We start from the raw sequence: 119,069 nt of genomic DNA, 5'->3' as shown, positions 1-119,069 counted from the left end.
AAGAAGCCCAGTTCATGTATCCGACGTAAAATATCCCTGGGCGCGATTTTTTTTTTTATCATCAACTAATATAATAAGTACGAAGAAAAATTAAACAAGAGAAATCTGAAATATACTCTTAAAAATGATAAAAACGCCGCCGCCTGCGCCCCTCACCATTATTACAAGGCTCGGACCGCGCTCGCAACAGAGCTGTGTTTCTAAAACACTACGAATTGCATCATAATATTGAATAAAAATTGCATTTTAAAGTTATTCAAATATCATGAACATCTATTTTTTTATCATGAACGTGTTCTAGTCATTGGATACATGAACTGGACTGCTTTTGTAAGACGACTAAAAAATCACGGTGTATACTATAGGATATTGGTGTTTATCATGAATAATTTTCATTCTTGAAAGATATTTTTTTTGTTCCGACTCACAATCAACTTTAGTATATTTTTGTTCTAATTTTATATCTTACTTTTTATTACTCTGGCTAGCTTGTTTAAATTAGCTGAGCAATTATATTATGGTTGTGGAAGTATGACAGCGCAATACACGGCGTAAAGCGTCATCTGCTGAGCCCTAGATGTCAAACAAGATTTTAGAACTGAAAAGGTTTTTTCATTTCCCTATTAAAATGAAGGATAAGTATTCACCCCGCGATGTCAACTATCTATCCGTGAAAGTAAAATTAAAGTCAGTTCAGCATTTGCAGAGATTAGCCGGTTTAAACAGACAAAAAACTTCATTCACGTTATTGTTTAAGAATATTTAGGTGGACCATATTTTAAATGTACCATCTTTAACAATGTTTTACCAAGACTAGGAAGGGATTAAGTTGGTGCCAATACATACTTAAAAAGTAAAATAGTTCAATACATTTATGACCTTCTTGTTTAGACAAACAATAGGATTATGAAGTACCTAATCTCAGAATTTTCTTTTTAAGTTTTGAAAATGTAGGGATTATGGTAACCTTAAGTGATTCCAGGTAGAAAACTAGGTAGTGTTTATTGTTTTAGCGAATGCCGCTAACATAAAAGAGATGCGACAATAGCTTTGAAAACACCACGTTTTTACCCAACGGATAAACGGAAAACTTAAATTGTGCTGTCCGTCTGGTACCAGGCTATGTCTCATGAACAATAGCAAGGCCGTTGAAAATTAAAAAGCGAGACAACAATACAAATAGTATTAAATAGGTTCAGAATCAAATAACGACAATTCGTCAGTCTTATTAGCACTTGACCGGATTTTACCCAGTTATTGCTGTTTGTGTATTGATGTTATCCTAAGATCAGATTATAGAATCTAACTAAGTCTCATTTATCATAGCATCTTAAATTACAAGTAAGTCGAAAGACATATACATATGAATGTATTAGTACTCCACGAAAAACTCGATGGAAGTCAAATTCAATGGTATCGTAAATTTAATTTACCTAATCTAATCCATTACCTATTATCACAATATCATTTTTTTTTTGGAGAGGATTTAGGAGTAATAGGGCTCTACTATTTTTTATAAACATTTCAACGCAACAGAAGACTAAATAGTGCCAATCGAAATCGACAAAAGAAAACAATAGACGAACTCTATAATCGATACGGGATGGCGTTACTGTTGCCGAAAATCTCTAGTTACTATTGCTGTTCTTGTCACTCCTAAGTAATTAAATAGCAGAAGTTAGCAGAGTCCTGCATCACACATTAAAGTTTTCTCAGTGCGTTGATTTAGAACACAGTGACGTGGTCCTGAGAATGGGGAGTCCGTTTCTACACAGTAGAGTACATCAGGGCGGGTGTACACTGACACCGCCCACCTCGAGATGCACAATACGCTTTAGGGGGGGGCTATTGTGTACAATCTTACCTGATCTTCACATACCAGTAGGTATCTTTCACCTGTATGTGACTCAATCATGACTACTCGTGCAACGCTCACGGGGCCGACTCGCCCGCGTTGCATGTTCTCCACGCATCGCGTATGCTGTCAAACACGATTCTCTGAATCAATGAGGGGTCTGCCTCTCAACACCACTGATGTAGAACATTTGACTCCCTTTTTGCATTCTGTACATGAATATTTTATAACATACATAAGTATAATAAAATTAATTATAATATTTTTTTAAGGACTCCGTTCTTAAATTTTCTCTTGAATGTTTTTTTATTTAAATAGGGACCTACTGAAATACTACACAATTATAAAAGTTTATTTTTGGCAAATTATATAGATATATAATTAATAGATAGTATAGATATATGATCTTTAATTTAGATAGATCCAACCTACTAGATACTAATACTGCAAAAAAGTCAATACAGTTCTCCTGTAAAATTATCAATGATCTAAATGTGCATTACGCGCCTCTCTTCTCATCAGTAACGTAGCGCCTGTCAGAAATATAATAGCAATCATTTGTACGAACGTCACTGTTTGTTTATGTTCCTCAGGCGAAGAAAATATTCATTTCAGAAGACCAAATGACCTTAAAGTTTTTACAAGAATATTCGCTTTTTAATATTTTGCTTTTGCATGCTGCTTATTGTACCTATGGACCACTGAATAAAAAGTATTTAGAGTAGAGTACAATAAAATGAAGATTAAAAAAAATGACTACCGCAATAAGAAATTGAATTCTTGTGTCGCGGGGGTTTTACAAACATTCAAATCACATGCACAAAGACACCCAGTCGCAAGACAAGCATTCGTGGATCACACAAACGCTTCTCCTACGCGGTGATTGAAGCGCAAAATGTGGTACGTTGCGCTCAGTGGGTCTGGATTGCCGACAACGACCACTCTTATGAGTTTTCGGCCATTCTATACTTTACAATAAATACCCCGACAAAAATGCTGTGCGGGCTCTACCTTTGTTGGACCTTACAGTAAGAATGTTTAAAAAACTATTAGCCTATTAAAACCGCTGTGACTATCATATTTCAGCATAACTTTCATGATTTCTTAAGCATACCTTTAGTTTTCGGTATGTAAAATCCATGTAAAAAAAAAAAAATAAGTGACGAAACCGAAAGGCATCTAAATGTAGTCGGTAGGTATATATGTTTGAACTGCCTTCTGATTGTTAATTGATCTTTTATAATTGATTAAGTGTAAATACAATACAAAGGGAAACTTATTTTTTCACCCTGTAGTCCCTTATGTAGTCACACAGACTAGACCGTTGTTGTAGTACTTTCAGGACTCAATTTTCGTCAAAAATAGCACTATAAAAAAATACAAGGCGCAAAAAGGGAGTCAAGTGTTCTACATCAGTTTGGTTAAGAGGCGAACCCCTTGAAAATAATCTTGATTGTGATAGACAGCATACGCGATGCGTAGTCAACATACAACGCGGGCGAGTTGGCCCCGTGAGCGTTGCACGAGCAGTCATGCTTGAGTCACATACAGGTGAAGGATAGCCCTGGTATGTGAGGATCAGGTTACATTGTACACAATAGCCTCCCCCAAAGCGTATTGTGCTTGTCAAGTAGGCGGTATCAGTGTACACCCGCCTTGGAGTACTCTACTGTGTAGAAACGGACTCCCTATTTACATGGCCAAGTCATTAACTTTTGGACCAACGCACTGTGAAAACTTTTAAGTCGCGATTCAGGACTCTTCCAAGGTAAATGAGTTAATTACTCAAGAGTGACAAGGACAACAATAGTTATTCGAGTGTTTAGCTATAGTAACGCCATCCTTTATCGAGTGAGGAAATTCTCTTTTGTTTTCTTCGATCTGCTATAACAATGAGGGATGCAAATGTTATTGTTGATAGTTTTTTTTTTTCTGAAGAGGCTATTACGTTTATCTATTAGGCAGTACAAGACGATGGTGATTGTTCGTAGAACTGTTTTCTTTTAGTACAAGGCTCAAAATGTTTGCGTTCATATCGTTTGCTTTGGTTAGGTGCACAAAATATGGTGTGGTTTAACGCCCAAGAATGATAATTTGCGTTCGTAAATACATTTTGCAAAAGTTGAGAAATAATAATAGGTAATTTTAGCCTTATTGATAATTAAATCATAAAAGCGTATTTTATTGGCTGGGTTCGGAGTTGAAGACCCCATTGCTGGGCAAAGGCACATCATCACATAAAATTGCGACTACACTTGCTGCTGGTTGGCGATCTTGTAATTCGGTATTTACAATCTAGGGAACCAAACGGTAACGGAATAATATTAGGTACTTAAGCACACTGTCACTGTTACACTTTCTATGCATGACAAGGCTGGATCTATAAAAAGCTTATTTGTGGAATTTTCACAGATGATTAATACCTGGTGACGATATAACGTTGCTGCAACGATTTTGACTAGTGACCAATCTTTGTTTCAATTTTCAATTTTTGTGTGGCAATTTCTTTTCTTGGATCATTGCTACCTTAAATATATTCTTAATATTTCTATATATCTTCGAAAACTAAAACAAAATAACAACAAGTAAATAATAAGGGGTAAAAACATTCCGAAATGCTCATCTAGAAACTACACAATGCAAAAGGAGAGTCAAATCTTCTACGTCAGTGGTGTCAAGATTGGCAGCGTACGATAACGTAATAAACATGCAACTCGGGCATTAACGGCCACGATTATTGCATGGGCCGTCACATCATAGTCCACATACAGGCAACTCGAAGTCCCCATATGCGAAGAATCTTACGAGTAGGATCACAATATATTGCGGTCGCCTCTTTTGCGCCTCATTGGCGACCAGTGCCTAATAACGATACAAGGTCGACCTCCACCGAAGTGGAATGTGTTCCATGTAAGAACCCACGGTACTTTAACCTGATAATACTTCACTGCGTAGAAACGGACTCTCCATCTTCTGGGCTAACAAACGTGATCTAAATCAATGCATCTCGATAACTTTGATTACGAGATGCAGGAAAGGGCAGGTAGAAAAAAAAATTTGTTGAGATTGTTTATTTGAATAACGTTTGAGATTTTGTAATTTGAAACTACAGTTTGAAGACAATTCTTTGGAAAAAAGTCTGTAAAAGTCAGTCTCTAAAATAAAGCTGAAGTTACTGAACTTACAGGGAATCTAGAAACTCAATATTTGTTTGAGCCTTTTGGCAACAGTGTCGCCATCCCGTATCCATTTTGTACAAAGTCAATTTTTTTATTGATTTCGGTACCGTAAAGGATACAATGTTATTGTTGCTTAAGTTAAGGGTAGTGAAGCAAGTGTTGGGGTTAGGGTGTCAGGTAATTTTACTTACAATTGAAATGTTTGGATAGTGACTAACAAGTTATAATTGATGAGCTTTTAAAGTGATCCTCCGAATATCGGCATTGTTTACATAACAGCAACAAACCTTTACGACTCATAGAGCAGTACTATTCAATAATATAATATTTATTTAATTAAAATTAACAGATCTCTTTCTATACGTAGGATTATTGATCCTGGTGGAGGGTGATTCGTAGAGATCGTTCAGGCGCGGCTTGGAGGAGTCTAATGCGTGCTGTTGTTGGAAGCGCAGGAACTCGCGGCGGTCGCGAGCGTCCACCAGCAGCTTCCAGGCTGTCAGGGTGCCGGCACCTACTAGCAGAAGTGTCAGCAGGAATATGCCGCCGAACACTGGAAAATAAAGTATTCAGATTACTTAATAGTACCTAGTAAATTGATATGGCAATGCTGCCAACGTTCTCAGTATAATCTCAGCCGGCAATGAAGCGGATGATTTTTTCGATGCCTTATTTTTATTATTGTTTTTATGTAATTATTTAGTTAATAATGACAACTGTTTGTTGTAGTTTTGTATAAATGTTACTACTTAATTTTATTACAATTATATTGTTATAAGTCTAATGTAAATGAACATCTTTCTTCTAATATATAAAATTCCCGTGTCACGATGTTAGTTACCGTACTCCTCCGAAACGGCTTAACCGATTTTTACCAAATTTTTTATGCGTATTCAGTAGGTCTGAGAATCAACCAACATCTATTTTTCATAACCCTAAGTGCTAAGGGTTGCTCACACTAAAAAAATATATTTTAGTTTTTGGACGAAATTTTTTGTTTTTATTTTTTATAATGTGGCATTAAAAAATACATACAACTAGAAAGAATTCATTAGGCAAAACAACGTTTGCTGGGTCAGCTAGTTAAATAATAAATTTCAAAAGTTTCTGAAACTTCCGTTGTGTAAATCGGATTTGGAAGCCTGATAACAACAAAGCTTTCTAGAGTGCAGTTTTGAAAACATAAAAACTTTACTGCCATTTCAACATGTAACGTAATCTCTAATTAATTGGTTTCACTCTAGATCGGTGCCTAGACAAGTTGCCACAAAGGCCAAGTGTCCGAAAAATCTAAATAACGTAAAAAACTAAGTAGGGTGACGTTATAATGACAATACTTACTAAAATACGTTTTACCGCAGTCCTTTTCGTGCGTAACAACCAACTCCACAGTGTAATCGTCGTCATTGTAACGGTATACGAATTTCGTGTAACAACCGACCTCAGTCTGCACGTTGTCACACTGATTCCACGTCTCGTTGCTATTCAAGTACTCTTCGGGCATGATCTCCAAGACCTCTGCTTTGATTCGATCACTGCACATGAAGCAGTCTCCGTTGTTACGCTGACATTTTGCGCATTTCTCCAGCTTCCTACATTGTAGTTTGTGGCAATCGTCACATGGCAACACTTTGCAGGTTTTGTCTTGATGAGTGCGAGCGTCCCATTGCGCGGGCGGGTCGCATTTGCACACACCGCATACGCAATGGCCAAGATTGTTGCAAGTCTGTAAGACAAAACATGAAAATGCAGCTTTTTAATCTTATAATTTGTGCGATCTACCTTTTAATAGTGTATTAAAAAAGTGCAATTAGTCTATGTTATCGCTTAAACACTTTGTGCTTAGTCTATTCACACATTAGTTCATTATTCAAGACTCTAGAAAATAGTAAAAAGCAGTAACTAAGACATAATTTGACGTGACGTAGATTGGGAAAAGTTAAAGATGCAAAAAGGGAGTCAAGTGTTCTACATCAGTGGTGTTGAGAGGCAGACCCCTCATTGATTCAGAGAATCGTGTTTGACAGCATACGCGATGCGTGGATAACATGCAACGCGGGCGTGTCGGCCCTTTGAGCGTTGCACGAGTCATGTTTGAGTCACATACAGGTAAAAGATACCTACTGGTATGTGAAGATCAGGTAAGATTGCACACAATAGCCCCCCCCTAAAGCGTATTGTGCATCTCGAGGTGGGCGGTGTCTGTGTACACCCGCCCTGATGTACTCTACTGTGTAGAAACGGACTCCCCATTCTCAGGACCAAGTCACTGTGTTCTAAATCAACGCACTGTGAAAACTTTGATGTCGTGATGCAGGCATCTTTCAGGTAATTTATCGAAATTTCGATATTAGGCATTTATTTCTCATATTTAATTTAATCATTTTTAGTGTAGAACATATACCATTATGCATCAAAGAATAAAATTGAATTCAATTAACCGCGTTCAAATAACTACGTAAATTACTAGGAGTAACAGGCAAAGCAATGATGATTTAAAACTTTTTGCAACAGTAACGCCATCCCGTGTCAATATTGGAAACTGTTTTTTTTCTTCATATCCTATTTATAATGAGGAAGGTAAATGCTATTGTCTGATGTTTTTGTTTAAACAGTTGAGAAGCTTTGATATTTTAGAAAACAATACGACAATCATTATTTTTTTATGTTTGTTTAATATTGTGAATGGCCACTATGGCCGGTGAAATAAATACACCTTTCGCAATTCGTTATTATATTATTATACAGTTCCTATAGAATCTTTGTTATCATAATAACTTTCTTGAGACAGATTCATGATTATTTATTTAATACTAGCTATAGGTTTAGATAGATAGATAGAATACTCTTTATTGTACACCATAAGGAAAAACAATTACCTAAACATAAACAACTAACACCGTTTGGCTCCGAAGGTTCCGAAGTTCACTATTTAAATAGGCAATGTGATATCATGTGAAATGAATAGTAGTGACTTAAATTATCCTTAACTGAGTCATTTGTTGGGTAAAGTTAAAAAAAATAAAAGCTGTAAGCACTTAAAATACTACGTTTAAGCACTTGTAGGAACAACTGTCGTCGCATTCGGGAAAAAAACTCCAAAACGTTTTTGAACCCCCGCTATATAAAGTATGGGTATGTGAGTATGTGAGCCTGTCTTTAGCACCGTAGCTAGTAATAAAACCGATTTGCGAACAGTTTATTTTTATTTTTCCTTGTTATTCAATTCAATTTATTTTATTTTCAGGCTACATGGCCCATACACATATATATGTTCGTTAGCATCATCGGCACGGAAATAAGAACGAGATCGGAGGTGTTAAACTGTATGTTCTCACCATCATGCTCCTCACAAACCTCATGTGTTGATTTGAACGTCATCATCATCATCAGCCTATAGTCGTATAGTCGTCTGCTACTGAACATCGCACGCCCTATTGCACGCCATCGAGATCTATCTTCAACTTGAACGTGCGCGAACAATATAGCATCCACAGACCACATGCATTTGGTCGAATAAAAATATAAGAACCTCTGATCTAGAGGAGAGAAGGAAAGTTATTTGATCTAAAGCGGCTACTAACTTTTCCATCGTCTCCCTTGCAGTCGGTGTCCAAATTGTAACAATCGCAGGCGTCACCAGACCATTCGTCGTTACAGTTGCATTTTCCAAATTTGCATGTACCATGACCGCTACAAAGCATCTGGTTTGAACCTCTTGGGCAGCTGTCCATGTTCCATTCGCAAAATTGACCTTCGTACCTGGAAATAAAGCATATATTTCATATTCATTTACTGATTGTTACAAGTGTAAAGATCTTATATGATCGAGGTAGTTTTTTAAGTCGTTATTTGTCTAAGCACTTTATTATGTCATTTAGTTTTGACCTTCAAAAATGCTTCAGAATTTTCATACTATCTACTATTCATTGACTGGTTTGTTGGTCTAGTGGTTAGTGACTGTGACTGCTAAACCGGAGGTCGTGGGTTCCCACCCAGGACAAATGTTGGTGTGTTGAGCTTTTTCAAGTCTGGATCAAATTTATGTATATTACGTACATTAGAGTTGTAAAAGTATGTTTATCAGTTGTCTAGTATTCATATATTTTTTTTTATCAATTTTATTCTAAATTTTAAAAGGCTAATTTTGATATTGTTTAAAACTTACCTTTCTGCACAAGAGCAAGTACCACAGGTACATGATCCACGTCCGCTACAGATATTTTTATCACCCTTAGCAGTGCAAGTTGAAGTGTCATTAAAGCTGTTTGCTTCGCTTTTCACGCAAATGCAATTCTTACCGTACCTATAACCAATAATCGAGGTTTACCATAAGGGTTAAGCAGACGCACAATGGGCCGAATTGGAGCCTACGTGTGGAAAGGGGAGCCCAACAGTAACCGGTAAGGGTTAAGCAAATAAATGTTGGCTTTCGAATCTGTCTTTATGGCCAAGTTACTTTTCTATACCACTAGATTAATTTATTAAATTTTGTTTTGTTTAGCCACTTATACTTGTATTGTCATTTATTATTCCTGTCATTGTCATAAATTGGTGCTCCTTTCAAGGCTAACGAAATAAACAGGTAAAGGGACAATTGTTGAAATACCACTCAGTCAAAGGCGTTGGTTTCTTTAGAAGAGGCGCTTTGAAGATTGGAACACACACAGTACCTTCTGCTGCTGCAGCTACACTCCCCACAGAACCGTCTCTCTCCGTGACAGAAATCAGACTTTTCCTCAACATGAGCTTCACATCCACAGCTGTTAATAACGTCAATATCCAGCGTTAATTTCTCGCTAATACCTTCGACAGCAACATCTATAAGAACATTGTTGTTTATGTATTCTGTGACCTTCACAGTTCCATTTATCTGCAGCTCTTTCCCCATTTCCACGTCACATTCGGCTCCTGCTGTATCTTGGGTGCAGTCTGGATTAAACAATATTTCAATATTTTTCTTCTGCCCAGACCTAACGTTAACCTTCAGTTTGATTTTCGTTGAAACTTTCTGTAACGAACAAAAGTGAAAATTAAGATAGTACAATACTTTTACCAAACGACTGGAACCTTTTTAAATTATAGCCACTTAAGAACTTACCTCATAAATATTTTTTAATTTTTCTACAATCGGAGAATTCTCCATCGAATCCACCTTGTTTTTGTTGTAGATAGAAAGTTTTGATCCACTTATTACTTTGCTTAATTCGGAATAGAGGAGCTCAAATTCCTTTTCAATAAAGAACATTACGATAATATCACGTTCTCTTACGAGTTGGTCTATGATGCCTACTGAAGGGTAGTCCATGACTTGTTCCTTTGTGTAAGAATTGTTTTCGGTATAGCATCGACCGTCGTATGGTTGAAAGAGTCCGGCAGATTTGCCATCTCCAGCGGCATGGTATGGTCCGTCAGTTAGGAATAATATTATTTTTCTGGACTCGTTTCTCCATCCGATAATGTCCTTGCAGGCCATCACCTGTGCCAGAGCATCGAACCCACCTTCCTGAATATCTCTGTTCTGCCCGAGGGGCAAGTGGGATACCAATTCTCGAAATGACTTGAAGTCATCGCTTAGTTTTAGGTGATGTCGAAATGAGTACGATGTATTGAATGATCTGTATCTATAATAACGGAAAGCTTTTGTTATGACTTTAACAAAATTTATAATTAGAATAGGTATGTTATTTCAATAAAAAAAGCGAGCTCAAAAGTGGATTTACACGTAATAAAGTATTAATATTATTTATACTTCCACGGGACAACTTTAAAGGAAAGCAATTAAAATAACAAAGTGGCTGGTAGTGTTTCGCCACTTCCTAGATGGACCCTATGATTATTATTTTATCCAACTAATAGCCTGCAATCTCCCGCTGGGCAAAGGCATCCCAACTTCTTGTCTCTTTCATGAGCCGCCAGTGACCAGTTCGGTAAGAACGAATCCACGTTATAAATATACGTATTTAATATTTCCAACAGGCTAAATAAGAAATGAAGCTCTACTTACTGCACCATCGGTAGAACTCTCTTATCAATAAACGTCCCCAATCCCAAATGCACATTACTAGTCATATTTTTCATTGCGAAATATATTTTTTCACTCTGTGTTGCAATTGCAGTTTGTACCGAAGACATGGTTTTTGATGCATCGAACAGAAAATATAGATCGACCGGATAATCTTGGGCAGGTTGGAAAGAAAAAGTGATATTTTGGATTTTTCCCGCCCGAACTTTTAACTTGTATTTTTGAGGTTTGATTTGAATTACGTGATCTGAACTGGAGTTAAATTCTTGATTTTCTGGTGCCTCAACAACATGTCCTGGGTCTTCCAAACCTGTTGGACACCAATTTTTGCTGACATTATTCCGTGATATGCATCGAGTCCCATTATACTCATTCTAAAATTAAAAAAAATATTATTATTATTCGTTAGGATAAGATATTTTTCAGTTAAGCAACATTTTCACATACGTTTTGGGCTGCAACCCTTTTGTGCAAGTTATGTTTGAGTTGCTATACAAAACCACGAATATTTTTAAAATTAGATCATCTTCAGGAAATAATAACAGCAATTTCAATTTTTTACTTCTTTATAACGTTGCATTCTAATATAATAAAACCTTACTCTTACTAATTGTTTGCAAACGTAACAAAAAAAAAAACAACTTCACAATTATGATATCTCTTAGGATAGAATACAAAATTTTGTTATTAATTGTGTTGATTGATCTAACCACTTCATATTTTATGTTATTAAGTACTTTCCTTAACAATTTTTATAACAAAATTTTAATTACCGCTGCGCACCAAACGCACACACTAGGATCCTGGATGCATCCTTGACACGTTTTCGATTGACAAGAATTAAAGCTTAATATGAAACAGGTCTGCAAACTTATAACAACACATAACAATATCGATCTGGCAAACATGATTTCACAACTGAGTGACGAGACTAAAAATAAATCCTGGACTAAAAATGAGTTACGATGATGTCAAAGTTGTAAGGCTAAATACACAAGAGTGATAATGTTATACATAATTTAATTTGTTAAAATGACTGTTCGAGCAAAGTAGAGTGGTTGTCCCTTGTCCGTGTTATCAACAAATGCTTGTCTTGAGTCTGAATGTCTTTGTGCATGTGAATATTTGCGAAACCCCTGCGATACAGGTATAATTCTTTAGTGCGGAAGTCGTTTAAAAAAACAATTTATTTCAAAACTGTTCTATCGCTTGTGGCTGTGTGAATCTGCGACACAAAGTTTTTCTTCTGTAATGTGTACTAGTGTTTTCCTATGGTATGAAATAGACAGTCGTTAATAATGGACAGTGTAATATTGGAATTGTAGCTAAAGGAAAGACTGAGAAAACAGGTAGGGAATCAGTTGGGCAGGAGCCACAACATTATTCATCTAACGATTGCCTTTCATACAACTGAAGCCAACAATGGGCATAGTCATCACGTCAATGGCAAAGTGGCAACATGGTTTTAAGAAAAAACATGGAAAAGCGAAACATAAGATCAATGTTCACGTCATCAAAACTAAATCATTTTAAATACGTCGATATTGTCCCTTTAAACGTTCGATTCGGGGATAGAGTAAGTCAGCGGAAATTTCTTTTGATGTTCTTGTACACATTCAAGTATTATGGTCTGTGTATTGCCTGTTTCTGTACGTGCATCTATTTACATAAGAACAGTAAAGTATCACCAGTGTTGTATACACAGCTTTAGATGTACGAGTTTCCTCGTCTGTGGTTTGTAGAAATAATTAAATATGTATTTCCCTGTTTAATAACTGTAGCAGATACAGCCCATGTTGACGGATTATTGTTTAAAAGTTCTACCAAGCAACTGTAGGTCTCGGTGCCAATGTCAAACGTTCTTTCAAAATGAAAATATTCGTTTTATTGCTTTTATTTTATCTTAATTATGTTAACAGTGAAGTCGATAATTGTAATTTTGGTACTTGTGGAGAGTGTATCAGCTATCCTTACGATACTTGCGTGTGGTGTAGTGAGGTAAAGTATACCATAAAATTCTTGATATTATTTGCTTTCAAGTAGTTACTGTTTGTATTAATATTTGCCATCTCATATTTTGTTTCAGGATAAAATCATAGATCGTAGATGTCGCTCTTTGAAATCATTAAACGGTTCACAAACATGGTGCAAGGAAAATTCCATGTATAACCCAGAGCATTTCATAAATGTAACTCAAGACTATGGCTTCGAGAAAAAGATTAATGGGATGAACGTTCAGTTCAGACCTCAATATATAAAAATGAAGGCGAGGCCTGGAGTCCCTCTACCCTTCAACATGTCATATTTACCAGCTGTAGACTTTCCTTTAGATGTTTACTATCTGATGGATATTTCTTTCACGATGAAAAGCAAAGTGAAAGATTTAAAAGACCAAGCGAAAAAGTTACATCGATACTTATCAAATTATACAAACAATGTCAGGATTGGTGTTGGAAGCTTCATAGAAAAAGCTGCTTTCCCATTTTATGATCATAATCGTAATCGGTAAGCATTCTTGATACTTTTTTTTAAGTGACAATCTTAAACTATTAACTACACGAAGGTTTTTTATTTAATATAAAAAAGAACAACTCCCGCATTAATTCTTGTGTCACGGAGTTTTCACGAACATTGAAAGACAACCTAGAAAGACACCCAGATTCAGGACAAGCGTTCGTAAACCACATAAACGCTTTTTCTAAGCCGAGTACAAGCCGATTTGGCGTAATGACCTCAACCACTCGGTTAACCTTTACTTAGTAATTTCGTCCAAATGTTTTGATTTGCTTCCTGTTTCAGAAACGAAAGCAGTCATGCTTTTCAAAATCTCGTTTCGCTTACGAATAATACACAATTATTTGAAAAAGTTGTCGCTGATGTTACATTTGGATCAAACTACGACGATCCAGAAGCTGGATTAGACGCTCTTATGCAAGCAATGACATGTAATGAGGAAATCGGATGGAGATCAGACGCCAGAAAGATAATAGTGTTATGTACTGATTCAACATACCACAGTGCTGGTGACGGCAAAATGGTTGGCGCCCTCAAACCAAATGATATGAAATGCCACCTCGACAACAACAAGTATACCATGGAGTTACAGCTGGACTACCCGTCTGTTAGCCAAATTAATAAAGTAGCAAAAGAGAGGAACTTTAGAATCATATTTGCAGCCACAAATAATGTGTTAAAGGAATATACGGCGTTGTCATCACAGATATTGGGATCACGTTTTGCACTGCTGAAAGAAAAATTTCACGTTATAAGTATAATAAAACAAGCTTACGATGTAAGAGAATTCATAAACTTATGTAGCATAGAAATATATTTAGAAGTTGCTGTAATAGACATAACTAATTTAATGTTTTAGGAAGCAACAACAACTGTTCAAATAGATTATAAAGTACCGCCATTTATTCAAATAGATGTGGACCAAGATTGCATATCGAGACCAACCCGAAACTGCGGGAGTAGTAAAACTGAGCCGCAAGTGACGATACCAGCTACTCTAACTGTCAAATCATGCCCACCAAACAAAGTATATAAACATACTGTTTATGTAGCAACTGTTGGCCTTGGCGAGAGAGTAACCATTGAATTGGACATAGATTGTGAATGTCCATGTGAGAAGGTTAATTCGGGCCTAAGTCCTAAGTGCCATAACAGCGGTGAATATCAATGTGGAATTTGTAAATGTCGACCGGGAAGGTAATAACGATGATAATGATAACTATTTAACAGTAAGAGTTTGTGATAAATTCTGAGTTTTTTACAGGAGCTTTTTTTTTCAAGAAGACAAAAACATTAATCATTTGAATAAAACAACAATCAGCAAAGATTTTAATGACAATTCTATACGTGAAAATATATTATTAAGTTAAACTTTTGTTTTAGCTACGGTGACGACTGCCAATGTACTGGCTCATCAACGGATCAAAAAGATTTAGATAAATGTAAGTTAGACAAGAACGACGTGAAACTGTGCAGTGGAAGAGGAGCATGCAGGTGAGTCTCTTGTAAATGGTAAAAAAAAACTAGTCACTTTAAATGGGGCCACCCTGTTACTCAAGCCGACAATGATAACTAATGAAAACCACCCAGGAATTAAAAGCTCGGTGTATTCCAGGGAAGCAATTGAACGTCTTAAAACCCATATAAATAGAAAAAAAAATAAAGCTTGTTCTTGTAAGGAATGAACAGGTTAGATGATGGAGTGGGAAGGGGTGCAAAACACGTCTACGCTCTGCTCAGTTTTCTTTAAAATTGTCTCTAAGCTATTATCTTAATCGTCGTCGACGGATTTGTAAAACTTTCGCATTGTATTTGAACAGACTTCTAAAAAAGGAGGTTGCTGAATTCGACCGCATAATTAATATTTATTTCAGGTGTGGCAAATGTGGAAATTGTACAAGTGGGTTTTCCGGTGACTTCTGTGAATTTGATGATAACTCGTGCCCCAAACCAAATCAGCTCCTTTGTTTCAATAAGGGCAAGTGCTACCGCGGTCAGTGCAATTGCATCAGTCAGTGGACTGGCAGCGACTGCAGCTGTCCACTAGAAAAAAAACACTGCATGGCTCCTTATTCTAAAGAGGTATTTGATTTGATTTAAGGATATACAATCCGTTACATTTTTTTATTAGTGAAGTCCCAACTGAGATAAAACTGACAAAAATAATTGTCTTGCCACACAAACATGTTTTTTCCGTATGTATGTAAATACATGCTGATGTAAATTCGATGTTACATTTACCTGTCATTTGTTATTTGTATTCAGTATAATATTTAATTTTAGAAGAGGAAATTACACAAAAAACAATTGAACAGAGGTATTGATTCATTTCAAATAAAACTGAGTTTGAACTTTGAATATTGATAAATGTTGAACAATAATTTTCTAAGATTTCTCTCTCCTTCTTTTAGATTTGTTCCGGGAATGGAGCATGTCACTGTGGAAAATGCATTTGTAATCAAATAAGTGGCAAAAATGAAACATACTCCGGTGTGTTCTGCGACTTCTGCGAGGACTGTGCTGAAAAACGCTGCAAACAGTTAGAAGAACACGCTTACTGTTATCACGAGCACATGGATAACAAAACGCTTTGTGTTCATGAAAATGATGGAAACATCAATGTGTTCTTGGTCAATAAAACTGAAATTAATTATGCTAAATGGTACATGGCCAAGTGGTGCAAAAAGGAAATTTCAAATGGAACCTACTTGGTGTTTAAGTACCATTATGAGGATCATCAATTGAATCTTGTGATCCAGAAGGAACTTCAGACGCCCCCTGAGGCTAATTTATGGAGTAAGTACTTTTTGTTAAGTAATTTATTTAGAACTTTAAGCAACCGTTTGAGTTTGTCTGAAAATTTCAACTTTCCAATAAGATGTTATGAGCCAATATTTATAACGAGAAAAACACCAAAGCACAAAAAAAAAATACCGACTATACTCAAAGCCTATTTCCCTATCAAAATATTTCTCATCAAACGAAACTAAGAAGTCTCTTGATTACAACATCAACATTATATTTCACTGCGCTCGCTCTGCGCTTTCTTAATCTTTGCAGACATTCGTTTTTTCTTCCCTAGGTTCAACATCCATAACTTTGGTTAATAAAATTAATTCTGGCGAAACCTGGTGCCTTGCCTCCGGTTTACTTCAGTATAAAAATAAAACCTTTTACTATACATTTTAAACAACAACAAAGTAGTTCCAAAATAATAACGTCTAACTGCGAACTTACTTTAAGATTTTCGTCGTATGTTACAGTTGCTGCGGGATCAGCAATAGGCGTAGTGTTGCTAATCGGAATATTAACCGTCATCATCTGGAAGATCCTAGCCGACCTACACGATAAGAGAGAATACGAGAAGTTTCGAGCTGCCGCCGAAGCCGACGGATTCGATGTATCGCCGAACATCCTTTACGAACCACCAACAGCCAACTTCAATAATCCAACATTTGATCCAACTTACCGTTGATACAAGGAAAAACCTATTTTATTTACAGTTCAACAAAATAATGTTTAAGGAAAACTGCTTTAAGTGTAACCTAGTTGAATTCTATTTATTATATAAAATTAATGATGCCTTTTGATTTAAGCATTGACCTGAGATTACACTAGTTTTATGATAGATCATCTTGGAAGATCCTAATTGGCATTTTCAGTGTCTCCACAAGTGTTACGTACGTTTGTCGTACTTTAAGAAGAAATAAAATACTTATATCATTTTATATTTTATTACTAAAAATTTGTACCGTATCCCCCGCGTAAGTTGAATAAATATGTAATAAATTATATAAATAAAAAACATATAAAAATAAATAACCCTTCACAAATTTTGTTACAAAACATTCACAGCAGCACACCGACGCCGTGTATGTAAATACAAATGTTTTCTAGTTCAAAAGAACATTCGAGATGAGGATTTATCATCATGTCGTTTCGATAGCATTTTAGTTTTTCCAGTGCAGTGTCCTTACAAAATGTGACGGATCCTTCCGAAGGATAAAGCTATTCCGGTCTTTCGTCAAGTCCTTGTGTTTGTTGAGAATTCGGCATTCTGTACTGTCACAGGTTGTGTGCAGAATGTCGAATTCTATTTTTATGTGTTTCACTTTTTATTGGCGCGAGGCAGTTGTCGGTCTCCCGACCTGCGTAACCTGGTTGGGGGCTCATCGTTGTAGGATTTCCTTTCCCGCCGTTCTTCGACGTCCAGCCTTGCCAGGTCCGCCTGGAATTTAATACAATACATTTTTTTCCTTGCTTTGTTGAAGCACACTGACAACTATAAATAGTTATGTGGGGAAAATAGATACGACATTTTAGGGAGAAAAAGACAATAGTATAAGAACCAGGTGGTGCCATGTTTAAATATTAGGAACAATTTTTTTATCCACTTAGGGCTAAACAAACAAATAAACTCTAAAAATAAACACATTAGTTTTCCCAAAGAAGGTACTATATTTTTTCTAGATACGTATTACTTTAAAATAGTGGACACTAATTATGTAATTACGCAAAGAAAGAAGAACGGGGTATTCAAGGGAAGCCCGAATCACCCGCAAGTAAGTTTAGCGACTTTTTCTAGTATATTTAGGAAATATATTGAGCAGTGTCCAAACCCGGATGTTTTCTTTGCGCAGGCGCGGGGTGCGCGGCTCGAGGTTGTTCTGCTTTGGGGCTAGGTCCCCAGCAGACTGTCGGCTGCTCGCTTCCATATTGAAGCCCTGGATGGTGCAGCCACACCTGGTTTACAAAGAAAATAATGCAATCATTGGGTACACAATCTAAAGTACCCCAAATATCTTAAGAATTCAAAACAGAGTCACTTGTATATAAAACAGCTAGCATTTTCAGACATTTGTTCGTCTTTTGAGATTCAAACGAACCAATCAAATGCTTTCTTCATTTGGGAGTAAATTTTGAGAAAATTCTCTATCAGCATGCAATAATTCCTTTCTTCTATCAACCTGTTGAAACTTACAACCAAGCTTACATTTTGTATAAGAAATTTGTCAATAGGGACGCTAACATACGCAAGGTCTTTCTCAGCGGCAGTGTTGGTCGGGCCTGGCGGGTGGGAGTATTGCCCGGCGACAGGACTGCAGCCTCTGGACCCGGGTGAACTACTCCTGCATACCGCTTCCCGCACCTCTTGTAACCGACGCCTTTCTTCTGCTACCTTGCGGTCTAGTTCCGCTACTATTGTTTTAAGCATTAAACAAATAATAAATATAGGTATTGAAAACGTGGTGATGCACATTAGCGTTAATCGAGTACATTTTTAACTAGAGACCATCATTGAACTCATTTCGTAACAGCACCTATTTTGTAGTATAAAAAAAATATTACGTTTAAATTTTGTCAGTAATTTTTAATTGTAATGACGTTTTTCGGATTAAGTGATTTTATGAAAAAAATAATGAACATGTGACAGAATAAACTCACTGTGTTGTTGAGCATTTCTTTGTTTAGTCATCAGCTCGCTTTCAAAAGAATCTATTCTCTTCTGAAACGCCTCCTCTTTCGACAGTTTCGTTTTCCAAGTGCGACAGACTTTTAGGTGAAGGAAAGACAACTCTTGTGCGTCCAATGCCTGAAGACCATCAACCTTTATAGGTCCCTGAATGTAGTGGTACACAAATTCTAAAGATTGCCGCGAAAACAATAAAAAAAAAAATTCGATTTCATTTCATCCAAAAGAAGAAAGGTTGTTTGGATGTAGTGTTATGATCTCTATGTGGGTAAATTTTTTAAAAAACTTATGTAGCATATGCAATTTCATGACAATATTGATTACATTATATTTGATAACTTGGCGAAAGCCAAAAAAACGCAATAAAAATGGTCGAAGAAGTCACTATGGATATTAAGTAGAGCCTACAAAGTAGTTTGCATAGGTAACCGCGCCAAACCTACTGTGAGCGACATGTCGTGGGTTGGATCCCGACGTAGGATGAGCATGAGTGGCTCACGAACTCTAGTTTCGAGGCTGGGTGTCATATGCATGTGATTATTTCAGTTACATCAGTTCATGAAACCCCGCAACTCAAGGATTAAATTCCTTAGTGCATGTCAACTGTGTGAATGACAACTACAACTTAAGTTAATCTTACTTCAACGTTTCCGTTTACGATCTTGTTGGCTATGTACTTCATGTAGGTGTGTTCGGCCATCTTTCGCTGCTCTACGTCAACTTGTTCGAATATGTTGCGGATAGTGTCCGATACGTTTACGTCTAGGGAGCAAGTACAAGGCCCGTTTGATCGCATCTTCGGTCTCACGTTGATCGCCTCCACCCTGGTCTTCGTCAGCATCTTGGTCTCCTCTCGACATTTCTTTCGCTTTTTGGGCTCTTGTGGCGGCATTTTAATAGGCTCCTTCGCAATAAATTTAATAGCAAAATGAATTATAATGAAGATGACTATACAAGTTAAGTACACATCTAGCGTAAACTAAAACGAAAATGTAACAAACCTCATCCAGACATGCGGTGACTGTATCAAGAGCCTTGGTTTTTAAAGCTCGGTTTTCTTTTTCCAACTTTTCAGCCTTCCTTAAGGCTTCAATGCTCATAGTTCTAAGGTTTTCGACTTCATTTTCGTGCAGTTTAATTATATCCTGCAGTGTTTCTTCATGTAAACTTTGTATGCTTTTTACGCCTTGATTATGTTCATTAATTATGCTTTTGATATTACTATCGTATTGTACTTTTATAGCTTCAATTTTTTTCTTATAATCCTTTTCAATATTTTCCAATGCCTTCGTCAAAGATGTTATTTTATTTTCATAATCTTTATTTATATCCAACTTTGCCATTATGCTGCGTTCAGCATAGGATTTTGGTTGACTTTTGTCACTGTATTTGCTGACTGTCGAAATAGTTTTATATTCCGTAGATGACATCTTAAGCTCGCTGAGCCTCGAAGGACTTGAATCAGATTTTTCTCTTATTTTTACCAAATTAAATCTCTCGTCACTTCTAGTTTTTCGTATGTCTTTATTTGCGTAGTAGTTCACAACATCAGGGTCTACTTCACCTTGAACGGTGTCCAAAATATATTCTAGTCCAAAGTTTTGCCTTGCTCTTTTTTCAGGGGACTTTTTCCTTTCTGCAGATTTCAGTAGAAGAACATCAGCCCCGACTCTAGAAAGTTTGTGGTGAGATTCACTCTCAAAAGGATTTGATGTTTTGGTATTTTTCCTCAATACTTGAGAATGTTTTTGTTTAGATGTTCCACTGTCAGTTTCAATGGCTTTTGTTTTCATCAATCCTGGTCTTACAGTATCAAATTCTGAGCCTACTCCTAATGAGTTATAAGAGTCCAAGAATTGATTATCATCATTAGACATTGTTGGTAATGAAGGAGTCCCAAGCCTAATTTTTTTGCCATCCACATCATCACTAATTTTTATATCTGAATCTGAAAGTCTTTTTGGTGAGGAATAAATCGCAAGAGTATAGGAGTCTAACGATTTTTTGTCACCGTCTGAAGACGTAATTACAGATGGACTTTCTATTCCAACTCGAGGTAAATTAATTTTAAGTTTGTGTTTTACGCTATCATCCTCAGCGGTTTCATCTATATCTCGGAAAATATAAGAATCTTGGTCAATTTGATGTTTAGGATTTGTATCCATGCTTTTCTCTTTTTTTGTAGGGTGTACTGTTACCGCTTCGACTACTATTTCTGAATGCCCCTTGCCTGACCATGCCCCTTTATTTTTACCTTTATTTTTGGGATTATTGGTATTATTTTCAGGATTGTTATTATAGCTACTTTCGCTATCGTTGTATATAACAAATAAATCCTTATCTGTTGATTTATCTGAGGAAGATCCAGCGAACGTTTTAGCATCTTTATATTTTCGTTTGATATTACTATCCGTTTCATAACTTTCTCTTGTGGGGTACCCAGTTCCAGTTGACTTTCCTTGACTCTGACCTGGATTTTTGTCACCAACATTATTTTCCGACTCCTCATTACCTTTTGAAGAATTGGTATGCATAGACTGCCGATTATAAATATCTATCAAATTATTGCTTTGCGTTTTCGCATTTGAATATCTTTTGCCCGATCTATGAGCCTGAGTTGATTTTTCTCTAGTAGTCGAAATACGGGGTAAAGATAGTTGTTGTAATTTTCCTGGGCGTAAACGTTTCATTTTATAATCTATGTAACTGCTTTTAAATACTTCAAATGTTGGTTCTACATTTGCGGCTAATACTTGTACTTCATTAATTAAATGCTGTGCTTGGGTTATGCCTTCAGGTTCTTTTTGTTTTTTATCTAAAGGTGATCGAAGTGACATCAGATGTAAACTATCCATTTGATCAACATACTGATCTTTTGTTTCATTCATCATTACACCTGAATCAACGTAAAACTTTTTGTCTTCATCAATAAAATAATCTTTATCTATCTGAGTTCCCATATTTCGGTGATCGTCAGAGGTCTGAGCCTGAACTCCCATATTGCGGCTAGGCTTGTTCTTCAATGCCTCAAATTCTTTTTGCAATTCATTCACTTCTTGAGATTTTGCTTCCAGATCTGCTCTAACATTATTCATTGTTTTTATTAAATTGTTCTTGTCTTCACTCATATTTTGTAGCTTCTCTTGTAAGTCATTAATTTTTTCAAAAGATTTTTGGTAAACATCCTTAAGATTTTCTAGTTCTTCTTCCAATTTAGAAATGTAAGCCGTTCTTGATTGAATACAACTGTCATAAACTAGTTTTTGATTTTGCATAGTTGCTTCTAGGTCAATAATAACTTCTCTGTCGTTAGCAATTTGCTTTTCTAACTTATCTTTAAGATCGTATAATTGTTGTTCCATGTTTTGCTTATCTTTTATTGCTTCTTCTTTTTCAGATATAATTTTTTGTTTTTCTCTTTCAACTATTTTTTTCGCTTCATCTGCTTTACTCAAAAGCAATTGAGAAGATGTTTGAACTTGTAGCAATGTCTGGCATCTGGCATCTAGACATCTCCTGATTCTATCGAGGGACGCTAAGATGTCTTCAACATCACAGTTATTTGGCGCTAAGGCACTGTCGCCAACGCTTGTCAGCTCCAATTGCTTAATATCTGTGACAATAATTTCTTTCTCATTTTGTAATTGCATTATTTTTGACACATATTTATGTTCCTCTCGGGAACACTCCTCTGACTTTATTCTAGTCACAGATAATTGTTCAGAAAGCATGGAGTTCTCTTGTTGCAGTTTTGCTAGTTCCATTTTCATGTTATGCGTTGCCTTGGAGTCTGAACATAAAACATAATTAGTGAAGGTAAATGCTAAAGAGTTACCAGTATATTCGGAACTTGAAAAGTGTAATTAAGGTGTGGTAACTAGTAAAACCAAAACTGATATAATTAGTTTTATGTTATAATAATGCAATATACTCACGATGGGCCTCCATATTTCTCAAGGAATCAATTTTCTGGAAACTAAAATCGTTCATTTGTTCACCAGTATCGATAGCTTCAGACAAGCCGGCGTGGAGCCTTCTGACTTCCTCTTCCAAGTTATTAATGTGGTTTTGTAAAGTTGCTATTTTGTCGTCTCGTGCGAGAATGTCTTCGGATAATTTAGAAATAATGTTTTCCTTAAACAAAAACAGTATCAGGTGACATACAGTTAATAGTTACTTTATATTTATTTATTTTTTGTTTTTTCCCTATGATAAAAAGGTCAAATAAAAAATGAATATGGATGATACAGAATAATAACATCATACATTATTCATACCAAAATAGTGTGACGGTATAGTGTCTTCAAGTTCTTGCTCTACAATCTAAAAAATATATGTAAGTGCATATAGTTAAAGCTTAAATTATGATAAATTCTGGATAATTTTGAAATGCCTTTTAATATAATGTTTTCGTTGTTTTTAAAGTAAAGAGTAATTTCTTTGTTTAAAGACGAAATAGATCTGCCTCTCAATAGACAATTTGATTAAAATTATTTGTACAAAAGTGTTACTACATATAATTGTATTAACTTCCCAATACATACAGATTCCTCCAATCTATCACGAAGATCCCGTATCTTTATCTGATTCGAAACTTTTTCGTTTTTCATGGCTTCGATTTCTGCCATAATATCTTTATAAGAATTAACTGTATAACTGGACTTTCGGATCAGCTGAAAAAACATTATTATTCAATAAAATATATACTTTTCATTATACAGTATGACATCAAATTCAAATGACCTTCACCTCAGTTCTAGCCCCTATCAAAGCATTTTCCAAGTCTTCACTATGACTTAATAATGTTTGACTATGACTGTGTAATTCACAATTTTCTTGTTCCATCCTTCTCAAGTCAGCCAACTGCATGTTGAGTTCGCTTTGTAAAGTTTCTTTTTCAACCCTCATTTCATCGTGAGCTCTTTTTAGTTTATCAAATTCTAACTCTAAATTTTCATAATGTTTAATTTTGCTTATCAGTACCGCGCTTTCCTGTTCTATTACATTAGCTTTGGCTTGAATCGAATATTTCTCATCTTGCAAAGCTTTTATATCATTTGTGGCCATTTCTTGGCTCCGCTCTAAAAGTCTTACCCTTTCGAACAAGTCTCGGTTCTCTTCAATTTTGCTTTCTAAAGTATTATATAATTGAGTGTATTCGTCTGTCTTTATGTCAAAATCATTTTGTAACGTATTCATTTCTGTTGCCAATTCACTATAAGCTTTCTTTAAAGATATTAAGTTTTGTTCTAGTTCTTCCGCGTCGTTGCATTTTTGTAACAACTCAGCATTTTGATGCTTCAAACTATTAACAGTTTGTAATATACTTTCTATGTATCTATTCTTTTCCTCTAATTCATTTTTAGCAGCTCGTTTTTCACTATTTGCTATATGATAAGCTTCACTCATCTTATATAGTTCATCATCTTTTGATCCTTCAGATCGTTGTAGTCTGGTTATTAAATCATCACTCTCCCTTTTATCTAATAACATAGAATGTTGTGCATTTTCGAGTTCACTGGCTTTCGCAAGTAACTCATTTTCAAGTCTCTTCTTTTCTTCTAATAATCTTGTATGCGATCCTTGCAAAGTTTTTAACTGAATATTAACATTATCGTAGTTCATTAATTTGTCTCTAAGCTCGCCACTTTCTGTTTGATTTAGTTCTAAAGACATTTTATAGTGATCATTTTCTTCTCGTAAACTGCTTATATTATCAGCGCTATATTCATTAACTTTACGCAATCTCTGAATTTCTTGCAGTAAAATTGAATTCGCATTTTCACGGTCCTCTAAGTTTAATTTCAAAGTTCTATTTTCCTCCATAGTACTCATAAGCAAATTTTGAAGGTCCCTATTATCTTCTACCTGAAGTTCTAAAGACTTTATAAAATCAGCATTTTTGTGAATGACCTGATCGTAATCTTTTACTTTTTCTAATAGCTCCTGACTTTCTTGTCGGGCTATCTGTAAAGATTTTATAGCATCTAATTTTTCGCTTTCTGAAGACATTAGGCTCAAGTCGAATCGTTCACGTAAATCATTGAGTTGCCTGCATAAATCCGTGGTTTCATATTTCTTTTTCTCCATTTCATGCACTAACTTATTGATTTCCTGTGATTTATTATTAATTATTTTCATTAAATTCTCAACGGCTGTCGACTTTTCTTCAACGTCTTGGGATAAACGTGAATTCTCTTCTATTAACCTTTCAGTATACTTTTCCAAATTGGAGTTGCGTTGTAGTGTTTTATCATATGTATCTAGAATAAACTCATGATTATTTTTTGTTTTAAAATCACAACTTTCGTTTTAATAAGAATAATATATTGAGTAATAAATACAAAACAGTGTTTAAACATTTTTTTAATTACTATTAATATAGCAGTAAAAAAATGGGCAAACACTTAGGACGGATAAATATAGGTTACGGATTTTTTTACTTTTCCAATCTTCTACCTCTAGTCTGAGGTTATTGATAAGCAATAAGTGCTCTTGATACTCCTTCTGTATCTCTTGTTTTTCTTCTTCATTACACAGAAGCGCATCCTTCAAATTCTTTATTTGTTCCTTAGTAGACTCAATTTCATCATAAAATGCAACCGAATGCATATCTGCATCCGGCATTGATAAATCTAACTAAAAAGTAAGTATTTTATTCAAATTATCTAAAAAGTATTCAAGAAAAAATACAAGAAATTATTATATTTTAGTTCCTATAACTAAATACTACCAATAACTATAGATAAACTTACTTTGTCACGATCTTGTTCTATGAGTTTATCAATTTGTTGGTTAAGATTTTTTATTTGTTGCCCCTGGCATATAACTCTGCAGTCGGCTTCCTTTAACTTGCACAGTAATGCATTCTTTTCCTTTTCAAAAGCAATGGAGGCTTCGTTCAATTTCTTTTCTAACATAATATTTTCATTCCTTAAGCCTTCCATTGCTTTACATTTAATGTGATTAATTTCTGTTTCGGCTTTAAGTTGGGTCTCTAAACTAGATGTTTCATCAGATAATATGAGGTATTGTTCTTTCAAAGAATCAAGATCAATAGATCGCTTCCTGTAATGTTCTTTTTCATTCCAAAGTGAATTATATTCCCTCATTTGAGCTTTCAAAGTTTCAAATTCCTTTTCTACTTCTTCGTACTTTTTACAACGTATTTCTAAACAGTCTTTTTCGTGTTTGATTGCTTCATAGCAGGTCATCAAATCATCATAATTCTCTTGTAGTCTTTTAAGGCGTTTAAGGTTCTCTCCATCTATGTTGTAGTTATCTATGACAAAAACATCATCAGTTTGTTCATCTTCGAGCTTATATTCTTCGTCATCTTTATCTAAAATTTCTTTCATTTCGTCATTCTTTATGATGTCTGCTACAAGGTGTGCTCTCTTGTTATCAAGACTTGGTTGATTTGCTTCAGCCGTTGTCAGAGCATAAGTTGGTTCAACGCGGGATACTAAATCTACTCGATAGCAGGCACAGTCGTCTTTATGTACAGTCCCATGAGAAACGAAGTCTTGGGTGCAAGGCGCTATTAATGCACAGCAGAATTTTTCCAAGACTTTTAGCTTGAAAAGTATGTGTCCCTTGATATCAATGCAGCGAGTGTCCTTTCCGGCAGTCTAAAAGTAATAATAGCGTGAAATATTTTCTTTAATACTGTAATTTATAGTAGTAGTGTTTTACACACCAATAATTTCAGATACTGCCTGTACTTATCGTTTTGACAAAGAATGCCAAATATTTTCTCTAATGCTGTATATATATGTGCATAATAGCAGTAGGGCTCGCAAACATCGTTTTCCATGACCTGTAAATTAATGGCGTTATTAAACACAGAAGGGTCTCGTGCGTAAAAACAAATCGTTCTAACAGACTTACAGCTATGGTATTTTTCATGGCGCTTAGTTTAGCATCTTTCGCAATAATTGTGTCTTTCATTTCGTCATATCCTGTATTGTTGACGACTGGAATTTCAAATAGCATAACATGATTCAATTTATCATACATGAGGGAGGCACGAGGGCGTTTTTGCAGTGAAACTTCTCTACGCAAGTTTGAAGTAAGCGTTACGAAAAGTGTGATCGGAAGAGGCGGACGGGAGTCGAGTGGGGATATAAGCAAGAGAAAGCAGAATGCGCGCACATTTTCTTTCCCTTTTTTTCACATAGATACATACATAATATATAATTTAGGAAGATGTGTACAATATATCTTTAATATAATGTTGAATTGCTGTTCGCTAGTCTCGCTAGAACCCGATAAGATTTTGCTTATTTCAATCTGGAAATATTCGCGGAAGTCCAGGGAAGGTTTAAACGGTAATAAAATAGAAACTCACGTGTAGCAGCATCACAAGCGCATTTCACATCATTTTGAATGGCCTTAGACTCTTTTACTGGTTTTGGTGATTCCATGCGTTGTCCCGTACGTGGCTCCATTCGTTGTTCCATGCGTGGTTCCATGTGTGTGTCCGTGCGTGGTTCCATGCGTGTGTCCATGCGTGTGTCCATGCGTGGATCCGTGCGTGGATCCGTGCGTGTGCTCAGGCGTGGTTCCATGCGTGTGTCCATGCGTGTGTCCGTTCGTGGATCCATGCGTGGATCCGTGCGTGGATCCGTGCGTGGATCCGTGCGTGGATCCGTGCGTGTGCTCAGGCGTGGTTCCATGCGTGTGCTCAGGCGTGGCTCCGTGCGTGGTGTCATGCTTTGTTCCATTCGTGTGTCCGTGCGTGTGTCCATGCGTGGGTCCGTGCGTGGTGTCATGCGTGGTGTCGTGCGTTGTTCCATGCGCTGGTCCATGCGTGGTTCGTACCGCTGCTTAAATGGATTTAGGTAAAATAATGTAAAAGGGTAAATTAGGAAGTCTAATTAATTATTACGAAAACTAGTTTTTCATACTGAACTTACGTTACTTATTGGAAGCAAAGTCTGAAATTAAAATAAAGGCATATTAATATAACAAAACAAACGTAAAATAATAATGAAAATACCAACACGATAAGGCCCCTTATGTTTTAATAATTATTATATTTAATAAATATATTATATATATTTAATCCTTACCTCCTCGAAGGTGCTCTGAAAAAAAAAACATTCCAATTTTAGAAAGCAAAATTCTTTCACACTGCTCTTAATTATAATAAATAGCACTTTAATCTTTAGGTAAGTAGTTTAAATTAACTTATGTTTATTAATTTAAAAACTACTATAATCTCAAAAAGCTGCTCATTATGGGTACTATAATAAATACCTCATCGCCTCTTGATTTTCCGGTCTGAAACAAAATGGTTGTGTATATTAATAACAATTTAAGTACCTAAGTAAATCAAATAATATAGGTAATAAATAAAATTAGTATCGTAAAGTCAATGTTACCTGAAAACCTTCTGAATCAACGCCCTGAAAATAAAATCTTATTTAGAATATTGCACTCACATTTTAAATGCAAAAGTATGTATGTGTGTATGACATGTATAAATGTATGTTTTTTTATGTCTTGACCCCAACCCCAACTAACGTAATACTACAAAGGTAGTATCTTAAGTTAACATATCGTCCCGACTTTGCTTAAAATATCCGATATTGCAACATTTACGCTAATTAAGAAACTAAATATAAATGTTATAAATAATAATGTTTACCTCTCCCGTAAAACCAGACAAGTCCAAATCCAAATACTGAAAACAAGAAAAGATTAACAATGTTGATTTACTGTCAGTACTATGAGCTTAAAAAGTAGTGTTGTTTCCATTGTTAAAGCGAGACAACGTTATGCGTTGTGAAGTGTGCTATCTCGCTTCTACAATAATGCTGTAAGAGTTTAAAGTGCCAGACCTTAGCCTTACCTACTCGAACTTTGTTTTTAGATGAAATTGTGGGGTGTATGTGCCCCGAGCTCTGCAAATTGGTTTTATCTAAGTTTGTACCTATATGCGTGTGTCTGAGGTACCGTAACACTTGAACGGGTGAACCAATCCAATTTGAATGCCATTTTGATTATTTTTTAATATCCCTACTAAATTTTCCAACTGCGTCTTTGGTTATAACGATTAATTTTCAACGTTAATTCGTTTGATGTAAGGCCGATTTTAATGTCACTTAATGTGCACCTTTAGCACCGTCAGAAAAAATCTATACACTCATAGTCGCTTTCGGGCCTGAACATTCAGCAAGTCGAAGCCGAAGTCCGCCTCAGTATGCGTGTGTGTGTGTGTCATTCTACCAGCGACTTTTTTCTTCAAAGTAATATCTGGACTACGCTGTGGACATAAGAGTGAATTTGGTTTGTTCTATTCCAATTTGCCGCTATGATGTTCTATTCTCAGTATAAGTATATCCTAAGTATGTATATTTACTTAAGACTATTCCGCGAATAAGCAAAACATTATTATCATTAGATATCCTTACCAATTCGTCGAGTTCTTTGTTGGCCGCCTTTATTGCTGCATGCTGTAAATTATACAGATTTTAGGGAATGTTGCGTAGTTTTTGCTGCGTGATATGTTTAGTATAACTATTATACAAATACAAATACAAAGTCTTTATTCGTAGAACATAGGTAGTAAATAGGTGTTACATCAATGGAAATGACCACTATATCTAGCCGGGACCGGCATACAAATATTTTTAGTTTAACACTGAAAATTGAATTTACACTAATTGATAACATAGTAATAAAGTAGGCACTTATACAAACATAATTAAGATGGCTATAGATCCACATCATCTAAGAATTCTTGAACACTGTAGTATCCCTTTTTTATTAACATATCTTTAAGCTTTATTTTAAACAAGTTATTTTTTAAATCTTTATATCTTTTTGGGATTTTGTTATATATTTTTACCGACATACAAAATATACTTTTCCACATAAGAGCAGTTTTGACGCGGTTTATACAAAGTTTATCGTTATCTCGTCTGTTTCTTTGTACTTTTTCTGATAATCGCGGAAATAAGTCTGGATTTTGTCTAATAAAAAGGCATACTTCTAAAATGTACATCGATGGTAGTGTTAATATTTTATGTTTTACGAAAAATGGTAAACAACTGTCAGTGACTTTGAGCCCAAACATAGCGCGAATACAACGTTTTTGTATTTTAAAAATTATTTCGCGGTCTGTTGAATTGCCCCAGAATAAAATCCCATATCTGAGAACAGAAGCTACTAGACCATGATACGCTATAAGCAGAGTGTCGGTATTAACAGTTGGAGCAAGTTTATATAGTGCATATGAGTATTTGCTTATTTTTTTACAAAGAACATCAATATGATTTTTCCAGTTTAATTTTTTGTCTATTTGTAACCCTAGAAATTTTGTACTATCTACTTCGTTTATTACGGTATCATCATATTTGACAGTTATTTGCGACGGAATGTCAATTCGCTGGCTAAAATGCATGACACTAGTTTTATTTAAATTTACTTTTAGGTTGTTATTTACTAGCCAGGAAACAAGTGCAGTTATTGAATTATTGATGTCTTTACAGTATTGCTCAGGATTTTTACATGATATTGTTAAGGTACTGTCGTCAGCAAACAAAGTAATTGGACAAGTTATACAGTTTGGAAGATCATTTATATATAATAAAAATAGAAGAGGCCCTAACACACTCCCCTGTGGTACCCCGAATGATATGAGTTTTTCATCCGAGTAGAAAACATTTTCGGTTTTAGTTTTTAAATCTATTCCAGATATTGTTACTTTTTGCTTTCTATTAATCAAGTACGATTCTAACAATTGTAGAGTATTTCCTCTCAGACCGTAACGCTCGAGTTTATCTAATAATAATTTGTGATCTACGTGATCAAATGCCGCGGTCATGTCACAATATACAGCACATGTGGGTATTCTAGCATCAATATTTTTTGTTACATTATGAAGAAAATCGTAAATCGCTAAGTTTATTGATGTCTCACGCCTGAATCCTTTCTGTTCTCTGCAAAGTATATCAGCTTTTTCTAAATATGCATAAATCTGATTATAAATGTACTTTTCTATTGATACATATTGAGGAGCTCGTGGCTAAGCTGGAACCGCAGAAGTGAAACGACCACAGGTTAAGCTATGCTTGACGCGGTTGGTCCGTAGATGGGTGACCATCTTTGTCATAAGGAGTTCCTCTGTGTTTCGGAAGGCACGTTAAATTGTGGGTCCCGGCTGTTGTTGTCTGTCTATCTTACATCTTTGACATTCGTTACAGGTAGTCAGAAGCTTGAAAAGTCTGACAACCAGTCTAACCAAGGGGTATCGTGTCGCCCAGGTAACTGGGTTGAGGAGGTAGGACAAGGTGAGGAGGTAGGACAGGCTGAGGAGGAGGTAGTGAGATAGGCAGTCGCTCCTTGTAAAACACTGGTACTTAGCTGAAACCGGTTAGACTGGTAGCCGACCCCAAAATAGTTGGGAAAAGGCTAGGCCAATGATGATGAACTATTGATACATAACTTTATATCAGTACTCAGATCCACAGATTTCAGTACAAGAACAAGTTTCTTTGTATTTTTAACGTACGTACTAACTATAAGCATACATGACTTCACATGATATATTAAATCAATGCTCTGTTGTAACTTTTTAGTTGCGCTGAAAGATAAGTGATAAATTTAAACTCTCTAGATATCACGGTTCATGAGATAACTGCCCGGTGATAGACAGACAGACAGACAGCAGTGCCTCAGTAATAGGGTTCCGTTTTTACCACTTAGTTACGGAACCCTAAATGTGAATATTTACATCCATGCATTATGTTGTACACAAATACACATAACATACAAACAATATATCTTCTTATTTGGGTCTGTAAGATTTTTAAACTACAAAATCAACATCTACAATCAGTACTTACGGCTTGAGCGATCTCACATCTCTGATCACACGAGAGGTCGAGTTGTTCGTACGCGGCCAACATTTGCTCGAAGCCTTCTATCTTGCGCTTCAAGCGTGCGATCTCCGCGTTCTTCGCCACCATGAGAGTGTCAACGATCACGTTTGTTGGTAGATACTTGGGGCGGACCGTCTCGTTGTTCCTCTTTATAATTTCCACCAAGTGTTCGCTCTTGTCAGAGCAGAAGTGGGACCAGGCTCTCGCGTCCGTGCATGACGCGTACGCCTTCAGCTTGCCCTCGTTCCGCGCCGGTAAGTCGTACAGATTGTATTCGTTGAACACACGCTCCCTTTTCGTTATGAAAGACATCGTGATGCCAACTGTTTAGTCTACTTAGGATAATGTATGATTTTTCTAAACATATACATGAATATAAATATATGTTACTTTTCTCCGCCATCCATTTTACGCATAACGATACGATTTTAAATATTTTGTTTTGCTATTAACTTACGGCAAAATGTGTATAACGAAAATTATTATCAAATATTTTGAATTGTCAAAAGAAATCGAGGCGGATTGAAATAGAATGTCAAATTCAAATTTTTTTCTTCATGATCTGCCAGTCAGTATTGGTTTTGATAAAATACTTCGTGGTAGATAGGGATATTATCGGCTGAGGAGTTAAAAAGTTAATAAAGTTACTAATATTCAGCTAAAGCTTATAAAGATTGATCATTACGTTACACTGTAGGTTTTGTACTTTTAATTTCATATACAACTTAAAGAAACAATCTACAAGGTCATATATTAGAAGAAGAACTTGTATCATTGAGTCAAAAATTGACATAACTCTAATGACGTTCTGTATTTACTTACCTCAAAGTGCTTTGTGACACACATCCACCGCGACATTAATTTAGCTATCAAAATTTTACGTCAATATGGAAGCAAGATCAAAAATTAGTTTAACGTGTGTATGAATTCAATGAATCACATAAGTCATTGTAACCTACGACTTTGCTCACGCAACGAGGGTAAGATCAAATCGTACGAGTCTTGCCGAGACGTCAGGGCATGGAGTCATGACGTGCAGAAGCGCGACCATTATCTCAGGGAATGGATAAAGTGCGACATGCCGATTTGCGTATTACCCACTAGCACTTTAGCCAGCTTCTTAAGAACCATGACATGTCGAAGTCGAGGCAGGGTAAGTAAAACACGATTCTCACACAAGCTACTCATTTGAACGATGCGAAAAATGTCGCGAGTTGCATTGCATTACCTCTGCTGCTAAGAAATGAATGCGAAAGGTCATAGCCGCTTTGCTATATATAATATCACAATATTCCACTTTGCCAGTTCCCGATTCCACATCGTCTCTACGCGGTTTTGCTGTTGTAAAATTACTGACGATATTCTTAAATTGTGTGTTTTAGGCTACGCCCCGTTGTCATCCGGATTGCAAATCAAAAGTTGTTCTTGATAGCATTTGCAATTCATGTCATGTTATAAAAGAATGTTTTAAAAATGAAGAGGAATTCGAAAAGTATTTTGAGGATGTAAGTAGACTTTTATTTTATCCAAAATCATAAAACTTGCGCCCAACATGTTCTTTAGCATGTTTTTATCGTCCTACTAGGAGGAATTTGAAACCAGCCATTGGCCCTGTGAAAGATGTTTGGAAGCCCTAAAAAGCATAAAAATGTTTTGGAAAATTATAGTTGAAAAAATATTTAATGTGAACGTCTCAAAAGAAGATGATAATTGCAACGAATGCTGTCGTACAAGCAGTGTGAGATCTGTAGCAAAAATTTGGCAGACCGAAATGGTGCACCAAGCTTTGTTTGTGAAGAATATTACACCGCTATTAAGCCGTACGCCCAATATCCGAGGCACTTGTCTTTGGAAAGGCACCAAGACAGTGAAAAAAGAAGTCGCGCCTTGTAACTTAAAGCCATGCATTATTCAAGACGGTAGCGACGAACCCAAAAAGGAACCTTGTAAACTTAAAAATTTCACAATTAAATCATACAAAGTACAATCAACAGACACTGATTGTTTATCAAATCCTATGGTGATCAGGCCTTCAAAAACAAATAAGAAAACGAACAGACAGTGTTCAGCGAAGGTGAAGATGGTTGAGACGGGATGCGAGGCATGCGGTGAACCATGCGACGATATAAAAGCATACAAGAACAATTGTGAGATTTTACAAGAAAAGTGTAACTGCCAAAAGAAGGAAATAGATAAACTTAAGCGAGAGAATAGTTCATTAAAAATTGAATTACAAAATGTGTATAAAAATTCTTCATGGAAATCCGCATTTTATACACCCTCATCGTGCACGGGTAAAACAGATTCCGTCGCTCTCTTGCCAAAACCTTTTGAATGCTGTCCAGAAGAGAACGCAGACAGCCGTCATGTCAAAGACATTGATTCAGAAATGTACATAACAATTAAAAACTGTACAAATGAGGTACGTATTGAAGTCATTATTACGTCAAGCCATCCTCCTTTTCGAACCAACTCATTGTAACCGAAAGAAACGATTTTTTTTCAGACTTACCGACACATTTCGTTGCTGCAAGTACTTCACAAGTCGAACGGTCCAATATTAAACGACATGAATCTGGATAGTTCATGCTGTTATAGGAAAGAAGATCCTATCGAGGTGTTGACAAAAGGTAAAACTGTTTTACAATTTAAATTGTAGGTCATCTTTTCGGTTGGTTTGCCAAGTTAAAGGTCTGAATCAAGTAGGTGCATATTATAAAGTAATCATCACTTGCTGAAACAATTAAAGAAAATATCACGAGGAAACCAGCATATTTGTTTGAGAATTGTTCAAGGGTGGGTCTGACCGCCTCCAGGTTGTACTTCAACCACTCGAAAAAAGAGGAGTCGGTCGAGAACAATATACCTGAGTAATAAACTTTTTGCACTATTTTTTTTCTTTTACAACTGTCCTCTTTCCAGTTCAAAACACATTCGGAGAGATTGTGAAGCATGAAATGAATAAAGCCAACAACAAAAAGTGTACAAAATGCAACTTGGTTGACATAAATGCTTCTTATCACAAAGTGAATGGACCCCGGTCTGTCCCGTCGTGTTCAACGATAACGTTGGCCAGTTCAGACTCGCATGGGGTAAGTTTGAGTTTCATTAGGTATTGGAAGGAGGCATAGGATAAATACTCTTGCAGTTATGTAAGTCGAGGACACACAACACGACTTAGAGCAGCATCTATTTCACAACTTCTGTGTTAAGAGGTGTCCTAACTTCGTACTTTCAGAATCCAAGGAGATGACAAGGCATTTTTTTTCTTTCATCGAGAAATTATTTTTTATTTATTTTATGTCCTAAACCTAAGGGTGTGTTACATTGCACTTGAACCCTGCTATAGAAGAAACAGCTTGTCGTATGAGGTTCTCTGAATACCACACACTTTTACATTTACACATTCTAGTTGACCACTGGTTTAGTCAATAACCTGCGTAATTTATTTACTAAAAACATCGCTGGCAGCATTTTAATTTTTGGTAATTTACCCTGATACCTGCAAAGTTTGTATTGGAGCCATGAGAGGGATAGAAAAATAACTACCTACAGTAAATTGAGCCCTAAATGTTTCTTAATTAGGACACGTTTTTCGTTTTCCAGGATTATCGACTGATTCAATCTTGACTCGTCTTTATGTAAGTTTATTAAGTTTTCTTAACATCATCGTTTTTGTAAATAGATGCGTACGAAGTATCTCATAGATTTTAGTTCCACTTTTTACTAGTAATCATTTATAGTAAAATTGCACATAAAACCTCTAAAATAACCAAAAACCTCTTCATTTTACAGGATTGTATGTCAAGCAATAAAGAAGACGGATGCAAGTGTAAAAATATTTTTTTTTTGTTTGTAATCAGTCAGTGTTTGTCAGTTTAGCCGAATAAAGTGTTCGTTCTTTTTGATTCGTTCATGAAAACCTTCATTATATTTATTACCCTGTTGTATAGCAATTCTGTCGCATTTATGGCGAACACAAAGTCCAAATGGTTGAACTTTGCTAGCGGCACTCGGTAAATGCCAACTGCACTTCTTAATTGTGTAGCCAGTTTCTTTACGTCGGTTGGTGTTGATAACCAATCGTTGTCAGCGTAATGGAGGAATACTGGAGTCCTTATTGCACTCAACTTGTAGGCTGGTGGCTTATAAGTACCGTAAATACGTTTGTTTTTAAACCATCCGTGGTCAAATTGTTCGAATTTGCCCGATTTGTATAACTGACCGAAGTGTATGAGCTGTCTTGTGGAAGCTCCGGCCGGCGTGTGGCCCATGACTACTGGTAGCATAGTCTGAAATAAAATATATTTCACTTTGAGCCAATGTAGATCCTCTCCTAAAAATCTCACTATACTCAATTTTAGTTCAGTTTAAAATACTGTTAAAGATCCTTACGATAAATTACTATGGTTTATGTAAAAACCATTGAGATAAAATTTTGCAACCCAAAAACTAGACCCAATGGAGAAAGTTGAGTACAAAGTTTTTGTGTTCTAATTCCGAATTGGCGAAACAGCTCAGAATTTATCTCTCCTTATCAGATACTGGAGATTAATCTGCACTGCTCCATCTGATTATATTTTGTTACTTTAGATAAGAGAAAACGGCTTACTCACGCGTAGTTATTGGGATCTCCCAAACTTAAACCCAACTTCAGTCTTTCATGCTGGGCCCCAATTCTGCTATTTACAAGGGCTGATGAATGAATGAAAATTGGCTCAAAACAACACTTTTCGTATTCTCTTAAGCATTTTTCCTATACAGTAATTGGAAATTTAGTATGGGACGGTACACTCAAGGTCAATACAGTGAATTAAATTATTGTGTATATACATAATAGAAAAGGAATAATTTCAAATTTAATCCAATTGCCATTAATTCATCGGCCATTGTAAAATAGCAGAATCGGGGCCCTGATCTGACGCCGTGGCGGGATCGGGAATTAAATTGGTTGGGCGATTTCTATTCAGACACGTGAGTAATTCGCTCTGAATAATTTAGAATCTACCCCTCGAGAGTTATAATAATACTCTAAGCATTTTTAAATAAAATTAAACAGAACTCACTGTATTCAGTTGTTCGGCGTTATACCCACAAATGAGGAACAACAGGTTGGTACAAATGGCCTGAGTTATAGACTCATCTATACATAGAGATTGTCCTGCAATCTCATTGATTTTTCCATTTGGCAAAATTTCGTTGGTACCTAATAACTTCAAAGCTATCTGTAAGAAAATTAAAATAGTAGGTAGGTATCTTTTATATTTCTAAAAACTATTAAATCGTAAAAAGTGGTGGCTTCAACAATAACGATATGGATAAAGTAAATCCAAGTACTCATTAACAGTAACCGTCTCAATACAAATTGTTGTAGTTACATTTTGGAAAAGGAAACATTATGAATACGCTTATTTTTGACGAATGTACCTTTGTACACGTCTTTCTGTATTTGTGCTTCTTTTAATTGTCTGCGTACATAAATGGTTAATAAATAAAAAATACAAATGCTGTCCGTATGTACGTACTTCGAGACTGTTGGTGAATGTTCCCAGAAACCTGATGAGCGGACTTCTCACATTGCCCAGATACGCAACAGGGGCCAAAGCCTGCATGGCGCTAATCTTATCATTATACTCCGGTCTAGTTGTCATCAGGACCCAGAAAACTGTTGTCCCTTGAGAAAATCCGATGTACTGGAGCTTTGGGACTCCAGTTTCTTTGATTACGTAATCGATCATAGCCGGGAGGTCGTAGTAGCCTATTTCATGCCAACTGAACTTCCAGTATGATGACGACGTTGGTTTTATTGTCGCGTGACTTCGGGAGTAGGTGTTGCCTCGAGCGTTGCCCATCCAGACGTCGTAGCCGGCGTCCGCTAAGAGATAGGCTAAAACAAGTAATGGTGGAATATGTGGAAAATAATTTGAAGAGAATGTGCTATATAAATCGGTATAGACCCGACTTAACCTGAGTGTATATAAAATGTTTACAACGACAACAACAATTATTCACGGTTTTTCTTTCTTAATAAAAAACAGACATCCACGACCTTTATTAAACCTAGGTATATATAGACGCAACACTACATTGTTTTTAGCGGCATCTCGTTTACACAGCGATAGCTAATAGTGAGCGTGCGAATTCTGTTTAAAGTTATTAAATATTAATATTACCTAGACCCCTGCCAGGTGTCATGAGAACCCATTCAGCAGAAGAGGACAACAAGCCATGTTGCAGGAAGACTACGGGTGAAGACTTGTTGCCCGGTATTCTATGCATTTCCAGTAAATAATTATCTTCAGTGTAGACTCGATGTATTTCACAGGGGTATCCATATTTCTTTATTAATGAAAACTGTAAAAGGAAATTCCAATTACTTTGTGACACGCTAATTTGTAGCTTATATTGAACAACCATAATACTCAGTCTTGCAAGTAAATCACAACATAGGTTGTTTCGATAAGATATTATTTTGGCATAATGAGCTACCTAAATCTTAAAGAAAAAATGCGAGTATTTTGGTATGAACGATGGTGAGAAAACCTCACTGCGCGAATCTGGCTAACGCTAGTTCGAGTTTCTCTTTCATAAACTGCATGCCAAATTTTACGATAACAAATAGTTAAATAAGAAATATCACACGTTAAAAACACTCACCGTGTCTAAAAGCGCATCTTCTTGGACCTCAGAACTGCTATATTCATCTAAGTAATTACTATCAGAACGAACACAACTAGAAAATAGAAAAACCAATGTCACATGTACCACAACATTTGTCCAAAAAAACATATTTATTTGTGATGAAAATACACCGTTATCGTAACTATTTTTCTGTTTTATAGCAATCGATCAACAGTTACCGATAGACTGTTGACTTAAATTGAGACAATCATTTCATAAAGGCTAGATTATTTGATTAACTATGATAACACCATTCAGGGCAATGCACGGATATTGTTTGGTGACCTACTTATTGCTTTGTTTCCTTAAAATTCGAGTAGTTGTTAAATGTGTAATCCTTTGAGTAAATATATGATAACAAGTGCTTGTATGAGCTACTTGTGTCGTTCGCCGTGCGTATTAGGTAATTTGTTTATTTATTTGTAATGATTCGAACGTCGCGTAGCTGCGTAGGTACCTAAAGGCGTGCTAAAGGTGAGTTTTTTCGTACGCAAGGTGCCGCATGTTTCCGATACCCGACGATTATTGTTTCCTTCGAGTCCAACGACATCGATGCATGACTTTCATCTTGTACCATATAACTTTAATCTCTCTAACTCAAAAAAGAGTCAATGGAAAATCTAATTTTTCGGGACATTTTTCAAGTTTGGGCATCATATTCGAGATTTAAGAACCATCTTAGAAACTATGCAATTTGTTTCAACACAAAAAAGCCGCTTACTTATGAAGAAAAAGATAACGTTTAAATTGGTGTTAAAGCATCAAATAAATTTAATCGATAAGATTGACATGCATTTCGAAATTAACTAACATGTACCTGAGGATCAAGGTTAGATAACAGTTAAACGGTTTATAAGACGGCGTGGTTTGCGACACATTGTCCATTGCGGCAAATATTTTAATTCTACGTAAGTAGATAGAGAAAATACTTTTTAATGTATTTCACGTTCCTTATGACAACGACACTAAAAAGTATACTCACATACACCACAGGCGTGTGGGCTTCTCAATTTTCCCAATTACCTATTCAAGCTGTCTGTTGTCTATTCATCTTATCTTGTATCTCTTATATCTTGCTATAATATCACTCAGTTTGTAACCTCAAAAATAATAGTCAATGAATTAAATAACAATCACATTAATATTAATTGAAGATAGTAAGGTCTCTCTCTCTTCTCGTAGGTATAAGGAAGGTTCTGTACATTATGCATAGAACGGCAAGGTCGCTACGACACAGTACCCAAAGTTTCGTAAATGACTGTTAAATAAGTAGATACTTTAGAATAACAGTTAAGAACTGCCGTTCCGATGTGAAAAAGGCATGATAAGTGTGTAAACATTGAATAAGTACGTCGTGTTTGAATTGAGGCGCCACGCTGGACACAAAATCAAAACATTTGACAACTAGTCTTTTACACCACTGAAAACCCATAATATAGAGTTGTGTCGCTATAAAATAAAATAATACAGCTGTTATATTCTAGCAGATTTAAGGTAAAACTTAACTCATATTAAATTTAAAAGATATAATAAAACTATAAAATCTAAATTTATGACTATGGTAACACAACTTTTTGTAGTCTGTGCCAGCCATTGTTTTCCTTCAAAACGCTGTGCAGTTTTGCGTCGTTTCGTAAATAAAGATTACCTTTTTAGTTTTGATTTGATCTAATATTACCATCATAATTTCGCCTTATGTTTACTTAGACCTTCACTATGGCAAATACAGAAATAAGTTTAAAGTGGAATGGATATCAAAGTAACATATTATTCAATGTAAAGGAGTTGTTACAAGACGAAGGATTATCGGATGTGACTCTTGTGTCTGAGGGCCACAGTTTTAAGGCTCACAAAGTGATTTTGTCTGCGAATAGTTCAGTTTTCAGGACTATATTTCAGGTAATTAAGATCTAGTATATTATTAATTACCTTGGTATGGCTTCCACTTGATAAATTTTAGTCTAACGCCCACACGTTTTTTTGTAGCAAAACCCCCACAAGGATCCAATTATAGTGCTTCATGACATCAGTACTGAAGCTTTGCGGACTATACTGACGTTCATGTACAATGGGGAAGTGAATGTGACTGAGGAGTTCCTGCCATTGCTCCTGAAGACAGCCGAGACTTTGAAGATTTGTGGATTGTCTACAAGCACTGAGGTTACTCGCGATGACGATGTAAGTTTCTGCATATAATTACTTTTACGCACGCATGCGGCATTTTGGGCCTATTTATGGCCAAACTAGAGCATATTTATCTCTTTATACACCATATCTATGTATTTAACTAAACAACCAAACCTCATGTTACAGTTAGTCCTGAGTGAGAATTGTACTGACAACCTCCAGTTTATTTTGGCACACTAACAACCTATAAGCCAATCAATTGTGCTATACATTTTAACTGTATTAAAAATTTCAATATGTAAACAATCTAAATATTTCATGCTTTATAGTTACAGAAAAACACTAGCAGCCCAGTACCAAAGAAACGCAAGAAGAGTGAGCAAGACGATGGCAATGGTTCATGTAAGAAGTGTATCACACAGGATAGTAATGATGCCGTACAAGATGTAAGCTCTGTTTCTAGTTATTCTACTCTTTATTGAGAAAATATCCTTATTGCGGGCTGTGCAGTTAAGAAGCCTTTTAACATGTTTCACTTCAATAGGATGAAAACAGTTTTCATCATTTTGCTGTAGTCTTTCATAGTCTTTGACATAATGACATAAGTATCAATTAACAATTAAAATTGCACAATTTAAAAGAATACTCTGCAGTAACACAGTTTAAAAGACCAGAAATATATTACTGAAACTTTATTACAGAATGTGCTGATAAAAATAGAACCTGTTGACTCACCTGTAAATGATTGCCCTGAAGACAAAACAAATGATACTGAGGTTGCCATAATTGACGCTTTAGTAGATGAGAGAGCAGTTGGTAATGTAAGTTAATTTCAGAAAGTTTACTGCTATATATCAGGGCTCTGATCCTGCTATTTACTATGGCCGATGAATTAATGGAAATTTGTATTTTGATTTTCGACGACCTCCGTGGTCGAGTGGCATACGCACCGGTTTCAAGGTGTCGCTATCTCTGAGGTCCCGGGTTCGATCCCCGGTCGGGCCAATGAAAAAAAAATCACATTTCTACATTGTCTCGGGTCTGCGTGTTTGTGGTACCTTCATTGTATCTGAATTCCATAACACAAGTGCTTTAGCAACTTATTTTGGGTTCAGAACAATGTATGTGATGTTGTCCGCATTGATTTTATTTATTTTTCCAACACAATCATTCCAAGTTCAGTTGAAGAGAATAGGAACACTTTCAAGTAAAATTCAATTGCCATTCATTAATTGGCCATTGTAAAAAGCAGGATTTGCCCAGCATAATAATAGTTGATATTAATCACTCGACAACTGCTTGATGAGACAAAAATCTAGAAATAGAAGTTTTTTCTTTTTCTTAAGTTTGTGAATTAAAAATGCTTATCCTATGCTGGGAATAAACCCGCGACACGTCGCGCACTTTTGGCTATGGCGTGGTGACGTATTGATTTCTTGGCACGGATAAATATTGCAAATAAATTATTGGGCAATTTATTGGTGGTGATGAGTTGTTTAACTCAGAAGTAAATTGAACTAGTTGTTGCTCACGGCATCGCCCGCTCGGTTCTCTTCAACGCAACTTCTTCGCGTTTTTGTTACATAATACTATGTACTGTTTTGATTGTGGTGTTTGAAAACACAATTTGCAGACACCAATTTTCTAATCGTAAAACGATGCGACATGGTTTTAGTCTTGGGCTCTCGTACTGTTAGGATAATACCTAGTTAATTTTCACAGATCATTATATAGTTTTTTTATACGGAAATCTTACTTCATCGAACTATACGTTGAATGACATCTGTCAAAAATGTATTTTTAGCGCGGACATTGAATTAGTTGAAAACTTGCACATATACCAAGACATAAAATGCAGCACGAACTTGACGTAATAACTGTACTATTGTTTGCGAAATCGTATCTAGATGATAACCAAAGAATGAAAAACAGCTAAAAGTTTTTTATGATTATATTTAATAATACTTTTGGTAGATGCAGTGTACTTGCATAATTATTGTGAAGTGAACGTTCTTCAAAAACTTATTCACTGATTGTTTCTACAACAGAAAACTGTTAGTCTACAGCAAATAAATGCACTCCTTGACTTCATGGAAAAGAATAAAGATCTTGCGCTTGGGCACATCAACCGCTCCAAGGAAGGTCGCAGTCTGTCGGCAAATCTTTGGAGAGAGTGTTCTAAAATTTTGAACAAAATGTCGGCAGGCTGCACCCAAAAAAGTAGTGATCAATGGCGCACAGTAAGTACTTCTTAAAAATTACTTTTTTAATAACGTTATCATTCGCTATTCATTTTACTCAAATAACTCACTTTTTTCAGTTCTTCAACGAATACAAATGCAAAACTTTGAGAAAAGCGAGAACAATTAAGAGAGAGCTTGAAGAAATAGGTAAAAATAATTATTAGTTACCGGAAGTAAAGTCGCTGATAAAGAGTGTTTCAGCACTAACACTTTAACACTTTTTTCATAAAGGTGAAGGAAGAAAGATCTCTTTGGATTCACACCAGCAGCGCCTTTGTACTCTCCTTGCCGGAAGCGCAGTATACGCCAAGGATGCTGACCTAGGAGACCTCCGGGACATTTCATCGGTATTTTTGTTTGTCTTTCATTAAATAATAAATTAGGGCTTTTTTCCTCTCTTTTTTCTTTCTGTCACGTTTTACTATTGTTTTGAACTTACATTTTGTTTTATATGCTTTATAATTTATATACATGCAACCCATACAAGACAAATGATGAGGATTCACCAAGTTTTCTTGCCAAAAACTAAAGTGAGTTTTATCAGCGTAGAGACTGTTGGAAACCAGTTACCCTTAAAGAGTAGTTAGTGTTAAGAGTCTTTTCGTAATTTACTATGATTTGGTATGACAGGATGGAAAATAATTGTTGCCTAATAACTGTTTTTATTATGTCTTAGAGTTCCGGTTCGAAAAAGAAGACAGTCACATCTCACACACCTCCATCCATCACCAAGGTATTTAAATCTGTTCAATGCACATAATTTATTATTAAATAAAACACAAAAGTTAATATGATTTGAGTACATAATCAATATTGATTGTCCCCGATTTATTTTATATAGTAATGTTAAGGAGGTTTGTCATTGATATTAAATCGTATTTCAGGTCCCCTTTGTTATAACACGAATTACGACGTCTTAACACGAAGTGCCAGCGAACTCGTCGCCAATGAGGTGATGGCGGGGGTAACGTCAGTCGCTTTTGCATTTAGCCAGTAAGTGCTGTACAAGTTACATTCACTAAGGGCTCATTTAGACGATGCGACAAATATCGATCAAGTTATTCTCTGTAAATGTGTATTGTAACTTGCATTGTTTTCCTCGCATCGCGCATCGTCTAAATGGGCCCTAATTCTTGTGCCACAAGACCAATGAGCTACTTGATTTATAGGTCATAGTATTTTTTCTTTTGGCAGCTCTAGTACCTGCTTTGCTTTCAGCGACTCTTTAAGGATGATGGAACTAATGAGTGCTAATGCAGAGCTCAAGCAAGCAGTGGTTATGGAGTAGCAGGCAGATACACTAAGTATCATGCTGCTAGGCTCTGGGCGAGCTGGCATCGAAGACCATAGTGACCAGGATCGACCGGGCTTGCGACCAATACATTAATAAATTACTTATGTTCAATTCTTATGATTATTTTTATTGTAAAATTTTAAGTAAAAGATTATTTTAATGAACTACTTTATTTTAATTAACGCTTTATTTCCACAAATCCAATTTATCATTTCTATGGAGAAGGACCGGCAAGAAACTCCATAGGTCATAATCAAAAAGTTTTTATTTTTTAAGCGCTCATAAAACTTTACAATATCGTCAGATCACACATTCTAGGTGCATGGTAACTTCATGTTACCTCTCATTAAAAAAAAACATATGCATAACATATGTAAGAACAGCGTAGCAGCAAAACTAGAACTTATCAAAAACCCAAAATAGGACAAAAAAACAATTATGGAAGAGAAAAACACAATTTTATTGGGATTTACGCTGTTCTTACATGCACAAAGTTTTATTACCTATAAATAACAAGCATACCACACAATATATTTAAGATACAAAGGCGAAGGGGGGGTAATTAAATATGTTTATAACCATAACAAAAAAAAGTCAGTTCAGCAAAAAGTCAATCTTATAGAAAATAACCACCTAGGAACTCCCACGTAATGTTATGAATTCAACTATAAATAAGTATTTACAACTTTAAAGGATATTCAACCTCCGTTAGACAAATTACTATAAAGTTTAAACAATTACAATAAACATTAAAGTAAGACCAAAGCAACAATAGTATTTTATCGTTTTTTTACATTAACGGGTGTCTTCTGCAGTCCAATAAAGGGCGTGCCTCAAGTAAGCGCATTAAGAACATCTTCAATTATTCCTACTTGAGTACCCCTTTAAATATTCTATTTTGAACTTGTCTAAATGTAGTTAATGTGTCGGATATTGCTTTCTGAATCTGCAACAAGAAGTATATTTTTAACATAACAATCACTGAATTAAACATTTTATCTATAATTACTATAAAATACATATATTGTGAATTAATAACATTTGCTTGAATCTAGTTTACTATCAAGAGCCTGTTGTCAACTGAAAAGTCTCTCCATCACTGTTGATTCTATGAATCTAGAACAAACAAAATAATTATTAATCAAGATGTGTGAGAATCATTTTCAAGATTTCAATATTTTAAATTAAAATGGCTACTGTTGCTGCCTTATAGTTTCCTCTGCTGTAAGTGGGGTCAATAGAACTTATGTTTACAATATTATGTAAAACAGTGATAGAATTAACTCTTTTCTCTGTTGTGATGGGTAAGCAAGCAAATATCAGTAAGCTCACACCTACCTACTATGTGAGTGATTACTGAAAGAGAACTTCATTATTGTCTGGACTGCACTCTGCTCTCAGTACCCTAATACGCCTCTATATTTTCATAGTAACATGTTTTGTATAGTATACATGTTCAGGAGTTACTATCATGTTCAGTACTAGTGTCTTGAGTGTTGGCCTCAAAGGATACACACAGTCAGCTGTGTCAGAAGGCCATGAAAGTATTTTGAACCACCACCGGAAGTAACAGGATTACATGAAATAAATTCTTGTTCTCCAGTCATGTTGATGGCTGCCAAGTGGTTACATAATGGATGGCTTTACCATATCAAGCATAGTCATGACCTCATTTCTTCGGATCAACACATAAATGTTTATATCTGCTATCATGAGTTTAAAAGAGAAAGTGAATCAATTATGTGCCGCTAAGTGACTAACATTTGTTTGGATTTTATTAATTTGCAGAACATTTACAATTGTTTCATTGAGAAAGTGATGACATTATCGTTATAATGCTTCATGGATTGAGTGCCTTCCAATAGCTCCATGAGTACCATCAATGCAGCTCACAACACAGGGGATTCAATATTGATAAAATCTGTAAATTAATATTACCATTGTACTTATATCAATAACCTATTTATGGTTCAAATAAGCTCTCTCAGTATTGTAAAAGACAAAAAAAAAGTTTAGTTACAGTTAGTGTTGTACTAAAACTTCGATTATACTAAAATTCTGCCCTGAAAATCGCTTATGTCTGTTTTTAATATATTATGTAGCCTGGGCTACTTGTATGAGCCCGCGAAATCGTAGCAAAAGTTTTGGTGCATACTCTTCTGATATAATAAAATGCGAGAGAAATGAAATATTATAAAACGTACGTCTTATTCAGACATTAACTAAGTTTAATAATACCTCTTACGAACATAATCTTAAAGCCGGTTATTGTGTCGGATCGCCGCTCAGCTGACAAATTTCGTTTTGTCTCCAATTCCCGTTCAGCAACATTCTCCTTTCTAAAGCGGAACGATTTAACTTACTCCGCCTGTTGGATCAACGCCGAGCCACAACGCTGTAATGAATTGGCGATGCCTTAAATACATTGTCGGCGACCAATATGCGCAAACGCATACATTGGAGCAAAACACTTTGAATGCTTAAAATCTATTCAAAAGCACAAAACATTGTAGCGTTTGTGTAATGTACTGACATTACACAAATATAGTTTGGTTTAGTCAAGTTTAGTGTAATTGCATTGGCTCTTCGATGATTAAAATGATCTGTCATCAAGCCTGTCAAAGTTTAGCACTGTAGAGCGGTTTCTATTGTACACAGACCAGCCAATTGTATTGTAATTGTGCGTCAATTTCAATGATGTGATTGTTGATTGTGACTCATGAGTGAAACGTTAAAAATCTTTTTTTTTAATCAATGAAATATGTGTACAACGGTTTTGGGAAATTTTATTTTAAAACAGGAACTACCGCGCGTTGTAAACTTAAGCACACGCGGAGTTGTGGGCGAACTGAACGAATGAACATGCCAGTTCTGATTCCGGATTTGTCGAAAGCTTTACTTTGCCACAGATAATAATGCTATCCCTGAATCAAAAGTAGGTACTACTGTACTGATTGAGTTTTAAGTATTTGGGTACAATATAGCGGGTTCACTTTACGGAGGTTTGAGGAATGAGTTACATTAAGTGAATGACAATGCCCAAGTCATTGAAGCTCAATACCTACACAATGATTTAACTTGTCTATTGTGTCATTGAGATACCAGTTGACCTGTCAAAATTAGGCATGCCAATAGTGTCAGATTACAAAACAATTTCGACCAATGATATTGCAGTGATTAACAATACAATTGCAAATAGTAGAATTAGTCTTATGCTTTTTTGTCGTGTATTATAGATATTGGACAAAATGGTAACCTAATGTTTTATTTTTTATTTATAGAAGTCTCAGTCAAAACGGCGGAAAAAAGCAGACCACGATAACAATAATAAGTGTAAGAAATGCACACCTACAGGAGATTCTGACTCGGGAAGCAAACGAAGCACAGATAATGTGAAACAGTCCGTGAGTTCTCCTTTTTTCTCTATTTTATTGTTTCATTATTGTTTGAAATTTGTATGGAACATTAGAATAACATTGTGCCCAGTGTTTATACTTTGTGGTAACAATTGTTAATCTTCTAATGAATTGTCATTATTTACCTATATGGTTCCTTATTCAAAGAGTGGAAATGGAACCCTATTACTAATGGCCCATTTAGACGACGCAAGATACATCGCGCGAGTACATTGAGCAGCCGCGCAGCTCAGGTATCTAAAGTGACATATGATCGCCAGCAATGTATTACAAATTGCAAGATATTTCTCGCATCGTCAAAATTTTATTGGCCTTAAGGCACGTCTATCACCAGCCTGTATCTCCTAATGAACCGCCATGGCTCTATAGTCGATTATTATCACAAACGATGTATTCTTGTTGCGAAAAATAAACATTGAGGCTTACAGTGGTTACGGACATAGTGTTGGGTGACAAAGAGTTAAATGAGTCCGAATCGCACTAGACTGTTTTTTTCTCACCTAGTACCTTTATTCTCATGTACTTATCCTTCACATAAATAGCTTCGTATTTAAGTAAAATATCCATTGTTTTTATTGTCAATCATTAATTTTCAGAACATCATCTTAAAAATTGAGCCAATAAAGTCTCCTCTAACCGACTACTCAGGAGAAAACACAAACGATACAGACATTGCATTACTTGAAGACACAACTGATAAGAAACACTCAATATCAGAGTGTCCTAACAAGAAGAACTACACAAGTGACAGAATTGATAAAAGTGAGGTTAGCAGCACTCAGCCATGTTTGAATGAGAAGCTGAATCGTGGCGATGCCTCTGACGAAATAATTGAAATAGACAAGGAGGTTGAAACTGTATTGCAGAGTGGAACTAGAATAGAGTCGTTGAGTATTAAGACTGAGAATCTTAATCTGGTGTCGTCTGATACTCAATGTAAAGGTATATACTTTATTACTACGATATACTTATTGGAATTGTTATAATTTCTTTGTTTAGGTATTTAAAAAAGGTTGGCATACAATCTTATGATAGAGAATCTTAAAACAGGTTAAACCAATTAACGACTGATATAATTTGAGTTTATTAGATTTGTTAATAGTTGTCTACATATTTTATGCTTTTGTCGCTTTTTTGTTAACTATTACTATTTGTTTTACAGATCCGTCATTTCCGTGTCCGTTTTGTCCTCGCGTATACAACAGCTGGGGCTATAGACGGAGACATGTCAAATCTAGACATGTCACTAACAGGTAAAAAGCTACTAAAATTCGATATATAATTGAGGATTAATCAATACAATATCATTTCGATTGCGATTGTAATTTAAGTTTCACTGAAAAATCGGTAGTTAATGTACATACAATGAGTAGGTATCTACTATTTACGGTAACAAATATGTATATAAGCTATAGGGACCCGTTTTGTGCTTAATAATTTGCAATGGAAATAATCACACTCTTTTTTTTTTTTTTTAATAAATAAATGCGGACAACATCACATACATTGATCTGAACCCAAAGTAAGTTGCTAGAGCACTTGTGTTATGGAATTCAGATACAACGAAGGTACCACAAACACCCAGACCCGAGACAATGTAGAAATAAGAATTTTTACATTGACCCGACCGGGGATCGAACCCGGGACCTCAGAGCTAGCGACACCTTGAAACCGGTGCGTACGCCACTCGACCACGGAGGTCTAACCATAACATGAATGATATTTTTTCGAAGTAGAGCCTCTGTCGTACATTAATTCAATAGGCGACACAAGGATTAAATTCCTTGCTGCGCGAGTGGTTTTTCTTTCCAAAATTAATTAATTATAACTTCGCTTACATCGTAATGTTTTTCTAATAACTCTGTCCCCATTCCAGACTGTCATGTAAGTGGTGCGTGTCGGTCCTGCCTTCAACGGGCGCGTGGTATACGCACGCGACACGCGCGCACGGCGTTCCTCACGAGGAAGCGCGCAACTCTCTCGTCGTCATGGTCGAGGCACACGCGGTACTCACACTCAACGAACCTGGGGTCACACAGCTGCTCGTGTAAACACATCAAATACAGGATAAGTCACCTTTGTCATAGTCATTAATACTTGAGAGCTAATTGTTGAACTTGTTCTAAGAATCGCCAGTTACAGGATAAGTAATATCGCTTTTGCCATAGTCAGCAGAAAAGTACTTGTCTAAAGAAACCAGGAATCGCTAAACACAGGATAAGTAATATCACTTTTGCCATTATCAGCAGAGAAGTACTTGTGAAACTAAGAGTCGCTAAACGCAGGATAAGTAACCGGATTTTGCTGTGTTAAAACCTTAGGTACATTTACATATATCCCCATATTAAAACTTAGCGGCCTCTTAGATAACTCGTTAGTAAAAACAAGTCTTGCTTAGAGTGCCCGCGTTGGCAATCGAATTATAAACATTTGTATAAAAAGTAGAAATCAAAGTCATTATTTAAAATACTAAGCATAGGTATGTTCGTAAAAATAATATTTTACTGATATTAATCAAAACCAAGATTCCTAAAACAGTTTTTAATAATTTTAAATTTGAATCGAAATTTCTACTGAATGGTAACATTTTTGAAAAGTTTATATTTGGCACTTATGCTGTAATAATTAAATAACTAATAGATGTAAGGTTTTGTGTGGTGTTTCAGTTTGATTATGAATAAAGTGCCAAATGTGCCAAGCGAGGCAAGGTAACGAAAATGTCCGATACCCAAGAACTTTGGTTTATACATTTGTTGTTGAAAGGCACCAAATTTTCAACGAACAGTAAACTTTTGTAAAAACCTACAATATTCAAAGCATTAATTTCTATATTATTTAGCAAAAACTCATGATTTAATTTAAAAATCATGCTATACAAAGGATCACTAACAATCAATTTAAATTGGAAACATTAAATTTAAAACGGAACATTTTTTATGATTAATATTTGTTGCCATATAAAAAATATTTTTGAACTTTAACATTATTTTAATATATCACTTAGTTTACTTTTTATTGCACAGTGAGATAACTTCTGGTCTTCGTTTGGTTTAAATAAGGAATAATATAAGTTTCTATATGGCCAGTTATGATATTTGACACCAATGAGGTCAGTTATATACAGTTGTTTTATATTTTTTTGCACTTTTTGTTACGTCGAAGGTGTATTAAAGCAATGTAGTACATAAGTGCACCAGTGGATCATGACATGTTAATTAAAAATAAGCTTTTTGATCAGGTACTACGGACTAATTTCAATTGAAATGTTGTGTTTTTATATTTATTTTGTAAATACGTTAGATATTTGATGATCTCAGTTATAACGTCATTGTCTAGAAATTATAGCAAACTAAGCGCCATAATAATTGCTTTCAGATAATTTGTTAATAAATATTTGTTTCGTTTATTAATTTTTCAGTTACTATTTACTTTTTTCGATGAAACCTTAAGCCATATTAAAAAAAAAACATGTAAAATCATGTGCTTTTTTGACATGATGCTTACATAATGGAGCTTTATTTCATATAGATATAAAAATCAAATTAGGTTCCGAGCTTTTAATATGACAAGTGAAGTCACTTACAAGTATACGTAATTTGAAAAAAAAAATATATTTCTTATAAAACTTTTTAGGTTTAAGGAAATAAAATAATACATACATATACTCAATAAAAGAAAACATTGGCTCTAGATTTGAGATACTCATTGACTAGTATACTTTATAAAATGATAAGTTCAATAACTCGAATAAAATCTTTTCTGGACCTATTATAATCGCTTGACAAAAAGTACGTACGTATTGTAGAAACAAAAATAGCACTTATCATGATGTTTGATACTCTCACTTACTCTACAGTTACTCTTTTTCATATTAAACTGTATTTTTGTATTCGTATAAGTCGGCACCAGTATTATGTAACTAAAGAACACTGATAGGAAAATTGACGCAATCATTTAAGTCAAAAAGAACTGTATACATAAAGACGCACAAAAAAAGACAGCGTTGTATAATTACCGGCACGGATCTTGAAGCTCGGCGGAAGAGTGGGGATCGCTTTGCGCATCGTAAAATAAAACGCCAATGAACTGTCCGTACTCGTCGTGTTCAGGTGCATTGAAGCAAAAAACGATTTTCAACCAATCACGAGTGACGGCTATGACGCGATGTGCTGCGGACCAATCACTGCTCTTCAGTCCGCCCCGCGCCTCACTTCATACCGCAAAACGGACTCAAAACATCACTTCTGCGCAGTTGAAGGTCAGCGCTCAAGATCCGTGCCGGTAACTATACAATGTTTCAGCCGTCAATTGCTTTCATTGTTTTGCAAGATACTTAATAACGCTGCCGAGGATTTACTAACGAGCGATCTCTTATATCGATATTTCATAAAAAAAAAAACTATTTAATATCAGTTAATAAATTATAATCCATAACAATGTAACACATTGACTGAATTTCTTAAGAGCTTTAGGATAACATTATTACGTAAGAAACATTTCATATTTTTATAACCATTTTGATGTATTTTTCTAATTTAATAACTAGTTTTAAGTCAATTATTATTCGGCAAATAAATTTTAGGATGTGATTTCTAAAGATATGTGAACGGAAATTTAATATTCCGTCTTGTATTAACGCGAGGCCTAAATTTAAAAGGATTTATGGATGTGAGAAAAAAAACATATATTTTGGTATTGTATCGTATATTGAACTATTTTCGCAAGTGATTTAATATGTAAGGCAGTTGCAAGTTTGTGGTCGTGTATATTTAATATCTCAGAATGTAAGCTGTGGGTCCGGCTGAAGGCATTTTTAATCTGTATCGAGCTTCTAACAAAAAAAAAACAAAATAGACATCTATCATTATTCTGATCACGCATTGTCGTATCTCCGATGATGGATGCATGCAACAGATATTTCACTTATACAAACCTGTATTATTTAAACGCTGTTGGTAACACGGTCCTTCGTCCGCGAGCCAACCATAGTTTCCAATACCTGACGACTTTAATCTATAGCAATAAGTACCTTTATAGCTACGCCCATGATTTACAATCAGAATATTCGCTTAGAGACTAAAATTGTCGGGTATTAAACATAGCGAGGCTACAAGTAAGTCAGACCTTAATAAAAAAAAATGTGACGTTGATGATAACCTCATTATTGATAACTATGTAAACGTCAAAATTAAATGAAACCTTAAAATTTTTGGCCGGGCAACATTCTGCCTTTAGCAATAACAATCATTACTAATTAAAGTCATTGTTATAAGAAACATATCACACTGTACAAATGATTCGATCGAGCTTCTTAAATGTAATAACAATATTTTAAACAAAAAAAATAATGTTACATTTGTTGGTGAGTACGTATGATTTTGAGGGATACATTTTACTAATTTTCACTTAATTCTTCGTTACTTAATTCACACTTAAACGTTAACTCGGCGCTCTTTTATATGCCATACATTTCAATTTCCCTCTTGTTCTGCAAAATGTATCACTTAAAAATATATTACAAAACAAGGACCATGCACTACTGTCTCTAGGTGATATTAACACATTATCACCACACTTTATTCTATAAGTAAATAAAATAAGTTACCAAAGCAATTTCGGTTAAGCTAATCTAAGAATTAATATAAAATTTGAATATTTTTTTACTATGTGATGAAACCCTAAAAACGTGTTAATTGAACACAACGTTTCGCCATAATTCGCTTTAAGGTCAACTTTTGTATTTAATATACTTAACTCTATTGAGATATAAATTATATTATATTAATTAAGAACGTAACAAAGAACCTTATGACTTAACATAAAACGTATGGCTTTAAAAACTTAATTGTCAAAAAAAAAATTATTGTAACGCCATAATAAATAATATGTATGTGGACTTCCAATGCAATGGAGATTAAATATATTTTTTACAGAATTATGTTTGTCTTTTATAAATCTGTTACCGTACCCTCCACTGTGATCCCTGGAGCTATTTCGACTTTTTCTTCCTTTTTATTATCTGAATTCAACAAATCAGTTTTAGAGTCTCTCTTCTTCAATGCTGCGATGATCAGGTCCTTTGAATCTTGCCGCATGAATTCTCTACTTGACGACCTTGGTGGCGGAGGAGTAAAGCCGCTGGGGGGAGGAGTGTCTGCTGCCATCCTGCAGGGAGGTGGGGTCGGCGCGGGGGACTTGCCGGACGGCGGTGGCGGAGCGGGGCCCTTCGGCGGCGGGGGGGTCGGGGCCAGCTTTGGTGCAGCCGGCGGCTTCGCTTTACTCGGCGATATGATACGTTTCGGAACTATTTGCCTATCCTCCATGTCATCTCCTAGCTCGTTAGATCTCTTCATCGACGCCCTATTCCTTGGTGTTTTCTTTAACATGGCCTGGAAATTGAAAGGAGGATCGTCCTCGTTCATATCGTTGGTTGACTTGGCCATCGCTTGAAGTTCCATTATAGGATCTTGGGCATCAGTATCGATGGCGTAAAGGCTCCTGGTGTACGTCGATTTCCTTAGCTTAGGAGCAGCATCTTCCAAGATATCTGTGTCATCTCTCACACCAGTCCAGGGTTCCGGGGGTTGGTAGTAACTATGCGGGGAATGAGGTGGTTTCTTCTTGTAGACAGCGGGTCTATTGGCCGGTCCGCGTGCTTGTTTCGAAGCCGGTGGTTTCTCCGGTTCATCAGGCGGTAAGACTGGTACGGGCTGCGTAGGGTCTCTGCAGAATGGCACTGTGATGAGCGTTTGTGTGCTCGCCGACGCTTTACTGGTGTCGGTTTGTGCTGGATTAAATCGACGTTTCAACGGTTCGTCCCACTGCTCGTGGTCGGAATCGTATTGACTGGCAAATGTGTCGCTATAAGGAGAAATTACTTGTTAATATTACTATTTTAAATTTGTTTGATCCAAAGAATCATTTGACTTTACTTTTTATTTTTCTTTCAGGAAAATTCCAACTCCTTTTTTTGCCAATCAGATTAAGGTGATTAACTGATTACTAATGGTAATTGACAGAGATACTCACTTGCTCTTTGCAGAAGGATCGCACATGTACGAGGTGTCGTAATACTGCAGCTGATCGATCCTGAAGGGCAGCTTCCACACAGTAGGTGGGCCGGAGCCCAAGAAGTCTGCTTCCTTGGCTTGAGGGTCTACCCGATCGATGAGCACGGCAATGCTTGTGTTTAACAGCGCCTCCAATACTGCTTGGTTGTAGATATGCACCTGCACACGTGCAAACATTAAAGAGTAAGAAAAAACTTCTTTGGGAACTAAAGCCAAAGTAAGCGATGGTTATTTCTGGAGTATTTGTGTCGTAGTTACCTGCTGTGAAAAATGCACAAGATCTTGATAGCGAACCGCCCGATACTGCAACAGGACTTGAAAAATGGATCGGCTTTTCCATCTCATTGCGAATCTCTTGAGGAAAGATGCGGTCTCTTCGTCAATTTGGCCAGTGCTCTTATTTATCAGCGGTCCATATGCCTTGCGGACTATGTAGCCACGGTAAGCTGAAATTAATTTTAGTAGAATTCAGTAGTTAGCTTCTTGTTTCAAACTTTTTTAGATAACGCCAATATTTGTGCAAGCCTATGACGGTTGGATGTTACAAAATGTTTACCTTTTTGGATCAACAGAGCCGCTTCATCCTCAGTGACGTTCATGGATTGTTGTTTTTTTAGTTCCTTTACTGAAAATAGAATAACATTTCAGTGTTGATTACGATCTAAGGCTTAAAAAATACATTTGCGAAGTTACTCACTATGCATCATTTTCGATTTGTCCTTTTTAGCTTTTCTTCTTGCTAAGAAAGCTCTCATCATGCATTGTACTTTGATGATTTTCTTTACTTGTGTTTCGTACAGCCTAGAGTCATGTAAAATATTATGATCGATTAATTCTTAAATTTCATATCTATACGTATGTCCTGGTATAGTTACCTTGATAGGAATTCCTCATTGTAATACTTCAAAAATACTTTGGTTTTGCCGAGCACCCATCCTTCCATCTTCAAGCGAATCATCAGTAACCTGCAGTTGTCTTTCGTCACTTCAACATTCTCATCAAAATCAAATGCCAGAAATCGATACCTATTTTAGAGAAGGAAATATTTAAATTCATTTACTCAAGCATATTCCATTGTAATTAGTTGTACGTTATTATTAAAAAACGAGTCCCGCACTAAGGAATCCTTGTGTTGCGGTCTACACCCAGACCAGCACTTTTAGATCTTACCAATTTTGATGTTACGCTGGGATCGAACCCAACAGTGGATCTTGCGTAGCATCCATTCGGCTAACCGATAATTACTTAAATTCTTCTATTAATTGTAATCTTACCTCCGAATAAATTCCGCAAATGGTATACGGCTAGAAAAGCCGCTCTGTCTTGCTTTAGCTGTATCCAGTATAGCTAGAGCCCTTAACTGTTGCCTGACGACTTCAGTCTGGAAACCTCTCGGGTTGTCGTTTAAGTCGGCTCTGATGCATCGGACGTAATGTGTCCCACCGCTCCCGGGGCCTACCGAAAGCTGCTTCAGAATTTCCAAACTGGTCGCTCTGTATGTCGCAGCGGCTGTCCTCATACGATGGACTTGAGAATATTGCCCCTTAGAACATGTGTTGTATTTCTGAAAATAAGATAAAATGGACAAAAAAGATTATAAACAAATCATTGGGTGACGTAGTTTGTGGTGACTCACTAACACCCACCCACCTATGCATGCACGACAGTAAAAACTGTTGCCTAACCTCGATCATTATTTTTAGTACTTGTTGTTACAGCAGCGATAGAAAATGTGGAAGTTTCAACTTTATCTTTCACGGTTTATAAGCTAGAGCCTGGTGACGGATGGACGGACAGGCAGTTAGCGGTGAGATATAGATAGAGATAAAAGAGTTCCGTTTTTCCTCTTTGGATGCGGAACCTTTTAAGTAATTGTTAAATATACTTACTCGTGCTTTTAAGTTTTCCATTTCTTTTTCAGATTTAGACCTTACTACACTGACTTTAGGCTGGCTGGAAGATACCGTCAAATTGCCTGTCTTTGTCAATTTGTTCTTAAAAAGTTGTTGTACTGTAACATTGGATGAAGCTCGCATTGTCTCGATCATTTCGGGGGGCAGGAAGTCCTTGTTCTTGTCAGCCATTTCTCTGCAGTCATAGTTGACTTTCCCTGTATAATGAGCTACGCTGAACTCGTGACTGCCTGACAGTTTGATGTAAGGACCTTTGCACGTTGTTCTTATTGTACCTGAAATCAAATAATTGTCAAAGTTAGAGGCATTTTTAAAGGTAATGTTTGTTTGCAGTGACTTCCATGCATAATACGAGAATCCCTTACTCATTATAAACTCCTGTCCACTGCCAGCGCGACTCGCTTCATCTAGTATGTAAAACAGTCCCAAAGGTCTTCCCATGAGTTGATCCACTGAATTTTTGTTATCATAAAAATGCAAGGAAACCACAGGAACGTCTTCCTCCGCCGTCTCCTGCATCTCCCAGGCAAACATCCTCTGGTTGTATAGAAACTGTATTTGTTCATTGGTCGTGTTAACGATTAACTGTTCCAAACGATTTCTGTGGTAGCATTCGAATCCAAACATGTCCAGCAAACTGACTGAGAATTTATCACCGCTGTAAAAATATACTTTTTATTAATATTTTCAAGTGTGACAATATAATTTGCAGTAATGGAAATATACGTACAAAACAGATCTCATGAACGATAGCTTGGAGTTAATTAAATTGATCATCCAGTCTATTAATCGCTTGTATAAAGCACTTGCTAAGGTGTCTCTAGCATCTCTTGCTTCGTCAGTAGAATGTCTTCGTTTTACAGCAGTCCCACTTTCTATCAAGCAGTAATTAAGCAGAGCCCAAAGAAACTTCACTTCGTCAAGAGCTAATAGTTTGGCAACTCGCTTAGCTTCGTCTGCATTCTCTATTTCTGCTATGCCGGTTTTACCATCTTTGAACCGCACATTACCAAGAACAAGTATGGCTGCTAAAATGGTTTCAAAAAATGTTATGTCTTCTTCTTCCCAGTCTAAAGTCTTTAGGTTTTCGATAAATGTTTTATAACGTTCCACATTATTTTCAGAATTTTCTCTTACACCTTTAACGCCCTTGACAGGTTCATCTAATATTCTCAAATATCGATGTTTCCTGTTTTTCTCTAAACAGAATTCTTCTATCCGGTTTGTAGCCTCCATTGCGTCGTAGAAATAGTAGAGCAGGTCAAAGTTGGCTTGAGACCTGAAACACTTATCTAACTTGTGATTCTATCGTTAAAACACACATTATAATTCTCATTATTAACCACTTACATGTCCGTGGAAGAAATACGCCATTTTTCTAGTTGGTAAAGCCAAAATAAAGCGCCGCTCAGCTTGCCCGAGCTTCCATAAGTTACTTGGATTTGGAAAATAGCCCTTGTTGAGTGAGCATTTAAGGGTGTTGCTCCAGTAATGGCCGCTTGTATCACACTTGTGGCCTTTTGAATTCTCTCAGCTGTGTTATTTTTCATTGCGCCTAAAAATGTGAGGTGAGACAGCGCATGAAGCATGTTCGTTGTTTTCCCAGATTTACATTCACCCGAGAATACGACGTGCTGCGGTTCATTATGATGGAGAGCGTCTTGGTAGGCGCTATCTGCTACCGCAAATATGTGAGGCTCGTTATCAGATCTTGATTTACATTCGTATTTTTTGTGGTACTGAAATCAAACGATTAAAATAAGTTAATAACTTTCTTACATCCTTAGCAAAGAAAGTCACTGTCGAGTTACTCACAGTTTCGTTGTAAATATCATCGGTAGTATTCGGATTAAGAACAAGGAGTACGTCTCCGATAAATGACATAAAAGAGCCCTTTGCTAATTTTGTTTGTAACTCTGCGAGTATGCTGTCTTCGGTCAGTTTTTCTAACGCAGCCAGATCTTCAACTTGCATCGTCTCAGGCTCTTTAACACCTTGTGTAGTTAATAAGCCATCTTTAATAATCCTTTCTGGTGTTTTACTCGGTGTGGATTGATCTTTTAAATCATCTACTAGCTTTTTTAATTCTGTAGTAAGCTAAAAAAGATAGACATTTCATGTTAATCGTTAATTCTAACTATATTTTAATTTGAATTAGCTAAGACGCTATACTTGCATGAAAATCGTTTTCGGGAACGGATTGTACAAATGGATGCTCTTCTAATTCCACCATGTAAGGCCGATGTTCAGGGTTTTTCTCCAAACACCTAATAAACAGTATGAAATTTAAATTTTAGGAAGTCAACTTCTGAATTTTCCAATTTATAATGTAAATAAAGAAAGACATAACTTACTCCGTAATAAAATCATTTATGTCGTTAGACCACATTGCCGGCTTCATCAGGCTTGGTGGAGGATTTCTGAGAATTTGAAAAAGCGCCCTTGTTGGGTGCATATCTTGGAACGGCGCTTTCCCATCCGCCATTTCTATAGTAGTTATACCTACAGCCCAAACATCCACCCTATTATCATATCCCTCACCGCCACACGTCACCGCTTCGGGAGCCATCCAACTCGGCGATCCGATATTAGTCGTACTCTTATCCAAAGCATCATTCAATTTGCAAGACAATCCAAAATCAGACAGTTTCACTTCGCCATTCTTTGTAATCAAAATGTTGCTGCATCTTATATTGCGGTGTATCACTTTGTTCTCGTGCAAGTAAACGAGCGCCTAGAATACAAATGAGTGAGGTAGAATTGATTGCACCAATCGAGGCAGTCAACACGGTAGTTTGACAGGGAGTGATGGAGTGACCGCCCCTAACGCGGACGACTCGTGGATTGTTAAGACGGCTGGGCGATACTAACGTCAGCGTCAATCAAGTCCCCACGCCCCGGAGATTCATTGGGGCCTATTTGCATACGTATCGGGGCTTCAGTGCTGTCGCAGGCGGGCTGTCCGCGCTCTCCGCTGTCTGATATATCAGCTTGTTTAATGCGTTCATTACGATCGTTTAGTTGTTAGTGCTGTGGGGATAGAGCATCGATAGTTTTGGGTTTATATTTTAAATCGAATTGATTTAAAATGTGTTTTGATTTTAAAATCAATCTTTAAATGAGTATTCAAATGTAATTAGAAAACACAGAACAAATAGGTTAATTGGTTACGAATAATTTTGCGGTACTACATAATTTATAAGCTCAAGTAAATAAACTCTGTTTTATAGACGCCACCTGGTGGTAATATAACAAAATACAGTAATATGCATCTCGATTATATTATTATCTAACGATTAAAATATCACAAAACAACGATAATTGACGTAGCATAAAAAGAGTTGTCATTCTTTGTCATTTAGCTAAAAATGTTGGTGTAACATTCAGCCAATGATTACTACAATATAAGACTCCTTATGATGTGATCGGTATTACATCAATCGATGTTTTGTTTCGTCATAATATCGATAAAGATGACATCACAAGTTTGTCTTTGATCGTACTTTACGAGATGCAACATCGATAGATATGCGTGGAAGATCTGCCTTACGAAGAGGACAGAGCACCGGTATTGTGAACCAAGTGGCTTGCATAAAGATAATACGCATTTAACTCTCCCCGATAACTTAAGAGCTCGAAGGACGAACACAAATCGCTTTCTATGGACCTTACAAAAAGGGACATAAGAAAGGTTTTCCTCTGACTAGTTCGCGTTAGAGAGATCATTGGCTACTGCGCCAGAGATCCGTATATCTTGTGTGCGCGAGCATTATTTACGATAATTGAGCGATGCGCCGCGATGGGGGGCCATCATGGTGTTGTCGGGCGCGCACCGACATTCGCATCGACAAGTTCGACTGTTCCGTCGCGAATCACATCAAATAAAGCGGCGTGCATTTTAAGTAATGGCTCTAGATTGTATTTCAACGTACGTGGACATTCGCCCGGCTATATTTTATTCGACGTCACGCGAGCAACAGAAATAGCCGGGACACAGATCCGAGAACAATTGAGTTTGCATTCAAAGTACCTACCAATTGATTCAGCCGTTGAAAGGTGGACTGGCAGGCCCTTTGTTTTATAAACAGCCATCTCGAGTCGTATGTGACGACCGACATGTTTATAGTCAGTCGAATATGGTCTTACCTTGATCGTATATTTGAGGATGTAAGCGATGTGTTCCTCCGACATTTTTCTGTCTGCTGCTTTCAGTTTTCTGACAATATCGATGACAGATCCACATTCGCACAACTGGAAAATAGATGATTCATTGTATTGTTTGAATCATGAGCAACTCTTTCAATGCGACTTTTTCAATAAAGCTGCCTCAAGCAACTTATTATCCCTATTCATTCATTTATGTGACGTTAACGTAACTCATGTAGAGGAATTTTGTTTACGATTTTATGTTATACAATGGATGAAAAGGCAAACTTACCTCAAGAACAAACCAAACTTTTTTTACTCCTTCAGACTTTTCACAGAACACGCCGTAGAAGTCAATCAAATTAGGATGTGAGGTGAAGTCCCTTAGGATCTTGTATTCTTCTTGTATGTGGTCTTCGATTTCGTCGGTGTAGGTTTGTACCTTGACGGCGACTTTCTTGCCGGCTGCCTGTGAGTCTGACGCGCGGTGAACTTCGCCGAAGATGCCGGAGCCGAGCTGGCCCTCGAGCTTGTAGCGGTCGAGGGGGCTCGCCAAGGACGCAATGTTCAAACCGTCCTTCATGGTGTTAGACGGACCATACACTACGAAATAACACTCATTAATTCCTTTCCTTAATTTATTTTAATGGTATCTATTCAAATCTAACAAACTATAGAAGAAGTTTAAAGGGTTTTCATCAAAAAAATGTTAATTTTAACTGAGTTATTAACTGACTGGCCGAGACGGTCCGATTATCAGTTGATAACATAAATCGTCATGTGCATACAGAAATCCAGACATGGCGATTACAATCACGAAATCACATCTTACTAAACTGAACTTAATAAAAGCTGGTATATAAAACATAACTTTATATTTCTAATCCAATCTTTCTAAATTCGAAATTATAAAAGCTAGTTATTAAAAAAATATAATAAAATTCGTCCAGCACTCACCTAGTTCCTGAAGTGCTGAGCCACGACTCGGCGTGGTCGACGGCGCTGGGCCGAGTGGCGCGTCCACCCCCGAGCGCTCACAAGTGCCGGGGCTTCACGTATTAAGAACACTGCTAATCCCCTCTAATAGTATTAGGTCATAATGCCCGACGACCTTCCTGCATGCCTTGGATACAATTTAATTGGGGACACGTTTAATTGTTGCCATTTATGTTGTTTGTTTGGCAACACTGCTGTAGCACTTATATGGTAAACGTTAATTCCAATTCTTAAGTACTTTGATTAATTGTGACGTCATTGGTCATTAGTAAGTATAGATTTTACAATACATACTTTAGAGTTGGTATGTGTTTGGTGCATCAATTATGCATTCAAAGTTTCAGGATAAGGATTCAATCAGTAATTTTCATTGGCCTAGCCTTTTCCCAACTATGTTGGGGTCGGCTACCAGTCCAACCGGTTTCAACTAAGTACCAGTGTTATACAAGGAGCGACTGCCTATCTGACCTCCTTAACCCAGTTACCTGGGCAACGCGATACCCCTTGGTTAGACTGTCTGTCAGACTTTTTCAAGCTTCTGACTACCTGTAACGACTGTCAAAGATGTAGGAATAACTGCCGGGACCCACAATTTAACGTGCCTTCCGAAACACGGAGGAACTCGTTATGAAAAAGATGGTCACCCATCTACGGACCAACCGCGTCAAGCATAGCTTAATCTGTGATCGAATCACTTATGCGGTTATAGCTTAGCCACGAGCTCCTCAATAAGTAAGCCAAGAATAATTTATCTATTCCAAAAAAACCAGGCGAATATGGATTTCTGAAATATAAATATAGTCAAAGTAACATATTTACGTTACATGTAAAGAAATTAAAATTAAAAAAAAAACAAGACAACGTGGGAAGACATCACTTTTTGAACCGAATCAAAAATAACAGCCGATTCACATACCAAACATAAAAAACCTCGTTCCAAGTGATACGTGTAAAATCCTTGTTTAGGTAACAATTAACGAAATTAATTCGCAACACCAATCCATTACGCGATCAATCCTACTTGTAAAACCCATCAGTCATGGGCTTCAATCGATCAAGCGTACTTAATGCTAAAAGCGAAACATCAATGAATAGGATACAAAACAATTTTTTCAAAGTTAGGATACCGTAAACTGACAAGCATTCACTTTGCAATCGGGCCTGTCAATATACTGTTAGAATTAGATGTATGACCAAAGAAGTATTTTCAACAGTTGGATGAATTAAGGGTAACAGTGGTTCTGATGCTTTTAGAGATATTATAATACGTAAGTAGATTCTACTGTAAGAAGTTTAATTTAGTTTTCGCAAAGTTAATGGATTTTTTTTATTGAAGAAAGATATTTAAAAGACGGTCTCTCCGTTTAAGTATGGTACGATGTATTTTAAGAAGTACTTACGTACTACATTCAACGAGTTTTTTTGCGAATAAATCTAATGAGAAAAAAAGAAATGATTATATTGAAAAAGACACACACACACACAACCCTTTTATTTTTGTTACGATTTTAAATAGCACAGATAATTGAAAAAAGAACACGAATTTATCATGTTCAATTTTAAATCTATCGCAATCTCTTTTTAAATGTTCAAGTAAATTCAATTATTCAACAAATTCCGACTTCTTTTATTGTAATACGTATCCTCTCAAGAGTACTTCAAATTATTACCTATATCTATCAACAAAGCGTTGATGCACAAGAGCTCTTGATCCAAGAGGTTCAATTAGGTGTACGTAACAGAATAATTGTGAGCCTACTTCACCCGTCGCCTCTGTTCGAGAACCCACTTGTAACGGACTCCTTCGTCTAAATGTTTATTGTCCGTTAACAATGGTAATTATTTTATTCTATAAATAAATATTTTGCTACTGGCTTGTTAGAAAAAGTCAAGGAGTTTTGTTCAAAAAGTTTGTATATGTTACATATATTTTAATGCAGTTTGTTGCCTGTCAAACTTTATGTCAATTGTTGTAGACCAAAAGCGAATCTAGTTGGTTTATTATAAGTCATATAATTGACAAGTGCATTTTGTAACGTATATGTAAGTACGAAAAGGTCTACGTGTAGCTAACTCAAATTAACTTAGCTCTTGGTCTTCAACCACCCTTGAGCCGATCGTCCACTTCTTGCTAAACTAAGTTAACTGGCTTAACTCTGCGAGCTAAAGTAATCGTTGTGCACTGATGAAAATGCAAGTTTTCTGCTCGGATAGCCGAGTGGTAAATAACATCACGTCAAACTCACTGTGCGCGATCTGTCGCGGGTTCGATCCTCGCGAAGGACAAGCATTTATGTGATACATGAATGCTTGTTTTGACTGTGAGTTTGTATGCTCATTTGTTGTTTTTTAATGAAATTTACAAGTTAAAAAAAAAAACTAACTTGGTTGGTGCTGTGTGTGGCTTACACAGCTAATATGTAAAAGAAAATATATTATGTAAAAACAACAAAACAGTAATTTATATTTTTTTATTTTCCTTAAATAAAAACCGCCGGTACAAAGACTTAGAGCTACAATAAATAGTTAATTCAATAAATATCACTGATACAGGAATGTTTAAGTACAAAGATATTACGCATGCTGGTAGCTATTTACAAATTGGAATGTTGGATCTACTAGTTAAATATAAGTACAATGTCATAAGTTAATACTGATTATAAACAACTTATTCTAAGAATTTAGACAGCTGTTATTATGAGAATGTTAAGTAATGTTTGTCAAGGTCTCAAGGATCGTATATATGACAGGGATAGTCTTCAGAAGGGGATTAGTTCGGATAGCCGAGTGGTTAAGGTCACAACACCAAACCCACTTTGCGCGACGTGTTGCAGATTCGATCACCGAACACACGTTTGTGTGTTCCACGAATGCTTTTCGTGAGTCTGGGTGTCTTTGTGTATGTGAAACTTCCCTGACAAGGGATATTTTGTGTGATGTTTTTAAAGTAAAAAAAACTAATTTCTGTTATTGACCAAGACGTTTCTACACGCTAAGCGGCTTTTGTAATACAACTGCAAAAGTGGTATCTCAAGAAATGGTCGTATAACTTTGAAAAAGTGTAATTAGTACTTTGCCTGCTTTGGGATCGAACCCGCACCTCGTGCATAAGAATCCATACATAAATACAGGTAGTTTAATGAACTTTATAATACGAAAGTAGGTATTAGTATAAGTTTTGCTTAATCGTTACGTTACAAGCCCCTTCTAAAATTTAGTTTAATAGTTTTAATTGTCTACTTGACAGGGTAAATAGTAATTGACTATTTATACCCAGACCTCGCACGTATTTCAGAATAAAATTGTAAAATTATTGACAACGGATATACACATATAAACATGACGAAATCTATTTATACATCTAATAATACAATATTAGTCATATAATAGTTTCTTGTACCATTAAACCTTATAATTATTTTCCTACTCATCTAATATTCTGCTTACAATAAATGCCTTTATTTACTATATAAAGGAAACATTATTTGCACAAACAAGAGGTACTTAAGATCATTATTTGGTATCTAATACATCTGTACTAAGTTTACATTATAAGACTATTTAATTACGGAATGTGTTAACTTAATTACTAATACATTTTTATGCGACTTCATGCGAAATGCTAAGAATAAATTATTCTAAATGTATATACATTAATAAATTTAGAGCTGAAAATGATTCTTAGGGCGCGTTTGCATTAATTATTTTTCCAATTTCAACAGAACAGCTTTCTATTTAAATGTTGACTACATTCTGTCAGCAAATCCCGATTCTAGAAATTTACAAAAGAAGAGAATTGGGAAACGGTTTATGCCAAGCAGAAGAGAAATAAAAAACAATTTGTCAGTTCAAACAATCAATCAATCGACTTAGCCAATTATTGTCTACTTCTGGAGACATTACAAGCCGGTGTCATTAACGCTATTCTCCGCTAAATTACTTACAAATCGCAACCCATTTATCATCTCGGCACCTCTCGCAGTCGACTCGGCAGCACCAGTGGAAGGTGCAATTGCATGGCTTGATGCTGGACTTCCTGATAAGCGCGTGACCTCGGCCGCAGCAGAGGAGGTCGCATGACCCCGTCCGGGACGTCCGACCGATGCGACAGACCCGGCCTGACGTGCCGGCTGAGTCAGTGCGAGGGTCTACGTCGCAGAAGCTTGGTGATCTGAAATTTTGATTCTCATGTTCATCATACGCTTAGCCTTTTCCCAACCAGGTATGTCTGGTCAGCAGGAATCGGGAAGCGGCTAAGTATCAGTGTTTTCGCTTATCAATCTACGAGTCCTCCAATATTGATTATAGTCTCATAAAATTTTAATAAAACAATTTGAGGGTTTGTAAAAACCGACTTGGTAGAGAAACTCTGAAGTCTCTACTGAAGAATTAAGATAGCTTAGATTAGAAAGTTTACTTACCTTTCAAAGAATAATAGGCTGGTTTTCGGAGCCGGCCGCGCTTTCCCTCGCCTCCTGCCTCTCGGCCGACCTCTTAATATCGAAGGACTGTTGTTGAGCTCCTCTTGTGCCACTAACAGAGCCTAGAAAAAAAAAATGTTGATAAAAACCAGATTATACAAACCTATAAGGTTTAAAATGTCTAAAGAGGTTTTAAGTAAAAGGCACAAGTATTGTAAGTGAAAATAAAAGATTTCCAGATTATTTTGTATGAAACCTGACCTTCACTTGTACCGCATAATTTAGAAATACATTTTTTGGGAAAGTTTGTGTACCTTCCTGTATTGCCGTTTGATAGTGGATGCGACCACTCTGAAGTCTGGTGTGGCTCTCCAGCAAGTCCTGAGCTGGCAGCTGCCTGACAAGCCGTGGCACTTGCATCGCACCTCCATGTGTGATGACAGTATCTGGTGATAACGAACATATTACCATTTAATTAATTGTTAAAGTTACTCTATTTTCTTAAAACGATTCCCGCATTAAGGATTTCAATGCTTGTAACGCAAGGAGACCTGGACTTAGGAATTGTATTTGCAGATCACACAAAAGCTTTTCCTACTCGGGGATCAAACCCACGACACGTCGCGTTCAGTAAGTTGGGCGTGGTGACTACAACCACTCGGCTATCCGTGCAGTCTCTAAGTATGAGTTGTGGCAGTCAAAATAAAACCTTCCATATTCCAACTTTTACTCACAATAATTTCAAAACAATTTCAATTTCCACACATCACGAACGAAATTACTAGCAAACAATCATCAAAACACGAACCCTATTCGCAACCGAACGAAAAAAAACAACAATGATAATATACTGAACCACTCACGTCGAATCGTAAATCCGTTGTCTCTACGTGACCGCATCGACACTCCAGCACTGATTGTGCCACCCACACTAGCACAACATTTACATAATTAAACGCCTCGGTGCAATCAAACTGACGTCTTAATTTCGCCAGAGCCGCCGGCCGCACAATTTCCGAAATTGAGTCTGAGCAAAAATTCAAATAAATCGGCATCCTCCACGCCCATCGGACGCCCGGACCTTAATAGCGTAATATTAAGAGCGTTCGCGATAGAATTCGCCACCCAAGACGTTTGTAATGCGTTGTAATGAAGCTGGAATATTAAAAATGGCTCCAAACCCCTTATTATGTTCTCACCTCAACGGAGCGGCAGGCTCGTGAAATACGGCGGGCTAATACGGAGCCCGGGGCCGCTGCGGCCACTACCAATAGTGCCTAATTGTGGCGCTATACGAACAACACAATTCAGGTTTATAGCACTTGATCACGACTCCATACGTGATGGGGTACCTTAATGTTGGATTCTTTTGAAACCCGTTCGGGCCCTAATACAGACATCATGTACGAATTTTGAATTAAAATCGCTCTAAATATGTTTTTCTGAAATTTATTTATGAGTGCATCTTTCGCAATCGCTTTAAAGTTTTATTGCAATGTTCGAAATACTACGAAGCTGTATATTTTTAATTCTTCGTTGATCTAGTTCAGCATCCATTTATCCGTAGCAATAAGAACTAGCTTTAATTATAATTCTGCAAACCTGAGAATTATATGAATAGCTCCATACACGTTAACCACTTACATTTATTAATAAGTCTATAAATCATTTAATTTAAGTGCTAAAAATAAACATAGCACTTCTGAGAACTAAACCGTTCTTAATTAAACACTAGGAGCTTCCAAGGACTCAATCATCGCGTACCTATCATCAATCTAAATTACCCTTAAGCACTATGCTTGATTTATTTACTTAATGACGTCTGCCGAGTCCTTAAGTGCAGACTAAACATGTTATCATTAAAGTGCTGTTAAAATATTATAGTTTATTTATAGCGCTTGTGTTCAGAGCGACGAATGGATATTATTTATGTTTATTTTAATATATCTGGGAATGTTAAAGTTAATTGGCTTTAAGGACTTTTTCAATAGAATTGTTTCTTGTTAAATTTCAGCTACGCTTTGACTATTGGTTGCTCTGAATATCTGAAATATTATATAAATATTATTTCTCACCCTAATATTTGAGAGATAACTAATGCTCTTCAGCTATTTTCTCACAACGAAATCTAACGCCATCACACAAAGCAAAGCCTATATCCTGAGAACGGAAAAACTGACAAACATGCTTATATATTTCTAAATAAACACATATTCGGACACGTAAGAAGTGATCGTGTTCATCGCACAAACATTGGTACTGGAAGTCAAGGGGAATCAAAATTACGGTACAGCAGTCAGGCTTTGCATGTACCTAGATTATTTAAATCATTTACTAAGATATGCTAACAAGAAGACCTCAAGATCCTACCACAAGCGAATCCTTGGTAAGATTCATATAATCGGAACACGGGGTTCAGCTATAAAAATATAACGGACAGAATTAAATGTTTTAAAGTATGCAGGATTCTTGATCACTTTTGCTTGCTTCCCTTCCGTATTCCCTTACAACAAGATGTCAAAGAAAGTAGAAATATTAAATAGGTATTTCATTATCGTTGTGAAATGTGAATCACACATCACAACCTAATCTCGTTCACGATTAAAGTTAGCACTAATAGGTTTACGATGACCGTGGGCAATCTGACGGGCGAATTAACCATTAGTTAACCGGCACACGGAGAGGTTGTTGTTAATATTAGGGCTGTCGAAAGATGAAAGTTAAATAGCTTTTTCAATTCTGTCTGATAGGTCAATGAAAATATTGACACGTTGACAATTAAGTAATAAAATATGTATTGTTTGTCAGTGACATCTTAGGCGTTCAAAGATTTTTGTGGAGGTGAAGAAACCTTATAAGTTATTAGGTAAGTTAGTAAGAGACGGACCTGTTGGTCTAGTGGTCAGTGACCCTGACTGCTATACCGGAGGTCGTGGGTTCGATTCCCACCCAGGGCAAATGTTTATGTGATGAGCACGATCATTTGTTCTGTGTCTGGGTGTAATTTATCTATATTATGTATGTATTTAGACTATTTAGAAATATATAAGTATGTTTATCAGTTGTCTAGTACTCATAATACAAGCTCTGCTTAGTTTGAGACTAGATGGCGTTGTGTGAAAATTGTGGAAAAAAAGTAAAAAGCTGTAGAAATAGGTTGGTTAAGATCTCAAAATAACTGCTAATATATTAAGTCAAGCTTGCCACTTGAAGTATTTGTGGAAGTAAGACTTAAATTACTTTTTCTGATTTTATTTGATTTTTTATACATTAAATATACTCAGAAATAGGCACAGACAACCCTACGAGAACAAATGAAAAAAAACTGATACATTTTTTTCATTTGTACGAAATGACTCGAACTTGTGACCGAAGCTATTTTTATTTAATTAACCTCTTGTTTGAGACTAATAAATTAATTTGGCTCTAATGTACTGTGTCTAGCCTAAGACAAAGATATTTAAGTGTTTCATAGAATTACGTATAAGAATAAAGTGAAAGTACAAAACATGAAACTTGTGTTTTACCAACTCATACAATATATCAAATAAAATAAATTCAAATATTTGTTTTTTCTTTGAAATAATGGTCTTAATAGTTGATAATATAGAGTTCTTTATTTAATCTACAAGTAAACGTATCATACCAATTCAATATCATACAAATTTAATTAACGAAATAGTATTTCTAGTAACGAAACTGTAACAATACCGTAACTATCGGACTCAAAAATACAAGTAAAACATTGAAATGTATGTACGTCCAAAACAATCGAGACATCAGAACAACAAAATATTAACTCATCGTATAGGTTTTTTACAACATAATTATCACCTCGGTTCTCTAATGTGGTACCTAATTTCTTGTGTGGGTCGAAGCGAGATCTTTTATAGATCCCGCTGAGGGGTCCCAATGCTGCCTGTTACACCGACGTGTATCTATTTTGTAGCATTAATATACAGCCTTCATGTTTTTCGTGGTCTGAAGTTAGGTTAATGAACGTTCAACATCAAAAAGGAGAAAAAATATAGAATGTTCTGTAACATTTTCCATGATAAAGTAATTTCTGGATACAAGTTTCTAAAGGCAGATTTTAAAAATGGGATTTAATTAAAATAATATTTTCTAGATTTAACAAAAATGTAGAGCATCAATTCTACTCAGATAACATAAGGATTATAATAAAGAGAAAGCTATTTGGTTATTGTAGATAAAGCTAAATATTCATTGAGAAGACTTTATACATATCTGAGGAAATTGCATTACACCAAAAAAACTATTTAAAGTACCACTATGTTCGAGTTTCGCTATACCTAATTAGGTATGGTAAATAAAATTGAATGCTTTATATTAGCATGTTCGATCCGTAACTACACCACTCAACAATAAAATTGAAACAACTGAAAGCCGTAAACAGCAAAATCAATCACATTAAAACCCATTTTATTTACGAAACACCGCACAGGTTGGTGTTCACACAGCCACCTGTGTAATCGCAGTTACGATCGCCCACCTGTTGCAAAACGGTGTGAACTCACCCAACTTTATTTTGACATTAATAAAAATATCATCGCGGGGGTTATTATAAGCGAGCGTGTCTAACAGATCTCTGGGAGGCTGTTAATTATGTGGCTACAAAACAAAATGTCGAAACCCGGTCGGAACAATGGTCAAGTGTGGTCGGACCACCGTGGTCGCTCTCACATTAATGGGTCAATTTACCTTCACGGCTTGATACGTAATATATAATATTAAATAGTTGATGTATATGAACAAAAACTGAGTGCCTTGCTATTGATGGCTTTTCTTTGGACTGTTTGCGAGTGTTTTGCGTCTGTTTCTTGTTTAGTTAAAAAACTTTTGATAATTATATTGTGATGGCTATATGCTATTATAGCTGCTCGCACTTACATACTTGAAAGGATCTATAATAAAGTGCCTTAAAGACAGATCAATTTGAAAAGCTTTTTATATTGTTGCATATTTTCTGTAAGAACACTTATCTTATTGGTAGATAACGAACAACGTCATAAATGAGTAGATATTTTCTGTCCATAAAAATGTTTTTACGACAAATTGTAATGTAACATTGTTGTCAATTTACTAAAGAATAAACTGATCTTATGACGGTAAACGTTTAATATAACTTCGTAGTCCAGTAGTAAATTATGTTTAATTAGTACTTAATTTTATTAGTTAACTTAATGGCGTATTGCGAATTTATTATCTAGTATTCGTGCAGTAGTAACTGGTGTTGTAAAATACAAGTTGCTAAAATTGTTTGGACATAAAGAATCAAATACTTAAATAGTAAATTTTAGTATCATTTATGACACAGTTACAAAGCAGAGAATAGGCAGGTAATTTTATTTTGTAATATAATATATGTACATATATGAAACGATTATTCGGATAGGTTTATGAGTCAATGGCCAGGGCATGCAGATAGAGAGTCGGAAGACAGCGGACTGCGCATCGTTGGCCAGAATTGGACAGTGTAGGAAAAAACCTTATTTACCTATAATATATGTAGCGCTTTCTATATTCAGTACGAGGTTGGGCAAAGACCTAACTACTCATTTTTTTTAGTAAGGTGAAGGAATCCTCATGGACACCCACCTCCTCAGCTTAGGAAGTGGGTAGAGTCAGGCTTTTACTGACTAAACCTAAATCACCGCGAACCTTCTCACGCGTTTGGTCAGAGCATGGTGGCCTACCTCCTAAATATCTTTTTATGAGTGATGAGACTTTTAGCTTTCATGTTTTAGCGTAAATGCCTAATATGCCAAACAATCAATTCCTCTAATTTTAAGTATAAGTCATCTTAGTAGTCTTAAGCGGCGATCTCTGGAAGAGCTTATGAAATAATGCACTTTACTTACACAGATTTTAAGAGCCTTTATTTCTATTAGGCTCTTAAAACCTTTCATTATTTTAGAGCAGTATTTTTCACTTAGAACTCATTAATTTTTATCTATTTGAGACTGTCAACGAAATGTGAGATTCCTTGACACACCTGTGCTTACCCCTTCTGAGGCGTCGTGCTAATGTATACATATAAACATTTATTCAGATGCATCTAATTAGATTGGGAGCGAGCGACATTTTTACACTTTTTACAAAGTTCGTTTATGGTATGTTGCTATATTCGGACGGCAATGATTCGGTCCACGCTAATGGCGAAAAGTTTGTAATGTAGTACGTTTGAAAAACTGGATTGTAGCGTCTTGAATGTTTGAGAATCATCGAACGCGCATTCTGAACGAAGATTAGAAACTTCAATATGTATTTTTTGGTAATTAGGACTATCATATCATTTAAGTACATCGCAAAATTTGTATTTGAATTAGGTGATACATATGTCTTAAAGTTACTGTACTATGGTTGTAGAAGCGGCGTAGGCTCTATTTCACACCTGGAAAAATATTGCTTAAAAACGCGGCAGTAAGCAACCTGGCACTAGGTGAACTCATGAAATTAAAGAAGATACCCAAGGTAGGTTTTGACATCCTTGGAAAATTTATCTTTTAATTTTGCTGTCAATAAACGACATACTGTAATATTATACCATTTTTTGCTAGCATAATACAAGAAGAGTGTGGCTACAGCCTAATAATCACGCTTTAATATCACTTTACTCATTTATATCCAAAATACATTAAACATATCTCATCCACTATAATTAACAACTGTAAATGAACAAATTAAACAATTTGTACCAAAGCTTTGGTGTTTAAAAAAAACGAGTGTACCAACGTAAATTGTATTCAATCGTAAATCCCCTTAATAAGTAAGCACGAGACTTGGTATGCCGGTCTCATGTCAGATTTGGTTACGGACATTAATATAATATTATTTACAAACTTAAAAACACATATAGCAAAATCTAACACCAACCTTAAACCGAAAGTACAGAGTCTACATTTCATTGGATCGAGAATTCTCGAGCCGCAGATAGAAGTTGGTGGAGTAGTATTTAACTTTGGCTTGACATGTTTATTATTAGACGGAAGAGGCCTATTAAATTATTTGTAGTAATCCTGTACGGTAGGTCCCGGTATTTTGGTTCAGCTGTCGGCTGCTCGTGTCAGAATGCTTGTAGCATTAGCTGGTAGCCACAAATCAGGGCTTACGGCATGTTTAGGTGGTCAGGGTGTCACTGAAGAAATTATAATAATACTTTGTTGGAAGATAGATGAATTGGAATGTACGGGTGAGGTATTTGCGAATTAATTTTCTTAAAATGGATGGATGAATGTGCTTTATGGTTTGGGTATGGGGAAAGAGAAATCTTGTAGCAAGTAGGTGGTCTGTGTGGATGATGCAAAATCCTTCCTCGATTCTCTTTCTTGTGCCACATGGAACCAGCCCATGCGGTAAGTGTTGGTGTGTTCGTTATAACATGCGGTAGGTTAAAGAGTATATATTCAGGCTTGCAAACTAAGCAAATTTAAACGGCAAATATTATTAGTATTACTTGATTGAATCGTTTTTGTCCTATTGTTAACGAGCATTACGTGACTACTGATCGGACTATGTGGCTCTCTTTTAGAAAATCACTCCACCCTGACACTTCCAGAAATTTGCACTCTTGCGGCCGGTTCTTTGACAATCATGGCCATGCTTCTTATATAGAGAACTGTGGCCTAATATAACAGGATATTTTGAAGGTCCCAACTCCCATGTAACCCTTTTGTCAATTCAATTATTTTAATGGGCATATCAGTTATGACTAAACTGTTGCCATTACGACTAAAACCAGGTCTTAAATAACCAATTGGTGCAGGTACATTCATGTCAAATTTATTGGTGTTTAGAACAACTAAACATCATTCTATAGTGAACAAACTTCTGTTGTGAGATATATTAAAGATAATGGTATTTAGAAGTCATTTAGTTACTACATAGTTTATAAAGCATTATGTCATTGCAGTATGAGTGTCAGTTTAAGTCCTGCGCAAAAGGGAGAGAGAGACATATTTTGCTGAGTTTTGTTTGAATAAGGAATGGGCTTATCAAAAGCATTAAAACTATGTGTACAATACATTCTCATTTAAATATCTAGACATAGTAATCTGCAAGATATGGGGATCGAACCCGCAGTAAATCTGTGTCAAGTCAGTGCTTAGTACGATTCCACTACCGTCAGTTCGTCCGTTTGACAGTTGTAGCCATTGATTTTATTTTGCGATTCTCCTAACAATACAGAATACTCGTCCCCCGTTCATAACCTCGAAAAAATTTTCAAGACGCAGTTCATCGAGATCGAGTTAGAGAAAATTTAAAAAAAAAAAACACTTTCTCTATCATCACACGAAGAGCTAACAGAATTCAACCAATTACGTCACACATGTACTTAAGAATAATGGTACGGAACATAATGCCATATAAGACACATTTTATAGCACATAAAACGGGGTGTGATCATACAAAACGGTCGGCCAATGCAATATAATACCATATTTTATAGGCATGTATCGCCATAACGGACCACCCACATAGATTGACTGCAGCCACGCCCATACATCGCTCTTCAATTTTGAAGGAGTAAGCTGGTGTTGTATTGACGCTTCCACTCACTAATTTGGACACCTACGTGAAAGTTTCGATCCCATTCATTACTATCGATTTCTATTCGGACTTAGGGATGGGTGGATTATTCGACCGCTCGGCGGATCATTCGATTTTAATTGATGAAATTTCTTTAAGATTATTTTGATCGCTTTATATTGAATTATTCTGCGTAAGCAAACTGTTAAAAATATCTTTCTATAAATAAATTAATGTACTGTTTTTGGAAGAAGAAATGACTACTACCATAACTATAATTTTGCATCACTCATAACTTTATTTAAATTATATTATTAGACTTAATTAAATGTATAGTCACACGGTATCCAACCAATACATACGCAGGCACTTGTGTTTTCATAACGGAGGGACCACACACGTGGGTCATTAAATTTATTAAAGCTTCACCCATTCAGAGGCCAATTTGACATGAATAAATTGGGTGTTATTTTGACGTCCTTTCTTAATAATTTGTACACCTACGTAATTTCCCTGCAGGGGTGCCGATGACGAATGGACTAGACAGGTAAAATTACAAGACTTTTACTCGATTAAAAACGAGTAAAAAATCGAAAACGAGCACTGCCTTAATGAACAACCAATTAAAGATTAAAAAGTCAATAAATATTTTAATTGCGTTTCAAAATAATATAGGCCAAAGCTTTAATTACGTAACTTGTACTAATAGACCGTTACCAAGTAATCGGTAAGTTGAAATAATCGATTATTCGAGTAATGACTTCATTGGTATTCCTATTCAAATCGAATCGAAAATTGGAGGTTGTTTTACCGGCTAATTTTAGGTTGTCGCGTCAGAAAATTATACATCACCTTCTTTGTGGTGTGATTACGGCAGCTTTATTTCAATAATTGAGTCATTTGAGACATGTGTTCTTTTTACTTGAAAGCACTTTGGAATGTTCCAAAGTAATATTTATAATAATCGTGTGTGAGACAGCGAGCGCAGAGATTTTAATGGTATTGCAAAACTGCAAATTTTTGTTGTGGAGTTTTTAGATCCGAAAATATCAAGTAAATGCAATTGTATATAGCTGGGCCGCACTGTAATATATTTGTATTTCAGTTTAATTATTCTTTAGGGTGCATAGCAAATTCATGCACCCTCAAGTCATTCTACGTGCACCCTAACGAGGTAAATTGAAGTGTCATCATCAGCTGTTGTCTTTTCAATCTTTGTAACTTGCACTTGAATATGACATCAAAGGTAATGCCGTTTGTCTTTGATTGGAAAATATGTATTTATTCTTTTTTTTTGCTTTGTTCAGTTTAATTAGTTTTGAAGAGTAATTTTGCATTTGTGATGTTATGGTTAAAGTTGTTGGACTGTTTGATGCTATTTTGACAATAAAGAAAAATAGATAAAATATTTTCTTATATGAGAAATATTTTCTTCTATGAAATGACGCACACAAGTCTCCGATACCCAACAACTCCATATTCAGCGACGCTTACCTACGTTAATCTTTATAACAGCAGTCGTTTGGAAGCTAAAACCGTCACACATAGAAGACTTTCGAAGGTAAGTATTAAACGTTCTTATAAAACAGGACACTTACCGATCTCCCCGCATTATTATTATGGACATTGACCTTCGACTGCAAATCGTCCACCTGCTCTCTCAAATCGAGAAACTTCTTCGAGAACTCTATTCCATATGCCAGATTGTGGGAGCACCCGCTCCACTCCCATTTGTTGACTTTCGCCCTTCCGCGGGGGTCGTGCGAGGCGCGGTACCCCAGGGGGTCGCAGCCGCAGGAGAGGAGCCTGCCTTGGGCGCATGCGCGGGCCACGGAGTGAGCCACCCCAGCTGCTGTCAGGGCGTACAAGAAGGAGGACTCGCGGAATCCTGCGGAAGAGGTAGATATGTAAAAGATGTTATATATTATGTAAGTGTATAAGGGTAGTGTTGAGTTCAAGTCAGGTATGTAAAAAATCTTTAAATCTACGATAGTCGCATAAAAACTTCTGGTTTTATTAGATTCTGACCAGCAGAGGTACACAATTTTCATCAAGTAAAAACCATTATGTACCTACATCATTTAGTCGTGTTTTTCTGTATATGTATATAAAAATTGTGAAAAAAGTATTCAATAAAATTAGAAATGCAGAAATAGATATTCATTTCCTGCTAATTGAATAAACCCTTCCAACATTGTATAATCAGCGATTATCATCGCATCTTTACTAAGTAAAGAGTGAACATTGAAAACTGGATCGAAAAAGCTACCTCAATAAAGTTGTATGTATAATAGCCCACCCAAGCAAAACCAATTGGTCTCGTAAATACAGCCAGGATAAAGCTAATCCCGTTAAGTCGAACCCCTAAGTACTAAGCGTACTAACTTGGTGAACATGAAGTAAGGAAAATGAATACATTTGAATATTCAAGAATCAAGAACTCTAGTTTCTAGGCAGGAATAAAAGTTATGTGTTCACTTCTGCTTGGTTAAAAACGGATTGCGAAGATATAGAGTGATTGGAAGTACCGACCTATTTTTGGTATTTTTTTTATCACCTCCTGGCACTATAAACTTTCTGGTTACAGGTGATAAAAAAAGGAAAAGAGTATTAACTCAGAGATAGAGTTTATTCTTTGGACATGCTCACAAATGGCTGAAGCAATTTTAAAGATATTTATGGCAAAAAGTTTGGAAAACATATATTCTAATCTTATTCAACTGCTGGTCTCAAGAGGTCGCAATAAAATATATTTACATGAATATGTATAATTTATCTACAAGAATTTCGCCCAAAGTAAAAAATCGCTTATTACAAAATTAGGCTAGTGAGTAGCACTTTTCAAACGTCGTAGTCGAAATTGGACTGGACCCTGATTCGCCCACCCTTCACCGATTTCTGTCAGTTGTTAATACATATTCGACAAGCAGGATGTGTTAAACAAAAGCTAGTCACATCCAGCCCTCCTGCATCAACGTCCGCAGATATATCTGGTTCTTTATTTCCCTTATTCGGTGTGGTCGGCTCGTCTCACGCGGAAGGTATACACAACATTCCTTCACAATACGTACCTACTTACTTGCACTCGCCTTTAAACCTACAATTTACGGTTATTTTTCTGCAAATTGCAAATTCACCTTCATGTATAACGATTAGCTCTAGTCTCTGGCTGGCTCTGGCTTTATTTTTTGATCGCGGGGGTGCTTTATGATGAGGTTCATTAATAGGGGAAGAAAAGCAGTGACACACATAGGTACAAAAGTAGATCGCATGTACTGGTATAAACTGAAAAAAAGAGAGCTCTTAAAAAGTTGCTAAATTTGAAAATGTTTGCAAAATATTATCATAAAAACCTGCTTCAAAAGCTTAAATTCAGAGATCTCAAGTTTAACACATACTTATAAATTTTAACTATATCCAACAAAGACCAGTATAGTTGATATTAACTTGAAATTTGGTAAGTTTTAATGTGTTCAACAAGAGAGCGAGATTGCGAGGTTATCTTTCATATTTTTGCAAAGACGCTGTCCATTACTGACTCAGTAGATAGCTACTGTGTTTCTAATAAATCTAAAACAACAAGAGTACACGCTGCATTCCGATGATATCGCGATACAGTATTTATCATACATAAACTAGTGGAGGCTTCGAATCCACATTCGATTTACACTACGTGACCAGAATGTATTGGACTCGGATTAGGACTTCAGAAAAGTTTGTTTGATTCTTTGAACTCGTTTCTGACAGCCTTCAACTTTGCAATCTACTACGAATACGCTTAATTGGCGCACGAAAATTTGCCACACTTAACTGGTCTCTTCAATTCTCCTAACCACCTATCTTACCTATGTTCCAGTACTAGACTTCATCCATAGTAAGTATTATGGCATAAACTAAGTCCTAAGCATGATGAATTGACTATGGTGGGTAAATTAAAAGTGGTCAAGCCTGGACAAACGGACTGTCCCGCTGAAGCCATCCCGCGTGGCCCCCACACCGCTATAGGAACGCGGAACGCAACAACCACCATTTATCTGTTTTATTGCAATAAATTAAATAGTGAATCCATTCGGGTGATGTCCAGATAAGCTATTGGACTCGCACAATGTAATCTTTTTACCATAAATAGTATGATGACCGATTTGCATTTGAGTTAGGTCTGTCTTTAAATTAATTGTGTTCGCTGTATGTGTTCGCGGTTAATAATGTGCTATTCTTGCTATTTCATTGTGTTAACCTGAATAGGCCTTTGGATTTTAAGTGCCATCTCCATTTAATGGGCAATTATGGAGCTATGCCACCTGCTTTTGTTTCTTGTATCCTGGGTTACATAAACCGTTAAATCGTGGCTGCGTGCGTTTTATTGCGTATTCCATGTTTAAGATGATTAGATTGAGATAGTGAGTCGGACATCGATTTGAATCGACGTAATATAAACTCACACATTGATCGTTTATTTATAAAAATGACATAAAGCTTTTGTTGTTTTATGTGCGGTCAGTTTCGTTTTATTATGATACTCCGAGCAAGATAATTCCTGCGAATTAGGTGATGAACTTAACAACAGTATTTACTACCTGCGCTTTATAACCGCACAATAATACCAACAATAAAGTATCTTTTCGTCAGATCGATAAAGAAATATTGAATCATAATAATTAAGTGTCTCCATAATTAGTACCTTACCTTCTACATCGTTGTTTTTCGTCGCTCCCACGAGTGCACCCGAAACTTTATCTCCATACATTTGATTCGAATGAATCGAATAAATTAAAACGATTGTATCGAGTGATTAATTCGTGGATCCGAGTTATCTCAACGGATTAGTGGCTCCCTCTACAGAGTGAGTCTAATTGACACCCAGAGATATGGTTTATTAAAATAATGGGGATTTTATTTTTCGGTATTTAAAGCTAACGTATTTGGTATCCGTGGAATCATGGAATCATATCTTGATGTTATTACATGTGATTTAATATAGTTTTTTTTTATGTTGTGTGATTACATTTGAGTTGATTTCTTTAATGAATTTTAAATTATAATTGTCAGTGGTTTTAACTATCAACGTTATACTCAAGCCTACGATGTCTAAATAATTGAAATTTTTGGACAAGTAACAATGAACTTTAAAAGTAAATTTTGTTTTTTTTTTGTAGTCTTTAAAACAAATGTTGTTACGTAAGTTACCTCAAAGCACGGTCACTTGACAAACATTGTAAAATCAACTCAATACATTCGTAGCTTGAGTCCACTCGCAAAAACGTCTTGACATGATTAGGTTGAATCACGTTTAATATAATGATAATCATTATAAATCAGTCGTTATCTACACTAAGTGATCTTCGCTCAACGAATTCGTACTGTATTCTAGACGATTTATACTACACGACTTTTGTAGAGAACTTTTTGTTTTGGTTATAAATGTATTAACGTTCTCTTGATTTTTTTTTCGATTTTTATATCGTTTTCCTAAATATATTTTGCTTTTTGATAATTGAACTGAACTCACAATAATCAAATGATTTCTCTAGCTTTGGGTTAAGTGAAACGGTGTTAGAATTTTACCGACCAAAACTCTTTTGGCGATTGTGTACCGTTTCCACTGTAACTCTATTTGACAAACCCGCTGGGTATGTAAAAACTTCTGATATTTTTTTCTTAGTTTCTTAATTCAAGTGGTGAAATTATCTACGAGTATGACTAAGGTGGGTTATCGTAAAACCCAAAAGCTGCTTAAAGACGTCTCTTTCTGTGTAATTGTGAGTAGTGTAAGTGAAATGCCGAGTGACGTTTCAGAATTCGCCTTCTGTCAGAACTAATTAAAGTAAGGTCAACGTCGATACGAGAGAGTGCTGTCGAAATATAATACTAGAACGTTTTTCTCAGAATGTTCGCAAAACTATCCAAGTCTATAGTAGTAGTAAACGATCGTTTCGATTTCTGATTGAAATACACAAACGAATCGTGTGTTGTAAATACAGTCCCGGACTACGGTTATCACCCGAGATCGATATAAACTCCTGATATATGTTACGGTGCCCCATCCAAATAGGGCCATGTTATTGTTTATTTATAAACTGTAACCATCCAGGACGTGCTTTTTCCGACTGGCCTGTGACAAATTTATATTTGTCGATCCACCGAGACGCGATAGAATCGATACGTCGCGATTTATAGCACGCTCGATTGATCGATTTCGATGATTCCGAGTTATGTATCGGATTGGGTTTACTGTTATCGACGAATTATTGTATGCTTGCCAAAGTTTGTTTGTCTTGAAATGGGAACTGTTCGGTTTTGGTCGTGTGTTCATCTTTTTACGTAGCGGGTTTGGAAATCAGTTCTGAGGGCCGAGTGCGTTTGCGTTTGAGTCCTTTTAATGACTTATTAATTTAAATCATTTTGGTCGATGACTCGATTTTTGTTTATCGATTTCTTGCTTTAAACTTCCTGCTCTACACGTAAGATTTGAATAACTGTATCGACATTTGTTTTTACTTTTTTGTTCAAGTACCTATTGGAATGTCGGTAAACATAGCGCATAGTTGTCTGTGTAAACATAGTTATCCTTTTCAGAAGACGTGATAGAAATCCTATTAATATTAAGTAAGTACTTATTATAAGTTATTTTTGCGTCTTATTGCAACTGGAAGGTTGATAATTGAAACGGGCCGCACATTTATATCCAAGTAAGTTCAGATAATTGATTGATTTGACGTATTTGTTTTATTTCACAGAGCGTGAGATAGGTACCTAAGATGTTTTACAATAAAACTGAAACAGATCTGTCGGCCACCGGCTCTATTGATGGAGTACGCGCTGTCCATACGAATGTTCTCACACTCGAGTAAATAAAACATGACTCGAGAAGATTTGTTTTATTGTAAGTAGACACAATTTGAGGAGAGCCGTTTTAGAATAAAACTGGACCCTTCCTATATAGGGGTCTAAATGCCCCGCATTATACCACCGCTGTATTATAATTACCAGCATCCCACGTTTTAGTGTCAATTTGCGCCAATTAGTCCGCTTTAAGGTCGTATATCGTCCGGACCGATGTCCGTGCCGAATTCTTTAATCGACTTTAATGAATTCCGATTATTCGATTTCGACTTTTTCCAACGAAATGCTCAGAATTTCGAACGGGTGACAGATTTTAAATTCTTCTCTTACACTTGTACCAAAGGTTTTTGTACGTGTTTGTTTTAATAATGCATGATATGTAATTATTTTCGTTACGAGTTGACGTGTAAAAAACGTTCGGCGATTTACGACACTGCAGCACTGGATCTACAAGTTGTCCTCATATAATTTGTTGCTGTATAATTAATATGAGACCGATATTTACAATTTAAATATTAATTTATCTGTCCAATAGCGTTCGCGTTAACCATAAGTAGGTATACAATGTTGAAATCGAAGCAGTTTTATTCACATTTGCGATTTAAAGTTGGTCGGTTGCTCAACGTAGCAAAAACAAGTAACGCTTTTGGACCTAATTACTTATACTTGTCCATCAGTAGGACAGTTGGACAGCTCACGTCGCCGAGCCGCGACCGCAGCGCCACCTCGATTCCTCGAACCAAGGATTAAATTGGTAAATCTACATTCGTTCCATATACGGTGCAGCGGCGCCGACTTGCAAAAAACATACGGCCTAAGTAAATTTACAAATTTTCATTTTTGTCATTTAACGTTTTATTTCATTTCCGATTCTTAAGCGTATACGAACGCGGACGTTTTATTTAATCGAATGCGCATAATGATAGGTTTTTCCGAGCAGCGTCGGCGGTGGTCGTCTTTTTCCGTGTTGTGTAACATTGTTTTTGATGCGCGCGCGCAGCACGGCCGACGCGCATGCTCGCGCATCTTGCGTGATTTACGATTGTGCACTTTGTGATTTTTAAAACAGTTTTTAGTGTAGGTTCTCGCTTCCAACTGGATAGCTTATAAATCTGGCGCCAAAATGAATGAACTGCATTGAGTTTTTCGCTTGTCAATTATTGGAAATACACCGTATATATACATAGAATTACTGATAATGATCACTTATGTTCTTGTCATGGGTTTTAAATGTAAAGATGGGGTGAAATTGTTTCCGCTACATTGTAATACATACATAACTATTAGCCATGGATGGGTAATTGGGGTCTGTACCAACTGGCTTACAACTTTTTCTTGAACAGAGAATAACAATTTAGTATACGATTATAGATATTATAGTGATAATGATATTTGGATGATACTTTTAGTAAACTTATTAAAAAGTTCTGATCTGGATATTATAGGATATTCTCTCTTGCATATATTAGTTATTTCAAATAAAGAGTTTTTTAACTGTACTTGGACCAACTTACTATTTGGTAAGTGTTGGCCAAGTGTTAATCAGCTATTTATATTACAAACCTCTTTAAGTGCTACCTCTTTACAATAAACTTTTTCGTCCACATTTATGGGAACAATTAAAGTTTTGCTTTTGTCATTGAGTATTACTTGAAGATTTTAAAGGATGCCATTATGCTAATGAAATCTATTCGCGAAGCTGTATTTCCATCTTAATGTTTTGTTGCAGAAGAAATATATTCTTTAGAGTAGAGATAATATTAGTGAAGTATCCTTAGACTTGATGGCAATTGTCATTGATCCGAAGTAGTAAAAAAGAGAGACTATAATGGCAACAGTAGAAAAATAGATTCTCGAGACAATGGTATTGAGTAGTATTTAAAGGGACTTTTTGGCGGACAATTTGGTTATTTAGTTTATTGGTAAAGATATGGGTCCCGTAGAAAAGCTTTTTTCTACATGAGAACGCTGATGGAGTAGTTCGAATGTATAGAAGTGATTTATTAAGATGCTCTTGCCTATAAATTCAGGGATTTTTATGGTTAAAGTTACATCCAACATTCAGTCTAGGAAAACAGGCCGAGCCATACTTGCAAACCCGCTTAACTCAAATTTTTAACATATCCATTCATCTTTACAAAGAAACATACGTCAAAATTCTGAAATGACGACTAAATCCAACAATGTTTGCAAAAAAACAAGAAAAAGACCAGCGAAATTCTCAAACTGAAATTACCAAAATAATACCCTACAGATATTCGATGCTTGAAGGGTTTTATACCAATTAAGCTCCGTTCGGGTACCTTTGGCTTGTGTTGCGAATCGCTAATTACCGAAACCAGACGATAACGCGGCTGTGAGGATGACGTCACTAATAATTTACGATTCGAAGGGCTCATACGTCGCACGTGCTCCAATTAGTCTTAGTTCGGAAATCAAATCGAACCTCTTTAATTCTAACAGACAGAATGATTAATATGTACCCATTGCTTGTAATATTCTACGCAAGCATTTCGTAAAAAAATGTCTCAGAACATAAAATAACTCAAAATTTATATGAATGAATCATCGTTCGATTTGTGTCAATCTCCAAATTTCCGCAAGATCACTAATACTCTTCTTGACTTAATTAACCCTTAAAAGCGGGCTCATAATCCGACAGGGAACAAAAAGTCCAAACAAAAAGCCACTCGATGTCACGTCTAAAACCGGGAACTTTGGACAAATTCATGTTTTTATGGGATCTTTTGTGTGTTTTTTCTCACAGTTGAGAGGCATCTGAAGGAGCACGATTCGGTAACGCACCGAGGAAGATGTTATCGCGACCATTAGAGGGTTGAGCTACATCGCATTGAGACATTTCAACACGTCCAAGTTTTTTTTTTCTAAATCCTTTTAAGAGGTTTTGTTGTTTTAGGTCAATGATGCACTTTATCATTATACGTCTTGACGTTCACCAAACCTGTCAATACCGCAAAAATTAAAGCAGTGACATTTGACGTCTTATTTTAAGAATGATATTTCGTTCCAAACGATTACTCTAATATGTTGTGAGTAAAAAATTGTCTGATTATCGTTAGTAATAAAGTCGTCTCGAGTTCCCACGACATACCGCCAGATAAGACGTACCAACGCATCATGTTTTTGCAACATCATAACCACATTGTCGTCGGCACTCCGTCACCTGACGACATCTTGTTGATATAAAACGCCAATAAATGTCACTTTTTTATGACACATTCGCGTCATGAATTCACGTCACGTGCGGCTGCGCCGTCAGATTTGTATCGACGCATGTTCGCCACCCTGTGTGCCCCGGCGCGACGCGCGCCATTCTCTCACGCGACACAGCCGACATCCGACGCGCCGACCCGGCCACATCTCACGCTAATCTCGCCTACAATCCAGCTATTAACGCCCGAGGCGAAAAACTTTTCCGACAATAGTCTCATTAGCCTCACAAAAGTCATTAAATCTTCGACAGTATATTGTAACAGCGTCACGTACGACAAGAGCGCTAACAACGTGTGGAGGATCTCGGGGAAGCGGAACAAATCTCGTGATCTATCCGGAATGCCATCCGTCCACAGCGCTCTTTCATCGATCTGCTTATACGTCCAAGAAAAAAAATCAACGGTTCGGAATCATTATTATCTTTCTTCTTCGATCATCGATCGCTATTATCCTATTTAAAAGCATCTCGATTTGTTCTTCGGTTTTTTTGGGTTCACTATCCCGTCGGCGTTTCAATTCGGACCCCAACAATGGGCACGTTAAGAAAGATGTTTAAGTGTTTAGTTACGCTGCTTTTTTCACAATTTTTCAATTTAAACACAGTCGTGTCGCTGAAGGGCCGGAAGGTGCCGTTACGGGCATTATCAATACTAATAATGTCCGCGACACAATGGAGCGAATAACATTCTTAAGTTTGATCTCTCATCATTTAAATGTTCAATTACGTTTGTATGTATGTCTATTTTACGAACGTGTATTAACCAATCTGCGTTTATGAAGTTTAATGAAGAATTTCAAACTGTTATTAAAATGCGCGTAGCAATAAAAGGGCGTGGAGAAAATTGAGTAACTTCGTTGGTAGGTACTCAAGTCCAGGCAATTCCAGTTAAGATATTAATTGGTTGAGCGGATAGAAGGCCGGGGCGGGGTAGGTGAGCGGGCAGGGGGGGAGGACTCGGACCCACACGTAGCGTGAAATCGCGGGGCGCGGGTGCGAGCCCCACCTGGCCACCACCATCTCATTATTTGTTGTCTCCCATCTTCCATGCTCGTAAATTTCCACGTCAACGTGTGCGATGATTGTGGAAAAAACGAGGTCGACAAAGCCTTTTCACACCCGAAGATAGACATAAAGACGGACGACTCAGTAAATACGTATATTAAGAACATAATACGCAGAGATGGTCCGTTCACCGGTGGCCTGTTAATGTGCGTGAATAATTTTTCGTCGTAATAAATTCGGATTGTAATGTTTGATCGCGATTGGTTCGAAATTTTAGTTGCGTTTATTTTAATATAAAAAAGTATTATGGAATTACGTTGCATTCGTATGGGGACTGGTTTTGGCATTTATCGACAGTGATTGCTACCACCTACGTTTCGGAATAATATCGTGATGTTATTGGTCCTGACAAAAGGCGAATAAATAATTAAGTTTATTATGTTTGGGATATATTTAGTTTTAAAGGCAGTCGCATTTAAATTCGTTTGCTTCGACAAGTTAATCAAGTGAAGTCTCACTTTACCTTTTCATTAATGACTTTACCCTTACGTTTCATTTGGGTTTTTTTTTCTAACCTATTTTTTCAGATTAATGAATTTGACACCATGTTTGAACAAAATAAATCAAAATAAAAAGAAAATTATAGAGCTAAAACTATTTCTGGAAGTCTGTGTTTAATTTATCTATATCACGTATTTATTTAGAAATATATAACCATGTTTATCAGTTGTCAAGTATCAGTGCTCGTATAGCTTTGCTTAGTTTGAGACCAGATAGCGTTGTATGAAAGTTGTTTAATATTATTTCTATGAAAAATCTCACCTCGTTTCATAATAGAACTGGCGTGTGGATTACTGCTCTTCACAAGCAGACTGGAACAGTTCCACCTATGCCAGCGGAACTGGTGCTGGCACTCCTTGACCGCTAATTGTAGACCTTCGAATGCTATAGCCGCTGTGTCGGGAGCTTTGTGGCAGACAGTTCTCTGTTCTCTGGTCAGTCCACCGACCAGGCGGCAGGTTAGGGATGAGCTGAGCGTCACGTGGCTGGGAACCATGTTGTCTCGAGAACTGAAATAAGAATTTTGGGTTACATTCTTAATTTGATTTATTCCTAGCTCTATCTAGCCTGTTTAAAAATTAAGGGGTTATTCTGAAATATTCGCAAATGTCGTAAAAAATGCTACCATAATCAATCAATCAAACATTTAAGTGTTGTGAACTAGTCGCTATTCAATGCCATCTCTTCTACTTTGTTATATTTTGATTTTGACACTTCTATTTTCTGCTACCTACCATCATAGAAAACAAATAATAATTTGATAATGACCAAGACGACTAATTTGATTGCCTAATAAACCATACAAAAAATCTAAAGAGTTACTTATTCCTATCCTAAACTTCCACAAAAACAATTAACGTACGTTACATGTCTGTAAATCTTTGATAATCTCATGTGAGACCACCCTAGTAACGACTCTCTAAAACAACATAATTTGATCTCACAGCACGACCAATACCGAATAATTTGTATATGTCATTATAATAATATCTTACGCTACCTCTAAACGGCGACAATAACAATAATTAACCAATATCACATAAAAATAACAACCGAATATAATATGACGTCACACCACTCCATCGCGCACTAATTGGGCTATTCTGTAAATTAATGTCACCATAATTAATTTATTTGTGAATTTATATAAGCTCGATGGTATCGCGTTGTCTGAATAGTTACAGAATGAAACAATTTGTTTGATAGTTCGGTAGCTAATATTTGTATGGTATGTGAACGTTTCGAGCGATTTTATAATTAAGTCTCGATGTAAAAGTTATGGGCTCCGAGTTTGTGGATGCTTGTGAAATGTTTTTGTAGGGGAACGGGCAGAGGAATTTTATTGCTTTTGAAACGTGAAATGAAATTTTTCGAAAGTTTTGATGGAGTGTTTTAGTGATATCAATTTTATTTTCATTTACATAAGTGTCGCTTTAATTTGTTAATAGAAAATTATACACAATACCAGCCTTTAAATGTACCACTGCTGGGCACATGCCTCTTCGAATATAGGGAAGGATAGGGCATCTTGAAAATTTTTCTTAGTTTTTACTTTAAAAAACTACTCCCACAGTATAGATTTTAACCCTTCTGTTGCGAGGGGGGGGGGGAGGGGTAAAACATACTATTCACATGTATAAAGACAGCCAGACTCAGAACAAGCATTCATGGATCACACAAACGATTGTCTTACGCGGTTAAACTGATAAAATATAGCTTTGAGACACACAAATATTTAATTCGAATGAATCGACTTGGTACGATAAAAACGTAGCAAGAAATTATAACATTACTCAAACAAAACCTCGTCGAAAATCTAGTTTCAGAAACCCATAAAACTAGAGAGAGCATGACAGGAAGTGTCACAGATTAAATAAAAACTATGGCCGCACGTACGTACTTGTGAACATCAGATCGACGAGACAGTCGTCCGATCGACACTGATAAGTTGCACGTGTCGCGTGTAAAATGTTTCGGATTTACCCCGTGGGTATTACCTGGTCTCCATTTGATATTTCGGAATAGAACGATTTTGAATTGTAACAGTTTTGTCGCAAGTATAAGAGGTTTTGATTAATATTTGCGCGGCATCGGGCACCGGTGACCGAAATAAATAATAAATCAGGTTTAAAAGTCAGAAATCTATATGGTACTTAGGATATCTTCATCCTAGCCTTTTCCCAACTATGTTGAGGTCGTCTTCCAGTCTAACCGGATTCAGCTTAGTACCAGTGTTTTACAAGGAGCATCTGCCTATATAACCTCCTCAACCCAGTTACCTGGGCAACACGATACCCCTTAGTTAGACTGGTTGTCAGATTCTCAAGCTTCTGACTACCTGTAACTACGGTCAAAGGTACATGAAAAATGACCAACCTCGTTAAACGTAGCTTAGCCACGAGATACGATTTGGATAGTCAAACACACGTTAATATCTTAAAAGTATCATCACTGAATGAAAAAATATTATTTAAGTAATTGTTCGTTTTTGCAGAATAACCCCTTTTAATCTAGACCATTTTCCATCAACAATCTGTACATCGATTTCATAAATATTTAATCTATTTGCATATGTACATGGGAATCGCGTTTTACATTGATTTTAGATTGGATTAACTGATGTAAGTGGTTCAAGAGAAGTATATTACCGTATATAACACAGATTATGTCTGAGATACATAGTCAATGCAATAGCGCAGGATTAGATACGATGGTAAATGTAAATTGAAATTAAGGTTAATAAGTGGTTAAGCTAAGCTGCTAAGCTGGAAAATAAAAGAACTAATGAAATAATTAATTACTCCAGTTAACCGTTGGTAGTAGTTTTAAGACGCCACCGGTAAAGGTTATTCTTGACGGGCCTGTTGGTCCAGTGGTTAGTGACCCTGACTGCTATACCGGAGGTCGTGGGTTCGATTCACACCCAGGACAAACGTTTATGTTATGAACACGATCATTTGTTATGTGTCTGGGTGTAATTTATCTATATTTAGAAATATATAAGTATGTTTATCAGTTGTCTAGAACTCATAATACAAGCTCTGCTTAGTTTGAGACTAGATGGCGTTGTGTGAAAGTTGTGGAATATTATTATTATTCCATTTGAAGCCGAATCCAGCTTCAAACGATATTTATCAGTTTCCCATATAAGGAATCCCTAATATGGGAAAGGGATATAAGTAAATACAATACGACGGAAAGCCTTCTTCAAAGCAGTGATACATTTTTTTATTGCTATCACAATTCGCATTTCTACAGAAAACAACTCTCAAAATTTTCTAAGAAAATACCTGAAGTTAAAAATGACAGTTTTATCAATTAGTACTTGTGCTATGTGTATGTTTTACAAGAATTCCTTAGTTTGTCTCTTTTCCAAATAGAGACGAGGGCGAGGCTAACCACGACTATTTAACAGTACAAATAGTTCTTATCAAGACCATGTGTGTTTGAATTTTAAAATGCCAAGTGTGATTTAAAAGGAAAGAGAATGTTCTGTATGCATTTTTAATTATTAAAATTCGATATAGTAGAGAATCTTTGTTTGTTTGTTTTGTGGAATTTAATCCAATCAAGTTCTTCCGCAATGGCGGCGATTAGTCTTTGAATGGGTGAAAACTGGGAATATTTATTATTTTTAAAATTCGAAAAGAAATTCCTCCATGTAGGGAAAAGTATGTCCTTTGGTTGGCACCGACTAAAAAACGAAACTATGCACTTTAGCTTTGTTCCAAAAGTTTATATGATAAACTTTTGGAACAAAGCTAAAGTGCATAGTTTTCAGATGCAATGGTAAACCTTATACAAAATAGGTAAGTGTATGTAGTATTCAAAAGGCATTTTTTTCGGTAATCTGTATCAACAAACATTACTTAAAAACAAGTAAAAGAAAATTAAAAAAATATATTAATTCAAAATGTTAAAAGGTCAAAACTCCAAATCTTAATGTCTGTCAGTTGATCTTGCTAAACCTCGAAAATGGCTACAACAATTCGGATGATTTTGGTTTTCGAAATATTTGTGTAGGTACGTTAGTAGATTAGTGCTCCTGTTTAAGTTTATTAAAAGCGATTAAAATAACCAATTTCCCTTATATCTTCATCTTAGTAATTTCTCATTTCATTCAGGAACACTAAAACAATCGTAATGTAAGTTAAACACAGTTTTCCGTCTTTGTATAACCGTAGATATCTCTTCCCACGCTGTGGTGTAATGTTACATATACAGGGTGCGTGTTTTAAACTCATATATTTTTTTAAACGAGCAAATTTCGTGTATCATGCTAATCTCGGAAACGGTTCGATCGATATTCGTGAAATTAAGTTTAAATAAATAAAAAAAATGTTCAATAAATATATGAGCAGACCAAAGTCTACATTGTTTATTTAAATAATTGATAATGTCATTAATATAACCTAAGTGTGCTTAAAAAAAAACTTATGTGATAATAAAATGCGATACTCGGTCTATTGAAAACAAACAAGGAAGTCCCTTATATTATTTCTATATTTATAATAACATGGGTTTTAAAGATTCTAGGTGGGTACAACATGAGCAAATAGGAAAATATTGTCAAGTATCTCCTATGAATACAATAATTACTAAGGAAAATTATTATTAGTCTTATTTAATGTTTAATTAAAACATACATTTTTAATCATTGATTTGTTTCTTATATTCTTAAGTTTTTTGTCGCATATGGCAACGAATTCTAAACATCCCAATTAATTCTCTAATTATAAAACAACACAACCTTCCTGTCATAATAAAATAAAAACTTTAAAATACGCGAGGGACCCAAATTACCCACAATTATGTTCAGTGCCAAACGCACTTAATAAAAGCATTTAAATTGTAATGTTTACATCCCAATAAAGGTAAATGTTTAAAAAATAAGTTTTCATTATCAGAAACGATCCTCACATTGACGGGATTTACTTGAACCCCTAACTGTCCTTACAAAGTCGTTTAACCCATACAATTAAAACAGGGCGCGACGCTTAATAATTGCCTTAAAAATTCCATTTGACGACATAAAAACTATAATTTTGTACTTTAATACCGTCGACGGTAAAAAATAATAAATCCGTTTGCGTTGTCGGTCTGATGAAATGCTACGATACCCATTCAGAGAGGTTATTTCAATACAAATTACAGCTACTTGCATTGCTTCTCCCTGCGTGCCGACAATTCTGCAAATACTTTTATCCTCTCTAACACTGTGATTTAAAATGCTTGGCCAAAGAAACTCTTAAGCAAAAATCTACCATATCCATCCAACACTAAGTCACAAAATCCCTCGCTCATGCTAAAAAGTTGCAACTTTTTTGATCTGAGGCGAGCGAGTCTGATTGAAATTCCGTGTACGGACAATGTATGTTCCCTTTACCTACGGTAGGATTTATATTCTCCTATGAGATACACTTAATTTGTGGTACATTTAAAAATGTTCGTACAGAAGCAATTAGTCCGATAAGTGTTAATATGTGCATAAATCGGATAATTATCGCCTTATCTTCAGTCTGAGACTGAAGGAGTTTCGTATCGACAAATCAGGGCTATTTATTGTTATTTAAAATGCATTAATTTGTCCTGCCCTTTGCTTCGTGCAATGATAAAGTGTATTTTATGGCCGTTTTGAATATTGTCGTCTTTAAAGTCCGTTTTGTTTGGCAGACGATTAATTTACGGGTGATTAAGACTAATTAATGCCGAGACGTTGTTTATGTGTTTTAGTACGTTGTGAATTTTATCGCCTTTAAGTGTGTAGTGTAGTGATTCAATGGTAATCAATTTTGTGTAGGCTAATTAAATAGTTAGTAGATTATTAAACCTTTATTCGATAAATTAAGGAAGGGATTCATGTTTAAGGTCCGACCAATCAATCGCCAGATCACTTCTACCTGAGGAATAAATATGGCTGTTTGACATATTTTCCATACAAAAGCTGTCAAAACGTCAAACTTATTCGCCAAATAAAAGTTATATGGCTTTTGAAAAATGGGCCCTAAGTATAATATTTTCTTAGATACAATTGTCACTGGTACTCTACGATGAGGAAGCCTTCGCATAACAATTAAAACACACAAACCTTTTAACAACTTGTCGACTTATACGCCATTATCAAATGTCAAAAGGTTTTTAAACCTAACCTTACGAAAACACGACAGACCTTCAAAACTTAATTCGTTTTGAATGATCAAGAATTAAGAGGCTCCTGTTTAAAAGCCAGTTAAAAATAACGCTCAATTAATATCCCATCAGTTTGGAAATTACCCTATTGGTTTTTGTAGGGGGTCCTACCAAGAAACTGTCAAAGCCTGACTCTCGGTGTAGTGGAAGCGGGACAGCGCTTTACGACGTAGACTGGTATCTCGCGTGCACAAGTATAGCTTGCTTTAAAGAGTCAGTGGTAGGCCCCTGGACTCCAAATTGTACAAATGCATTTGTAAGAATTGCAATGAAGTTAATCTGTTGATAATTTTTATTGTTCTCATTTGTGTGTTTTAATGTTTTGTTATTATAAGTATTTTAAAATGGAATTGTAATATTTTGTTTGAATTTTTATTGGTTTTAATTACTGTTAGTTGTTGCCTTCGACTTTGTTTACTGTAATAACCGATGTCCCTTCGATTATTTAAGCATCGCAGGTATGCAATCTACGTGTAAAAGTGTTGGTTATTTTAATGGCTGATGATTGCAAATCAATCTAATTTTTATATATCTATCTAAAACTTAAGTTCACAACTATGACAAAACGCCATCTAGTCTCAACCTAAGTAAACCATATTTCATGAAGACTAGACAACTGATAAACATAGTTTATATAAATAAACTACTCCAATGCACAGAACAAAATATCGTGCTAATCGCACAAAGTATCGGGTGGGAATCGAACCCACGACCTCCAGTTTTGCAGTTTAGTTTGAAATCTTAGTATGTACATTCCGAAGTATGGTAACGGTAATAGGATAAATCTTGACATTGAAGGCAAAGAGGGCTTACGTATTGTTACCCGTTCCACGCAGTAAGCACTTCTAAAGTATGTAGCGACAATTAAAGCAAGCAATATTTTCCTCACATACCCGGGCTTAGAACAATCCTATATGGCCATATACCGTGAGAACAGAAAACGACCCACATGCCAACTCCTTATATTTTACAACAATATATTATTATTAATTTAAGTACTAAGCTTATTAGCAAAGAATAATAACACTTCCTTTAAAGAAAAAGCAGAGGAAGTTATAAATATCGTCTGAAATTAATGATTAAAACCTCCAAGTTCCCGTACTTTGTGAAAGACGAGAAATGTTTATGAATACCAATAAAAATAAGTATATTTAGTGCCGCGTTTCATAGAACTTAATAAGCCAATAATAATTCCTTTGTAGGAAACAAAATAGCGCTTAACATATTCGATGTCGCTTGGCCGCCAATAGATACTTGTAACGATTACATCGATTATGAATAATAATTTATACACGGACTCTGGGTTGTCTAGATGTGCTTATGTTTCGCTTGAAGCGTAGTTCAGCGTTTAAAGGTGCAGGTTAGACCAGCAGGCCTGAATGTTAGACTGTTTTGATTGTGTAACGTTGTAACGTGTGTACCGTTTTTAGGTTTAGGTAGACAAAGGGTCAAAACGGAACCTCAAAATTAATCTGTCTGTCCTTCTGAAGCTTAAGAACCGTGATAGCTACAGTTTTTCACATACATTTTTACAGATGATGATAATAAACACAAAATCGAGGTTAAGCAGCGTTGGTTTCGTCGGTAGGTATGGTCATTTTGATGGGTAAACTTTTTTTGATTAGCCTCTTTTTCGAAATTCTCAGTATCGTGAGATAAAATAGTTGATTTTGATACGTTTTCCATTGGCTTCTGATACTGTACTATCGAATCAAATCATGGGGCGTCTTGCACTGTAATTGTCATAGTGACACTATTCGGGTATCAGTGTAGTATATTGATACTTTTCAATATCGAGAAAATTGAAATCTATACATAAATCTATATTGAAATTTATATTTGCTGATTTAGTGAGTTCCGTTAACAGATTAATAGGACTCTAATTTGTTTGAAAGTACTTAAACATCTTATAAATTTACGTGAACGACAAAATCATTAAGCAAACGTACAAAATACTAAGATCATATACCACAAGGCTTAGGTTAAGGCAACTGTAAAAACTAATTAAAAAAATACGTTATAAAACTCTGTTTACCAACATTGCTAAAATGTTTATTGTTACGAGTCAATAGATGGCAGCACTATCTTGAAAAATGCAATATTACAGATCTACTCGTATGTCCCTGTTCATTGGACTTGATTAAATTTATGGTTACAAATTGAAAAAAAAACAAGTTTAAAAAAAGAATTGAATTCCTTCGAGTCACTTCCTGGCACTATTTTTAGTTGTGGAAAAATCAAATTCTATCTGTCATTAAGTTTAATGATTTATTTTTTCTTACTGATGTATGTAAAATCCTACTTAGGCTTAAGTTGGCTTAAAACTCTTTAGATACATCGTATATGAAAGCAAATTAATCGAACAGTAGCTTCTAGGCTATTAACAGACTCAAAAACAAAATAGGATCTTATTAGAAATTATAGCAATAAATATCGTTACGTATTTATGACGTCCAATAAATACGAAAATGATATTTCAGAAAATTTATAATATCTTAAAGAGTTCCTGTTATTAATGTCGATACTTAATCGTTATCAATTTCGATTCTTTACAACAATTAATTGATAAAAAAAACTTGTAATAAATCCTTAACTCAATAAGTATTTAGACTTAACAATAAACTTCAGTTCTAAAACATATTAAAATATTGTTGATGTCAATAAACCCAATAAAATTTAATTACCGACCAATATTAATATTGCTTTGGCCTCTGACATTTAAAAGTTATTAAGTTCTTGTTAACTTTATGTGGCGAGAAAATTTTAAAACCATAAAAATACGATACTGTCATTCTGATACGGTTCTATATTTTCTTAAAAACCATGTTACTGAACGATTCTCAGAATTTTAGAAAAAGAATGTTAAAAACAAAAGAATATTCAAATCCAAAAAACTATTCGAGATTCAAACGTCCCTCTCTTTTTACAATATTTGTACAGACAAAGTGTTCTATTATAATTGCAGGCCATTAAGTTTTTCGCACCTTTTATAACTGACCATAAAACACATTTCTACAAAGATTCGTCTAAATTAGCATGTTTGAGTGTGTGAAACGATTTTCTGTGAATCCAATCGAATTGAACTAGAATGAATAATCCGAATATAAAAAGGCCGTATAGCCATTCAATTTTTGATGCTGGCAATGAAATCAAAATAGTGTGTATCACCTGTTTGCTGTTTCATAGCCCGGCACTAATTGTACGTAATTGGTTGTTGACCTTTATATCCAATATTGTGAAGGTTTAAAATGTATGAAAGCTCTCATTTTATTTGTGAGCATTCATCGTTAACTGATGACGTTATAACGAGCTTGATTTTTAATTAACTAGTTATATCCGCAACAGAAATAAAAGATTACAAGTCAATTATGTAGAAAAATAAAGTTTTTTTTCTTATTCCTTATAAAACGGGTACAATGAGTTTATACAAAATGCCCAGTCTAATCTCTTAAAAAATGCCAGCGTTGATGCTAAAAGCTTGAGCACAGAACCGGTTTATATCAATAAAAGGAGCATATCCAGTCCCAACTAATTCCTCGGGCCTGAATATCAATCACGGAGTAAACCGCCCTACGATTATGCGACCGCGTGCAGTGGCATATCGGCGCATTTACATACTACGCAAATCTCGGTGCCATTGGGTGGCCCGACAAAATGATTGTCACCTTTTAAATTTGCATTCATTACCATACATTAAAGCTCGCGGATCATTATTCATTAGTCGGCCGTCTTGTCTACTTAGGACCGTTTTGCATGATTAGGTGTCGTGATGTTTTAGTTTCGTATTCATTGCGCCCCTATTTGTTTGAAGCTTGTTGGCTTATTTTCCTTGTGCATGTGTGTGGCTATTGTGTAGTTTTATTGCCCCGCGAGTATTTTAATGAGCTATCATGCGAGTCTGTTGAATGTTATATACTTCATTAATATGGTAATCATAACTTTTGTTGTTGTTTTATTGAGTCGAACCTTCACTTTCTAATTGGGAAATAGTAATAATATTATGTTACAATAACTCACCTTGCTATATTCAACAAAAATACCAATAGGATGAGTATTGCTGCGTGTAATGTCCTGTGCATTCTGTTATTTCCAATAAAAACACGAAGCTTTTTCATGTTGGCAGCACTAGATCCTCTTTTCGCGGGCTCATCGTTTTAACTTGTCACTTTTGCCGCGAAAAATTGACACAACGCACTGGTTTCTGTCACTGAACGTCAAAACATCTCCGAGAACAGTTTCAAATGTAGAACAAGGTATTGTTTGTCTCAAAACTTTGAATTCCGAATGAGTGTTCTGGAACTATTTAAAAGTAATTCGGTTGTATTTAAATATTGTCGTAGTAACTAGCGGTGTCCGCGGCGTTTCCTGTATTTGTTGTATGTTAGGCCCGCGTTTTTTATTCGCATTTTATTGTTTGTTTACGTTTTTAGTCGGTGTACCGTCGGCGCGTTGCCGTCGGTTTGTATAGAGAGCGTGTTCGGTCGCGCATGTCGGTGCGTTCGGGCGCGTGGGACGTGAGGCGTTCTCTTCGCGCCGCCCAGACGTCGAGAAAAAAAAACCTAGAGGGGCGTCTTCGGAACGGCCCCACCTACTCGCGTCATTATCCTCGTTTACGCGATTATTTCCTATATTTCGGCACGGAACAGATGATTTTTATGTGTTATGGACGGCCGTGTGAACTTGCTGAGGTCTCGTTTGACAGTGGCCTACTGGACGCAATCCCTGCCTATATAAAACGCCGCCCCACGCGTCATCCCGACTGTGGGAAACAATATCCCGGCTCTATTGCTTTTAGGGTTTATCCACATTGTTTTTATAGCAATAGAGTTTCTTTTTAATCACCTAAGTTTATTCCGTACACAATAAAGGTTTCCATTTTGCGTAAGATAAAGATAAATTCTATTAAATAATGCTACCATGCTCATTAATTCGTTATAAATGTCTGTTTAATTAACAAAGTAATATAATTTTATGATATGGTTATTAAAAGCTATTTGTTTGTAATTTACATCTTATGCCATTAAGTCTACCAGCAATCACTTCTGACATTTTCAATACAACAAGACTTGTGAAATTAAAACTCATTAACGTCAAACAGGGGTCCTATTACGAACATTTTCTTTTAAAAGGTCGTCAATCTTTAAAACATGACATGTCGACATGGTCCGAGATTCAATGACAAATTGTTCGATAATCGAGAGGGCTGCGATAATTGTGCGTCACAATAGCCCTTAACTCGAGGGCGACAATAACCCCTTAGTTAGGGCGGTTTCGTCGCGTGCGCAATAACAATCAATTACCAACAAATGTCACTCCCAACAAAAATCAACCTTGGTACATCGTCTTAAAGTTCCAAATTCCGTTTCTTTAAAATATTCATAAACAATATCACTTTGTAAAAAAGTCCACAGATTAAAAAATGTTGTCCGCAACTGGTTGACGTACTGAATTTTCGTTTGTTTTTTAGAATGTATTTTTCTGTACTGTTTGTTTTGCACACACAGTCATTATGACATTTAATAGAGTTCTCTATGTCAGTGTAGTTAAAAAACTAATAATAGATGTTCTCATTGCGGTGAAGAATAGATTTAGTTAGGGGATCATGAATACAAAATATTTGATGACGTATTTATTTGAATTCGACAAATAGAAAGATTTTTTATTACGGTTTAGAAGAAACTGTTCGATAACTTGATTTAAAAATCATTTTGAGATAGTTGATGTTACCGCATTTTCTTACCGACACACTTTATGTATCCCACAGTTTTAGCTAGCTCTCCTCCTAAGGCCTACCTACAAATTTTAATTTGAAATATTTTTGCAGTCAAAGAAAAAACTTACCTTTTAACTTACTAAACTCACTAGTACACTTTACACATACGTAAAACGTAGACCGATACTTCGAATTCCGAAAATAGAAACTGCATTTAAAAATAAATATACTTTTATTTTTTTTGGCATTTGTTCTCAATAGCCAGTAATCCATCCACCAAATAGTTTAGATATCTGTTCATATCAACCTTTTTGATGTACCGGCGTACAAACACATCTGCCGTCACTGCGCTATTTTTAAGTAAGACTTTATGCGCAGTCAGGGTATATGTAAATGCTAGCACTTTTATTCTTTGATCTCGTAGCCACGCGTTCCCACTCCAGACTCCAGTCTAAACATTAATAACAGGTTCCTATTCAGACAGATGTTATAAATATAATGATCATTCATGAAATTTCAATCAAGTTTAGTTTTAAGCTTTTGATGTTTGAGTATTTTTGTATAGTCTGGGCGATGTCTACTCTTATGAGTAATTGGCCTTATTGCCGCGTGAAAGAATATTTAGTACGCCAACTATCCTATTACGAATAAAAGTTATATATAACAAATCAAGAAAATACGAAAAACCAGTTTGCATAAGCATCAATCCTAGGTAATACCTACTTATTTGCCATTTTTAGAAATAGAACAAAGTATATTTTTTTTGAGATATTTCTCTTTTCTGTTCTTCTCGATAAATATATATGAAATTAACTGTTTTTAACGCAAACATCAACTTATATCAGACGAGACACCTTTCTAACTCTAAACTTTCACCACTTTCTTCTCTACTTGATACTACTCCTTCAATTGTCTCAACAAACCGCACCCATTTAAAGTTCTCTAGCAAAATCTTAAACGTTTCCTTACCTAGTGTTTACACCTACTACAGCACCCAATTTTAACATCAAACCGTCAAGCACGTAACTGGTACCTAGTATAGAGCTGTGATTTCCACATGCGTACATATGTAATAATGCATGGTGGCCCGCCCTACGTCGGCAATCACTAGCCGTCGGTCGCCATTAGAACTTAAACACTCATATTTAAATAAATATCCAGGGACCATCATGCGGACGATAGGTTACTAAGTTTAAAGGGTTGCTAGCTTAGAAAAATATTTTGTGGGTAAAGGTAGTTTTTATTTAAGGTGAATTATTGTTCATATTGAGGCTTTTAAAAGTTTATGGCTAAAAAATGGTTAGAAAATTATCTTTTACATAATACTCAAATGGTGGTCATATTGATTACAAGTGTGTGAAATATATTTTATTTGAATCAATTAAAAGTTACAATATCCTCTTGTTAACTGGCACATCTACTGTGGATTGTCTTTAAGACATACATAATCCCTGCATAAAAGATTCAGAGTTTAAAACCTCAATGTATTCTAAAACATAATCCCGCATACCATTTCTATCTTAAAACCCACGTAATGGTAAAATGGTATAGAAAATTTTCAATCTGGCAACTTTAATCCGTAGTTACGAGCGATTAAGTGTTACATACAGCCCATCGCTCGCAGCTACTGTCATGCATCATTTTCTGTCATTATCAATTACCCCGCGAATAGATCGCGACACCACAATATTGGCTGGGAAATGTTTGCGGGCGCAGTGTTGCCAGCTGCGATTTTAAATTACCACTTACACGAGCGAATTTACTTTTTATTTGCGGTTTTATAGTTGCTTTGTTTTATGTTCATGTTATGTAATCACGTTTTATTGTAAGATTTTTGTTAATCAATGTGTTTATTGAAATGAATACAAGAACTGTCCCTAAGTACATACTTAATATAATAATTCGTAGAATTCATTTGAAGTAAGTAATATAAAACTAGTAGTACATAACTTGTCACATAGTTTTTCTTGCCATAGCAGTTTTGATGACACATACAATATTTGTGATTGCTTTCTAACCAATAAACACCCCTGAATATTCTAATACTCAAGGAATAAGAACTCTTTGCAACAATAACAATTGAACACCATTCCTGTCAAATTAACACTTCATTTCATCATTTACAACAGGAAGACTTTACAGAGAGAAAATCATAAAAATAAACATGATTTTTTAATCTTTTCCCGCTTGTATTCATCTATAAAATATTCTTATTAACAGTGCTAATTACTATGACTAAAGATTGTAGCATCGACTCACACAGACACAATTAGATAACTTTAGGGGGCTATATAAAAGGGTTATAAATCACCAGAGGGTCGAACGCGATATTTTAGGCTGGTTGCACACCCTAAGGGCGGACGACAGATGTTCGCGACAAGAAAAACGCAATCGTTTAGACAGCAGTACTTCAACAGTTGATTTTTGTATAGTAATCACTACATTCTTGTAAACAGAGTTTGCAATAGGAATACTTATCGATGCAACTAATGACAGCGTAACTAAACTTCTCATCTGATGTTAAATGAAAGTGTTTATTTCATGATATCTACAAATTTTTCGTAATTAACAAGAATATTTTAACGTTTATAATACTTTCAGAAACAACCAAGGCCGGTTTTCTCATTATCTAAGTATTGCTTTTTAAAAGTCCAAAAGACTAGACTAATTCCATAATAAAATGCTTTTACAGAGAAGTTATTAACGCAATGCCCGCTACTGCTTCAGTAATCGCAAACGACTTTACTGCGACTAATTAGTCGCGGGATCAGTAGCAGGCCTATCGCAGATAGCCAAGTCGGCGCAGTCGGACCGGCGTGCGTCGCGCTCGCTCCGTACGGTGCGTACGTCGACTGGGATCTCGTTAGCATGCTTATGCGACATTTCACATCGGCTAATTGCGAGCATTTAGCCATCTTGATAAACTGCCCCGGTTGCCCTACACGCATCGTGATCGTGTAGATTATACGGCTTGCAATTTGTGCAGACGCGTTGTTGCAAATAAAAGTGTTTGGAAAGGTCAAACAAAAATTGTGGGAACACAACACCGGTGTGGTGTTAATTGCGTGGTTTGTTCATGTTGGTGTTTGTTATGAGTGTTAATTAATTAGTTTTTTGTATAAAGATTTTTTTTTGTTTTAATTGATAAAACTTCTGAAAAGGCTTTTCTGCTTCTATGTTTATTTAATCTATTTATTATTTAACAGCCAACCATATTTTGGCCAGCTCTTTGGGCCATTTATTTTCTGGCTGTCTTTAACCCTAATCAAAAACAGATACGACCGCCTGTATATTTTTGCCTATTCCCCCATCTAGTAGCACATAATCTCTGTTATCCTGTATCTCTTCTATCGATTTCCTTCCATTAGCATTCAAAACACTCTCCCTAGCAAACTTGAATGATAATTGAAACACGGCACTAAACATTCCTGACATAGATTATTCAACAAATAGAGTCATATTTTTTGTACCTTTGCAATTTTTTTAACACTTTTTTGCCAAACATTTTTGACTTAGAATGTCTGATTTAATTTGATAGTTAACTTGGCCTAACTAAGTAGGTGCATTTTTATAAAAAAAATCTTAAAATTAATAAATTAAATATTTAATAAAATCCAAAACGAACCTTTTTGTCTTACATCATGAACTTCAGCACATTTTTTGCATGGAATATACCTATACAAACAACTTATAACTTCTCTTAATTTAATAATCTTTGTCCAAGTATTGAACAAGTACACAAATATTTTTATTACTGTATCTATTAACTGATTATACCTTAATTTATACATGTTTTAGAATAAATTAGTGATAGTAGTATATCTATGTATTTTCCTCTGTATTTGCATTATCTCAGTTAAATGTAGCGATAAAGTGGGCGAAGTTTATTGGATAATTCTTTGAACTAAATATTGAAAGTATTTTGAGTTTGCAAAAAAAAATATATTGTAAACCAGATGATGTAGATACTTGGCACTGCATCCCAAGGCTATATTTTCTTTATTTTTGTTTTTATTTTAATCTATGGCGTAACATAAAATTTGCCCTCTCCACGTTATTTTTAGCCAGAAATTTAAATGTTATACCTGGAAAGGCTAAATCATCAAGGTATACGGGAGGTTACGATATCTTCGATAATAAGGGTAGGTATTTACATAATTAATATACGTATCGAAAAGCATCATTATTTTAATAACAAACGGTGTTCGCTAAAAACACACAAATAAAATTGAAATGCTATCGTTACGAATACGTTTGGATAATATTCATGCCCATGCTCAAAATATTTTGAAAATAATTAAGAAAAAAGTTGCAAGCTTAACATCAATGAATAAAAAGAGGTCGTTATCCTAAACCAAGACAGTTACCGGTTGTCATAATTATAGTAAAGCCTTTAGTTTTTGCCTCATCTCTGCAGATTCTCTAAGCTGTAAAGTATTTCGTCTTTCGTTCCCACAACTAGACAGCAATTTTCCATTCATAAGGCAGCATTCGTCAGACATTAAAAATGTGATTTATTTTAAACAAGCTAGGAATAACAACTGGTCTCGCCTGGATGAAGCACTCTTTACAATCTTCACCACCAATTACAGTCTTTTCAACATTTGTTTATTTTACATGTATTGTACCTATTCTTTTGGAGTCGATATGTCCTAAATTTAATTCCTTAGTAATATAAAATGTTTACTTTTTTCCTTTTTCAGTCACACTTAAGGCATTGAAGGCTATGAACCGGCTTCACCATCATTCCCTAGCATACCTAGATTGTAACAGTTTCTGTAAATTTGACTTCTACAGCGTATTTGATGGGTGTAAAGCTATAGCTTCAAGGCATTTCTTGCAACAGCGATCCCAGATAAAGCGTGAGTATGCAGGTACTTATCGATCCTGATGCCTACACCCCACAGCAAAGCAAAGATCTTTCCTTCTCCTGCCAAACTTTATGACCACCTCCTACCCATCCCACAAGATCGGCACACCTCCTTCTCCGGAGAAGACCTTGATGACGCTGTCCAACCTCCGGAAAAGATTTCCACCCACCGAACTCCAAAATATCATTTCAAGGTTAAATTTATTAGCATATTCCATACCTACTATAGTCTTGACAGAAAGAAGAAAGACGAAAAATCACAAAATGACACTCCGTCAAACAAGTACCAAGACAATTTTATATAAAGAACAAGAAGAAGATTAAAAGTAAAAAAAATAATCAAATGCAAGGCCAGGTTCCTGGAGTCAATTAGATAGTTATTCGTCAGTGCTCAGCGAATGCCTGGCTGTGATTCATTACCTCTGCTCACATAGCAAGCGTGCCGGCGTGATTATGTATGTGTGTAGGTTTATGGCTGCGCATGGGCCACTAAACTTATGGAACAAAAAGTCTGCCCATACTTGAGAAATTCTAGTATCAAAATTGTTATCGTGCTATAAATGCGTAGAGAAATTATTGATGAGAATAATATATAGTGAATAGTGTTTTTAAATAAAGGGCAAATTAACAGAAAAGATCTGTTTATGCTGTCTGGTATAAGATTATAGAAATTGTAGAGGTGCATTTAAATATTTATACTTCTTTTAAAGTCAAACTGGAAGATCTAAATGTAAACAATGAAGTGTTAAAAGTTGGGTTTGAAATTAAATTTGTGTAATAACGCGTATTTTTTTGTGATAGCCCGAATAACTTCAGATGAAACCGGAATCCTTTATCATGAACAGACGCAAATTGAACTTGAATTTGCCTTACGAAAGTAATTAGAATTAGTCATGTATGTGTCAGTTACTGTGCCAAATGATATCAAAGGTTATAAAATAGAAGAAGGAAAAAGACATCATGTCACAGAAACAGAACATTCAAATTAGTACCCATAGTCAAGGACAATAGATACCGATTTCTATTACTACACTATGCAAAATAATATAAATCAACAAATTGAAACAGGAAGAAGCTACAGCACAACAAAAAATTAAGTTATCCATCACACAATACGTTTAATTAATAACAAACAAATCATCGAATCGATGAACTCAGAGATTCAAGTGCAGACGGGACAGAGCGTAATTTGTCAGTCGCATATCGATTCTAAGATCGATAAATTTATCATGTTAATCGATCTAATTTCATCAGTTCGCCCGGTGAGCGATGGAGGCTGTTGTGGGAACTGCACTATGCCAGTCATGTCATAGACTAGGGCGGTGTCGTAGATACGACAAATGAATCGAGTGATTTATCGACAAATTGTTTGTTAATTTATAAATGGGTATTGTGTATGTCAATTAGTGTTCTATTGAAATTGAATTATTTATGGCTTATTTATTATGTTCGTTATATGTGTGAGCTTGAATAACATTAGTTTGTAATACCTAGTGGGTAATTAAGAGTTTGCATCGGTAAGGGTATCGGTGGAGTTTTATATTGTGATATAATTATGTCATTTATCGTTATCATCGTTTCCAGTCCACTGCTGAAGCAATGACTTAACTCTTAAAGTTCAAAATAAGCTCTTAATTTTAATTGTATTATATACAGTATTTAGTCCAAATTATCTTCTGTGAAGACTATCCCTCATAGGCAAAAATTTAAGAAAAGTGAGTCTCAACTTTTTGTATTAATTCTTTGTCATAAATTTACTACTGCGACCACCAAGTTCGATTTGAAGAGATGAGAACATTTGGATTGTGGTTTAATTACCACCCATTGTGGTCAGGACTCCTCTGGCCTATTGAGAGGCATGTTGCAGGATAACTTATTGTTTGATCCTACTACTAATGAATAGGCTAAATATTATAGCATCAGATCGATGACCTTGGTAGCCTCGACTCAAGGATTTGCAATTGTTTTGGTATTGTTTTTACACACACAGAAATACTTCTTCAACTAAGGCTCATACAAAGTGTATGTGTTTTTGGCATAGGAGCGTTTGATTTTATTCTTCTTAATTTCTTGGGAGTCCCTACCTACATGGGCTTATTTCGTGATTCGATTTGAAAACATTTTCCGCTAAGTTTCTATGAATTAGAAATTGTTATATTATGGTTTAGAAAATAAAAAATATAAAAAAAAATGTGCTGTGAAAAATACGTTTGAAAAATATGTGTCGTGAACTATACGGATTTTAATAACTAAATAGGCGATGAAGATATTGAGTTGTTTTTTAGTAGCAAAATTGGGTCATAAACTATGGAATTGAGACGCCTTCAATCTTTCTCTTTGACTGAAGTCGTTACCCTCAGTGATGAAGACAAAGATGTACCTACTTATGAAATAACTTGAATAAGATGATTACTAAATTCTATAGAGCCAACAACTTTTTCCAGAGCTTCAAATGAAAACATTTTAATATGAAAATTCTGCAGACGTTCAAGCATTGAAAAAAGAAAAGGAACAAATAGAAATTCATTCATCTAGAAAATAAAAAAGTTTATCCATGGAGTCGCATTGTTTCAAAGTTGGGGAACCCAGCGAATTGTTTAGCGGCGAGAAATTTCAAATTTCGAAACTATGGAATTCGAAATTGAAAAAGCTGGAAATGCGTGCGGGGTGAGGAGGGGGGGGGGACGTGGGCGTGGTTTATGAAGGACCCTCCCTCGTTATGTCGGCTATTGAATATATTATATCAGTTTGATAGTACTATCGAACAATCGGTAGTCACCCGTACTGAATCAATATGAGAGGGTACTGAGTTAGAGTACGACGTGGGAATATGTCATTCTCCCACAGAATTAAATACCCCGTGCCTGCTGGATTGTCTAAGCCAGAGTCACAAGATCGCTCACATATACTCTGCGCGATTTTGGCAAGCCTTGGTTCTTCTGGACCTTTCTCGAAGGATGAACGCTAAGAATCTCTCTTCCTCCTCTATTCTCATAAGAGTTTGTGTCATACACCCGCTAGTGTCCATTAACAATTGCAAATGCATGACCAGTTAAGTTTCATATAAAAACTAACAAAACTGCAACCAGATTAAAACTCAACAATGCTACACCTGAACAAAAAAATCCTCATCAAAATTAAGTCAATAAACCATCACTAAAACATTCCTCAATAATGCCAGGCTATTAACTTAAGATTACCCACAACATAATTACTATTGACGCACAACGTCAAAATTAATCAACACATAAGTTAATTTTTTATTAAACCGTACCCTAAAATTGAAAATTATGGACAATGATACGCAAATAATTACCTTCGGGACGGCGCGTCAAAATCACTTTGTCTCAAACGTCAATGTGACGGCCAAGATACCTTATGGAGTGGTCTACTGATAACCATCTCACAAACTTATGCAAGACAACTTTCTCCGCTCTTAATTCAATAGCAATAGAACCCATTTTCAATATTCCCAACTCTCTATTTATATTTGTGTAAGGTATATTAAAGTGTCAATCGCTTCTGAGTCGTTATTAATAATCATGTCAAACGTTCGTGAGAAATATTTTATAGTAGAGTAACCAGTAATTTTGTCGATGAACATACCGATTTAGTAATATTGTTGTATAATTAATTCTTGTGTAATTTTTATATTATTGTGGGAGTGAGCTGAGTCATTGCTACCATCACTTTTTAAAGACTTGTTGTGGAAGCAGGACAGCGTATTACACAATGTAGAGTGGCGTCTCTCTTTCACGAAGAGCTTTATGAGGTAGCTTTTCCCTGTTGTTTTTATAGTGTAATATGTATAAATGTAAATGTATGAGTGTTGTTTTAAATCCAGTGATTATCTTGGGTTTTTGCAGTGATTTAATTTGTAATTAAAGATTGAATGTGATTTTTATTGGATTGTGTGTTAATTTGATGTTTTTATAACGAGTTTCTTGTAATCTAAGTTTCTTGCGTGTTTTCCTTGTAAATAAATGTTAATGTAAGACCGTTGTAATTGATAGATGTTTGCAGTTTATTTTAATTGAAGTCTATTGATGATTGACGGCGGCTGTGATTTATGCAACTATTCTTCGGCTTTATATTAGATCTTACCGTGCATTAATGTCAACTAAGAGCTTAGAATTATAAAAAAAAAACTTAGTTGATATCGAATCTCTAGCATTTGGACATGATACTTATAATACGGTGTAAATATCTATACTAATCTATAAAGCTGGAGAGTTTGTTTGTTTATTTGAACGCGCTAATCTCAGGAACAAATTGAAAAATTATTTTTGTGTTGAATAGACCATTCATCGAGGAAGGCTTTAGGCTATAAACCACCACGCTGCGACTAATAGGAGCGAAGATACAATGGAAAATCTGAAAAAGTAACCGTTTGTGTGAACCACGAATGCTTGTCCTGAGTCTGGGTGTCTTTGTGCATGTGACTTGAATATTTGTGAAAAGACAAACCGCGATACAAAGAATCATTTATTGAAGAAGAGAAAAAGATGTAGTTTAGGACGCAACGTATTTCTTAATAAAGAAATTACTTTAGATTATGAAAAAAGTTATTAAAAATTGACGATTAAAACTGTTGCTGGTTGTTACGAATTTTATGAAAATCATCGTAATGACTAATCGTATACTTATGCAGTAATATCACGGATCAGAATGACTAATAACGCGATTTCACACTGAAAGTGTAGCGAGAGCCTTTAAAATGACGCTTTTGTTATATTTTCGAATTCATATCCTTTGAGACTTTGATGATTGTCTTTACATTGCAGGGTCTGATATGTAATTGATTAGCTACATTTTGACGGCATTTTTTAGAATGATATGGCTTAGATTTACAAAAAGCTATTACTATAATAGTTACAAATTACGTAGAAAGTCTATGTCTACAAAAAACTATTTTGGTTAAACGCTGCCATATAACAATAATTTTAAAGAATATTCTCTCTCATTTTTCATATTTGAAAATGTATAATTGTCACGTAATATTTGTTCTCTATATACAATGCAAACTCTTCATAAATCATACAAAAATTTCTAAACTTCGTAAAACCAAATACTTATCGAAAATCACTTAATTTTCGCAAAAAAATAGCAGCGTTATTTTAGTCGCTTTAAGTATAGGTTCGCTAAAATCGTTCCATTAGGGTGGGAACTGTATCGGTGGAGCTTCGATCGAATTCCGATGAAATTGGTGATCAGATAAGGATCTGGGGTTCATTACTCGAGTGATGACAATGAGGCTATTGTTCTTCGGATGAGGCATTTGAGCTTGAGTGATGTGTGAAGGTCCTGCCTTTATGATAACGTGAATTATTGCGTCTTTGCCCTTTTATTTGGGTTTGAGTTGCTTTATTGCAGATTGTAAGTTTGATTTGGTTGTGATGTGATACAATGTTAGTCAACCGTGAATAACGATTTCGATAGTTTTATTGGCCTATAGAATCAGATTGCTTTCTTGCCACGTATTTAGAATTTATTTGTCCAAATTTTTCTACACCGTAACCAACGCACCTATGTATTTGACACAAAATACTTTATTTTAGGAATGAAAAACTGTCAAAAAGTCTCCCGGAAATGTAAAAACGACCATAGTAGAGAACAATTCAGGCTCAAATACCAGAAATCTGTCAACCCAAATTTTACTTAACAGGCTTTTTTTGTTTCCATGGTTAAATTTGTTATCTTAGTAGTTGAAGTGAAAGTGTCACATCCAAATATTTCTTACTTCATGTAAGTAAAGCCAGAATTGACGCGGCCTTCTCGATTAAAGGGCGCGCCGAGTAATTTGCACCCAAAATTAATTTATTTAACATTATTCTTCGCCCGCTGTGTTTTGATGCCTGCGCGGGCGCATCGACGATGCCCAGTGCGAACTGAACAGGAGAACATCGTGACATTGGAATTAGGTCATTATTAGTTAACTTGTTTTCTTTTGACTATAAGAGGAAGTGAGACTATATATTCACAATAGTTAGGGTCAACAGTCATAGCCCACGTTTAGACTAACTATATTCTGAAAATGCTAGTCACTTGCTAAGGTACGTGAGTGATAGGACTGGACAGCCGAGTGGTTGTGGTCACCATGCCAAACCGACTGAACGCGGCGAATCTCGAATACGATCCCCGCGTAGAACTAACATTTGTGTGAAACACGAATACTTGTTCTGAGTCTAGTTGCTGACTTTAAGAGACTTGAATGTTTGTGAAACCTCCCCAAGGGTTAAATGCGGCGTTTGAAAAAATCTTGCTTCCTGTCGCTCTGACCTTAGGTAGCTATTAGCTATTAAATATCTAATTATTCATCACGTAAAACATTCTTAACTTCTTTGAAAATTTTAATCCTTTGTTTCACCGAGACAATTAGCCTTGTCGCCTGAAATTGTTAACATTTCGCAAGATTTACTTTAGGTACCTATAGGTACTAGGCGGCATAAGTAATAATTTTTAAAGCTCTTAAATTAATCAACCAGCACTCAGTCCTAGTATTCCGAATCGTAATAATAAACAGAACCAGTTAAAGGAACTAGTCCAGTCCAGTTTCAGGGAACCTGTTTATTTGTGCAATATCTAAGCTTTCGTCCATCCATTGAGAATCAACATCAAAGTACATTAGACTTATCTCAAATTGTTGACTCATATCATTCGAGAAATATGTTATAATTTCACAGCCGTCCGAGTAACGATGAAATCTAGCTACATTTATTAATTTTATCACTTGACACCTCATTTACGTTCTACTTATCGGACTCTAAACCTACACAATTTACTTTCAAAATCACATTAATGTCAGTTCAGTTTGAGTCTTCTGCTTTGTGTAAAGTGCATTGATAATAATCTGAGCCATTCTCAGGTGCTGAGCGAGATGGAGATAGGTGTTTGTTGTGGAGTAAGTGAGATGGGTGTTCTTGAATAGAAACATCAAAATTTTACAGCGTTTTTATTGCGCTCGCGCTGATCCAAGTGTTTACATGTCCGCGTCCGGTTTGCTTTCGGAGTTTGGGCAGAGGTATGCTCCCGATATTGAGGCAAGACCGCTTTTTTCAAGTTCCTATCTATCTATAAAATTTTCGGATGTAAAACGATGATAAAGAGTTAATTAACGTGTGAAATTTACTAAAATTAGATGAAGATGTTCAATTGAAATTCCACCACTTCCACCACTAATGATTTTTACAAGCTACGTTTTAATGAATATAAAATTAAAAGTTTGCGAGATTTTTTGCTTTTCTAAACCTACATGGTGGGCTTATCGTAATAAAATCATTAAAGTAAATTAAAAAGAATAAAAGAGCTAAAGTTATGAATTTATCACATGTGGCCTGTCCTTTAATCCTATAAAGTTACGTTAAGGCGAGGCAGATAAATTAAAATGTTAATGCCGGTAAAATATTGAACAAACATGGCGCAGTGCGGAGCGAGACGAATTCGGCATGCGATAGGACACTGGGAATACGACTCGGAATCAGGTGACACATATTTATATTTTTTTTTTATTTGAAATAAGTGTGAAGGTTGTTTTGCGTTTTATTTTGTTTAAATGAGCACCTCCTGTACTATGAAACAATACATTTCATTTAAAGTTTACAATTACATTTAGGTACTTACTAATAAGTAGACTCCATTTTTGTAAGAAATGCTTGCTCGCTTTATGACTATTTTTTATCCTTTTTATTTCTTACATATCGTAAGAAACAAACGAAGAAACTAAGATATTTATTATTGAAAATATAAAGCGGAGTAGAGAGGCTAACCAAAAATTACCAACCCTTGGTTTTTAATTTATTTTGATTAAGTTAATGTCATCCTTACAAATTGCGCGCACATCAGTTTTGTCAACATCGGCTTATCCATAATTTCACAACTCATAGACAAGCACTGCTGGTGTAGTGGTATCATGCAAGATTCCCATTCTTGCGACCCGGGTTCGATTCCCGGGCAGTGCACTTACTTTTTGCATTTTCTTTTTTAAGTAATAAAAAAGACTTATTTTTATTTTAACTTAGATTAAATTACTTTGCTCGTAAATACATGTTACAAGCATTCTTTCAATATCTAGTACCTTCTATTTATTCACAAATGTATTCCAACAACCTGATTTTAATACTTTTCTGGTACTTTACCTTAAACATTATTTTATACTTAAACTTTAATTAAATACACCTACATTTTGATTCTAAAAAACAAATACCTCAGACTTATTTATGTATAAAATACCTAAGATTCCTATCTCGTCTGACGCGGTAGGTTGACATGAGAATCTCAACGGGGACTTATAAGCGCTAAAATTCCCATGCGAAAATATTCCTGTACGCATCCCATGGGACTCGACCAAATTAAGTAGGTATACCCCCCATAACTCATCATGGTATTCGTGAGTCATTGATAAAATCACAAGACGGAAATGACTCAAAATGATTGACAGCGTCTAGCTCCCAAACTTTCTTGGAAACCGTTTTTGTGCGTCTGATATCTAAAGTTCTCGCCCTCCCCTTTGAATATTTCTTGTTATTTTTGTTGGTTTTTCAGCCTACCAGTGACCTTGACACCTGTAAAGTGTCGAAGTGGTGTCGTAAATATTAAACTGAGGCAGGATTCGATGGAAATATGATGATTAATGTTCAATTATTAAATGCAGGAGAATTTTGTACGTTTCTGACTGTTTTGCTCTTATGGTCTTTTTACTTTAATATAATTGTAATAAAAGCTATTTTTTGTGAGGCTTTGGTTACAATCTGACTCACAACTCAATCAAAGTACTTCGAAAACTGAATCACTTGCTTCTTAATCAACTTTTTTAGAATGGACCCAATCTTAAGTGGGAAAATATGAGTCCAAAGTTCATTGAGAACCAAAACTTTCCAAGATTCACATTACTGTGAATTAGTCAATGACTCCTATAAATTAGTGCAGGGTGATTCAGAAATAATTGTATAGGTACAGTTTATAATGAAAGCGAGTGAGTAATGTATAGGTGATGATGTGGAATAACCCGGGTGCAGGTAAAATTTAAGGTTTAATTTGGGGTTCTAAGATTCACCCTGTATTTGGTCTAAATAAGAAAGGAATAAAAACTAAAATCGGCATATAATTATGGTCATCAAGCATCAATTGCAGTGATAGCCAAGTGACATGACTGTTGGCCAGCCAAGTCAAAGGTTCAAATCTCGGCAGAAAACGATGCCCTTTTGATTTCATGTGTGTATTACAAAGTTATAACAAATAACTAATAGGAAAACATCGTAAGGAAGCAGCCTACCTGAGATTCACGTCGGATTAAAAAGTAAGACGATTTCATATCAACCATAAGAAAAGATGAAATAAAATAGACAATTTCTAAAGGTATCATAATTCTGTGATAAGATAAAATGAAAATATGACCTAAATCTCACGTCTCTAAAATGCCCAACACAGTACGAAAATTGCAGGAACTTAGATCAGAATGACGTATAACCCCTCAGTATTAAAATATTTTATTAAAAACTTACATCATATTTGGTCCTTAGTTTAACCAAAGTCCATTAAACAAACTAACAGTAACACCGGCACACAAACGATGTCATATCTAATCACAAATCGTAAAACATAAAACGCTTACATTAAAACCTTAACTTGCATTTCAACACGCGGCGATAGGGTCAACTATTGTTGAAATAAAGGCTTTTAAATACAACTAATTAACTAACTCATTACACCGCGAACTGGGGCTAATAAAATAAAATGTTATTAAGAAATTACTGTTAACGTTTCTTACAGCGCTATTAGGCGTGTTTTGTATGCTTTGTCGTAGTGTGGATACGGCGAAATGTAGGATGTAGGATTATCAAAATTGAAAGTATGAAATTCGTCTGCACTTTTGATTTATTTTGGGTACTAAAATTATGATGTTCGGCACCTGATCAAAGAGTGGCTAAACTTTTTGGAATCGGTAGTGCACAATTCAGTATCGAAATTATGCTTTTAGACATCTACTGAATATTGAGAAAGTAATTACCAGGGTTTACCTGATTAAATTGCCTAGTGGATTGAAGCTGACATTTTCTTTCCAGTCTCAAGATACGAAATTACGTATCTATAAAATACAAGTAAATAGGTTTTTTTTACCTATTTACTTGTATTTTATAGATACGTCACATATCTACATGATCATTTTTAAAATGATATCTCTTTTCATTCTATCTGGTAAAATAACTATAACAGAAATCGAAAAATTGTATCCAAGGAGGTCAACACTATTCTTTCTCACCATCAAAGAACAATAACTCGTAAATATTTATCACGCGTTGTAAATGACTATTTTTCAAGGGGCACTAATTATTTCTACAATCGGCCTAAGAAACGCAGCAAACAATTGATTTGACTCAGGTGGACTACCAAGATTTCTTAAAGTTCAACTAAAGTAATGTGTGAAAGAGAAGGCGCTCTATACAATGTAGTGCTGTCTCTCTTCCGCCAGTGCAACCGTGTTACTTTGAGGGTTAATGGTAGGGGTCCCTTGCTTTTTCACTTCGAACCTTGCCGATACGTTAATGGTCATTAGTTTGAAAAATGCTACTTCTTATTTTATTAAAAAGGAGGTTTTTATGATTTTGTATGCCTATACATATGATTGTATGCATGTCGTTTTTGGTTTACGCTTTCACACGTCTTGGGAGATTTCTGAGATCTAATTAGGAGATTGTTAAAGGATATTTCGAGGGCCACTGACACGGAATTAGGTTGCTAATTACTGTCGTCATTTATTTTTATCCTATCAAATAAAAATATTGTGTTCATTTTATTAGGATAATTCCCACGTATACACTTAAAAAAGCTAATACAGGCATGGAGATACTAGAATCTCTACCATATGACCTGGCACTGAAGCCTGCTCTCAGACTAGGCATTTTGAAATATAAATTAAAAAGCGACGAATTGGACAGTCTATTCCCTAATAAACATCCCACACAAACTATAGTTGTGTCACGTTATAATAAGTCATAAACAATTGTTTTTTCGAGTCACGGAAATTTCCCAAAATAAAAAAAATGCACACTGAACAAACAGACACAAAATATTTTATTTTAAAAGTTAAACAGGTATAAATTTTACCGTTTCCCTATCCTTTAAGATACAAATCGATATATCTTATCCACACTCCATCCTTTTACTCTATCAACACAACCTCCTTCCCAGTGCGTCACAAGTCACAATTCATTAAAATTATCGTCAAACTGACTTGAATAGGGATGTCGAGTGACTGCTATTGCAAGACGTATCGACATTATAATCTCAGATCACTATCGACATTCCTGCACAGTCACTTGACTGGGGTGGTTCCGTCGCTTTGTGTTACTAGTACCATATTAAGCGTCTAATGTATGGAATTTAATTTCTAAAACTCATCCAGTGCTGTAAGGACAGTTTGTAGAATGTTCGTAATGGCGTTTAAGACGTTTCGTTTAGATCGTATCTTATGACATTGGTCGTAAGTTGAAAGCTAATCAAAATGTTTTAATCGATGACGCGATAACATTAGTGATGCGCTCGTTCCGTTTCAAAAACGTTTTTGCTGTCGAGGGACGTTTAATTTTGTGTAGTGAATTATGTATCAGTTATTAATATTTCATCAGCGTCTTCAGAAATGACATTTAATATTTATTACATCGTTTCATTCATGTATTGGTCAAGCTTAAATTTTAAACTAATTGGTATTATAAACGGCTTCATATTGTTTTATGCTTTTATAATTGATTGGCATACTAATGTTGGCTATTGCCAGTAATTTAAAAGTAAAAGTGAGTAGGCACTAATTTAGTAGTAAACTTCAAATCAACAAGCGATTCAATTTTACAGTAAGTTCTATCGCACTTACTGAACATAACGTCACCAATGCAAACAGAACATCGATATCGATAAACCAAAATCAATATCAACACAACCACAACACTAAAGGTGAATGAATTCTTTGCATTACTTAATTGATTTGTTAGATATCTCTCGTTGAGTGAGCCGTAGTTAATTGAGATTCTAAAACATTATATCGTTCTTCTGGCTTCGACGAGACCACCTAAATTGATTTCAATTTGTTAAAAAAAACATGACTAGAGGGCCTACTACGTCTGAAAGTAATATTATAACGGGTGTGAAAGGGACGCTGCTCTAAGTCTGATATTGCGCTGTCTCGCTTTTACAATTGGAATAATATTACTTTAAAATATGGTGGTAGGTACCTTTTGACCTGTTGGATGAATTATTATAGAATATTAAGTGGTATCAAATAATAAGTTAAGTAAAAAGTGTGTTGTTGTCTTGAGTTGCATGCCAATTCACGCCATACAGTTTGTATTTTATTGAACGGCTGTTTAGGACTATCAATTAGTTAATTTATTAGAGAAAAATGTTTCTTTTCTGAAAACACAAAGTTCACGTATGCTGCTCGGCGTTTAACTGCATGGTAAGCCGAATGGTGAAGGTCGCTATGATTAAACTGACACTGCGCGATGTGTCGCGGGGTTCAAAGTAAGAACTTCATAAAACCGAACAACACAATATGTTTAACAGCATAAAAGTACATAAGTACATCTGATTTCAAGAAATAACTATTGAGAAAATTTTATAACGGAATAAGCAAAATCGGTTCATCCAGTCCGAAGTTCTGACTTCTGAGGCAACAAACATAAAAAAAAAAATACAGACGAATTGAGAACCCCCTTTTTTAGAAGTCGGTTGAAAATAAAACAAGGAAATATAAAGCCATTATTATTTACCACAAATAGAAACTTTATTGGTATCTCAATGGAGTTTTATGATGCAGTTGTTTCAATTATTAAAAAATAAGTAAGTAGATAATTAAACTTGGCAATTATCTCAGAGGTTTGTAACGAGATTATCTTTAGTATAATGTAATTATGAATGTCATTTGAAGTAAGAGAAGATTTTTTTTTTATAATGTGTGGTCTGTGACTGTGAAATGTTAATGGTTCCAGTATTATTTGTCGTTGTTTTTATACAAAGGTGCTGATTTTTTATTGAGGCTGATTATCAGATACAATAAAAATAATACTTTTTATTTTGCTTTTTAATTAACTGGTAGGTGGTGCTACGGAAACTGGAATGTTGGATGGATAAATCCATACCATGAATGTTTAGCGACACATCACCGATGCAAATATAATTTCTGGATAGGAACAGGTAAACCTAGGAAACTGCTGGTCACACTTCGTAAAGAATAAAGTATTTTTTTTGCAGGTATAAGTTTTTACCATCCGCTACTGATTGATTAATCATTTTACTTTAACACATTTGCCGAATATAATAAAAATGAAGTGAAGGTAATTGGAAAATAAATTTTGAAACTTACATTTCCATATTTTGCTATCTTATGAATAAACTAGTTTCCTACTAAAATATATAAATATCGAATCCAAAAAGCTTAAAAAATATATAATTTATTCTATTCACAAAATAAACTATTTCACTTCACAAGTAAGTTTGGCATAAAAACCCGTGAGATTTAAACCTTATATCCTTCCCAAATGAGTTTCTAAGTTAACGCCGGTCAATTATACGTCTTGTTGGTCTACTGGACATCAGAATCGTTTTACTAGTTTTAAGTGAAGTACACACTTGATGTGTTTGTGTTTCGAGAGCTAGTTTGCGGTCACGAGTGGACTCTGTGTGAAATGCCCGAGAAATGTAGAGTTTGTGTATAGACCGCCTTAGTGATGAAATGTTATTGTTTTCTTTTTCTTTTTTTGGTTTATGGCATCTTCTTTATTTGAAGTTTTATGTAATCTACCATTTTGCAGGTGGTCTTAAACTCTTCCATTATTAAATAAGATATTTATAGTTATTTTTAATGTTTTTTTTTTAATATTATGTATCTACTATTCTTGTTAATTTTAAAAGTCGCATCGGATAATCGTTGCACTGCAGAGGAACAAACTACAGTTCGATTAGAATAAAGTTATAACTGTCTTTAAAACCTCTGGTTTAAATGCTACCACACCATCACATTTAATCATTACGATTAAGTAGTAAACAATTAAACATAAAATGTTTTTATTAGTTAACTAGTTTTGCCAGTGTGGCCATCTGTGTACCACATTGCATCCTAATCCGTTCAATGGTTTTTGCGTGAAATAGTAACAATCATTAATCCATACATACAAGTTTTCACGCTTATAATATTAAAATAATTCGAAATTAAAAAAAGAACAACATATTCTGCAAACAAATCAAAGTTAGTCAAACAGCAATTATAGCATCTTACTAAGATGCTACTAACTACGAAACTCTGTGTTAATTTCTTTACTCGGCTATCCTCCACTCAAATTATAACATTTCCCTAACAGGTTAAATCCGATAGAACATCCAACTAGCCTACATTAAAATTCTAAAACACTTAGATCACGGCCTATCTCTATAACACTTGAATATGTAAATGCCCCAAGACATGCCCGTTATGCTTATCCACGCTTTTAATGTACCAATACTTTCACAGCAACAGGATTGTTGCATAGAGTACTGATATTACATGCAATTACAAAACGGCGAGTCGTAATGAAGGCGTGGTGCATAATTAATTAGTGAAAATATACACTCTTGCTTTTATACCCCCTGTAGAGCACTAACAGTATCGCTTTGCATTTTTTTCTCAGGGTAGTCAGGTAGGAAATGACTGACGCTCAAAAAAATATATAAAAATGATGGTCTCTCTTGCTTACAGACTAAATGATTTAATTTCCTTTTATTTCATTGTTTGTGACGACAAAACTTAGTGCTACGCTATCAACAAAAGAAAGAGACGCAGCTATGTACACAGATATAGGTATCTTTCTCTTTACAGAAGTGATAGCTTTAGCTTTATATAAATTTGAGATTATAAAATTAAATAGTAATTCCGGTTGTTTCGCTAATTACTTATGCTATTAAACTTAACTATTAAGATATGTTAGATAGAATACGCTTAAAGTTATTGCAGTTGTGATAGAGAGAGGCCGCTCTACGTTGTGTAGTGCACTATCACGCTACTTTTTTTTAATTAGTCAGCTGTGTCCCACTGCCAGGCAAATTCTTCCCCCATATCCTTCCACGATTTTCTGTTCTGGGTCTCTTGGTACTAGCTCACGCTTTACGCCTCTATAATATAATAATATGATGGAATAAGGACATTTTGTACAGCGTTGCATAATATGTCGCGTATGAGTAATTTATTCTCTACCATTAACGCTACGCCTCTTGTACAAAATGACAAGATTATTTTTGACTAAGTGTCATATTTTTTTCTGCTCATCAGCGACTATAAAGTGAACTTAAATATTTATTTTTTTACATAAACTTTAGGACCGTCTTCGAATTTTAAGAGATTTCGTACATAACTAAATCCAAGCCTACGATGCCGCGTCGCGGTCAGTACGGCGGCGGTTCGAGTTTAGCCAGTAAGCTCTACCCGCTTCCTCTCCCGAGGAAGTGGGTGTCCATGTAGAATCCCCCGCCTAACCAAAAAAAAAGGTCGATGAAGAACGCAGTTAACAGCGCGTAATAGTGTGAAATGCAGTATATTAGTAATTAAAATCAGGAAATCATACAGATTTAATTATTTCCAACCCAGAAGTAAGTTATCACTGATTAAGTTGCAGAACTTAACGTCAATTTTACATAATTAGTATGGCTTTTAGCGCTATAAGTGGGTCTCAATATGTAGCGGTGAAAGATGTTAAAAGGGAAAGTTTGAGAAAGGTCAGTTTGTTCCCTTGACAGCATAATGTATTACTTTAATATATTTTAAAGTAATTCAGGCCATACATTTCAGGTTCCGTCACGATTCAAAGTTCTGCCGGCTTTATTGATTTATAATAATTAAGTTT

General features: G+C 35.6%; 9 protein-coding genes, 1 long non-coding RNA gene and 1 other non-coding gene across 23 annotated transcripts; 4 read left to right on the top strand and 7 right to left on the bottom strand.

The window, feature by feature from the left end:
- Positions 1 to 4,911: 4,911 nt before the first annotated feature.
- LOC113501146 (integrin beta pat-3-like) lies at positions 4,912 to 12,115 on the bottom strand. The gene is made up of 8 exons (XM_026882180.1): positions 11,833 to 12,115; positions 11,042 to 11,433; positions 10,136 to 10,658; positions 9,708 to 10,045; positions 9,203 to 9,340; positions 8,619 to 8,796; positions 6,376 to 6,760; positions 4,912 to 5,587 (listed from the first exon to the last, which is right to left on the bottom strand). Exons 1-8 carry the CDS (start codon positions 11,965 to 11,967, stop codon positions 5,367 to 5,369), a joined length of 2,310 nt encoding a protein of 769 aa, XP_026737981.1. The 5' UTR covers positions 11,968 to 12,115; the 3' UTR covers positions 4,912 to 5,366.
- Positions 7,888 to 17,298, top strand: LOC113501147 (integrin beta-1-B-like). 2 transcript variants are annotated; one of them, XM_026882182.1, is made up of 9 exons: positions 7,888 to 8,360; positions 12,878 to 13,057; positions 13,146 to 13,564; positions 13,859 to 14,351; positions 14,433 to 14,770; positions 14,957 to 15,067; positions 15,448 to 15,655; positions 15,985 to 16,369; positions 16,837 to 17,298. In XM_026882182.1, the coding sequence occupies exons 2-9, from the start codon at positions 12,929 to 12,931 to the stop codon at positions 17,046 to 17,048; spliced, it is 2,295 nt and encodes a 764-aa protein (XP_026737983.1). In that variant the 5' UTR covers positions 7,888 to 8,360; positions 12,878 to 12,928; the 3' UTR covers positions 17,049 to 17,298. The 2 variants fall into 2 exon arrangements, with proteins under 2 accessions (XP_026737983.1, XP_026737982.1); XM_026882181.1 differs by lacking the exon at positions 7,888 to 8,360 and having other exon boundaries at positions 12,150 to 13,057.
- Positions 17,294 to 32,426, bottom strand: LOC113501145 (golgin subfamily B member 1-like). 7 transcript variants are annotated; one of them, XM_026882172.1, is made up of 21 exons: positions 31,901 to 32,426; positions 29,465 to 29,506; positions 28,699 to 28,734; positions 28,433 to 28,456; positions 28,308 to 28,331; positions 28,121 to 28,135; positions 27,965 to 27,985; positions 27,397 to 27,874; positions 26,937 to 27,022; positions 26,746 to 26,865; positions 25,802 to 26,677; positions 25,490 to 25,685; positions 23,796 to 25,309; positions 23,591 to 23,719; positions 22,982 to 23,180; positions 20,048 to 22,836; positions 19,687 to 19,950; positions 19,019 to 19,193; positions 18,607 to 18,772; positions 18,193 to 18,316; positions 17,294 to 17,801 (listed from the first exon to the last, which is right to left on the bottom strand). In XM_026882172.1, the coding sequence occupies exons 1-21, from the start codon at positions 32,246 to 32,248 to the stop codon at positions 17,682 to 17,684; spliced, it is 7,746 nt and encodes a 2,581-aa protein (XP_026737973.1). In that variant the 5' UTR covers positions 32,249 to 32,426; the 3' UTR covers positions 17,294 to 17,681. The 7 variants fall into 7 exon arrangements, with proteins under 7 accessions (XP_026737973.1, XP_026737978.1, XP_026737975.1 ...); XM_026882177.1 differs by having other exon boundaries at positions 19,019 to 19,166; XM_026882174.1 differs by having other exon boundaries at positions 27,397 to 27,871.
- Positions 32,427 to 32,474: 48 nt separating this feature from the next.
- LOC113501149 lies at positions 32,475 to 35,616 on the top strand. Of its 2 annotated transcripts, XM_026882184.1 has the most exons (6): positions 32,475 to 33,089; positions 33,319 to 33,441; positions 33,522 to 34,358; positions 34,443 to 34,566; positions 34,859 to 35,028; positions 35,543 to 35,616. In XM_026882184.1, the coding sequence occupies exons 1-6, from the start codon at positions 32,859 to 32,861 to the stop codon at positions 35,564 to 35,566; spliced, it is 1,509 nt and encodes a 502-aa protein (XP_026737985.1). In that variant the 5' UTR covers positions 32,475 to 32,858; the 3' UTR covers positions 35,567 to 35,616. The 2 variants fall into 2 exon arrangements, with proteins under 2 accessions (XP_026737985.1, XP_026737984.1); XM_026882183.1 differs by lacking the exon at positions 35,543 to 35,616 and having other exon boundaries at positions 34,859 to 35,529.
- A 145-nt stretch (positions 35,617 to 35,761) lies between these two features.
- LOC113501150 (lipase 3-like) lies at positions 35,762 to 39,907 on the bottom strand. Of its 3 annotated transcripts, XM_026882186.1 has the most exons (6): positions 39,600 to 39,906; positions 38,594 to 38,669; positions 38,110 to 38,290; positions 37,462 to 37,823; positions 37,003 to 37,161; positions 35,762 to 36,228 (listed from the first exon to the last, which is right to left on the bottom strand). In XM_026882186.1, the coding sequence occupies exons 3-6, from the start codon at positions 38,213 to 38,215 to the stop codon at positions 35,815 to 35,817; spliced, it is 1,041 nt and encodes a 346-aa protein (XP_026737987.1). In that variant the 5' UTR covers positions 38,216 to 38,290; positions 38,594 to 38,669; positions 39,600 to 39,906; the 3' UTR covers positions 35,762 to 35,814. The 3 variants fall into 3 exon arrangements, with proteins under 3 accessions (XP_026737987.1, XP_026737990.1, XP_026737986.1); XM_026882189.1 differs by lacking the exon at positions 38,594 to 38,669 and having other exon boundaries at positions 39,600 to 39,907; XM_026882185.1 differs by lacking the exon at positions 39,600 to 39,906 and having other exon boundaries at positions 38,594 to 39,260.
- Positions 39,908 to 40,206: 299 nt separating this feature from the next.
- LOC113501141 lies at positions 40,207 to 50,108 on the top strand. 3 transcript variants are annotated; one of them, XR_003401267.1, is made up of 10 exons: positions 40,207 to 40,516; positions 40,604 to 40,795; positions 41,074 to 41,190; positions 41,446 to 41,565; positions 42,793 to 42,984; positions 43,065 to 43,134; positions 43,219 to 43,334; positions 43,664 to 43,720; positions 43,872 to 43,980; positions 44,206 to 44,630. XR_003401267.1 is itself a non-coding variant. In XM_026882170.1 (8 exons), exons 1-8 carry the CDS (start codon positions 40,334 to 40,336, stop codon positions 49,746 to 49,748), a joined length of 1,347 nt encoding a protein of 448 aa, XP_026737971.1. In that variant the 5' UTR covers positions 40,207 to 40,333; the 3' UTR covers positions 49,749 to 50,108. The 3 variants fall into 3 exon arrangements, 1 of the variants encoding a protein (XP_026737971.1); XR_003401268.1 differs by having other exon boundaries at positions 44,182 to 44,630; XM_026882170.1 differs by lacking the exons at positions 42,793 to 42,984; positions 43,065 to 43,134; positions 43,219 to 43,334; ... (1 more) ...; positions 43,872 to 43,980; positions 44,206 to 44,630 and adding exons at positions 47,563 to 47,685; positions 48,294 to 48,639; positions 48,860 to 48,950; positions 49,574 to 50,108.
- Positions 44,723 to 47,518, bottom strand: LOC113501144. Its single transcript, XR_003401269.1, has 2 exons — positions 46,531 to 47,518; positions 44,723 to 46,202 (listed from the first exon to the last, which is right to left on the bottom strand). It is a non-coding gene; the product is annotated as an uncharacterized LOC113501144 (long non-coding RNA).
- Positions 50,109 to 53,311: 3,203 nt separating the features above from the next.
- LOC113501143 (neither inactivation nor afterpotential protein C) lies at positions 53,312 to 61,552 on the bottom strand. Its single transcript, XM_026882171.1, has 15 exons — positions 61,119 to 61,552; positions 60,827 to 60,931; positions 59,035 to 59,414; positions 58,857 to 58,947; positions 58,496 to 58,777; positions 58,031 to 58,419; positions 57,411 to 57,959; positions 56,657 to 57,338; positions 56,042 to 56,331; positions 55,643 to 55,792; positions 55,465 to 55,568; positions 55,324 to 55,392; positions 55,026 to 55,213; positions 54,727 to 54,926; positions 53,312 to 54,558 (listed from the first exon to the last, which is right to left on the bottom strand). The coding sequence occupies exons 1-15, from the start codon at positions 61,407 to 61,409 to the stop codon at positions 53,646 to 53,648; spliced, it is 4,683 nt and encodes a 1,560-aa protein (XP_026737972.1). The 5' UTR covers positions 61,410 to 61,552; the 3' UTR covers positions 53,312 to 53,645.
- A 3,465-nt stretch (positions 61,553 to 65,017) lies between these two features.
- On the bottom strand, positions 65,018 to 66,684 carry LOC113501322 (protein Wnt-10-like). The gene is made up of 3 exons (XM_026882444.1): positions 66,558 to 66,684; positions 66,244 to 66,365; positions 65,018 to 65,993 (listed from the first exon to the last, which is right to left on the bottom strand). The coding sequence occupies exons 1-3, from the start codon at positions 66,672 to 66,674 to the stop codon at positions 65,759 to 65,761; spliced, it is 474 nt and encodes a 157-aa protein (XP_026738245.1). The 5' UTR covers positions 66,675 to 66,684; the 3' UTR covers positions 65,018 to 65,758.
- A 9,556-nt stretch (positions 66,685 to 76,240) lies between these two features.
- Positions 76,241 to 97,451, bottom strand: LOC113501321 (protein Wnt-10a-like). The gene is made up of 3 exons (XM_026882443.1): positions 96,641 to 97,451; positions 86,696 to 86,943; positions 76,241 to 76,681 (listed from the first exon to the last, which is right to left on the bottom strand). Exons 1-3 carry the CDS (start codon positions 96,736 to 96,738, stop codon positions 76,362 to 76,364), a joined length of 666 nt encoding a protein of 221 aa, XP_026738244.1. The 5' UTR covers positions 96,739 to 97,451; the 3' UTR covers positions 76,241 to 76,361.
- A 13,642-nt stretch (positions 97,452 to 111,093) lies between these two features.
- On the top strand, positions 111,094 to 111,164 carry Trnag-ccc. The gene has a single exon. It is a non-coding gene; the product is annotated as a tRNA-Gly (tRNA).
- Positions 111,165 to 119,069: the final 7,905 nt, after the last annotated feature.

Source organism: Trichoplusia ni, chromosome 15 (assembly GCF_003590095.1).
Source record: "Trichoplusia ni isolate ovarian cell line Hi5 chromosome 15, tn1, whole genome shotgun sequence".
Classification (NCBI taxonomy): domain Eukaryota; kingdom Metazoa; phylum Arthropoda; class Insecta; order Lepidoptera; family Noctuidae; genus Trichoplusia; species Trichoplusia ni.
This window is presented reverse-complemented; position numbering and strand designations above follow the sequence as displayed.

Excerpts from the sequence above, each read along its gene's own strand:
- LOC113501146 (XM_026882180.1), bottom strand. The coding sequence starts at position 11,967 with ATGTTTGCCAGATCGATATTGTTATGTGTTGTTATAAGTTTGCAGACC. Across the intron at positions 9,341-9,707 it reads TGTAGCTGCAGCAGCAGAAG|GTACGGTAAGAATTGCATTT; the intron begins GTACTGTGTGTG and ends TATTGGTTATAG. Across the intron at positions 5,588-6,375 it reads CTGCGGTAAAACGTATTTTA|TGTTCGGCGGCATATTCCTG; the intron begins GTAAGTATTGTC and ends TTTATTTTCCAG.
- LOC113501147 (XM_026882182.1), top strand. The coding sequence starts at position 12,929 with ATGAAAATATTCGTTTTATTGCTTTTATTTTATCTTAATTATGTTAAC. Across the intron at positions 13,565-13,858 it reads TATGATCATAATCGTAATCG|AAACGAAAGCAGTCATGCTT; the intron begins GTAAGCATTCTT and ends TTCCTGTTTCAG. Across the intron at positions 14,352-14,432 it reads TAATAAAACAAGCTTACGAT|GAAGCAACAACAACTGTTCA; the intron begins GTAAGAGAATTC and ends TTAATGTTTTAG.
- LOC113501145 (XM_026882172.1), bottom strand. The coding sequence starts at position 32,248 with ATGTCTTTCATAACGAAAAGGGAGCGTGTGTTCAACGAATACAATCTG. Across the intron at positions 19,951-20,047 it reads TCACCGCATGTCTGGATGAG|GAGCCTATTAAAATGCCGCC; the intron begins GTTTGTTACATT and ends TTTATTGCGAAG. Across the intron at positions 17,802-18,192 it reads TGCGCAAAGAAAACATCCGG|GCGGACCTGGCAAGGCTGGA; the intron begins GTTTGGACACTG and ends ATTAAATTCCAG.
- LOC113501149 (XM_026882183.1), top strand. The coding sequence starts at position 32,859 with ATGAATTCAATGAATCACATAAGTCATTGTAACCTACGACTTTGCTCA. Across the intron at positions 33,090-33,318 it reads CATGTCGAAGTCGAGGCAGG|GCTACGCCCCGTTGTCATCC; the intron begins GTAAGTAAAACA and ends TGTGTGTTTTAG. Across the intron at positions 33,442-33,521 it reads TCGAAAAGTATTTTGAGGAT|GAGGAATTTGAAACCAGCCA; the intron begins GTAAGTAGACTT and ends TCGTCCTACTAG.
- LOC113501150 (XM_026882185.1), bottom strand. The coding sequence starts at position 38,725 with ATGTTTTTTTGGACAAATGTTGTGGTACATGTGACATTGGTTTTTCTA. Across the intron at positions 37,824-38,109 it reads GACACCTGGCAGGGGTCTAG|CCTATCTCTTAGCGGACGCC; the intron begins GTAATATTAATA and ends TACTTGTTTTAG. Across the intron at positions 36,229-37,002 it reads ACGCCGAACAACTGAATACA|ACTATGCTACCAGTAGTCAT; the intron begins GTGAGTTCTGTT and ends ATTTTATTTCAG.
- LOC113501141 (XM_026882170.1), top strand. The coding sequence starts at position 40,334 with ATGGCAAATACAGAAATAAGTTTAAAGTGGAATGGATATCAAAGTAAC. Across the intron at positions 41,191-41,445 it reads GTAATGATGCCGTACAAGAT|AATGTGCTGATAAAAATAGA; the intron begins GTAAGCTCTGTT and ends ACTTTATTACAG. Across the intron at positions 41,566-47,562 it reads ATGAGAGAGCAGTTGGTAAT|AAGTCTCAGTCAAAACGGCG; the intron begins GTAAGTTAATTT and ends TTTTATTTATAG.
- LOC113501143 (XM_026882171.1), bottom strand. The coding sequence starts at position 61,409 with ATGAAGGACGGTTTGAACATTGCGTCCTTGGCGAGCCCCCTCGACCGC. Across the intron at positions 58,420-58,495 it reads ATGATATTTACAACGAAACT|TACCACAAAAAATACGAATG; the intron begins GTGAGTAACTCG and ends GTTTGATTTCAG. Across the intron at positions 57,339-57,410 it reads TCGTTCATGAGATCTGTTTT|CGGTGATAAATTCTCAGTCA; the intron begins GTACGTATATTT and ends ATATTTTTACAG.
- LOC113501322 (XM_026882444.1), bottom strand. The coding sequence starts at position 66,674 with ATGGAGGTGCGATGCAAGTGCCACGGCTTGTCAGGCAGCTGCCAGCTC. Across the intron at positions 66,366-66,557 it reads TCAAACGGCAATACAGGAAG|GCTCTGTTAGTGGCACAAGA; the intron begins GTACACAAACTT and ends TTTTTTTTCTAG. Across the intron at positions 65,994-66,243 it reads AGCCTATTATTCTTTGAAAG|ATCACCAAGCTTCTGCGACG; the intron begins GTAAGTAAACTT and ends TCAAAATTTCAG.
- LOC113501321 (XM_026882443.1), bottom strand. The coding sequence starts at position 96,738 with ATGAAAAAGCTTCGTGTTTTTATTGGAAATAACAGAATGCACAGGACA. Across the intron at positions 86,944-96,640 it reads TTTTTGTTGAATATAGCAAG|TTCTCGAGACAACATGGTTC; the intron begins GTGAGTTATTGT and ends TTCTTATTTCAG. Across the intron at positions 76,682-86,695 it reads CAGTTCTATTATGAAACGAG|GATTCCGCGAGTCCTCCTTC; the intron begins GTGAGATTTTTC and ends CCTCTTCCGCAG.